Consider the following 144,179-nt stretch of genomic DNA (forward strand, 5'->3'; position numbering starts at 1 on the left):
AAGAAGTCACCAGCATCAACGCCCTATAGGACCCACTCCCATCATGATGAAGTGCTTCGAAAAGCTGGTCAGAAATCACATAACATCCAGACTCCTGACAACACTCGACCCACTCCAGTTTGCATACTGCCCTAACCGCTCCACTGATGATGCCATATCAGCAGCACTTCACCTGAGTCTGGCCCATCTGGAGAATAAGAACAGCCATATGTGGATGCTCCTCATTGACTTCAGCTCCGCCTTCACTACAGTCATCCCCATGCACTCGGTAAGGAAACTCGGCTCATTAGTCATCAACACCCCACTGTGCAACTGGTTACTCGACTTCCTCACAGACAGACCCCAAACAGTTCGATTCAGAAGAAACACCTCTAAAACCATCATCATGAACACTGGAGTTCCCCAGGGCTGTGTGCTGGGCCCTCTGCTGTTCACTGTTATGACTCATGACAGTGGGCCTCATCAGCAACGACGACGACTCAGCCTACAGAGGAAGTGAACCAACCTGTCACTGAATGTTGACAAGACAAAGGAAATTACTGTTGATTTCAGGAGGAAACTTTCAATCCATGGTAACGCTGTGGAGTCAGTGAGAAGTACCAAGTTTTTGTGAGTGCACATCATGGACAACCTGACATAGACTACACGCACCAAGAGGGCACAGCAGTGCCTTCACTTCCTATGACGGAGGAGAAGAGCAAACCTCCCCCCTCCTATCCTCACAACTTTCTACAGAGGCACTATAGAGAACATCCTTACCAGCAGCCTCCCAGTGTGGTATCCAGAGAGCGGTGAGGACGGCAGAGAGGATCAGCAGAACACACACACTGAGACTGTCTGGGCACTTCTATTAGAGCTCTGTCTTCTATATAAAAAGTGTTCTCATCACTTGAGCACTTTATCACTATTCACCAGCATCGAGTGTACGTTTCCTGTTACACTGTGCAATAATACTGTCACTGAGAACAATGTGCAATATTTTTTCTATATAATGTGCATTATTTCTTATATATGAATGAGCGGCACGGTGGGCAGTGGGTAGCGCTGGGTTCGATTCCCCGGCCGGGTTACGTTTCTGTGTGGAGTTTGCCTGTTCTCCCCGTGTCTGCGTGGGTTTCCTCCGGGTGCTCCGGTTTCCTCCCACAGTCCAAAGACATGCAGTCATGCATTTTATGTCTGTCTAAACAGTCTAGTATGTCTATGTACAGTTGCTGTTATATTTATGTATATTTTGCATATCAGAGTTGGAGAAATGCAGTCTCATTCAGCTATGTGCTCCTTGTTGTTTAGTCTGAATGACACTGAAGTTCACTTTGACTTTGACTTGATTTTAAGAGTTTTCCTATATGTTATTTTCCTCACATCAGGGCTCATTTTACACTTTTCACATCCTTTAATCCTTTAACATGGTTCAAATAGACTTAAGCATTATCACATGTGACCACATAAGCTTGTTCCCTTAACAACTCAAATACAGACATCTGCCTTTAGAGCCCTGCCCACTCACACTGATGTTATCAGGAGTGTTTCCGCTCAGACTGCACTTGGAATAAGGCAGCCGGACAGAACAGAGCTCATTTGCAGATATCAGTCTTAAAACAGCCTGTTTAATTCTGAGGGATGAAGAGAGGCTGGAAAATAGTCATGTAAACATAAATTCTGAATGTTTTGGTACATGAAAGCGTGCAAATATTACATGCAGACCTCATTGGAGGAAATAAACACTAGTAAAAGCAGGATGGGGGTGTTCGAAATTAAAATGTTGCAAGTTTGGACTCTTTCACACCCAAGTGGGCTAACTTTGAAGGAAAATGTGATCATTTTCTTGTGGCTTTTAGTGATTTCTTCACAGTGGTGGTGATAGGAACCATGGGTCTCCATGACTACAACGCAAATATGGACATTTTATTTACTATCCAAAACCACCAGTGAACCTACACGAGTCTTCTGAATTTTATACGGAATGTTGATGATGGCAAAATTGTAGAAAATCTAAAAATAAGGCTTCTTTGGGGACCAAATGATTGAATACTGCAGACTTTTTTGTAAAAGTCAGTCAAATTCCCCTTTAAGCTGAGGGCAGGGCTGTAGGGTGTTTGTTTGGGCCTAGTTTTGGGTTAGGCCTCCTTCCAGACCTAACTTTGCTATAAAGACGCAGACCTGACTGACCACATGAAGGCCAGATATGAGCTTAATATGGAAACATAGGCTTAAAGGCTGCAATTCAAAACAACGTGCATGTGAGACGTCTTTGATATGCAGCAGTGACCGCAGAAGAAAAAGTGTTCGGAATGTGGAACATCCAGTCAGACGGGTAGCCAGCGCTCTGTGACCGTGTGCAGGAATATCCTTGGCTTCTTCTAAAGACCAAACACTCACATGATGGTGAAAAAACAAACAGAGACATTCAGCTCCTTCTCATAAACATCAGCCTTAGAGGAAATAGAAGAGCTCAGAACTTTGTGTTTGGTTGCTGAGGTTAAGTTTAGTGCTGGGTTAAGTGGCGCATGGCAGCATTTATCTACAATAATAATCCTTATCACACACATTTCACATGACAGTAATCATCACAGGTGTTTTTTAGACACTTTGTATATGTTTTCACATGAGGACTTTTAACATGTAATACATATTATTTAATTTACGTATTTTTAAATACGTATTTAATTTAAGAGTATTTAATTTCATATTTAATTGTCTCACATCATGGCTCATATTTACACTTTTCACATTCATTTCATAGATTGTCATGGTTTAAATGGATTTTTACAAAAAACGTTACTTTTTTACATACGTTTTTCACACTGAAACAAAGAAATATGTACCCAGCTGCTATGGTGACATGCTGATGAGTTTTTTAATAAGACCTGGCAAATATATTAATTTGTGTCCTCAATAAATGAATTTAAATAAAGTAACACTTGGCCTCAATATATTAATTTGCGGCCTCAACATAGTAATTTGTGGCCTCAATGTGGTAATTTGTGGCCTCAATATAGTAACTTGTGCCCTCAGTATAGTAATTTGTGGCCTCAATATAGTAACTTGTGGTATCAGTATATTAATTTGTGGTCCCAACATAGTAATTTGTGGCCTCAATATATAAATCCATGGCCTCAATATAGTCATTTTGTGGCCTTAATATGGAAATTCTCCCAGTGTGGATTCTAAGATTTAATAATAAAAATGTTTTTTTATTCAGGATTACAGGAACATAGAATAGATAAAAATAGAGAAAAATGTTAGAGACCCACAGGTTGTCTTCCTTATCTAACATAGGCTTAGTCAAAGCAGTCATACCTTTATGCCAATTATATGGAAATTAGACAGTCTAAATATACAGTTGGTGATTCATATTACATATCAGATTGTTACACTGCAGACTTGAACTTCAGTTTCATTGATGTGACTTCACCCAGTTATACGCTGATGGAAATACCCAGTTCCAGGCCTTGAACCACATACTGTAAAACACAATAACCGCACTGACTTATTTTTTTGGTTTACTTCACTAATTTGTTGAAAATACTAACACAAATCTAGTAATATGTACTATTTGTACACTTGTATACTCCTTAGTTACTAAAGTTAAGATCAGTTATTTAGGATAAGTCCATAGGGCCCATTTCAATTCTCTCTTAACTCGCCCTTAACTTCAACTTAGCACTTGAATGCTCACTCTCCGCTAGTTTAGCCTCAGTGAGCTAATCGGCTAGCCATTAAAACTTTGCAAAAGCAAAACATTTTGTAAGAAGTTTGAGCGTAACGTATGTAACGTGTGTGAGTGATTTGTCTGACTATAAATTTGAAGTAGAGCTGTGCTGCAGTGCCTTTCTTTTTGTTTGTGTTAGCTGTGTAGCCGTTACCACGCTAACATGCCAGCTAACATAGTAAAGTGTTACAGCACACTGCAAAAAAATGGTATCTTGTCAAGCAAAATGATCTTAAATCTAGTCAATATATCTAATATTTCCCATTTTGAGATGGTTGTGCATTGATTATAGGATTATAAGATTATTTATCAATGATTTTATCAAGTAATTTTATCTCACTATACTGGCTGATAATTTTGCTGGTTTCAAGCACATAGTGAGATAAATTTACTTGATACAATCACTTAAAACACATAAACACATGTCTAGAAATTAGTTAAATAATCTGAAATTAAGCTTACAGCAATCCCAACAGGCAAAATATTAGATTTATTGACTATATTCAAGATAACTTTACACTTAAAGCCCAGCTAATCAAATGTTATAGTTTTGAAATGTTAAGCATTTAAAAGTAGTTTAATGCTAAAACTAATAATCAGCTTTGTCTGGCATTATTTTCAGGTTTGTAAAGTGAAATGCGTCACGTCGCAATGATTTCTGACAAATTTCTGCTGCCGAAGTCGACACTGGTGTCCGCTCAATCCCTCACCCCTCCAAGGGCTCATCTAACACCCTTCAATTGGGCTAATAAAGTAAAAGAACAGCCCTTAAGGCAACGCTGAGGATTCCAACTGAACCTTTTTGGAAAAGATTCTGTATAGCACCAAAAATAAAAACTTTATAGCACCTGTTATTGTAACAAACTTGACATAAAAGCAGTAGCAGAACACTTTTTGGTGCTATATAGAACATATTCTTGACCAATCTAAAGAACCGTTTCACCATGCAAAGAACCATGCAAATGGTTCTTTGAGTGTTCATGATTCTATATGAAACCAGTGTCTTTACTAAAGAACCCTTGAAGAAGCGTCTTTTCTAGGAGTGTAGAGATTTTCTAAATGAAATAAGTACCAATTGTTTGTCTAATATTACATACAAAATAATATGATTAGGGTGGGTGGCCCTGTTTTAGGGCACATGTGATCACATATTATATAGTTTTACTCGTTAATGTGTTTTTGTCCATTTCATATGTGATCATGTAAAAAAAAATTTTTTAAAAATGATCAGATGTTTAAATTTAAAAGATACTCCAAGCAGGTATTTGAAACTGTATTTATTGAACATCATCATGGAAATGCAGAATGATCAGGCGACGCTGGGTTCCTGCAGTAAAGTTCCTGCATTTTATTCATTTTGCTGCATTTGTAGCCTGTAATACTGATCCAGGTGGCTAATCCAATTTCTACCGTTTAAAAAATGTGAATGTATCAGCATCGACAGATATGCACATAAAACATCGGATCAACCCACAGTTCCCGTATCGGTGCATCTCTATGGTCTGAAAATGTTCCAGTGTCAGAAAACTGACCCACACATTTGTGTCTGCTGGCAGGTTCTCCATGTGTTCCTCTGGTGGTGAAAGTGCTAAAACCAATCAGCATTGACCCATATCCCACATAACTGTAGATGTCCCTCCTGGCATGTGAGCGTCTTCCTCCTCGTCTGCTGATTTGACAGAAGAACAGGTTACGTAACTGATCCTGCTCGCTCATGATGCGCCCATGATTCAAGCAGGCTTGTCATATCATGTTGGAGCGCGCTTATTGCCAGTGGAACATTTTCGCCCGCGTTTCACCCCAGCAGAACAACCTGGGTCTCTGTGTGTGCCTTCGTAGGTCTGAGTCACCTGCCGCCTCATTCTCGCTCCCTTTGGTTTCTGTTCTCTTTCTCTTTCGGCCTTCTCATGCTTTCAGTTTGTGCTCTGGAGCTTCCTTATTGATCTCGCTCGTCATATGACTGCGGTACACCTGTTAGGTTAGCTTTGCCTGTTCTGGTAGCATGTCTCGCTCCCTTCTCTCTCTCTCTATCTCTCTGTCTATCCCTCTCGCTCTCTCTCTCTTTGCCCCAGGCACCATGTCTTCTCTCACAGCACAATTGAAGGTGACAGGGACTCGGGATGGAGGGAGGGAGAGGGAGAGAGGGAGGGAGGAAGCACCACAGTGTCGCCCGGGGCAACGCAATAGTAAAAAGAGGAGCGAAAGATAGAGGGATGGAGAAAGAACAACGGCAACAAAGTGGTGGAAGAAGCTGAATAAGCTGGACTTCCGGTGAAATGTGAAATACGGCCCTCAGTCTCTTTGGGCGTCTCCGTTTATCATCTTTTGTGTAAATCGTCCATCATAAGCTGTGTTTACATCCAACAGATCTTTTTGCGCTTCAAAAAATTTGTCCACGTAGGCTTTGGAAACAGGGATCGTCTATGAATGTCGACAAACCTTTTTCCAAATTTAGCAGACGATTTCTGTGGAAAAAGAACATGTCTGTAATTTTTGTTTCACTTTTATTAAAAGGGGGCCTATTATGCTTTTCCGGTCCCTTTCCTTTCGTGTCTTATGTAGCTTTTTGTGTCTGTAAAGTCCCAAAGCTCAAAAAAGTCCTTATTGCCCGCCTACCGACGAGCTTGGCACCCCCTTACACAGCGCACAGCGGCTAATGGAGTGTGTTCAGTGCTGTAGCCGTGTGGAGATGCTGACCAGACTTTCAAACTGATCAGGCAGAACCAACACCGCTGGAGAAACAGCCACAGTGGAGTTACAGCTGCTCAGGAGAGGAAGGTCTGTCTGCAGACTGCAGGACAGGGGCGGAACGTGGGGGGTCGGAACCACTCTGGAGGTCGACGATTCAGAACAGAGTGGACAATCAGAGCATGCTGGGCTCATCGGGAGACAAGGCTTAAAGTCACTAGAGCGCTAACAGAGCTTTTCAGACAGAAGGTGAATAGAGATGCACAGTATGAGGAACATTGAAGTGTAAATCTATTCTAGTAGACCAAAAATAAAGTTATGAACACTGTTCCCTTTAATAGATTCATCATGTTGGTATTTAAACTCTGCAGGTATTGTTGTAATTCTCTTATTTCAAGTTTTGGTTAGAAATAGAAGGGTTAAACTGGAGGGCCTAACAGACAATTATCCATCAGGATTGTTGTCTCTGTGGTATCTAGGTAGATACAGCCAAGCTGCTCTTTCATTGGTTAGGACTTCAGGAGCTGGACTGAAGGACTTAGATGTTAGATTAACTACCAGTTGGACTAGGAACTGACAGAGGAATCAGATTTTTTGACTTCCTGAGAAAAATGGTCTTTCTGGAAGTGCTGGATATGTCACTGAGTCATAGTCTAAGCAGGTCCTGGTTAGTTGTTAGGATTGGAAAACAGTGGCAGCAGCTCTGCGCCAGGACTCTTTTCTGAAAGTCACTGTAAAACTGATATAAACTTCAAATAAAACACTGTATTTTACAAGCTTCAAATGTTTGTGTTGAACCTAAAACAAGGAAAAAAAAATATTCACGTGCATGTTAGCTAGGCGCTAGCATACAGTTACAAGTCCCATAGGGGTGCCAGCATAAACAGATGTTATTTCTTGATTTTCGTACATTTTTACATTTATAGCCGTAGCAAAAAGACTTAGAATTGATCGTCATGGTTCACGACTGCCAATATGCCCCTTGCTCTATTCTGAGGGTCTCTAGTTTATCTTTTACGGAAACTACTGTGAATGACCAGCACTATATCAGGGTGCAGCCTATGAGAGTAACAGGAGAAGGAAGGGGCGGAGCTTATGCTATTGATGCACCTACACCTCATTTTGGGAGTTGCGAGTTTTAGGTTATTGTTTTGTTATTGAGGATTAAATCAAGTTTTGATATCAGAATCAAAATCTGAACCGTAAGGTGTGCGTCTCGCTTCACCCACTGTTTCTCGAAAAAAGAAAATGGATAAACAATCTGACGTGCAGAGATGCTCCGGCGGCCCGTCGCGTCCTGCTCCTGTCCACCGTCCACTGCTCTGCATAAGTTATGTGATAAGCTCTTCCTGTTCGTCTTTGTTTTAAAGACTTGATGAATATTTGTCGTGGCATTGTTGCTATAGTGACCACCCTTACTCCCCCCCACTGTCACTCTCCCCCCAAGCACTAAAAAAAGAGGGAGAGGGGGATGGAGCGAGCGAGAGAGAGAGTGTGGGACGGAGTGAGTAGGAAAAAAGGGAGAGAGGGATGAACAAGAGAGAGGCAGAGAGAGGGAGAGGATAGACAAACAGAGAGAGAGGGATGAGTGAGAGAGAGAGAGAAAGAAGAGAGACAGAGAGAGAGTGATAGAAAGGGATGAGCAGAAAGAATGAGTGAGAGAGAGGAGGGTATGAGAAAGAGAGAGAGAGAGCGAGACAAAGATGGAGAGAGAGAGAGGGGAGAGAAAAAGAGAGAGAGTGAGAAAAAGAGAAAGAAAAAGATGGAGAGAGTAAAAGAGAAAGAAAGAGAGACAGAAAAAGATGAAGAGAATGAGAGAGAGAGCGAGTGAAAGTGAGAAAGAAAAAGATGGAGAGAGAGAGAGAGGAAGAGAGAAAGAAAAGATGGAGAGAGAGAGAGAGTGAGAGAAAGCGAGTGAAAGAGAGAAAGAAAAAGATGGAGAGAGTGAGAGAGAGTAAGAGAAAACAGATGGAGAGAGAGGAGAGAGAGAAAGAGAGAGAGAGAGCAAGAGAGAAAGAAAGTGAGAGAAAAAGAAAGAGAAAAATAGAGAGAGAGAGAAAGAGAGAGAAAGAGAGAGAGAGAGAGAGAGAGAGAGAGTGTGACAGGAATGAACTAACAAGATCCAGAAAAAAATCATGCCCTAAAGCTGCATGAAGCTTTGCAGGAGACACACACACACACACACACACACACACACACACACACACACACACACAGGCATGCGCTCACACACACGCAAGCATGAGAGAGATCACACACACACACACACACACACACACAGAACCACATAAAGAACAAACCTCAACTAAACGGCTCACGTCTGGCACAAAAATGAGGTGTTTGCTCATACAGGTCACTTTCTCTGTGGACTGAAACAGATCTGCTCTCACTGTTTAAACCACTCCACACTGCAGACTGCAGCTTCGGTCAGGAATCTGAACCTTCACCTGTTCTGGTCAATCTGTAGGAGTGAAAGTGCAGTAAAATCAGGCCAAAGTGCCCATAAGATCTTCACTGTTCATTTTTGATTCTACATTCTATTCTACAATTCATCAAAACAGTGAAACTATTGATTTTCAGGAGATGTTTCTAAGGATATTAGATATAAGATCATCCACTTGCGTATAAGAAAGGAGAAAGTCAAAGGAAAATAAGGAATTTCCAAAACTGGAGTTCAAAAACTGATTGAAAGATACAGAGAAAATGTGGCTCCTAACAACCACCTGGAAGACCCTGGTAGACCCCAAAACTGCCCCCATCAGATAAACAGCACTTAAAGCTTTCATCTCTGAGAGAGAGGAGAAAATCAAGCTGCTTCAGATCTGAAAACATCCACAGGTGTTTCTGTCCATCCTTCCACTGTGAGAAGACAACTCAGCGCTGTGGGTCTGAAAGGATGTGTAGCTGTCAAGAAGAACCTCACTGAGAAAAGGAGACGGACACATCAAACAAAGAAGCTGAACAATGGACTGACCACCCCAGAGTCCAGACCTCAACACCACTGAATGTGTTTGATTACTTCAGAAAATGATCAACCAGCTTCTAAGACTGAACTTCGGAGGTGTGTCTGCAGATTCTTTGAGGAACTGAAAGTGAGTCTCCTGAAAAGAATGGAAGCTCGAATAAAGGGAAGGAGTGATACTCTTAAAGAAGTTGGTTCTTCAGGGGTTCTTAAGTAAAGACAATGGTTCTATATGGAACCATGAGCACTCAGATTTGCATGCTTAAAGCGTTCTTTGAATGGTGAAATGGTTCTTCAGATTGATGGAGAATGTGTTGTATATGGTTCTTTAAAGAACCATTTTGAAAATGTTCTCATAGAACATATATATGTGTGTGTTTGTGTGTGTGTGTGTGTGCGTGTATGTGTGTGTATTAGATTTTATTTTGTTGCATTTGACCAAAATGTGCACTGAAACACCCAAACAAAAAACGAGAGAGAGAGAATGTGGTGGAACGAGTGTGTGTGTGTGTGTGTGTGTGTGTGTGTGTGTGTACGTGTGTGTGTGTGTGTGTGTGTGTGTGTGTGTGTGACACAGAGATAGGGGAGTGCAAAGTCTTGTCAACCGGAAATAAAAGAAGCTGGCATCCCCCCATTTCCTCTCCCTTCACCCCTCCCCTCTTTCTTTTCAGCTGGGGTTATTTATACTCTGATGTAGAGCTCAGTTCTCTTCATCGTCTCATCCTCAGCCACTTCTCTCCATTATTATCTCCATCTAAACTAATGTTCACCTCACACGGCTGCACAGAGCTGAGCGGAGCTTTTGTTCTGCGTTGTTATTCTGTAAGTGATAAAGTGTTACAGACTTACATCCAAATCATGAGCAGAATAAACTACTTTGATACAATTGCTAGAGATAGATTTTGGGGATATTAAAAGGGTGAAAGAGAATTTGTGATCCAGGACTGATCATCCAACAGCAGTACCTGTCCTCATTAATGCTCTTGTGGCATCAAATCCTCACAGCAATGCTCCAGCACTTAGTGTAAAGCCTTCCCAGAAGAGAAACTCCCCATTAAACCCCTTTATTTCATAAGAAATGTTGGAGTCCACAGACTTTTGGGCAGATAGTGCATCAGGTGCCACGTTTACATTTACATTACAAAGACTTATACATTTCACCACATGGTATCTCTAACAGTTCACTTCTTGAAACATGCCTTACTTTATATAGAATTTAAACAAAAATCTGTTGAATTCCCCTTCACAAATAAAGGTACCATAAAGATTTGTTTGTGGTATGGAGGCCCTAAGTTGACACAGTGATTTTTTTAATGAGGTGTGGAATTAATGTATTGAGGCCATTAGTTAAGTCCTCGCCTCATTATATTAATTTGTGGCCTTAGTATAGTGATTTGTGGCCTCAATATAGTAATTTGTGGCCTCAATATAGTATTTTGTGGCATCAATATAGTAATCTGTGGTCTCAATATAGTAACTTGTGGTCTCAATTTAGTAATTTGTGGTCTCAAGATAGTAACTTGTGGTCTCAATATAGTAATTCATGGCCTCAAGATAGTAATTTGTGGTCGTCAATATAGTAATTCATGGCCTCAATATAGTAATTTGTGGCCTCAATATAGTATTTTGTGGCATCAATATAGTAATTTGTGGTCTCAATGTAGTATTTGTGGTCTCAAGATAGTAATTTGTGGTCTCAATATAGTAATTCATGGCCTCAATATAGTAATTTGTGGCCTCAGTATAGTATTTTGTGGCATCAATATAGTAATTTGTGGTCTCAATGTAGTATTTATGGTCTCAAGATAGTAACTTGTGGTTTCAATATAGTAATTCATGGCCTCAATATAATAATTTGTGGTCGTCAATATAGTATTTTGTGGCATCAATATAGTAATTTGTGGCCTCAGTATAGTATTTTGTGGCATCAATATAGTAATTTGTGGTCTCAGTGTAGTATTTGTGATCTCAAGATAGTAATTTGTGGTCTCAATATAGTAATTTGTGGCCTCAATATAGTATTTTGTGGCATCAATTTAGTATTTTATGGCGTCAATAGTAATATTATAATTTGTGGTCTCAATGTAATATTTGTTCAATGCCTTAATATAGTAATTGTGATTTGTAATTTGTAATGTGTTATGTTCCTCAATATATTAATCTGTGGCCTCAATATAGTAATCTGTGGCCACACCATTGTTAAAATAATCCCCATGACATTTTAGGGGCGCTGTAGAAAACGGAACATACGGGTCCTTTAATCCAGCGCGCTAGTGCTGCTGCAGCCCGCGCGCACGAACACTTGTCATTTAAAATTCAAACGTCAACGGAAAACTCAACGGTTCAGCCGGAGTCGACGGTAAGCTTTAGTTCTTCTGGTTGACTTTCTCACCAATATTATCCTGAAACGCATTTATCCGCTCGTAATTGTACGTCTGGTAAATTAACGTGATCTGATAATAAACTTAAAGTTTTTAAAATCGAATTCCAGTATCTTTTACATCGGATACCCCTGTGTGAATTGAGCCTGCCAGGCTAGCTAAGCTCAACGTTACCCTAGCAGAGTAACGCTACTCCATACTGAGACTGGTTAACAGTGAATGTCATAAAAATGCAAAGCTATTAACTAAATATGTCCTGTCTCGGTAGCAGTTACTTAGCTAGCTAAGCTAAGCTAGCCAGGTTTAGTTGTTACTAAACCAGTTGGTTCTCTCTGTACCTCAAGGTACCAAAACCAGAACCAAGTTTAACCTGATTTAGCGCACCAGTCCTATGTTCAGGTTGTTGGTGTGTATTGGACACCATGAACCCGTACAGATATCTGATGAATGGCAATTTGTGGATTTTAAAATATGACATATATTAGCATATATGGATTTCCCTTAAATATCAAACAAATATTAGTCACGTGGTTAATAAGATAAAACATAAACAGCAGCTTATTTAAAATGGGCTGTTTTTAAATATGGGACATATATTTCAGTCATAGGTTAACGTTATATCCCTATACAAACATATATCTGTAACATTTGTTTATCATTATACGACAGGAAACATTATTCCTGTATGAATGGCATATAATCATATAAGCTAGCTGCATAGGATTTTAATGAATGCATGCTGCTGGTGTATTTTTTGCTTTTAAAAAAGTAATTCTGTGTATGTATCAGACAGACAATATGATCCATAAATTATGCATACATGGCCAGTATTTGATACTAATATATATGTACACAACACATATGTATATATATTTTGAAAAGCATGCCTGACCCTGTGATATGTGTACATGTGAGCTGTACCATAAGATCAGTACCAAATGAATACATTTTTTTTGTTCATGTCAACAAACCAGATTTCTGTCCTTTGTAATTATTACATCTTTCCTTCGTTTGAACTCAGTTCCTTAAAAAGGCATTAAATACACTCTCCGTCATGTCATTTAATGCAGTTGTGATCACATTTTATTTTTATGGCTAAATACGCTGGTGTGATTAAAAAAAAAATGAAATCTCCAAACAAGTAACTTTACAGGAGAAGGGTAATCTTTCTTTTAAATGTAAGAAAATGTAACAAAACTTAATTCTAAATCATTTTGTACTGTTTCTGTTGGTCTGTTCATCATGACATTGTAACAAAATATGAAAAGCAGCTGGCATTTTTAAAATAGGTGAAAAAAACAAAAATGGAGATACAAGGTTTTGTTCCAATATATGTGTGTACCTTACATTGCGTGTACATTTCATGGTGAATGGTCCAAAAGAAATGGCCCAAAATTACTTGACAGAAATTCTGGTCTCATTGTCTTACATTAAACGTAAAGTAAATTTTTTCCTTCTTCTGAAAAGTTACCATTTTGGAGATACAAGGTTTTGTTCTGACAGCAGCGATACACGTACATACATATACACACACACACATATACATACGTCTGATGGGATTTGTATGTATGTTATTTGAATAAAACACTTAATAGGAGATTTTTTAGCATCAAATGTTATGGACTGTAATGACCCTTATTCTGATTGTAGGTCGTTTCTAGAACCGTACATCTGAGCCAAGAACCATTCAGGATCTTTTATTTTTTAAGCGTCTCTGTATTTGGGGGGTGAAATGCAAAGTGGCCTTTTCCAGCTTCAGTTGAAGCTTCATCACCGGAAATGAACTTATTATTGTTGGCCTAATAGTGACAGGAATAGGATTAATAAAAACAGATAACTTCAGGCATTTTAATGGATTTCAGTCCTGATGACCAGTTCATACAGCCTGACCTTTAAATACTACATTCATGAGCACTCTATTGTCCTTCCACACTATAGGCACTTCGTAAGGCCTACATTTGGATTATTGAGGATGTTAAATATTAATTTATAATGTATTCATTTCCTTATGCTGCACCATTCTCCACTCTCTTTTTTCCTCCACCTCTCCATTATCTCTCGACTTTTCATTGCTCCTCTATCTCCCCCTCCTCCCCCCACCCTGACATTAAGTTCAAACTTGACACTGATGTTGACTCACTGTGTCACCCCTCTCTCTCTCTCCCTCTCTTTCTCTCTCTCTCGCTCTCTCTCTCTCTCTCTCTCTCTCTCTCCCTCTCTCTCTCGCTCCGAGGACAGAAGTGCCTGCAGACGCATTTCTCTCTTGAGCCCTCCCTCTCTGTATCTCTCTCTCTCTCTCTCTCTCTCTTTTCCACCCTGTCTAACTCTTGCCATCTCTCTCCCATTCTCCCCCCTGCTATCTCTTCCACGTATAGTCCATTGTCAACAAAGAGACCGAGCCGGGTTTCGGGAAGAAGGGATGACTTCGCGCCGGGCTCTTTGATGTGTCACACATAATTCGGCCTTTGGTAAGTTTTTATTTAGTTTGTTTTCTTTTTATTTTTTACCTCCATTTCAGTAGGTGTGTTGTCAGGCACAAGTTAGGAGTGGGCAGATTCAGGAGATGCATAGAGAGGAGTGGACGTTGACAACGATTAACCACAAAGTGCGACACACCTCGGTCAGGTCAGGTGGCATCTGGTCTGTGAACTTCAAGAAAGCATTCGGACAGTGATGAGCAGTTGTTCTGTGTTTGATGATCAGTTGTCACAGCGTTGGACCATTTAGATGACAGTCTTGATGTTAAGCCACATTATGGAAACCTTCTGGCCTTCTCTCCAGATTTCTGCTGAAATTCTGCCCAGATCGCCCAATTAGTACATTTAAAGGTCACGAGTGTAATTCAGCTTCCAAAATATGTGTGATTTATTTGCCAGTCATTCACTGACAATTCAGCCTTTAGCTCTTCATGAGGTTTTTTTTTTCCTGTTGTGAACATGAACAGTAAACCATCAGTTCACTGAAAGCTGGGAGGAATGAAGAAAAGTAATAGAATTGTAGATATTCTGGCAAAATTGTGGGGTTAATTTTTTACTCTGCGTTAGCCCTACGGAAAAGTAAGTAATTTAATTTTGGGGTAATTGTGTATCTGTCGAATACAGATTTACATTTTTTTCTGTTTGGAATAAATGATAGAGTGTTATAGATAAGACACGTATTATTGTACAGATGAGGCTTTAGACATTGAGATATTTAAAAAAAAAAATACACAAAATGTCTATATTCAGAAACAATCTAATAACTCTTTCACTTTGTATTTATGTACTACGCCATCCTTTCTCTAATGTAGCTGCTGTTCCCAGCGCTCCCAGTGTATGAATGTAGAACACGAGAGGAAGCGCCGCGTTCGTGTAACGAACTCCGTCTCTATCTGTCAGCATGACGCTAATTCACTTTAATGCCAGACATGTGTGAATTCAGGCTTACACTCCTTTCTCTCTCTCTCTCTCTCTCTCTCTCTCTCTCTCTCTCTCTCTCCCTCTCTCTGTCTCTCTCTTCATCCCCTTTTCTGGGTCAAGAAGAAGAAGGGAGACTCAGAGATCAGGAGTCAAAGGTCAAGGGTCAGCTATTATTCTTTCTTGGTTACAGAGTCGTTTCTCTCTTTGTCCATAGGTTGAGCCGGCGATGTACGAGAAGTTAACCATGCTGAACCTGCAAAGCAGTTCAAACTGGAATGGGCCCAGTGACTGGTACCATCAACAAAACACTGTACCTACCCAGCACAGCACAGGTGACCAGAATTAGTGCATTTACGTTTTAATGGATGTTAGGTAACATTTATACATCTTCTAAAACCAAAAACAAGAAAAAACTAAACAAGCAAGCATTCCTGTAGTACGCTTATCAATTTGCATTATTATCTGTTTATAACTATTTGGTAAAATAGCAAATACCACCAATAAACACTACAAAAAATGATCTTAGCAAGTGAAACACCTCAAATAATAGATATATTGACCTTAAATCTAGTTAATATATCTAATACGTCTCATTTTGAGACTGTTATAAGAAGATTATGAGATTATTTAACCGGTTTCTGTACATTTATACTCATTTTAGGTCATTTTATCCAGAGAAAGTGATTCTATTGGCAAATCATTTGCTTGTTTTGTGAAATACTGAAGACAATTTTGCTCAATTTAAGAAATAATGCTTAAAACAGGTGAAACTATCTGCCTAAAGAATAAGAGACTTTCATAAGATAAAATGACTTAGAAGAAATAAAAAGTGTCTATAAACAAGTTGAACAATCTCATAATTATCTCACAACATTATAAAGAGAAATATTAGATACTTGTTTAGATTTAAGGTGTTTTCACACCTGCTAACATCATTTTTTTGCAGTGAATATATTTAAAGATGTGAGTTGTGCAGCTTTAATTTACAAGTATTTCTGATTTATTTACCATAATTTGTGAAAAGCCTTTAGTTAGTCCTGTAATTATATTTAATATTAAGCCTTTAACATAAAAATAATTATAATAATAATTAAGTCTTTAACAAGCTACCTGTGTTATTATTTTGAGGTTTTGGGTTTATGTTATACTGTATTCAAAATTATGCCATAGTTACGCTGTTAATATCCTTTGATGGATGTATAACAGGTCTTTTAATTAAAACAACATGAAAAACTTTCTAATGAAAGTTTAAATATAAATCTTTACATTTTATTTAAAGTGAAATCATGCAGGTCATGAGGCATCTTTAATCTGTATGTATTCATTTTTTTAAAAATTACTAGATTAGATTATAATCTTGGAGATTGTTTTATCATTTTATTATTTCAAAGTAATCTCCTAGATTATTATTATTATTATTATTATTATCATCTGCACTGTTAAAAAAGAGGGTTCTTTAGAAAAGACAGTGGTTCTGTATAGAACCAAGAACACTCAAAAAACATTTAGATGGTGAAATGGTTCTATAATGGTTCTATGGTATTGTTATGATGTCAAGCTTGTAACAATAGAAGAACCTTTTTTGGTGCTTGAAGAACTGTGTTCAAAAGGTTATTTATAGAACCATATACAATACATTCTCCATCAATCTGAAAAACTATTTCACCATGCAAAGAACCATTTGAACATGCAGAGGGGTTTTGAGTGTTCATGGTTCAATGTAGAACCATTGTCTTTACTAAATAACCCCTTTTCAAGAGTGTAATTAAATACTCTGTGTAAATATTCTGTGTATATTTACTGTATAGATACTATATTATGATGATGATTATTATTTTTATAATAATATATACTATAATACTTGTTTATAAATGCTTAAAAACAAGCACTCTTTGTTTGTCCAGCCTTGTATTATTAACGTGGTAAGAGCTCACATTTGAACAGAAGCGTCTCTGTGTTCTCTCAGAGTCGTAACTGTGGGCTGAATTTAAAGGGTCAGTAGGATTATTTTGCTTGATTGTGCTCTGATCTAAGTGTAAAAGCCAAGGTGTAAAACAGCTCTCACTTTGCCGGCAGTGTCGGAGGGCTGCCTGGTGGAGGCGGACGCAGGGATGGGGCTAACAGGAGGAGGAGGAGGGCAGGTAGAGAGGGATGAAGGTGAAGAGACGCAGCTGCGGCTGCAGCTGAAGAGGAAATTGCAGAGGAACCGAACCAGCTTCACTCAGGAGCAGTTAGAGGCGCTGGAGAAAGGTAGGAGCTGCAGCTCTTTGGTTTATTTGGCCTGTGTTGTAGGGCTGGGCGATTAGTCAAATTTTATTTGCGATTACGATTTTGGCTACCAATGATTATGAGGACAATTCTGTTTCGCAGCGATGCTCTCGTTTTGTCTGGTGTTATAAATCCAGCGTGCCAATTTCCTTTATTTGTCCTTTTTTTTTAAATTTGTTTTTCAAGTTTTTTATTAAAGTTCAGTAAATGCATGATGTTTCCAAAGTCAAAGAGTAATCGTGTTAGGTAATCGTGATCTTAGTACTGACCAAAATAATTGAGATTATAATTTTTGCCATAATCAAGCAGCTCTAGTGTGTTGTCAGTATGGACTTCATTGCTGGGTGATTATTGAACTGTAAGTTTACCTGTTTGGGTGATTGAGCTGGGGGTGGTCCAGTTCATCATCATGCCATCTTGATTCTATGCTATACAAAAGATGGTTCTATAAGGGTTCCTTAGTAAGGAAAATGGCTCTGTGTAGAACCAACAATACTCAAAGAACCCTTTGCATGATTAGAAAATGTGCATGAGTGTGCTATACATGGTTTTATATAGAACTTTTTTGAAAATGGTTCTATATAGTACCCAAAGGGGGCTTTCTGTTGTTATGATGTCAAGCTTGTATACATTAGAAAAACCCTTTTCAAAAAGGTTTCATATAGAACCATCTATAGCACATTCGTGCACATTTTCTATCAGTCTGAAGAATAGCCCTTTGGTCATGCAAAGTGTTCTCTGAGTGTTCATACTTGTATATAGAAACATTTTTCTTACAAAAGAACCCTTGAAGGACTGTCTTTTTCAAGAGTGTGGAGGTGGAACAGTGTAGGACATTTCCTAACATGGTATCTAAATTAAAAACAATGTATTATATTTATATAACTTTTTATTATAACTACACTCACATCTCTCTGCCAGGGTTTTCACGAACTAGCATGCTACCAAGCACGCTTTACACTGTCTGTCTGTGTGTCCTGGTGCCTGGGGACCACAGCAGTAGAGCTGTTTGCATTCTTAGAAGATCATATGCAGTAATCAGAATTGTTACAGTTTGAACAGTATGATTATCATTGGGTTTATTCCACGATATATCATTAAAACTGACAACCATCCCATCTCTATACAACATTTGCATATTTAAATAGACAAAATTACATCTTAGCGAGTAAAAACACCTTAAATCTAGTTAACATATCTAGTATTTTTCATTATGGGACTGTTGTAAAATGTTTTGTCATTTTATCTAGAGAAAGTCTGTGCAAATTATTTTACTTGTTTTGTGAAATACTGAAAATAATTTTGACTATTTCAAGAAATAATGCTAAAAACAAGTGAAACTGTCTTCCAGTGGAATACACTTTCATAAGATAAAATGACTTAAAGAAAATAAAAAATGTCTATAAACAAGTTAAATAATCTCATAATATTCTCACAACAATCCCATAATTACAAGTATTAGATATTTTGACTAGATTTAAGGTGTTTCCACACATGCTAAGATATCTTTTTTTTGCAGTGAATATATTTAAAGAGTTGTGCTGCTTTAATTAAGATTCACAAGTATTCCTAGTTTATTTAAAATTTGTGAAAATCCTTTAGTTAGTCTCATAATTGTTTTTGATATTAAGCATTTAACTAAATAATTACAGTAAGTCTTTAACAAGCCTACTTGTGTTGATATTTTGAGGTTTCCAAATTTGTTCAGACTCCAAAAGTTCATATTCTCAAAAGTGGTCTTGGCATATCTTACTGGAGCTGCACAGTGATATTAGATTATATTGATATCTGCAAATCATCACCTTTTCTTAAATGGTATCATACAGATGTTTAGATTTGACTGATATGTCAGACTGCTATTTGATGATAAATTTATTATACTCTGGAAGAGTAGAATGCTGGGCTACTGTGCTGTCTTGTCTGCATTTTATTCATTTTATGCACTTGTGACTTGTGAATGTTATATTTCTCTGGAACGCTGAAAGAGGTGGATCTCATCCTGATTTCTGCATTTTATAAACGTTGATGTATCAGCAGCAGAAGATGTGAACATGAAAAGTGTTTGATATCAGCATCAGTCCACAGTTCCTGTATCAGTGCATCCCGCATGTTGACTACAGAGGTGTACAATAGCTTTGGGCTGAACAATTTGGGGAAAATATCTATTGCAATTGCAATTTTACTTATCAATATTGAGAATGTTATTCATATTGCAATTATTTTGCAATATTTTATAACAGTCTGTTAGTTGTGGTTGTGATGTCACAGCACAGGGGTGTTTGGCTGCGTCTGATTGGCCCAACACATCTACAAGGACCTCACAAGTTCTGTGTGATTGGCTTACGTTTCCCCCCTTTAAAACTTGCCGAGATATGAGTATCATTTTATATGAAAGAGCCTTTAAAGGAGAGTTTAAGAAGATCTGCACAAATTGAGACAATGACCTCATCCAGAATATTATTTTAACAAAAACTCATCTGTAAAATGGTAACTTTACAGAAGAGAAAAGTTAAATGCTGTAAGATTTCATTTGAAGTAATTTTTGACCATTTCTGTTGATCTATTTGTCATGAAATGGTCGCATAATGTTGGTGTAAAAGAATAAGCAGAATAAGAAACAAAAATGTTACAATGTAAATAAATGATGACATAAAAAGTTATGATCCTTTCATATGACAGTAATGAGAAGTGTAAGCTAATTGAAGTGATTTCAAAAATAAAGAGTTCATCTCAGTTCCAAATAATAAAACAGAGAGTGGGGGGATTGCTGTGTTGTGTGTGATTCGGAGTGATATTGCGTTAACAGATTTCAAATGGCGTTGTCGTCTGCACCACTCGCACACATTGCACGTCTCCCTGGCTGACCTACTAAATCCTGCCATCACCTCACACACACACACACACACACACACACACAGACACACATCTAAAGACCACATCACTGCACAGCACTGCCACAATCATCACACGCACCCCAAGTCACCCCCTCCCCACACTTTCCCCCCATTCCTCAATTTATGTCTGGGTTAAAGCCCTGCTAATTAGTGGCCTCACTGAGGAAGACTGAAGGCGAAGAGGGAGAGGATGAATACATGAAGGAAATAATGACAGGACATTGATGAATAATGGAAGACAAAGGACAAGTGCGTCTTGAGGGCCGTAGCATGTAGCAGCGTTTTAGAAACAGTGAGTGTGTTTACATGCACTTAATAATCCGATCCTTATTTGATTTCTGCAGTTATCTGATTATTTGAGTGGTCGTGTAAAGAACATATTCCAATTTTTAGATCAGATCAAGGCCTAGAAATAAAGAGAGCTGAATTTGAGCTTAGTAATCGGTTTCTCAGTGCATTAACACTCTTACTGCACTCAGTCTGCGCATGTGTGAAAACAGAGCGCTGTCCCGGAAACAGCATGCAGTGTTTAACAAAGCACCCGTGAGATGCCAACAAAACACTTTTGGAGCGACACTGAAGCTGATTACATGCCTGACGAAATGAAGGATTTAAATATTATTCATCTTCTAGATGATGTATGTTCATATTTTCTGCTAAAGTGACGATGTTTAGAAAAAAAAAAAACGCTGTGACGTTTGAGTTTTAGGTTCTGTTCACGTCACATCTGTCTCTGTGAGTTTATTGGCTGATGGCAAAGCAGAAATCCGATTACTGTCTGACTCATGTAGACCTAGAGTTTCCCCATTATGTGATTACCCAAGTGTAAAAATGTTGAACGAATTTCTGACAAAATCTGATTGTCTGTAGTTATCAGAGTATAAAGTGCATGTAAATTAATTGGGATTATTTGTATATTTTATAATGTAATTATTTGTAACTTAAATTTATGTATATTTGCTTTGTCTTGCAGAGTTTGAAAGGACACACTATCCTGATGTCTTTGCCAGAGAGCGGCTAGCTAACAAAATTGACCTCCCAGAAGCGCGGATACAAGTAAGTGCCTCGTGCCTCTTTTAGAATTCAGTTCAACCTCAACTGGCTGTGCAGTAAAACCACCATTGCACCATCTACATTCACTGTCCACTTTCTACTTCCACTCTCTGTTCGCATTATGAGCTCCATTATGTAGATCCACTCTGTATGTGTACAGTTATAGGCTGTAGTCCATTGTTGCTGCGATATTTATTAGCCCACCTCTACCACATTCATCACTGGTCACTTCACGATCACAGGACTGCTGTATCATCAGTATTGCTAGGATGTTTATCTTGGCCTGATTACAATTGCACATAGAGATGTGCATCCCTAATGATAATCCATAACCATATGCTGGCCTCAGTAGCATACATGGAGCAATCAGACTGGGGCATCTTTATTGGACCCTTTATATCACATTGCTATTTATGCATTTTTACGCTCATGATTCATGAGTAGCTACAGTAACTTACTATACTTCAACCTTAAGCATAGTTTCTCTTAGTTCCTACCTTTTATAAATGTTTAAGTATTAGCATTGACAGATATGTGCACAAAATTATGGTTCTTAACAGGGTTTTTTAGTAAAGAAAATGGTTCTGTATAGAATCATGAACATTCAGAGAACCCTTTCCATGATTAAAGGCTTCTTTGCATCATGAAAGTGTTCTTCAGATTGATGGAGAATGTTCTGCAGGTGGTTCTATATAGAACCTTTTTGAAAATGATTCTATATATATAGCAGGAAAATGGGTTCTTTTATTGTAAGAAGTCCTCTGTCTTTGTGACAGTAGAAGACCCCTTGTTGGTGCTAATGGGAATTGGCTTAATGGTTTCCAATAGAGACCACTAGTTTCCTACAGAACACCTTTAGATCCCGTTAGGAAACCATCAGATGCATTTAGAATCAGGTATTGGTCACGTGATAAACCATTAGGATGCTTTACACTGTGATATCAACCCATTAAAAAAAGCCAAAACACATTACAAAACCTTTAGTACCAACAGACATGATTCATAGATAATGATTTCTATGGGTTTTTTCAGCAGGGTTGTGTTCTATGGATAAAATCAAGCCAGTGTGTACTGTCCTCCTCAAGCGTACAATGCAGAACATCATGTAAACTATGTGAAAATGTGTGATTTTATGTGGTGACGTTGGCTGTTGCTTGTGAATTCCAAGCTAATGACACCGTCCATTCACTTAAGACAGCAAGACAGATGGTTATGGTAAATAGAAGAATGGCTAAATTAAATGTTTCAAGGTGTTTTGGAGTTAAGACAGTGCGTACATTGAATAGCCCCTCCCATCTCTGTCATCTAAACTCATCATCATCATCATCAACAATAACCGCTTAGTCCAGATAGGGTCGCGGTAGCAGTTGGGAGAGCAGGGAATCCCAGATGACCCTGTGTCATCTAAACTGAAATTTCTTATTCCATGCAGTCTTAAACATCACAGACGTCCTGTGTAAACTGGCGTTGCCCACCTCCCAATAGAGACATTGCAGTTACAGTGTAACGTAAGGCTTTATGGCGGACTGTGTGAGACTAGTGTTCGCCCAATTCCAGCTGAGTCAGTGTGTTATTGGGGGAAGCCCTTCTGTGCTCCCACACAGTGTTTACTTCACAAACACAGTAAAGCAGACATGACAGCTCATCAGTTTCATCTGCCACATCTACGCTCCTCTGCGCGACCTGATTGATTGACAGGTGTGGTTCTCCAACCGAAGAGCCAAGTGGAGGCGAGAGGAGAAGCTGAGGAACCAGAGGAAGTCCGGAGGCGGGACTTCCTGTGGCCAAACGCACGCTCCGCTGACCACCTCCTTTAACCCGACCATCTATCATCAGCAGCATGGCAACAGTCCAGGTGGGTCCAGCAATGCAGGCATCTGGGTGTAAATATAATTTTAATTCTGTATTAGTGTAATATCTGTCTTCTGTGTGTGTCTGTAGTGTCCATGCTGGGTCACACCGAGACCACTCTTCCTAGCTACAGCTCCCTGTCTGTGTATTCTGGAGTCCAGGTTTGGTGTTTGCACTACTCTCAGTACGAATAATGATGTAAGACAAAAATGACTGAAAAGTATTGAATGGAAAGATTTTATAAACATTTCCTAATCAATGTATGTAAGACTATACAGTTTAAATTCTTAAGTGTTTTTAAGAAAAATGCTTTCGTGAAATAATCTAACCCTCGTTACAGGGGAATTGTACATTTTTTTTTTTTTAATTCTGCATAATTCGGTGTTTGAGAAACAATGTGAAATGGTTTATTGTAGGGATTTCTTTACAGTGGTGGTGATAGGAACCAGGGGTCGCCATAACTACAACACAAATATAGACATTTTATTTACTATCCAGAACCACCAGTGAACCTACATGAGTCTTCTGAGTTTATATGTGGAATGTTGATGATGGTAAAATAGTGAAAAAACTGAAACAGTAAGTTTTCTTTAGAGACTGTTTTGACTCACAACACCCTGCATGTATCCCTCCACCATGAATGGGTTTTAAAAATACATTTTAGGCCAAAATTATCGTAAAACAGTGTTTCCGACATCAGGCAGTGAATTCATAACTATTTCATATAAGAACTTTATGTGAGGGAGCTTTGGAGGTGGACGTCTGGTTCCTGTCACCACCACTGTGAACAATTCTGACTTAGTATGTTTCTCTAGCATGGAGAATTTCACATCAAACCACTTTGAACAGATGAATTATGAAAAAAAGTTGACGAAATTCTCTGTTAATAAAAATATGAGTTATTATTTTTTAGACTACATCCCTTAATAGGGCCAAAGTTGGCCAGTGAGGATGTTTTATTTGCCCTGCCTGAAAGTTGCCTGAACTCCTCCCTCTGACCCAATGAAAGAAAAGACATTTTTATGCTATATATAACTTACTCAGTTCTCATTTCCACTTTAAAATGGTATTTTTGGATTATGACCATGTTACTGGCAAATTGTTATTGTTATACATTTTAAAGGTTAATAAATCTACCTACCTTCTTTAGTGGCCCGTTTGGCCTACTCCAAATGCACCCAAAACAGAAGTTTTGGCACCCCTGCCTTAGTGATCTTCTAGTGCCATTTCAGGGGGCTTAATTTATTTATCTGTGGATCTGAGCTAAATAACTTACTAACCTTGATAATTCAAAATCATAGCTTGAGGTCTCAGAGGAAAAATCATTCTCTCTGCTTTTATTTTTAACCATTAACAAAGTGTAGGGCTAGGTGGAGTGCCTAGGCACATGGGGGCCCTCCAAAATGCTAGAGCTAGCCCTGCTTGTGATCTCTGTGGTTGAAACAAAGCCAATATGTACTCTCCTAATTGACACAAAACAATTCAGTATTCATGTTTCAAACTTATTTATGATATCATATGCCTAAAAAACAGGGAAAAGTAATGAGAGGCCCTGTTATCACAGATGGACAGAACATTTTAGCACATTTCATAATCTATATGATTATACAGTGAATATTTGTTTAGTGTTGGGGTTTGTAAGGACGAGGGTGATTTGTTCTTGCGTCTGAAAAATGCATGTTGCTTTCTACTGCCCTCTTGTGGGTCTGAGTAGAGCGGACACTTGGGAGAGTGATGAATTTAGTACTCATTTAAATATCAATACAAAAATCATACTGTGAAGACTTATTTACTTATTTTATTTTTTTCTCTACCCCACTCTCCTTTCCCTGGTATCCACCTCCTTTATGTTTTACTGTGGATTTATGTTCTGTTGTGTGAATTTGGATTTTCAGTCAGCCCCTCCTCAGTCCGCCCCCTCTTATTCATGCATGCTCCCCCCGTCCCCCTCTGCATCTCGATCTTTTGAGGCTTCGTCGTACCCATCGCCTCACCTTCCTCCTCCTACAGCCAGCACCAGCACAGGTACGTTTCTGCCTTTTGCTTTCCTCTGTTCCGGTCTGAACAACATTGTACCTGAAGGGCCATAGCACTCAACCAGTGTTTTCTCTGCTCTCACTTATCCTAAATTACAGCCATATCACAACACATATCCATATTAATAATTTTTTGCCTTAAGTGTGAGGACCTTGAGTGGTTTGTTTTTACAACATGGCAACAAAGTACAGAATAAAATAAAATACACAACTGTTCAATGACTAAGTGAATTATTAATAAAACTTACTGATAACAAAAATATATATGATGTATATATATATATATATATATATATATATATATATATATATGTCATTATTTCCGTTATTTGTGAAATAATAGGCAAAGATTGTTTAATGAACGCAATGTTTAATTTCAGTATTTAATGAGCAGGGAAAACTAAATACAGAGGGTCTGTGGCCCTCCAGTTCTGAAATTGCTACCCATCATGCTCTGTTTGTTAAAGGACCCATATCATGTAAAAAGTTTTTCCTTGCTGACTAAATGAAAGAGCTTAATGTAGTATGTGAAAATTGTTAAAGTTTCTCATTATTTACTCTCAAATGCAGAAGTCCACATATAAAACCACAGGGTAGGAAAAACCTTTTAAAGTCATTATGGTGTTTTCTGTGTGACTGCTAACATAGCCTACAGCAGCTTAGTCCCATTATTGATTAGTACTGCAGAGTGTTGTTCCTGCAGACTGGCTGTAGCAGAGTTATTGGAGTAGATGTGGAAAAGCGATTAAACGTTGTGCTATTGCTGTCTTTTGAGTAGCAAATAGATTACTGAAGCTTTCTAATCCGCACACATACATACAAATTTTGTGGCATCTAGTGATGAGGTTGCAGAGTGCAACCAACTGAAAAATCTTCCCTCACCCCTCCCTTTGTAAGCGTGTAGTAGAACCTATGGTGGCCGTCAGGTTTTCGGCCGTCACCTGTCCCCATTTCTTTTGCTTCTTCATGTTTTCGCCTCTTTGATGGCGAGGATTCACCCTCCTTGTCTTTTTCTTGAGCTAAATAATTTGTCTGATCCTCCATTTGCCAAAATGTAGGTTGTCAGACTTCTCACAACACAAAATATTTAGCCAGCAGCAGCAGCAACCACTGTTTCTTCTTTTTCAAGCTGCCACTTCAGCATAAAAATACAAAAGGCCCTCTAGAGGCAGCATTTGGTTTGTCTGTTCTGGGCTACTGTAGAAAGATGGTGGGGCTACATGGCGGCCTCTGTTATGAAGAGGAGCTGCTCCCTATGTAGATATGAAACATTAACACAATGATTTGTAGTTACACTAATAAAAAACATGGTGGTGTATTTTATATTCCATTTCTGCTAATAGATCTCCTCAAATCTTACACACTTCACCTTTATGGGCGTTTAGTACAGTTTTCATCTTTCATTTGATTAACACTGCGTTCCTTCATTCCTACAGGTTTGATCTCTCCTGGTGTTTCAGTACCTGTCCAGGTCCCAGGGAACGAGCAGAACATGGGGCAGAACCTGGGTCAGTACTGGGCCCGACTGCAGTGAAGACGAAGGGAACAAGCAGGATGAAGTGGGGGCGATGAAGGCTGACATAAGCGTTGAAGGGGAATTAAGTGCAGAAGGAGAAAGAGAGAAGCCGTGGGTGAACGCTCGACTGTTTCAGTTTGCGCTCTTTAGGGCAGCGTTGAGAATGCAAGTATCAGCGTTCTAGATTCTACCGTTCTAGATTTCTCGACTTGTGGATTTCTCCACAACTCAGTCTGAAAGGCGTGCTGCCATGGATGCAGTTGGATGCAGTCAGGGGTGGGCAGTGTGACAATATGTTACTATCTTGATAAGTTACGTCACAATGTCCTTTTCTTGGTAAATCACTTTTCTGAGTGTGAAAAAAACACTGAACAACTGCGTGGGTTGTAAAAACACCAAAAAAACATTTAGACCAATTATAGATGAGCCTGTAAACCAAAGTCTATTTTTAAACATTGTTTTTCTCTTTGTGTTCCTTCTCGAAATTGCTTATATTTGCCCAGGACTGAATTAAAAAAATAACTGTACTCATAGATTTTGTTGCATTTTCAATGGCATCCCTATTTTATTTGCTTCAACTTGTTTGTAAACCTCAGAATAATATAGGGCATCACAAAAATGCTTTCAAGTCCTGTACTGCTGTATTTTTGCCATGTTGCCCACCCTTAATTGGAGTGCACTGTGAGACACATTACATGTCTAGATAATGTGCAAAATAATTCAGGCCTATTCTTGTTTAAGAAGAATTTGCACACTTTTTGATGTAGTGTAGCAGAGAGCAGGGCACAGCCTAAAGGATGTTACAGACCAAACGAGATGGCAAAATGCTAAATATTTGATTGCAGGTTCTCTCTTTGGAATATCGCTGTGTTTTCCATGCTGCAAAGAAATGGGCAGAATACGTAGGCTATCAAAAAAAATACATATTATATATCAGCCGTATCAAAACAGGTCCTTTGCTCCCCACAAAATGGGCAGTGTGTAGGATGCAGGAGGAGAATGGAGAGTTACTCCACCTCATGCAGGAGCTGAAACTGTACGAGTGCTTTCATTCACATCTGGGATCTCAGCTGAGTTTGAGCTGATTCTGAAGATGCAGCAGCACTCTAAAGCACAACAGGCTGAATGTCTTTAAGTGCAAATAAGATCTGACTGTTTGCTCCAAGCAGAACAGACAAATTACGACACTGATACTGGCTACTGTCCATTTAGGAAAAGTGACAGTGACATAAAGAGCTTCATCACTTCATTCACAAGCTGAAACGTTGAGCTCTTTCACATTTACCTGATGTTTGTAGCTCAGTTTGAGCTGCTTTTGGCGACTCCAATCCTTCTGATGTTCTGTCTGCTGGACCTCCATCATCTCGGCGAATGTGATTGGTCAGTGAGTTCATGTCACCCCAAAAATCAAACAGAGGGCGTTTCTGCCGTCTGAAAAATAGCATCTGGTGTGCCAGATCATCATTTACTGTCGTCTGAATAAATCACACAAATAAATCCGTTTGGTGTAACTCATTTTGTTTCTTGCTAAATTAAAAATTAGACTAAGATTAATAACTGTTTTATACAAGCAACCTGCACATCTCTGCTACAAATAAAAACTGTTTCTAGCACCTACAGTTTCTGAACACTTCAGCCTAAAGCAGAGTGAGCTAAATATGGGAAACATATAAATATAATTTTTGGCTATAAATCACAAGAGTAAATATCAGCATGATAAAATGTCAACATATTTTACATCTATAGTATGTTTTTGTAGATTAAAGCTGAATTTACATGGGGGGTTGGACTTGTCTCGTTGTTTATTTTGGGAGTTTTAGTCGTTACACTGCTTTAAATCTAACTCCGCCATGTGGAGGCTGTACTTTAACCTGGCTAGCTCTCTCTATGAGTTTACATGCCTTTGAATGGTGCTATATTACAGCCACCCAGAGCGAGAATAAAATAATACAGTGATGAATTATGACCTTATACTCACAACTCAGTAATGAAAAAAATGATGATTAAAAACATCATTTTATGGTACAAAAAGAGTCTTCAGGGTGAATCTGGAGAAATATTTGTCTGATTACTGTCAAAATAAGTAGATGAAGTTGCTACGGGAACATGAGAAGTTAACTGCACTCTTAAAAAGGTTAAAAAAGATGGTTCTTCAAGGGTTCTTTAGTAAAGACATTGGTTCTAACACTCAAAGAATCATTTGCATGCTTAAATGGTTCTTTGCATGGTGAAATAGTTCATCAGATTGATACAGAATGTGTTCTGTATAATTCTATATAGCACCAAAAAGGGCTCTTCTACACTCTAAAAAAGATGGTTCGTCAAAGGCTCTTTAGTATAGAAAATGGTTGTATATAGAACCGTGAACCATCAAAGAACCCTTCACATGAATACAGGGTTCTTTGCATAATGAAATGGTTCCTCAGATTGCTGGAGAATGTGTTGTAGATGGTTCTATATAGAACCTGTTTAAAGAGGGTTCTATATAGCACCAAAAAGGTTTCTGCTACCCCTGTGACGTCAAGCTTGTCATGATAGAAGAACCCTTTTTGGCGCTTTCTAGAATTCTTTCTACATAGAACCGTCTACAGCACATTCTGCAGCAATCTCAAGAGCTCTGTCATGATGCAAAGATCTCTGTAACCATGTAAAGTGTGCTTTGAGTGCTCATGGTTCTATATAGAACTGTTTCTTTACTAAAGAACCCTTGAAGAACCATCTTTAAGTGTGTACAGTAACAATGTCAAGCTTGTTACAATAGAAGAACCATTTTTGGTGCTATGTAGGACCATTTTTAAAAAGGTTCTATATAGAACAATATATAACACAATCTACATCAATCTGAAGAACCATTTTATGTAAATGGTTCTTGGAGTGTTCATGGTTCTATAAAGAACCATTGTCTTTACTAAAGAACCATCTTTTTTAAGAGTCTACATATAAGATTTGGTATTGAGCCCTGCATTAGGCTGTGTCCCTCTCTCCCCCACTCAGTATGTGTGCTTAGGTACGCTTGTCCGAGCTTTCACCCACGGCCAGAGAGAACAAAGCGTAGGTCAAAGAGGAACTTAAACCCATGAAATTGTTTACAAAAATACCTGTGGAAACTAGAATGATGGCTTCAGCTTTAAGAACAAAAATCAAACCTCCTCAGACCATATAATTACAAATATACAGAATTATATGTTGCATTATAAGATACTGTGATGACAATGACATTGTGAAAAATTCCACACCCTTCACTTACTAACAGGTAAACTCTAACACTGTTTTTTGTTATTGGGTACATTTCAGAATCAAGTATCATTTCACACAGATCAGCTCGACTAGTACATGCAGACAAGCAAGGACGTATGTAATGAAATGTGATCAGTATTAAATGAAATGTGCCCACTACTAGCGTACTTAACGCTTCTGTCTGTCAGACAGCCTGAAATTCAGAGAACCGGTTATTATAGTGACACTTACTTTCTCCAGAAACCTGAACATATGACACCAAAGGCTGACCAATCCAAATATTTGCACTTAAGCGAAAGACTATCACTGATTATCAAGGAGCCAGTGACAATCATCATTGCTAACTGGAGATAAAGGATGCTGTGCACATATTTCTTAACCAATGAATTCCCAGCATGGTTTGTGAAGCGCCTGACAATCCAAAGTTTCTCACTTTTTTCTTTCTGTGACTTTTTTCAAATGTTCTTTTTTCTGTGTAAACATCTTTCTGTATCAGGATTGAGATCTGTGTATCCTGCTAGTATGTGGTCTTTAGTGTGGGAGTGTGTGTTTGTGTGCAGGTGTGTTTCGAAGGTTTTGAAGGGCATGAATGTAAGTGTTTTGTTTGTGGAACAGAAATGTGTCTTAATTCCTGCAGTCAACCAATTTTGTGTATGCATTGAACCCTTTAATAAAAATCTACATGTGAACTCCACACTCTGACTGTTCTTATTAAAGGCCAAACAGTTGCCTGGTATAAGCTATTCGCTTTCACTCCATTTTCTTACAGATTTGATACAGTTTGGCTTTTGCTTTTTTGCCTAAACCTAATGGGGCTAATGCCAAATCCAGACTCATTAGTGTGGGTTACAGAGAATGTGATCAGCTCTTGCCTAGCATTAAATGGAAATTCTACTTATTTTTCAAAATTTCTGCATAATTGAAGGTTAAATTGGCAGTGGTTTGGTGTGAAATGCTCTGTTCTAGAGAAACTTGCCATTTCAGAATTGTTCACAGTGGTGTGGTGATAGGAACCAGACGTCCACCTCTAAAAGCTCCCTCACAAAAAGTTACTACATGAAATGATTATTATAGTTTCAAGAAAATTCTGTCCTAATACTTATTTTTTAAATTCATTCATGGTGGAGGGTTACATGCAGGGTGTTGTGAAGCATAGTAGTTCCCAAAGAAAATGTATTGTTTTAGATTTTCTACAATTTTATCATTATTACCATTCCTTATTAAAACTCAGAAGTCACTTGTGGTTTTGGATAGCAAATAAAATGGCCGTATGTGTGTTGTTGGACATGTCGACCCCTGGTTCCTATCACCACCACTGTAAAGAAATCTCATCTCAACCACTAAATTATGCAGAATTTTTCCCTTTAAAAAAAGGAATTCCCCATTATTCAATGACTGATATTTCCCCTTTTTATCTGTTAAAGCATTTACTTTGATCGTTTATGTACCAGAAATTCATATATGTGTAGTTTTTTCCTCATCTGGTTATGCAAGATTATTTCAATCATGAAACAAAGAGTGTGGCTTGTCACACAATGTCCTTTTCTCAAGCTCTGTGACATTGCAGTATGTTACTATGACGGCTTAGATTAGTTTTCGCAAGTTCCACTTTTACATCTGGATCTGTTGCAATCTTGTTGTGGCGCTGAGTGGCGTGTAGGCTGGTTTCGTAGCCAGAATTGGGCAGGGCACTTTAAAATGTAGTGATGGCTCAACACAGAATACCTCTTGATAAGGCACATCGGAAAAACTGTTGTAGTTTTTACTTCATTTACACTGTTCCTCGCTCTTACTGGTTGGCAGTTTTATTCATGTAATACAGCTGGTTATATTTTTGATGAAAAAATATGTAGATTTCTTTAAACTTATTTGCTTAAACTTAATTTTATTTAAATATTTTTGCCATATCTCAATAATGAAATCTGGCTAATTTGAGTATAAAGTGGGAAGCGATGTGATTTTCAGTTTAAGATCCAGGGGACTTAAATCTGTGTAGTTCTGTATGAGGGGCGGAGCTAGAAGTGTTGGACAGAGAGCTGTCAATCAAGCAGCTTATTAGACACGCCCACTCAATTCTCAGAAAGGTCTGGTCGACGTGTTTTATCATATTTATGTCTTATATTTTTCATTCAAGCTTTGCTGGATGTTTAATACAACACTGAGGTTTCCTATCATAAAAACATTTTTATATTTAAAAAAAATATATATTTTACTCTGTGATCCCTGAGATCACTTTAAGGATTTGCATGCAACTTGTCACAAAATGCACGAGTCCAGTACAGCAGCTCGGCTTATCACTCGTGAACTTCTACTGAGGACACCGTTCAGTTTAATCGTCCCTCAGAAGAGTTAAACAGCGCTAAAATATTAACGTATTGGTTTATCAGTCCACTGAGGCTTTAGCAGGAACTTCAATGTTTGTAAAGAAGCCGTTAATTGAGATTTTCTTTAGAGAACGTCTTTAACCAATAAAATAGTAAAGATGCATTGACAGCATTTTTTTAAAGATGGTATATATTTTTTAAATTGAGTGGGTAAATATTATCCTAATGTGTTCTCCTGAAAGTGTGAGAGTAAATGTTCTGAATACTGGCTTTAAAAAAAATGTAACTTGGACTGAATACAGATGCTTAATTTCTCTATTCTGAGTACATATTCCCAATACTTGTATTCTGTGACCTCCCAACCCTGGACATAGACAGAATCTACTTTTCGAGGCGGTTACAGTTTGAGGGGGCCAGGTAGCAAGCATCGTCCCAGAGACATTACAATAGTGAGGATGACCAACACCAACTAGCCTACTTCACTGTTGCTAAATCATTAGAAAATTACCTACCACATTATCAAAATTCAAAGCAAAACATTTCTGAATATTAAACATGACACAGTTGCTTATCTCTTATTCAGCAGGCTTACATTAGCTACTATAACAGCTGACAGAATACCACAGACAGAGCTGAAGTTAGCTTTTTATTTTCACCTTAAATGGTGAAGCAGTTACGTCTTTAGATGTGCCAGAATGTAACTGCTGCACCTTTTAAGGTGGAACAGGAAATCTGAATAGGAAGCTGACTTCAGCCTCATGCATCACTGCGGGTAAAGGCAAATTAACCAGATGCCTATTTTCAGCAATAGAATTGGATATTTAGATGACTGATGGTGACGTACAGCTTTTGTAAATGTTCCTATGGTGATAACATCCACCGAAAATTTGATAATCTAAGGACAGTCTCTGGCATTTATATAAGGTGGAAAAAGGCCTCAGGCTGCAAGAACTCAGTGTCTTTCTGCATGACAACTTTACGATTTTTAATGTTGGAAATTGAAGGGGTGAGTTGGTGGGGGGGCATCCAAGTGAGATGGCCTAGGCTTCCACAGGCCCCTTCGTAGCTACACGCCATGTGTAGGCTCATTTAATTGAGCCCTAGCACCACAAGGATGGAACATGTCTGGTCATCATATTTTGAGCCCTAATCAGTATGAGTAAAATGTGATTGTCAGGAAGAAAAAAGCTTCCATTAGAAATAGTCACTTTCCTCCTTGATGGCACTGAAGTAAATGATGTGAAGCAAGCTGCTGTTTGACCATCATTAACACTCAATCTCTCTCTCTCTCTCTCTCTCTCTCTCTCTCTCTCTCTTTCTCCCTCTCCCTCTTTGTCTCTCTCTCTCTCACACACACACCCTCTCTCTCTCTCTCTCATGACTAATAGCATTATTAGGCTGGCGGCACTGGAGGCTGGGGGGTTGGGAATACTGGACAGAGAGTAGCCAACATACTACACTGTATTACAAATTAAATGTTTACAGTTTAACAACAAAGATTTTTCATAGACTTTACTCATGTTTTAAACATTTAACATGTCTATCACAAACAGTGGATTAGTTTTTAAAATACTAAAAACAGTTAAGGTGCTTATAAAGCCGCTTAGTGTGATGAAATCTAAAACTCATGAACATCATGCAAATAAGGTAATTCAAGCTTTGAGTCAAAGCAGTCAGTTCATATGTATCGTGGTTGCATCACCATTGTGTGCGACTGTGGATCTGACTTCCATTTAGAGTAAAATGACTAAGTCAGCACCGACATGAGGATCCTTATTGGTGTCACAGCTCGAACCATATGAGTCAGCACCCACTTGTGCCCACTCGGCTGACAAACTGTTTAAGCACATGGGGTTTCTATGGCTATATTGCACAACTGTTTCTTCCTCTTAAATAGAAGTGCATCTAGACCAGGGTTCATGCCATGCCATGCACATCTAGCACACTTGATTCCTCAGGACTGAGTTTGGGAAGCCCAAGAGTTCACACATCCACCACTGTTCTTGCCCTGATTGAGTTTAACACATATTAGAATTAAAGGTGGGGTCAGTTTTTAAGTCAGAACACATTTGGTAAAATTCTCCTCAAATTCTGGCAACTGTTAGTAACGTTTGTGCTGCGGTCTTGGTGGCTGCCTCAGGCCCTGTAAACGGAAGAAAAAAACATATGAAGTGGACCACTAGCCTCAGCCAGCTACAAGCCTGTTCTGATAAGACCCACTGCAATGTGGCACATTAAATGAGAGAACAACATTAAATGTCTTAGTAACGTGTTACACCATCATGAGCTACCAGAAGAGCCTCAGTGCACCCCAGCATATATTCCACAAGTATCTGGAACTGTACAGAGGACATGGAACACCGTTCTTCCTAAAGATATTCCCTCAGCTGGTGATTTGATGACAGTGGTGAAGAGCGCTAACACATTGGTCCAAAATCTCCCATTGGTGTTCAGTTGGATTGAGATCTGGTGACTGCAGGGGCCATGTCATTTCATTCTCATTAAACCATTTAGTGGCCCTTCATGCTCTGTGGATGGGGACACTGTAATCCTGGAAGAAACCACTCCCATCAGGACTTTTTCTTCATAGGATAAAGGTGATGAGTCCGAGCCCCTCTTGTCTGAGGGGACACGTGGACCCAAATCATGCCAGCTGTATGCCCCCCCCCCAGCAGCTTAACAAAGCTCCTGGACCATCTCATTGGATTCAGGCCTGTACTGTTTTTTTGGAAACCACAAATTGACCATAAGACTTTATTTCCATATCTCTGTAGGCCAGGCTATGGTTTTTTGAACCACCAAACTCTCACATGTGCATTGGTCTTTGTAATGAGGGTCTTATTCACTGCAGTACTTTAAACTTCTTAAAAAAATTTGCAGATAATTATTAGCATAGCATGCTAAAGCTAACAAAGTGATTCAGTGGAACTCGAGTCAAACAAGAGTAATGTGACATCACTAGTTAGCTTTTGTGATAGGTGATGTTAGCTAAGGTTGGGGGTGAAATTGTGGTTTAGCAGTTTCAAAACAGCTAGCTTCAGCTAAATTCTGCCAAAATCGATGAACTCATGTTTTAGTAAGCATCGACAATCCATGCTAAGCGTTGACGTTCGCCACATCAATAAATAATTGAGTACAACTTTGTGTTCTTATTCCATATATAGGGTGTGTTATGTGTATTTTCAGCTGTTAACTATACATGCATTCTTGAGATTGTGCTGGTGTGCATTGACGCCAGTTTCATTCCTTTCAATGATGCATGCAAAAGCTGCTTGAGTGCTCATAGCTCCCCCTTGTGGAGAATCTTTATGCTGCTAAATGTAGGAGAGTAAGTTACAAGCCAGGAGATGTTCTCATATAAAAAGAAGGCAAAGTAGTCCTTTTCCAAAAACATTGTGTGTCGGAGGTGTATATAAAACAACAGCTATCATTACAAATAATACAATTATAAATATGGTTCTTCAAAGGTTCTTTAGTAAAGGGGAATGGTTCTAATTTCTCCATCAATCTGAAGAACCATTTCACCATGCAAAGAAACATTAAGCATGCAGATGATTCTTTGAGTGTTCATGGATCTGTATGGAACCATTGTATTTACTAAATAACTAAAAAAAAAAATCTTTTAAGAATGTAGGGCTGGGTAATATGACAATATTTATTGGTATCATGATAAATTACATCACAATATGTCATAATAAACTATTCTGAGCATATCATGGATATCATCAGTGTTTAAAAAAATGTGTATTTGATTATAAGAGACTATAATTAGTCTTGTTTAATTAGATTTAGTCCAGCACAGTGTGTGAAATGTTGAATAAAAATCATTGTACTTGGTATTGATGGCTGGTATTTTTTTTAAATATGGCACTAATATATATATATATATATTGTGACATAGTATGTATCGTTAATATTTCAAGTATTGTGATGATGTGTTCTGTCATATCGTCCAGCTCTAAGTACAAATACACCAAGAGTCAGTAATCACATGATTTGTGTAAGATAGCTGCTTTAATTGCTTCACAGGAATTTACATTTGATGCACAACCGCTGCCTGTATAAAACTGCATAGTGTCCATTTCCCGTAGCCCAGTGGTCATTGTCGTCATCCCTTCTCAGTTTCCTGTATTTGAGTTATTTTAAGCTGTAAGCTTTCATGTGAACCTGTGGGGTCTGTATGTGTGTGATATAGCATCCTGTTTATGGTTTTAGGTCTGGGTATTGATGTTATGTTTAGGAGACCATCTGTTGAAGCAGTAGATAAAGAATCCTTCATTTATTTGATTTAAATGTAGTTTATATATAAGTATGTCTGCTTTACTAGCGTCTGGAGAGAAAGATATTCTTATTGAATTATTGTAGTCTGTTCCGCTCCTGGCTTCATCTATCAGATTTACTTTTTAAATTTTACTTTTGGATTTCAGTTTTCTTACATTTTACTTCTCAGACTTGCTTCCTTGTCCCTGTGATACTGAAATGATTTTATGATAAAATTTTACACTTTTCTGTTTGGAATTGCAACACCTGGGGCCGTATTACAGAAACGTCTTAACTCTGAAATCTTATCTGTTTAGTCTCCATGACAACTTCAGTACGGGCTGAATTTAGGACAGTAGCTGTTGCAGAATAACAGTTCCTAACTTCATAATCTCATCATTAACTCCAGATAAGAAAACAGCATCACACAAACATCCTATCTAGACTAAACCTCCTAAATCCTGTCCTAACTTTAGGATGAACCTCAACAGGGTCCTCACTTCTGTTTAAGGTCCGTTTCTATGGTTTTTAGGCAGCTGTGTCAGAAGCATAGTTCACTACCAGCATAATGAGCTCCATGTATTTCTACTGTAAAATGCTGCTTTCACTGTGAGATGATTTTCTTTTCTAACTCTGCGTTTTAAAAATCTCAGACGCTGCAGACTCGAACTAGAGTTCTAGACCTTCCTCTGATCTAAGAAATCAGAGTGTGCTGTTTACACGACCATTTGAATCATCAGATAACTGCAGAAATCTGATTATGATCAGATTATTGAGTGCATGTAAACGCACTCACTGTCTCAGACATCAGGCAGTGTATTCATAACCACTTTTATGTAGTAACTTTCTGTGAGGGAGCTTTTAGAGGTGGACGTCTGGTTCCTATCACCACCTCTGCTATGTCCACTAGATTAGTGATAAGAGGAGATACCTGCGCTAACTATGAAGAAGACGACTTTATTTGTGTATTATTTTAAAGATTATGTTGTATCTATCATTCTTGTTTTATCTCATTTCTTTCTAATTTGTTGTCCTCCAGCTCAGGGACTGCACTCGAAAATTAGCCAAGTTGGCTAAACTGGCACATTTACAGAAGTATTAGTTAATATGCAAATTCCCTGCTAAACTAAATAATGTACCTACACTTAGTGGCCTTTTCATCAGATGCACCAACCTTGAGGGTTACTTTGTAGGTTTACGATTACTGACCTTAGTCCATCTGCAACTGCACAATTGATCAAGATCAGGATCACTGCTGACCAGATTTGGTTTGGGCAGTAGACCGTTCTCACGGTATGGTCATGATAATATCACAGTAGCGTGGGTGGTGCTGATGCGAATGTATCAGACACTGCGAATGCAGTGTTGCTGGGGGTTTCACACACGTCAGTGCGACTGCTAGCACTGCCCGCAAACTTACAGCCAAAAGCAGCTCTGTGGTCAGAAACTGACCATTGATGAAGAGGATGGAACACAAACTATGAATGGAAAAAGATGAGCTATAGTGTATTTATTCTCCCACTTCCTCATCTAGCTTTCTAAGAGAAGACTCAGTGCTGTTATCGTGTGAGAGACAGATTGCAAAAGTCCTGATTACAGGGTTGCCAGTGATTGTGACACTTTTTTGAGAACGTGTATTGTTTCGTTGCATAATTAAAGCTCACTGAAAGGTTAAATTTCTCTCACATTTTCAGTTTATGATCAAGCTGAGAAACAACAATGTACTTGGAATACGTATTCAGAATACAGAATACATTAAATATCTGTATTGAATCCAAGTTACATTTTATAAAGGCAGTATTCAGAATACAGTTACTGTATTCTGAATACTGCCTTTATAAAAATAATAGCATAAGAGTACTTACCCAATAAAAAACAATCTTCAATCTTCAAAAGAAACACCGTCAATGCTTGTTTATTAATTATGACATTTAGCAAACATCAATCAATGTGATCAGTTATTAATCTCAGTGTTACTGAGCTCTGCTAAAGCCTGAGTAGACTGATAAATCAATGTGACTGATAAATCAATGTGATGATCAGTTATTAATCTCAGTGTTACTGAGCTCTGCTAAAGCCTGAGTAGACTGATAAATCAATGAGATCAGTTATTTGTGAAGATTAGCATCTGTGGTGTACTGTACAGCACGGGGGATTTTGGGAGAAGCAGTGGACTGGATCATGCAGTGAGCAAATCCTTCATGAAACACATTAAATGAGCGTCTGCCAAACAGCAAAAATATTAAAAGAATAATTGCATGAATGGCGTGAATTAAGTATAAAAAAAGTTTTTTTTCTATTGTGCTTCACCAAGATGTGCTAGAACTGTGTTGTAAATATATGATAAATTCTGAGTATTTTTTATGTATTGTAAAGGAATACGTTACTGAATACATTCAGCACAGTGTATTCAGTATTCAGCCATCACTACTTTTTTTTAGTATTCTGCCCAACGCTGTACGTAACGTAATGAAGATGTACTGCAAGGTTGCTGGATTGTTTTGTTTTCAGGTTATTGTGCAACTCAGGATACGTGTTGACACAGTTTGTTTTATCTGTTGGAATCCGTTAGGGGTGTATTGTGGTTCAGGTACAGGAAGGATACACCCTTTCCACATTTCAGTTACGAGAGTTAACATATGCTTTCTTGCCGAAATTGGTGGTTTTGCTTTTGCAGTCTTTCTCTCTTGCTTGTAACTGCCTAAGGTGTCTGTGAGGTTAAGAAGACAAAAATCTCACACCAAGAGTATGTGACTATAGAGAAAATCTGGTTACTGTTGTGTCTGGTAGTATAAAAATTGCCTAAATTGGACAGAAGTGTTTTTTAGTACAATCTATGAAACACCCAGTCCAGTGAGTCTAGTTTAATAGATGTTGTATGTTTGGGTGGTCAGTATGGCAAAAATATATTTTTTTTAATGAATTTTTCATGCTACACTATATTATATAGTTTTTCTGAGGTATGATAAATTGGAACAATGAGTGCACTGATTTTTTTTTTTAAGATTCACACACTGTGCTGCAGTAAATCCATTTAAAGCCCAGTCACACTAACATTTACATTCGTTTCAATGGAATTTCAATTGGCTTCTGAGGCTATTTAATTTTTGTGCCAGACTTCACCTGAAGTTGAGTGGTGAATCCTTGACCAACAACACTAAGGTACTGGCTGTGTTGACCTCTGAAAGGGCGGCTCTTCATTTAGCAATGAAGGATCCAAAATGGAGGAAGCTAAATTAACCAGTGTCTAAGCACATTTCCTTCCCACTAACTATATGGTCCAGTCGTGGCACTTAGCTTTTCGAAGGCTGATTTCGACATTTTGAAATGCCTGATTCAAAGCTCATTTGAAAAATGGGCCTGCACAATGTGCTCCAGGACTGTCTGGTGCGGTGTGTTTGCGTTCCCAGATGCAAGGTGGACGTCATTGTGTGGCACAAAGATTTCAGCCCTCATTAGGTGGCCATTGCTCGTCCTCCCCTGCGTCTCTGAGCAGCAAATAAAGCAAAAAAGACGGCAAATAACTGTAAAGATAATTCAACTCAAAGCAAAAACCGAGTTAAATCTCTCCATCTTGCTTCGATGCAGCCTCTAATTATGGCAGCCTACGTCATCTGAAGTTTCTTCACATAAATGTAGTGGATGTAAACATGACTTAATTTGCAATTTTTTCTGCTGAAATTTCATAAATGTGCATTTGCAAAATGTTTGCATGGAAACCCAGCTAGAGACGGGATGATTCACAGTCAGTCAGGAGACTGTATTGTTATTTTGTTACTATCTGTTCGCTTTTGTGTTTTAACTGTTCATGATCAGTGAATTTAGCTTGTTAACAGCACTAAAATTAAGTTTTTCAGTCTTCCTGATCAGTTCCAGTCACGTACTTACCTAAGGTGACACAAAATGTGATGTTCTAGTGTCACTGCGGCTTTAAACAGGCCTAATTATGCTGTCTTTGTAATGTAGCTTACAGTTGGCCAGTGTTCTTTAAAGCTGCTCTTTGTAAGTTTGGCAAATTTGGGGAATTGGCGACCTCTCTGGTGGAAATATGTAACTCCATGAAATGTGTACAGGAATATTTTGTTACATAGATTGTGCTGCTGTTGCGTTTCCATGGCAGCAGGTTTATTGATCGGTTCTGGACATGTTATCCTCATGTTAAAGGAACGTACTCATTAGTTAATTTTTACTAGTTAAGACACCACTTACAGCTTTGTGTCACGACCAAATTTAGTTAACAGAACAGTTTAAAACAAGCTAGCGAACTAAGGCCTTAGTAAAGACTAAGTATAATTTTATGTAAAATTTGTGCAACTTAGTCCAGCACCCCACCAACGCTGCTCAGGTCACCTAGCCGTATTGAGCTGGACCTTCTTTTTGAGTCTATGTGTGTAACATTCTTACATAAACACCTCTGACGTGGTCTGAAAAACGCCTGCCAAATCAGACCTGACAGCTCTGACTTTTGAATGATTATGTCAGGCTTTACAGGGCGACTCACAGCAGTGCACAAACATGTTTTAGCAGATTTTAACAAAAAAGCGCAGCTTTAAGTACTGAATATAATATAGTATATAGTATATAATATATATAATATAAGTATAGTATATAATATATATAATATAAGTATATAATCACTATAATGAATATCACATTGCAATATGCTTCATTTTATATATATAACATATATAATATAGCTTTAATAGTCATGGTTCACCGCTGATCATCAGTGTTCTCTCACTACAATAACCAGCATTCCCCCGGGGCAGTTGTAGTTTTTAAATGTACCTTCAAAATCCATCATCAGAAGGGAGTTTTCATAGTCTTTAAAATCTCACTTTAGAGACTGTCACACCACTGAAGGAGGCGAGTCGGCAGATGAAGCATTTGGCCCGAGTGCCACTAATCGTGTTAATATCACTGTAACGTGTGACACAATAAATGTGATAAAATACACAAATGTTCTTTAAACAATTTCATTATTAATATTTGTTCCAATAAATAATTAATATAATTAATATAATATAATTAATAATTAATATTAATATTTGTTCCAATAAATAATTCTCATAGTCTGCAACATGATGGGCAAAGACAATTCCCTGAACAGCACTGTGGTTTTTAGTACCTTCAAATAAATTCAATGTGTGCAGTCATATGTGTATAACTTGAGTACAGCTGGCTCTACCTATTAAGCGACATAAGCAGCTGCTTAAGGCCCTGTTGCCAGCAGGGGCCCCCCTAACAACTTTTAGATAATTACTGTTACTTACCATTATGTTGTCTAATAAGACGCTGGAAAGGCGGGAGGAAAGTGACTAGTTAATCGTGTCTTAAACAAGAGAAGATAAGGAGAAAAAGATAAAAGATGAAACATTAACATTATATCGTTTTTTTATTTTCTTTTTGGCTTTCGATCAGAAAACAAGAATCAGTCAATCTGGACGGAGATGCTGAGAAGCTGTTAGAACCCCATTAACATTCAGTCATCAGCAATACACAAAATTGCCATTTTTCTACATACTTTACACCTCTTGTAGTCGTTGGGGTCTTCTTTATGATGCCGTACTCTGGCCCCTTCTTTCGTAAAAGCACGTCAAAATAAAAGTCCTTTTTTGTTGTGCTCCTGACATCTGAGGAAGTAAGAACTTGCAGATAAAAGTTTTTCAGTGAGCTGAGCACTTTTAAAGTTGTGATTTTTTGCAACATGGTTTTTGTTTTAAGTTTTCAAACATAAACTATTTTATTTAGAATTTTATAACTAAATTTAACCTTTTTTGATAGTTTAGTTAATCAGCATACATGGTTAGACAGTTGAACTGTTGAAAATATAAATATGACACATCAAATAAGTCACTAATGTTGATAACTCACAAATCACCAAATGTCCACACATTTAGGAAATCTGCCCACAACATACAGCGCAACCCTAACATGCAGCTAATACAGAGTGATGCATGCAAACCCTGGTCTTTTAGAACATGTATATTTTATAGATTTTATATTATATTTATATTCAAATTTTAATTTTATATCAGGCATGTCTGGCAAGCAGAGGCAGCATCCACAAAGCTTTGTTTCACTTTGTTTCTGCTGCCTGCTGCCACAGAAGCATATACAAATAGTAGTGGGGTTTAGTGGGGCATGATGATTGGCTAGGGTCACCCTTTGATGCTGGACCAATCATCATGCCCCACTAAGTGTAAGTGCCTTACACTAGCACACTACTTGATCAGCCATTTAAGGTCTGCATATGAGCAACTATTCACGCTACTAGTAGGAAAAAATAATCACTGAACCTAAACATAGTGTACACAGGAAATAACACCCTTTAGTTTACTTCATCACGGGCCTACATTTAGAATTGGAATTAAAGCACGCAATCTAAGTTTAGACAACCAGTGACAACCTGTGGGAAATGTTAGGCGATTCAGATCATCATTCAGTAGAACAGTGATTAGAGTTTTAATTTTATTAGTTATATTGTTATTATTATGTTGTTATTATTATTTTTATTATTATTATTATTATTAGTTATCATGATTGTTATCCTTTGTTTCTCCCTTACAGTCCCATTCATTTCTCCCCAACCCAAGGCCTTTTATTTCTTTCGCCTGACAGCCACCAAACTGCATGTACTCACTCAGGGCAGGTCTCCAGGCTCTAATTCACAGCCGCTCTGACTTGCACTCCTCGATGCGGCGTTTTTTCATCCCTCATTCCTCCCATAGTGTCCCATTCATTTATAACAACAACTAGCAACCACTTGGCAACCCCCTAACAACCATTCAGTACACAACCCTCATGCCATAGCAACTGCTTAACAACACCTTAGCCACTGCCTGGCAACAGGCTTCAGCTGCACAATCACTGTGTTGTTTTTTGTTTGTTTGTTTGTTTTGTTTTTATTTCAAAATAAAAAATAATTTGTTTTTGTCCGTTAACTCGTCCTTCAGTTTTCACGATATCAACACTGTTCCAACTCTGGAATGTTTGGTATAAATGGATGGGAATGGGAATGGGAATGGTGTGATGTACGGTTTTCGTAGAGTCCTTATTACATGATGATTTTTTTTTTCCAAAAGGAATGAATGGGGTGAAAAAGTTTGTGCATATATTATAAAGATAGAAAAAGCTTATTAACACCCTCTTACCATGGCAACCACCAGTAATCGCCTAGCAGTCCTTTAGCAGCTGCCTAGCAACGCCCTAGCAACCATGTGGGATACCATTGCAACACCCCAGCAACCACCTGGGATTCCATAGCAGCTGCATAGCAACACCCTAGCAACCAGCTGGAATACCATAGCAGCTGCATAGCAACACCCAAGTAACCAGCTGGGATACCATAGCTACTGCGTAGCAACACCCCAGCAACCATCTGGGACACCATTGAACACCCTAGCAACCACCTGGGATACCAAAGCAACTGCATAGCAACACCTAACAACCACCTCCTTTTCTTTAGGAAATGCACTTTTCCAGTTTGCATAGCGCTTCGTCACCGAGGGAAATTACAGGCAGCTAAAAGTCTCTGAGAGCTTAAAGAAGAACCATCAAGAGGAACAACAAGTCAAAAAGCAGAACCCGTCCTCCTCCGGGTGACACTGGACGGTGTGGTTAAAAACAGGACCAGTTTTCAGGGAACATTACACACAAAGAAACTTGAACCATTCTGGAAAAAAAATCCACAGAATAAGCGCATGACCAATACTGAAAGTGAATTAATGAGCTGGAAGGCTACTGATTGTGTCAGACATATTAAATACAGTAAGAATGAGGGTGATAAAGTGGCCAGTAAGTCCACAGTAACACTGCAGTACCTAATACACCTGTTCCCATAGAGCCCATTCCCTCCAGTTAGAGGAGAGAAAATCACCTGCTTCTGGCAGCAATATGTCAAAATATTGACTTAGTGGCTGAAAATAATGACTGATTTTCTCAAAATATTGACCTAATATATTAAAATAATGACTTATTGTATGAAATATTGACATAGCATCTGAAATAATTACTTAAAATATTGACTTAATATCTTGGAATTATGATTTTTTTTTCACAGAATATTCACATAACATCTTGAAGCATTGACTTAATATCTTGGAATAGTGACTTATGATCATTAAATATAATAATGTAATTAAATATAATAATAATGTAATATCTCAACTTAAATTTTGAAATAATGACATTTTTGAAATATTGACATAATATCTTAAAATTACATTTTCTCTAAATATTAACTTAAGATCATTTTAAAAAGATGGTTCTTCAAGGGTTCTTTAGTAAAGGTAATGGTTCTATTAGAACCTTTTTAAAAAAGCATTTTTCTATTGTTATAAACAACAGAAGAACCCTTTTTAGTGCTATATAGAACCATATACAACACATTCTCCATCAGTCTGAAGACAGTTTCACCATGCAGAGTGATAGTGCTTAAATGGCTCTTTGAATGTTCATGGTTCTATATAGAGCCATTGTGTTTACTGAAGAACCCTTGAAGAACCATCTTTTTTAAGAGTGTAATGGATCTTAAAAGCCAACAGAGAGAAATCCTGAAGCCTCATGTTTCTAAAAAATGACGACTCACACTCGCAGAGAGAGAGAGAGAGAGAGAGAGCGAGGAAAAGAGACCGGAGAGGTGGAGAGAGACATACACACACACACTACACACACACAGAGAGAGAGAGAGAGAGGGAGAGGTTTTCTTTCTGATCGATCGTTTGTGCTCCGTGTCGTCTCTGGAGAGAGTTGGAAGGAAGAAGAAGCGCACGGCGCGCTGAGGGTCCGCTGAGGGTCCGCTGAGGAGAGGCAGTGATTAATAACACAAACCCAGCAGAGGATTTAAAGAAGCACATCAACTTTAAACAATTTTCCTTTCTCTACCTTTTGAAACACTGTAAAGCCTTTTGTGTGGGTGTTAAAACTTTGGTCATCGCAGTGCGCTCTGGTGTCTGCAGCAGAGGGGGTGGTGAGTGTGGAGCTAAAAGTGCGGTCAGTGTGGAGCTGAGTGGGTGGTCAGGGGGGGATATTAGTGTGCGCTGCTGTTTTCCTCATCTTAGTGCGTTCACACATGCACAGTGATGGACGCTGGGTCTGGTTTGGTTTATCTGACGGCTACTGTGGTCATGTTTGCTTCTCCGGTCACTCTTGCACCGATGCCTGACCAGTACTCCCGGGGTGTGGTGAGTACTCCTCTTTGAAGTCTTCCATACAATAATTATAGATGTTTTTCGGAGATGCTTCTGATTTAAATGCTTCCCTATACATATGTGTGTGTGTATGTGTTTGTATATGTGTGTGTGTTTGGGTTTGTGTGTATGTGTGAGATCAGGGCAGTTTGCAAAAACTCTAATATTAGAATAAATACAAACAGATCAATGCGTAGTATAATCTTAAAGGTGCAGTGTGTAAGATTTAGAGGGATCGTTAAGCAGAAATTGAACATAGAACACAAAACCATATTATCATTATTATATAATCACCTGTAAATTTGAATCGCTGTGTTTTCGTTAGCTTAGAACGAGCCCTTTATATCTACACAAGGAGCGGCTCCTCTTCCAACAAAAACCACCATGTTGCGCTGCCATGTTTCTACAATAGCCCAGAACGGACACACCAAACACTGGCTCTAGAGGGCGCCTTTCATGTTTTTACACTGAAGTGGCAGCTTGAATTTGGTGGCGCTGTAGCTCCTGCTGAAAGACATAGAAAGAAGAAACCGTTATTTTGTGTCATGAGAAGTTTGAGAAATTTTGACAAACGGAGGATCAAACATATTATTTAACACGAGCAAAATCGAGGGAAGATGAATCCTCATTGTCAAAGAAGCGAAAACATGAAGAAGCAAAACAAAATTGGGACAGGTAATGGCCGAAAACCTGATGGCCATCGTAGGTTCTACTACGCACTTGGAAAGGGAGGGGTGAGGGAGGGGTGCCACTAATCTTACACACTGCACCTTTAACCATTTCCAGATCTCCAGTCCAGTATTTACAGTTCCCATCCAACACCTGCTTTATCTAATCAGTGCTTCACTGAACTAAATCAGGTGCTGCTGATAGAACTGAACACATGCATGTGAAGTCTGGAGTGCAGCGAGAAGCCAGAAACCAAAGGTTAAAATTAAGAATCTAAATGGGATTTTCTTTCTTATTGATCACTCATGCTCTGCATTGTCTTTGGAGAGAGTTGGAAGTGAAAAGAAGAGCTTGGTACACTGAGGGTCCACTGAGGGTACGATATCATGTTTGCCTGGGTTTTAAGTTTGTGGACCTGTTGGCCAAGTAGCCATAAGCACCAGTGAACCCTTATAATTCTCAGATTCATTATTAATCATTTACAAGCATTTCCATTATAAGCTACAGTAACAGCTTCCGTAAGCTTTCATTGTGGCTTTGGAACAGCATTTATCCACCAGTTCCTGTTGGAACCATATCACAGGACACCATCACACCAGGTTGCACGTAGCTGCAGTCACAGTCATTTCCAGTGACTGGTGAAAGTAGCCTTTGTTGAAACTTAAGCCCAAGTCAAGACCAAGACTTTGCAGTGGTTGAGTCTGAGTCAAAACCGAGCATCACTCCCTGAGACCAAGACAAGGCTGAGTCCACCTTGTCCTGAGACCGAGTCAAGATCAAGCCCGCCTTACCCCAAGACAGAGTCCAAATGATGTCGAGACCGAGACAAGATGGTGACCCATAATTTCCACTATCAAGACCGAGTCGGGAATCGAGTACTACAACACTCGGTAGAAATATGCACAGGCAGGTTGCTGTACAAGGTAAACCGTCCCGAACCTGAAACGGCCTGAAGTATTTTGTCAGGCCCCTTTGGGCTTGGGGATGGAGAGTACAACACTTGGCCTTCCAGCTGAGACTGGACGTCTTTACATAGAAGTTGCCAAGATGAATCCCTTGGAAATGACAGCGGCAGTGAGAACATTGAATCCTGTGTACCTTTTCTAGAATTGGGCTAAGGCACCTGTGTCAGGCTCCAGTCCTCGTGGGCCGAAACACTGCAGACTTTTAAACACACAGCTCATCAGCTAATCAGCAAGGCCTTCTGATCTGAATTCAGGACGTTAGATGAGGGTAAACGCTAATCTCTGCAGCAGTTTGGCCCGGAAAGTCACCAGTTTGACATGCCTGGACTAAGGCGAGGTGGTGAACTGAGGCCCAGAGTCCAGCACAGTTTGGTGATTTCCTTGCTAACTAACTAACGAGCTGCAGAGTTGAACATAGTGTTGAATCAGGACTCTGGCCCTCCAGGACTGGAGTTTTTCACTCATGGGCTAAGGTCCACCCATAAGACAGATGGTCAGGCTGTTCATCTGAACGACACAAACGTCTGTCAGATGTTTAAATTTGGTTGAGATGTGACCCTCCTGTGTTCGTAAACAGGCTGGGTTCCAGCAACCACATCTGGCTTCAGGGTTGTCATATTTTCAAATAGCAACTTCACAAGAGAAGAGAAAAAATATAATAATAATAATAATAATAATAATAATAATCTAAGTTAATGTAAAAAGATTTCTTTGTAAGTAATTTTGGTCTGTGTTGGTCTGCTCATCACAATGCAAAGGGAAACTGGACTTTTCAAATTACGCAAAAAAAGAAAAGTGACATAAACGGATGTACGATGTTTTTGCACCACAGTGATGATATATTTTTAACTGGCTTGTAAGAAAGTCCCAACTGTTCCTGTGTCAGGATTGGCTAAGCAGGTATGGGTACCTCTCTCCACCTGACCCACATGCGGGAAAACTGCAGACCAAAGAAGGAATCGAGAAAGCCATCAGGCAGATGCAGAGATTCGCAGGAATAAGGGAAACAGGGAAACTCGGTAAGTTAATCCCTTTATACACTACTTTTGTATTTGTATCTCTTGATCAAACATTACACATTTGCATTCTTTATGTTATCTGATGACTGAGCATTCCCACAGCTTAAGTACCAAATTCTGATATGTTTACTAAGGATAGTCTATGGCAGGGGTCGGCAACATTTTATTGCCCTGTTGCGGCTCCACAGCAGAATCAGATTTGTAGGTAAAAATAAAATAATCCTCCTTTACAGTAAAATAAAGCTCTGCTGATCGTTCAACACAGTTTAACAATAAATGGTCTTAAACGCTGGAGTTAACGTATAACTGCTAATTTACTAACTTTTGACCCTGAAGGTCAGCTCAGACTGCTGGTTATAGCAATGCAGACAACAATCTCGCCTAGCTCGAAGCTAACGAAACGGCAAAGAGAGAGACTTAAGATGAACATCTATAATTTGGAGACGAATGAGCTTATTTATGTTTATAATCACTCCAGCTGGTTTCCTGATACGTTTAATCTGCAATGAGAAACTGACAAACACTAAAAAGCTGAAGTCAGTTTCTCATTCACCAGCTTCTTGTTCGAATTCTCCCGTTCCACCTTAAATGGTGCAGCAGCAGTTACATTCTAGCGCCTCAGGTACCATTTAAGGTGGAAAAAGAAAATTTTAACAAGAAGCTGGCGAATAAGAAGCTGAAGTCAGCCTTGTAAAAATGGAACAATTTTACAAGAAACTGTTGTACTTTTGCGGAAAAGTTTCCTACCAGAGACGCGAGAAAAGCGGCTATAGCTATAAGTTTAGAGCGGAGCAGAGTAAGTCTGTGTTTTCGTTTATATTTTTATCCTACACTAGTACATCAGCACATACTGAGACGCATTTACAGCTATGATGGTAAAATGGACATTAAATGTTGTGGCTCCCAAGGTGGTTTGATTTTTGTTGAAAGGACAAAAGGGCTCTTCTTAACGTTTGGGTTGCGACCCCTGACCTGTGGAGATGCTCCACATTTACTGATGGGTTGTTTTAATGAAAACTGGAATAGTTCCTCCATCTGTTGTAAACGCCTCCTAAAGTGGTACCACAGTGATCTCTGGAGCAAGATTTTCAGGTTTAAAGATTAGAAAAACCCGTTCTGATGATGTACCTTGAAGGTGGGAAGGTACATGAAGGTGCTTTGGGGTGGATACGTGGGCTATGTTTTTTTTTTAGTTTTCCTACTAGCTGGCTAATGCACCGTACAGCTTACTCTATTTATTAGCCTCTACATCAGTGGCTATGCTAGCAGTCAGGATTTCTTTAGTGGGAGGGGCTCCCAGTGGTTGTCTGATGTGTAATGCACGCTGAGAGAATCTTGATGGACAAAAGGGATACCAAATTGTGAACTCTGTCAAACCGATGAGGCTCATGGTTATAATGCTGCGCTACAGATTATTACATAATGTGATAAATAACATTAACTGCCTGTTTTATTGATTTTACAAATTTCATTTGTTGAGACCTATTTGCAGAGTGATTCAGAGCGGTTTGGTGTGAAATGGATCAGATGTCTTTACAGTGGTGGTGATAGGAACCAGGGGTCGCCATGACTACAACACAGATATAGACATTTTATTTACTATCCAGAACCACCAGTGAACCTACACGAGTCCTCTGAGTTTATATGGAATGTTGATGATGGTAAAACTGTGGAAAATCTGAAATAATAAGTTTCCTTTGGGGACTATTTTACCTCACAACATCCTGCATGTATCCCTCCACTATGAACAGATTTTAATGAAAAAGTCTTCTCAAACTATAGTAAAACAATGTCTCACACATCAGACGGCTTATTCATTACCATTTCATGAATAATGCTTTGTAAGACAGTAACATTTGATGCATTTAGAAACTTAGATGCATTTAAAAACATAACAAGACAGGCAATATAAAATATTCACTGAAAGGATGTTTATTTAAAACTATGAGGGTTTAAAGCACTTTGTCAGTTTCATGGTGTCAGATTGTTTAGTTGCAGTCCAGGGCAGGATTTCTGGACACAGTCTGTATAAAGCCTTAGTCAAACTGCATTACTGGTAAAGATGCTTCATTGATGATCCTTTTTCGTCTGGTGCCTCGCTTTTATCACGCCCTGGGTGCACTGCATTAGGAGTGTCCATTTCTGGAATCCATATATTGATCCACGCTCTTCCGTCTGTGCTTTCTCTCTCTAGACGCGGACACGCTGAAACTGATGTCAACACCAAGATGCTCACTGCCGGACATCATAGGCACGGAGGACATGCTGAGAAAGAGGAAGAAGCGATACGCTCTCTCTGGGCTCCGCTGGGGCAAAAGTAGCCTGACATGGAGGTTTGTGTGTTCGCATACAGACAGTCTGGTGAACAGTTCTCACTCAGACGCAGTGCTCTCTCTCTCTCTCTCTCTCTCTCTCTCTCTCTCTCTCTCACACACAATCACAATCAGCAAATCATCTTTAGAACTGAAGTATTAAACACATTACACTAATATCCTGCAGTGAGAGACACTGTTGTTTTTGTTATTTAACCCCTTAAATGGCAAGGGCCCAAAGGTTAATTACACAATTATGTGACCTAAGAACAGCTCAGTCTACATTAAAGTTCTGTTGTTACTGATTAATTGTTACTAAGGCCCAGTCCCATTTCACCCCTCGCCCCTCTCACTTTGTCCTTACCTCTCTATTTTGCACGTTCATGTCTAGGCGTAGGGTATCCAGAGATAGAGGGGTAGGATGAAGTGTTAGGGCTACATGACCCTCCAAACAGAGGTTTTTCAGAGACTCACTCCAAACAGAGTGTTGTGAGAAAAAAAAACGGCAAGATGGAGCACAAGCGAGTATTTTCTCCGTTAAAAATTAGGATAACCACCGTATAACCAACACTAGCAGTATGTTGATGTCTCGGTAGCTAGCTAGCTAAATTTCCAGTTCCACCTTAAATGATTACATTCTCGCGCCTCACTTGTCAGAACTGCTGCTCTATTTAAGGTGGAACGGGAAAATTCGAACAAGAAGCTGGTGAATATCTGGCTTCAGCTTCATATCACTGAAGAATTAGGGGTGGGCGATAATAAGTAATTGCCCCCCCTCTTGAAAGCATATGATTCCCTAAATGTCACAGCAGTGTTCAGCAGTGAGGAGCTGAACTTTACCCTCCTCTGCTATCACTGCAGACTGGCAGGGTCGCCTACAGAGCAGCGCTAGTAGCTGTTAATGAAGTGATGCTCTTTTTATTTGAGGGTCCCATTTCAGAGGGAAGATTTCAACCACTACCCCTTATAACTCAGTTCCAAGGGGCAAGGAGACACTTAAAAACAAGGGGTAGGCGTAAAAATAAGAAATGGGACTGGGCCTTAGTAATAAGCCTGGGATTTTAAGGAGTTAATAAACTTCCACTATATATATATGTTCACTTCAAATTTACACACATACAGTTATTTGACTTTGTACTTACAAATACGAATGAAGAAGCATAAACAAAGAAATGTTTGTAGGATGAAAAGTATTGAGATGCTATATATAGTACATGTATATATGTAAAGGCTAAAAATTCAAAATTAAATAAGTTCTAGATATTAATGTTGCAAAAAGATGTTGCTATTGGTTGGGAACACTTTATGCAACAAGAAGCAATCATGGTGAAGGTAAAGGAGCTTCCTAAAGCTCTCATGGACAACATTATTAAACAGCACTTGAATGGAAAAAGCCACAGAGCCATAGCAAAGACCTTAAATCAGTGATATGCAAGTGGAAAGCAGGGGTGATTTTTGCCACACAGGGCCCCCATGAAAATACAAATTAGACATACAGTAGATGCTGATCTTAAATAAACCATTCTAAAATATAGATGCATTTTTAAAATTGGTGTATTTGCAGTGATTTCGATGCAGCCCCACCCCCAGTCAGGGTTATAATGGACTATTCCATGTTGTTACGTGATGACACAAGTGCGTAAAGATGGACTAATATGAACAGGGTAAATAAGAGATCATCTACATTATGGAAAAGACTTTCTTTGGTGTCATTTTCTGGATTTTGAGAGGGGAAATCAAATAAAGTGATCCAAGTGCAGCAGAAAAACACGAAAAAGGAAGGAAAGCAAATGTTTGTCACTACACTTCCAAAGCAGACTTTGTTTTTTCAGCCAGAACAGAGTGCTGCACAGCCTCAGCAGACTGTACATAATGCTGGAGGTAATGTTAGTATAGAAAGCTCCATGGATCCTCTTATTTCCTGGAAAAAGTAATCTCATTACATCATTACCAAATATCTCTATATTAAAACAGGCAAAATGATCTGCCAATATAGTGAGATAATGTCACTTAATAGATTTGCTTAAGTAAAGAATATCTAGAAGAAAGTCAAATAGTCTTGTAATATCTTTACAACAATCTCCAAATGAGAAATATTAGATATTAGACGAGATATTTTTCGCAGTGTAGATGGTTGTCAACTCCGGAGGCCAGAGCCTCAGCTACTTTAAGGGTGTACTAACACTGCGTAAAACAGTTGATAGCAGTGTTGCGTCATCTGACCTGAATACTGCGTGCTGATTGGCTGAACGGATTTATCGGGTTCTGCTGGAGAACAGCGTTGGTGTTCGACCGCTTGTGCTGTAAAACATGAACTTGCGATGCCGTGACAATGAACAATAACGGCTTTAGTGACTAAACGTATTTAGGGTTTAGGACGTGCTGTGTGTCAGAATAACTCACCACAGTCAGCTCAATTTTAAAGGATGGAGTTTGTCGTTTTTTGAAAGTGAACTCTTCATTTAATCTCTCAACCCTGTTGAAAAAGGACCATTAGAAATGGTTAGGACTGAAACCTAAAGGTTTTGCTTTCTAATGGGAATTGGTTTAATGGTTTCTAAAAGAGACCACTAGTTTGGTCACCATTGGTCACTTGTTAAACCATTAGGATCCTTTACACTGTGATATCAACCCATTAAAAAAGCCAAAACACATTACCATCAGGAACCAACAGAAATACATAATGGTTTCTGTGGGTTGTTTTCAGCAGGGAAGAAACTGAATCTGGAGAGAAGAGGGATGTTGTAACATAACAGTGGCTCCAAACGCACGGCCAAATAACTCAAGACGTTCAAAAAAAAAAGATAGTGAAAGTGCTTCTACAGCCGCCAGTCTCCCGACTTGCATCCCTTTAAAAGTCCAGGAGTCCATCAGATGGACTCTGGTAACCTTGGGGACTTGAAGATGATCTGCCGAATGGAACTGGTCAAAATTGAACCACAATGCTGCAAAAAGCTCATTACTGCTTATCGTAGACGTCTTGAAGCTGTAACTGCCAACAACAGCTTTGTTGAACTAATGTTTTTTAATTGAGGTGTCTGAATGCTTTTTTTCAAAGACATGATTTTTTTGGTTATACATGTAAGTGCAAAGTCAAAAGACATTATGTAATTATGAAGTGAATATATATGCACTGGTTGAACTAGTATTGTCTGAATACTAGTTTCCCCTCACTGTATACTTAACATCTCTCTGCCTCCCTTCTTTCCCTCCTTCTCTTCTCTCTACAGTGTCCTGAATTACCCCAAGCTACACTCCACCCTCGAGCCCAGTCTGGTGAATAAACTAATGTACCAAGCCCTTAAAGTCTGGAGCGACAACACCAACCTCCAGTTCAATCAAGTTGGCCAGGCCAATCAGGCTGACATTAAAATCAGTTTCGCCCCCTCTATCCATGACGACGGCTACCCGTTTGACGGTAAGGGAGGCACGCTAGCTCACGCCTTCTTCCCCGGGGAGGCCGACATTTCTGGGGACACCCATTTCGACGATGACGAGACTTGGACCTACGGAGACAACGAAGGCAGTGCAGGCACGGACCTGTTCACTGTGGCAGTGCATGAGTTCGGCCACGCCCTGGGCCTCTCCCACTCCTCCTCGCATCCCTCCATCATGCAGCCATACTACAGTGGCTCTGTAGGAGATGAGCGAACCTATAAGCTTCCCATGGATGACCTTCTAGCCATCCAGACCTTGTATGGTAAGAGAGCTTTAGCAACCTGACCAAGGCTATAGAGCAACTCTGTTTGTATAGATCTACCTACCTCCAGCCTGAATCTAACACACCTGGGCCAGCTGATTAAATGGGTTAATGATCTGGATCAGATCAGGGCTGGTAGTGAACTCAGGAAGGTAGATTATCAGGAGCAGGGTTGCTATAGAGATACTGCAGTCATGTTATAACACGTGTCAGGCTCCAGTCCTTGCGGGCCAAAACACTTCAGCTCACCGCCTCATTAAACACACCTGATTCAGCCCCTCAGCTAATCAGCAAGGCCTTCAGCTGAACTCAGAGCATTAGATGAGGGTAAATGCTAATCCCTGTAGCACTTTGGCCCGGAGGTCTCCAGTTTGACTTCCCTGTATTATAATGAGGCTCACAGTGCATACAGCTAAAGCATTCTGCAAATAAGATGATTCTGATTAATATTTATTTGCTTGTATCGAATGTACTCATTCACTGCAGCCCACAATGGCATTTTCAGGGCTAATATTCTTTTAAAAGGCCCATATACTACTACAGTATACTTTTCTTATATTTGCTTTTCCCAATTTATGATGTTGGGCTTATGTACAAAAAAGGTACATTATTTTTACATGAACATTTTCCACCTTCTCTTTATCCCTTAGAATTAAACAGGCTGTTTATATTTCTGTACCTTTAAGACTGATGTATGTAAATGAGCTCTGTTCTTATTGTTTGGATCATGGGGAGTGAACAATTTGCTTTAAATGTTTAAATTACTACACCCCTTAAATGGTCGGGGGCCAATGGCAGGTCCAAAGTTTTATGACACACGTCTATAATCTATGAATAGCTCAACCAGTTTGCACTGAAGTCCATGTAGTTACTGAGATTTTAAGAGGCTAAAAGAGTTTTAAACAATATTTTACGTGATCCAGGCCCTTTAAACCGTTCACTATCATTTAAGACGCATGTCAAAATGGCTTTTAGCTCAATTTAATTTTTTTGTTGTTGTTTTTGTAACCATTGACTGCAGGGATCAAAGTGAACAGAGAAACAACTCCCCCTGTTGGTCGGCCCACAACCCGCCGGCCTGAGCGGCCCAAAACTCCTCCACCGAGAGTGACTGCACCGTGAGTGCTGTTTATAAGTCCTTAGCATTTCCATACCACTGAAACCTATTCTGGGTTTTCCTTAATTGAACACACAAGATTCAGTTACTCATCAGAAAATATAAAAATGTCAACAAACCCAGGACTGACAAGCATTGCACCATACATAAAGCACTGAGGCTGGACGATATGGCAAAAACATAACATCATGATACTACTCTCACATAACATGATATGCAGTGAGGAAACTGACAAAATGCATCGGCAAAACACCACCACATTGAAAAAGGCTTTCAAATGATTACAGTACCAAAATTAACTTTTGGAGGTACTTTAAACAATTGGTCAAAAATTATGAATATAATAATACAAAGGCGTCTAATCAGCTGCTTGTTACCGTGTTATCATGTAGTTACTGTACACATGGTTGTCATTGTTTACTCTTTATTCCTGCAATTGCAGTTGTCCAGTGTAAGCTGATTATATGGTCATCATATCACAATTATTACATTAACACCTGATAGATATAATTTCAGCTGATCGTGATTATTTTCCACAGTTGTTAACTTTGACAATGACGTGTTTACACTGTAACAGAATGTAAATTGGGTAGTTTCAGTTGTTGCGCTGAGGCAAATACATGTAATCATTGATGGCAGCGATGAGCAAATGTTTGTTTATTTGAACTCGTGCAGAGTCTGTCAGTGTGTAACGCCGAAGATGAGAAGCGAGCAATTTATATTTTCATACTGGGTAACTGCAAAGGCCGTAGGTCAAAGATAAAAAGGGAAAAATCTGAAGTTCAATGCAACCAAATCTGAGATTCTGTCCAAAACTTTCAAAAAACAAAAAACACAGGCAAGGATGAAAATCCGACAGGGCATAACAAGAAACGAGAAGGCTCAGAATTGACAGAGAAACTCTCTAACAAGACTTTGCAAAAACATGGGAACACACAGGCTATAAATAGAGAATTATATTACAAAACAACATTCAGGTGTGCAGTAAGCAGACTAGAACTGAGGTGAGAGGGACCTCTGCACAGCAGTGCTGCTGGAGTTTTTAAACACTGTGTCCACTCACTGTCCACTCTATTAGACACTCCTGCCTTGTCAGTCCACCTTGTAGATGTAAAGTCAGAGACGATAGCTCATCTGCTGCTGCACAGTTTGTGTTGGTCGTCCTCTAGTCCTTCATCAGTGGTCACAGGACGCTGCCCACAGGACACTGTTGGCTGGATGTTTTTGGCTGGTGGACTATTCTCAGTCCAGCAGCGACACTGAGGTGTTTAAAAACTCCAGCAGCACTGCTGTGTCTGATCCACTCAGACCAGCGCAACACACACTAACACACCACCACCACGTCAGTGTTACTGCAGTGCTGAGAATGATCCACCACCCAAATAGTACCTGCTCTGTAATGGTTCATGGGGGTCCTGGCCACTGAAGAACAGGGTAAAAGGGGGCTAACAAAGTATCAGAGAAACAGATGGACTACAGTCTGTAACTGTAGAACTACAAAGTGCTCCTATACGGTCAGTGGAGCTGATGGTTTTAATGAAGTGGCTGATTATTTATCATAATACCAACATCATCATATTGCCCATCTGCTTTGGTTTTAAGGTGACAAAGTATCCTTTCACTGTTCTTTCTCAGGCCTGACCCAGACGCCCAGGCTCGCTGTGAGGGAGGATTTGATGCTGTGGCAAACATCAGAGGAGAAGTGTTCTTTTTTAAAGGTATCTAGTCCCGAAGCTCAGCACCGTAAGCTCTTTTTATACAAGTCACTGTTTCAAAGCACTCAAACAGCATCCTCTGTTTCTGCTGTTTTTGATATCAGGGCCATATTTCTGGAGAATGCAGCACACTGGTTCTTTAGTGTCCTTCTCTCCGGCTCGTATCACCAACTTCTGGATGGGGCTGCCGCGTGACACCAACAAGATCGATGCTGTTTACGAGACAAAGACTGATAGCCACATCATCTTCTTCATTGGTTAGTAAGAGCAATGCAGTGCTAGAGTTGTACTGTTTATCAAGCCCAGTGTAAGAACTGTTTTTATGTGTTTTTAAAGGGAAGGTTCACCACTTTGTCAAAATGTTTACTTTTTTTTTAGCTCTGAGAACAACAAATCAATAAGTATTGGATCTTTTGCATTATAAGTCAAACAAGCATTCAGTTTTCTACAAGAAGTTCCAGAACACCACCAGCAGCATATGCTTGGAGTAAGAACATACTGAGGAAATAGGGAAAGACTGAACCTTCTGCTACCTTTCTAAATGCCTGTATAAGCTTACAGGTTGCTGGTTTATTAGGTAAACGTGCCTTGTACTTACTCTGATTGGCCAGGTTATCAGATACACCTACCATGGAAGCGCACTTTGCAGGTACAAATTTCAAAAATTTGAACACCCCCAGTCAAACTTGTTGGTTTTCAGATCAGGCCCGCAGCACAAACCTATCCGGCCTGTGAAATTATTGTAATTTTCTATTGATCTTAGCTCAGTTCTCAATGCACTGCATCTATGGGACACTAGAAACACCACAATTCCACACCAGTCATTTCACCAAACACACTAGCTGCGTTTCAGCTGCAGTTTAACCAGTATAAACACTATAAACACTCCCTGGTGAGGGAATCGAACCCAGGCTCTTCTTCCTGTGATACTAGTATCTAGTATAGAATGTCTAGTATTCATGTAATATTTTAAGATCTACTACAAGTACATATATTTTGCTGTTGAAGGTTTGGCATATTTTGAATAAACGATGGCCAGTTCAGTTTATCGCAAAATGTTTTTAAAAAATTAAATATGTTGATTTTTTATATTTTTTTTATTATGGTGCTTTCAGTGGTTCTGTTTGACACTCCTGCTCTACAGAGAACACACTTAAATATGACATATTGGAAAAAATAAAAAGGCCACATTTTCTGTTTAATTTTCCCCCCAGTATATTAATTTCAGCAAATAAAATGTGAGTCAAATCGTTGCAGTACCGACAGTCTGAAAAGATATGGTGGAGTTGTTAAACTCAGTAAATGAATAGAAATTGTGGATTAAAATGTGAGTGTGTTCTCTGTAGAAGATGAGTTAGAAAAGCAACAAATTTTTGTGTACAGCTGTGTCTAGTAAGTGGGATTGACTTCTCCATGCAAAGTAGCTCCATTCAGGCAAAATCGCCGTCACAGGCTCTGGTTTATCTTGCGTAGTGTCTGTTTCGGTGGTCCGTTTATATGTCTGTCCTCCCTTTTAGGTTCAAACTACTGGATATTCAAGGACACAAGGGCTCTGCGTGGTTACCCCCGGCCCGTGTCAGAGTGGGGCATGAGGTCTCAGAGCGGGGGTGTGGTGAACAAAGTAGAGTCGGCGTTTGTTTGGGCTCATAACGGGAAGACGTACCTGTTCAGTGGTGGAGAATTCTGGAGGTTCACTGAAGGTCAGGGAGGGGCAGTGCCACAGCCGGATGCAGACTACCCAAAAAGTGTCTCACTGTGGAAGGGCATGCCCAGCAACCCTGATGATGTCATAAGTTGGGGACAAGGTAAGCTTTTATATTAAACTATGCTGAATTCGAGCTGCAGGATATGAATACAATACCAGTATTGTGGCTGTATTGCTACGAGTTGTATGCAAACGTCTGAATAGCTCCAGTGGCATATTTTGTTGATTTGAAGTGAAAATAAATGTTAAATTTTAGCACACAATTTCTACTTATTTTCTGAGCTTAACATAATTTTAAAAATATATCAAAATATAAAATGTGCCATAACTTTTGCACAGTCTACATTTTCAATTTTATTTTTCCCAAATGTATTAAAATTACAGTTAAATTAGCAAATAAACAGTAATTGTGCATTAAACCGTGCAGAAGTGTTTTCTCTGTAAAGGATGGGACTTACAAATTCAACAGTACATCACTGGACCACCCAAACTTTTACATATGACAGTACATTTTGCGATTGCCTTACAGTTTTATTACAAGCGTATTGGCAGATCAATAATGTGACATGATTACATTTCTGCATAATGAAATGGTTAAGATGTAAACAGAGTCTTTCAGAGTGGTTTGGTGTGAAACGCTCCGTTTTACAAGAGTTTTCAGAGAAACGTTTGGCCTAAAACTTACATACATTTTATATTATAACACATTCATGGTGGAGGCTTACATGCAGGGTGTTGTGAGGCAAAGAAAACTTAATATTTTCTGATTTTCCACTATTTCACCATCATCAACGTTCCATATAAGACTCGTGTAGGTTCACTGGTGGTTTTGGATAGTAAATAAAATTTGTGTTGTAGTCATGGCGACTTCTGGTTCCTATCACCACCACTGTAAAGTTTCTCAACCTCTGTATTGTGTAGACATTTTTAAGACTGGCCTGCGTTATTCTGACCAAAATACTGTACTTTTGCTGGATTACATGAATACAGTGATTTATCAGAACCCCCACAGAAGCTCATCTGGGCCAGGATGCTGTGATTGGTCAGCATGATTATCAATATGAACTGCATTTCATGATAATATGCTAATTCATGTGGTATTTCTCCACAGCCAGAGACACATATTTCTTCAAGGACAACTCCTACTGGGTTGTAAAGAGTGGAGGATTGGACCAGGGGGTCATCACTCCCAAATCAACTGCAGTTGATTGGATGCTTTGTCCTGCGCCAGCGCCTACCCCATCATACAAGCCACGCTCAGGAGGAGGAGAGTGCAACTGTGACTTCAACGCAGCCCCAAAATTCACTGCACCTTCACGGCTGATACTCGTCCCACTTGTAATACTGTTGCAGTGCGTCAGTCAGCTGATTTAGTCCAGACTCGACCTCAGCTGACTGTTAACACATTCAGATTTACACATAATGCAAGACATTGTTTACATCAATACAACATTTACAAATATGAAAATGGACAAAAGTGCAGACAAAATTAATGCAAAACAGCTGCTAGTGTTTGTAGCTATGCAGTGTACTTTAGTCCATGTTTATAGATAACAGTGTCAGAAACCATGCAAGCATATTTATTATTAGTTTTGAGGGTGTGACGATATAATAACTTGTTTGTTTCATTCTTTGAAGAAAAAAGGCCCATTACTTGCTACTTCTACACATCAGCTGTTAGTTTAACTTACAGCCGAATGCAGTTTGAGGGAAGTACATGATGATGGTGTTTCCACAGCGCTTATTGGTGAATGGGTGGATATAAGCTTCCATCACTTGTGGCACCATTTAGCCCTTGTAGCTCTTAAAAAGAAACCTTTATTTTTATATTTTTTAAACACTGAATCTAACCGATATTATCTTAAAGGGGAATTCCATCAATGTTTCCAAATTTCTTTACAATTAAGTCTTTAAAATCTAAATCATTCAGAGTGGTTTGGTGTGAAATGGTTCAGATGTCTTTACAGTGGTGGTGATAGGAACCAGGGGTCACCATGACTACAACACAAATATAGACATTTTATTTACTATCCAAAACCACCAGTGAACCTACAGGAGTCTCCTGAGTTTATATGGATTGTTGATGATGGGAAAACAGTGGAAAATCTGAAATAATCCGAAAAAAAAACATTCCCTGCATGTATCCCTCCACCATGCATAGATTTTTAAAAAGAAGTTTTTCTAAAACTATTACAACCATTTCATGTAGTAACTTTCTGTGAGGGAGCTTTTAGAGGTGGACGTCTGGTTCCTATCATCACCACTGTGAACAGTTCTGACTCTGTAAGTTTCTCTAGAACAGAGCGTTTCACACCAAACCACTCTGAATGACTCTGTTTACATCTTCACCCTTTATTTATGCATTTATTTCTTGCTAAATAAGATTTTTATTTTAATGATTCTATTTGAAGGTAAAGTGCTGATATTATTAATATTTTTAAGTTATGTATCTGAAACATGCACATATGGTGTTTATTTGTGTTTAAAATGTTTTGTCTTTGCATAAACGTCTGTAAACGTGGGGCACAAATGGCAGCCCCAACATGGAATCACCCAGCTACATTAACCTCACAGCTCTGAAGAAGCAAACTTCAGACACCAAGCATGTCTCGGCTGGTTGACTTCATGTGGGGTGAACAGAAGAAACCTGTGTAAATTAGATTTTTTTGGTGAAACCATCTTTTTAATTCATGCATTGTACCTTTAAAGGTTCTATTCTCTGCTTCTTTTCAGGAAAAAGAACAACCTGTTAAATATTCCTATGCAGAATTTGTTTTTATCAATAAATAACTATGCACTCTGCTGAAGGTTTCATAATAAAAGTAACTTATTATCAGCAGAATTTGGTAATAAAAGACTTGCCATCCTCTAATCTGGGCGCTTTGCTGTTAAAACTACTGTAGGTGAAAATTTGTAAATGTTTTGGTTTTCATGACCTCACAAAAACACTGAAGACACCTGTTTCTCCAGATTAAGTTTTATAAATGGACTATGGTCTGGAGAGTGGACAGTACGTTTTAAATGAACATTGTTTCTGTACATCAGCCTCTTTAAAAGTATGGAAAATGTGTTTTTCAGTTATTCGGGCCTTTAATCCTTTCAGTGTAAGGCTGAGTTTCTGAATACATGTTGAGAATGATGTTGTCCCATTTCTGCTGCTGACTCTTGATTTAAAATCCACCAATTCTATCGTTTCTCTTTTTGCTTTTCACCATTATGGACCTTTTGAACAGCTGTTAATCTATACATTTCCACACTGTCTTTGTCATCTTCCTGTAAAATTCAGCTGGTGGTAAACAGCCCTCCACACTCAGCCTGAAGTGTTTTATACAGGACCAAAAAACTTTTATAACTTAATAGTAGAACCCTGTTTGGTTCTACATAAAACCATTAATAAAGGTTCTTTAAAGCAGTGTCTTTCAAACTGGGGACTGTAGAAAAAATGAAGGTGTAGCTCAAGTTGTAAATTTGTCAGTTTATTAAATCTGATTTGGCCAAATCTAGAAACACATGGCTTGTTTTAAAAATATTAGATGTTATGAAACATTATTAAAGTTCAAAATAGTGCCAGTCAGTCACAGTTTACAGCCAACCAGCACATCACAGGGAGTTTATCTGTACAGTCATAAAACAGTGGCATGCCAGGTCGGCGATAGCTGCGGAGAAAGCCAGCAAAATGGACAAGGTTCTGGTGAGAAATCGTTTATCAAGGGAAATGAGTGACCAGTGGGGCAAGGACTGCTTTAAAGAACCACATACACAACAGGTCTTCCACAATAAACCAGTAAACCATGGAAAGAACCTTTTACACACTCAGATGAGTTATTGAGTATTCAGGTTGATATACAGGCACAACCTCTGCCTTTGTTAAAGAACCCTTGAAGAACCATTATAAGGGTGTACAGCTTTGCCACCAGTCAGGTGGTCAGTGGTGATGTCAGCTCTTCTGGAAGGAACTCCTACATCTGGCTACACTAAATCCTGAAACTGCTGCAGTTTGATTTTGACACTGATCTGTGCAGGAAACCACGATGTGTGACTAGATTTCATAACACTCACAAGCAGCTGGGTGGCACTGACAGGTGACCGCAAAAGGAACCCTGCCCATGTGAGGCCGTTATGACCAGCACATGGAAATTACAGCAGAGGGTTTATTACTTTTGAAAAAAACTGATTCTTCTCATGATTGATCACTAACTGGAGCGTAATGAAGTGAATGGGCAGCTTTAAACATAGCTATTTACAGGGGAAATCCACCAATTTTTCTAAAACGTCTGCATATTTCTGTGGTTTGGTGTTTTATTTCTGTACAGTGGTAACGACAGGATCCAAAAGGTCCACTCATTTTTTTTTTCTTTTTTATAAACACCATTCAAAACAACCAGTGAACATACCTGAGTTTTACATGTGATGATGGTGAAGTCAGTTCTTTAGGGACTATTTTGCCTCACAACACCCTGCATGTATCCCTCCACCAGGAACAAATTTTAAAAATGTGAGACCCTAAATCTTCCCAAAACTACTGTATCAGGCAGCAAATTAATAACCATTTTATATAATAACTTTCTGTGAGGGAGCTTTTAGAGGTGGACGTCTGGTTCCTATCACCACCACTGTGAACAATTCTGACTCTGTAAGTTTCTCTACAACAGAGCGTCTCTGTTTCTCTGTTTACATCTGAACCATTTAATTATGCAGACAATTTTAAAAGGGCCTTAAAGACACTTTTTTTTAGGAAAAATCAACTTTATTAAGAAGTTTGATTCATCAAATCTTTACTGAACCTGAACTGTACAATAAATCTGTACATTGTAGCTTTTATACTTTATTAAAACTGTGCTAAATTAATTTCTCTTCATAATTTGTCGTCACATTCTTAGTCACTGATTCACAATCCGCAACAGCGATTTGAGCCTTAAGTCTTACCATCTATGTTATGGGCAGATCAATTCTAGGCCCCCGTTTCACTCACGCTAGAATATAACCAATAACCCAGCATATAACCATAACCTTGCGTATGCTATGTGCTTGACCTGTTAGCAATGGGTGTGGCTGAAACAACTGAACTCCATAACTAGGAAGGGTGTCCACATACTTTTGGCCATATAGCGTATGTACCCCTATAAAATATAGGGGCATACAGTTATGTATCATATTAGGTGTGTCAGAAACAGCCAGTGTAGATCAAGTTCTAGCAGATACAAATTATAATAAAAGCTTTATTCAACTTATGGCATATATGATAAACACGTCACCAAATGTCTCATGTTTTGTCCACACACTCATCAAAGCAGAGCAATAATTTAAACTTAATTGAACTGTTCAGTGGAAATAAAGATGCTGTCCTTTGTGCAAAGATGAATTCTGTCCCGTCATCGTATATTAACTATATTCAAGACAGTATTGTATCATGTACTGTTAGTAACACAAGTCATGGTGCTTTATTAACCAGCTGTTGGCGGCCACAGCCACACCGTACACAAGCTCAGCTTTTCTCTAACAGCCTCAGCTACACCTGATTCTCTCAGTCCTCAGCTCTCGACTGGTCTCGGCTCTTCCTGCTCCACACACATATCACCTCGGGGAAAACTATCCCCGCCTTCACAATAAGAGTCCTTAGCAGAATAACCTCTTGAATAAATGCTGAAGAACTAATAACGTAAGCTAACATTTCTTGAACACGCTATAGTATGTAGTACAGCAGAGCAGCGGTCAGGGACAGGGCCTGGTAAGGTGTGGTTGCTGATGAAGGCTGAGACTTTATGACTCTGCCTTTCAGTGCCTGAACTCCTCTGAAGTTGTTGGTGATCAGAGGCTGGGCTGTTGTGTTGACGTGCATGGTGGTGCTGAAGAGGTTGATCTGGTGGAGAGGATAAATCAGTGCAGGTTCATCATACATAAAGGGAAAAATCACGTTTACACCCATTTGCCCACCTCAACACAAATCAGCCTAAACATGTCTTTAACAACTCCAGCCAGTTTGCAGTGATGTAATGGTTTAGGAATGCTGTTTGCACTGGGCTAACTGGTGAGATATAAGCTTCCATTACTTGTAGCTACATTAGCCTCGTAAGTCCAGCTCAAAGCTAACAGCACCAAACCTCTCTTGGCCGATTGACTAACAAACTATCGCTTTAAAGCTCTGATCTCTGATTGTTTCTCGTCTGTAGGCGTCCAGACAGACCTACCAGATCTTGGCTGACTTTGATGGGGTCTTTGAACACAGTCCACACCACGGCTTCGTCGCAGGACGGCGTGGTCAGTGAGCCGAGGTAGCGATAGTATTTAGTCCTGTCCACTCCTTGAAGCAGACTGTCCATCGTAATATGGTTCTTAATGTCCACCACGTCACCTGGAAAGAAAACAAGAGGTGCTGAGAAGTCAAGAAATGAAGTGTAATGTTTAAACGAAATGGCAGGAAAGCAAAGATTAGATTAGATGGCTGAAGCAATTGTTTCTGTTTTAGAGCTGTTATTGTCGTTTATATTAGTATTTGAATAATCTACCAGTTTTTTAAGGTTTATCAAGTAATGTAGGGTTTCCTGGACGTGGCTTCATCTTAGTCTTGGTCTAAACTGTCTGTGATGAATCATCATTGGAAATTCTTTGTAGTCTGGTCTTAAAGGGGCTCCCCAACCAAAATGAAAAATTGAACCAACTACTATGTATGTTGTAAACATTCTTACTCGCCTCTTACAGCAGTGCAGTAGTTTCTGAAGTGAAATTCCTGTTTAAATATTATTCCCTTCTGATGACGTATCTTGAAGGTGGGCGTCCATTTTGAAAAGACCACTATTGCTTCAGGCTGGACAGTTTGGGGTGGGCTGCTTGCTTTTCATTAATTTGTTCATTTATTTTAGCTAGCTGTATAATTCTTTAACTTTAACAAAGAAAAATATTTGTGCAGCAGCATGAATGATGCAGTCAGGTAATGTATGTTGGATAGTCATGTTTCTAATGCCTCATATGTTAATGTAATGTAATATTTTGTTGCTGTGTACTTTGACTGTTTTTCGTTTGACCATACAAGGAATTTTACCACAGCACCAAGGTGGAACAGAAAATTGAAAACAGTTTGAGAAAAGTAATTAATAATGTACCTGGGTTTAGTGTAAGGTGTACTGATGACAGTCTTAAGCTGTTTTAGCATTTCGAGGGAATAAAGCAGAATGAAAGTTGGTGTAAATGGAACAGTAGACACAAACCTCCTTGGGGTCAAACTAGTGATCACAAAACTTGAAAAGTTTCTGGAGAATTGCACAGTTAACTGCCACCACCATGTTTTTTAGCTGTATTTCATTGTGGTGGAAATGAATAATGTGTGAATGCATTATTACTCAGTTGCACTGCACAAAAACCTGGAGCTGTACCTTTTCTAGAAATCTTCAACAGAAACGAGGTCAGGTTCTTCCACATCTCCGGTTTGCCGCTGTCACTGGTTGCCTGAAGATAAACAACAAAATATAATAACTCGAAAAATGCAATTCTTGAAGAAAATGCAGAGCGATTGTGCAGCTTAAGCTTGCTGAGATGTTGCTAGGGGGTTGGTATGGTATCCCAGGTAGATGCTAGGGTGTTGCTCTGTGGTTGCTATGGTGTCCCAGATGGTTGCTAGGTCATTGCTGGTGGTTGCTATGACATACTACATGGTTAATAGGGTGTTACTAATAGACTTCTATTGTCATAATATAAGGCCGATCCATAAACTTTTGCACCCCAATTACCCCATCAGTATTTGGCATATCATGTTGCAAAAAATCCAGTTAAACGGGGCTAATTTTGCTCTGTTTGTAATGAAACATGCAGTTGGTCAGTGTCTACAAGTACTGACAATATACACATATATGTTCAGAAATGCATATTGTATTGACACAATTTATCACAATAACAATATTTATAGTCATATCGCCCAGCCCTACACTCAGCTAATGCTTTTTCAACACCAGAAAACCAACAAAGTCTTACTTCAATGAAGAAACCAAGAACAGCCAATCCTGTTGGGTCCTCGAGAGCGACGGTCGTGTTGGGATGAGTGGACTTCGTGTTTACTATGTGCAGCTGAGAGAGAGAAAGAGAAAGTTTGTTTATTAAGTTAGATGATCTTCTAAATCTCAGTAGCGTTTTTACAGCAGTGTTTCTTTCACCTCCATTGGATATCGTTTGCCGTTCACTGTGTGCTCTGATCCAGCTGAAGAGCTGCCGTTGCCCCAGTGGAGGTGGAACTGCTTGCTCTTGTAGTGGCCTTGAAGACCCCCTCCTGACACGCTCATCTTACTGTCATCCAGGGAAACCGTCACTTCAGAGGCAAAGAAACAGCTGAAATTATTGTCTGATATTAGGAGGTCAAGCCAGCAGTCTCAACCTCAGAGTACCTGGGGGGAATTAGCCACTAACTCAGTTACTGTTACTGAAGCACAAGTTTGCTGAATGTGTACATTTATCAATGTTTTCAGATGATCATTTTACTTCCATATTCATGAGGAAAGTCCTTTTACTCAGATATGTGCACATTCTACTACTACAGATTGTAGTCCATCTGTTTCTCTGCATCTATTAGACCCATTTAACCTGTTCATCAGTGGTCAAGACCCCCACAGGACCAGGTATCATTGGGTGGTGGGTCATTCTCAGCAGTGACACTGGCATTATAGTGATGCTAGTAGTGTCCACTGACCAAAATATTCATTCAACAGTGTCCTGTGGCCAGAAACTGACCACTGATGAAGGACCAGAGAATGACTAACCCAAACTGTGCAGCTATCATCAACAGCAGAAACGCTCACCTGACTTTCCGTCTGCGTTTTTTATATACAAGAGTGCAGAGCTGTCATTAAACCCAGTGAAACTGAAGGCGGTCAGGCTGGGATCTTCCTGGACCTTATCAGTCACAATATTGACGGGAGACTGATGGTCGCCGCTGCAGTGGTGGGGTATCTTAGTTGGCCATGTGGTGTAATCTATGAAAATTAGTAAAGTAGATCGGACAGGAGAACAAAGCCCAGTAGCCTGTTTGTATTAAGCCCACACAGCTACTAACTTAGAGCAGTTTACATTGATTATATTGATTACAGTCACTGACCACTTTCACATGTGCAGTCAGTACAACTGAGGAAAAACATGTTGGTGTCGTTTAGGAGAGGAAAAGTAATCACTTACTGCAGGACGGCAGGTGATAACACCACTCTGAAAAAGATCAGAACTGAGGTCACACGAAAGAAAACTTAATATCATCTTAACTTTAAATAATGAATAAATAACTGGAGGCAAATTATTATAAACAATATTGAGAACAGTAAATATTGAACGTGACTCACCCACAGTGGAGCCCTCACTGAGAACAGTGGGAAGCAGACAGGCAGCAAGAAGTGTGACTAGCTGGGCTTTCATCTGTAAAATTAACACAAAATATTAAAATATTATTAGCTGGGCTTTCATCTGTAAAATTAACACAAAATATTAAAATATTATTAGCTGGGCTTTCATCTGTAAAATGAATACACAAAAATTAAAATATGACTAGCTGGGCTTTCATCTGTAAAATTAATACACAAAAATCAAAATATAAGTAGCTGGGCTTTTATCTGTAAAATTAATACAAAATATGAAATTATGACTAGCTGGGCTTCATCTGTAAAATTTTTACTAAAAAATAAAAATATGACTAGCTGGGCTTTCATCTGTAATAATAAAATGAGAAAATGTAAAATATGACTAGCTGGGCTTTGATCTGTAAAGTTATTACAAAAAATAAAAAATATGACTAGCTGGGCTTTCATCTGTAAAATTAATACTAAAAATTAAAAATATGATTAGCTGGGCTTTTATCTGTAAAAGTATCATAAAACTTAAAATATGACTAGCTGGACTTTCATCTGTAACAATAATGCAAATTTTTAAAATGACTAGCTTGACATTTTCATCTGTAAAAATAACACAAAACTGAAAATATTACTAGCGTATTACAAAATTAAAAATATGACTGGTTCGATTTTCATCTGTAAAAATATTACAGAATAAAAATGACTAGCCTAAATTTCAGCTATAAATGTCTTACAAAATTAAAACTATAACTAGCCTGACTTTTATCTATAAAAATAATACAAATTGAAAAATATGACTGGCTTGACTTTCATCTGTAAAAATAAGACACTTAAAAATATAATAAGCTGGACTTCAATCAGAAAAAATTATGTGAAAATGAGATAAAAATTAAAAATATCAGCCAGTTTGACTTTTGTATGATTAAATATTTGGAGCTCTGATTTAGGCTCCAGAAAATAGACAGTGAACTTACCTTTGAGCAGAGATGTTGACAGCTCTGTAGTCTAGCAGACACTGTTAATGACCCTCGTTCTCTGCTTTATTATGGCTGGGAGGATGGGGGCGTGTCACTGACCCTACAGGTCTTTTGAATTTCTCTTTATTAGTTCACAGTCACACAGATCTGCATCCGCCCACTTCATTCCACATGAGACTCTCTGCTTTATAGTAAAATTCATTTGGGCTGATTGAAGCTTCTTTACTGTCCATGTGTGGCCAGATCTGCTGTCTAAGACCAGGGGTTTAGTCCAGTCTTGAGCCAGTCCACATTTTTGTTCTGTTCCAGCACCAAACACACTTCAACAAGGTAACCAGTAGGGCATTTAGTCATTTCTCGTCAACCTGTAAAAATCTGAAAATTGTCATGTCACTAAATGTGAGTAACTTTTACATGTGTTTGAGGTAAATTTATGTATGTTACTGTGCAAAAAGTCAGGCACCCCGGCTCATTATTTAATCTTCAAATAGCACAATTTTAAAAATATGACTAGCTTGACTTTTTCATCTATGAAAATAATATAAATTTAAATATGACCAGCTTGATGTTTTCATCTGTAAAAACAATTCAAATGTAAAAATATGACTGGCTTGACTTTCATGTGGAAAAAAAGGCAAATTAAAAAATATTGCTAGTTTTAATCTGTGAAAATAATGAATGAATAACTTTTGACTGGAAATTAAATAAATGAATGGTTGTCTTTAGAATTTACTGTAAGCATTACGACGCAGAAATTGAGGTGTCTGACATATTTATTGAAGCGCATAATAACTAGCAGGGACTGCTTACCCTTCCACCCTTCTGGTTTCTGATTTTTTTTGTTCTACAAACACAAACATGTTTTTATATAACTTCTTATTTATTAGCATATTCTTCTTTAACAAACTTCAGTTCCAAAGCAGTTGGGAAGGTATGTAAAACACAAATAAAAACAGAAAACAGCAATTTGTAAATCCACTTTGACCTGCAATTAAACAAAAGCAGTGCAATGAATAAATATTTAATGTTTCACTTTACCAATTTCATTGTTTTTTGTAAATATATGCTTATATTTTGAATTGATGCCAGCAACACATTCCAGAAATGGTCCGTGTAAGACTAGAAACATTGTGAAATGTTGAAAAAACATCTTAAACAGACAATGCAATCATGCATGTATTAAAGGAGCGTTCAGGCCGAGTCCTTTATGAGTAGGTCAAGGTTTGTCACTTCAGCAAATAATGTGAGAGTTTAAGAACAGTGTTACTCAATGAGCAACTGCAAGGATTTTAGGAATGTCACCCTCTACTGTGGGTAATATGATCAGAGATTCAGGGAATCCAGAGAAATCTCTGTGCATAAAGGGCAAGGCTGAAAACCACAACTGATCGCTAGTCATTTCGAATCCCTCAGACGGCACTGCATTAAAAACCAGCCCGCTTCTGTGATGGAGATCACCACATGGGCTCGAGAACCCTTTGACTAACCATTGCCGCATCCACAAATTCAAGTTAAGACTGTACTATGCACAGTGTTAGCCAGGGGTGCCCAATCCTGGTCCTGGAGATCGACCACCGTGCACAGCTTAGTTCCACCTCTAATCAAACACACCTGATCCAGGTAATGAGGGCCTTCAGGAGCATCTGAATATGAAGGCCAGGTGTGTTGGATCTGAACTCTCTAGTGTGGTAGATCTCCAGGACCAGGACTGAGCACCCCTGGTGTAAGCCATATGTCAACAACGTCCAGAAACAGACACTGGGCTCGAGCTGATCTTACATGGGCTGAGGCACAGTGGACATGTGTACTGCGGTCTGACGAGTCAACCTTTTAGTTTATAGAAATAATGAGCGTCATGTTCTCCAGGCCAAGAAGAAAAGGACCATCCAGATTGTTACCAGCATAAAGTTCAGAAGTCAGCATCTGTCATTGTGTGGGACGTAGATAAGACACCCCCGATTTGTAGTAGAAGTTTCTAGCTATTGGCTGATATGTCCAGTTTATTTCCATTTTGACTTGACCAACAAGTAGAAACGTAATCTAATAGTACATGTGAATGTTCACATGTTAGGAGAAGGCGTTATGGTGCAGCATGGCCTAGTTATTAGATCACAGCTATGTTCTACAGGAGACCTGGTTTCTCTGCAGTGGCTGATCTGCATTAGATAAAAGCACAGATATCCGTTTTTTTCAGAGTACATTGAGGGTGACCCTCATTTGCAACGAAGCCGAGCTTTAAAACAGAAGAAGGACTGAAATTATGAACACTGAAGTAAAGGTAGAACATAGGAACAGATCAGTTGACATATCAACATATGAGTTGCAGGCTGAGTGGAGGTGGTTAAAGATTAAAAGTTTAAAATGTTCGAGTGACCCCAGCTGACCTGAGCTTCAGAGTGTCCTGTAATGTTTTCCAGCTGGTTGTAGCTAAAAGCAGATTTTATCTGAGGCGCCTGAAGGGTGACCCAGTCACTGGAGCGAGTTTGATTATTTCCGTTATTTACAGTAAGCATAGATGTGATACGATAGCATATGGCTAATAAACGCTTATAAATACAAACCCCATTTCCTGAAAAGTTGGAACAACTTGTTTGTAAAATGCAATTAAAACAAGAATCTGTGATTTGTTAATTTTCTTGAACCTTTTTTGAACTGACAAAGTGCAAAGAAATGACTTTTGTCTGACCGTTTTTTGGCTGACCAACTTGATTGTATTTTGTAAATATAAACAAATTTCGAATTTAATGTCTTTAACACACTCAAAAAAGTTGAGATGGGCAAAATAATAGTGAAATGTTTATCGAATATTCACGTTACTCCATTTTAACACATTCCACAATAAGCAGTGAACTGGAAATAAGTTAGGGTATCATGATTGGGTATAAAAGAAGCATGAACCAAAGACTCAGTCTTTGCAAGCAAAGATGTTCGGTTCTCGAAATGTCTTCCCTCCTAGATTTTCCACGATCAACTGTGAGAGGTATTATTGAAAAGTGGAAGCGTTTAGGAACCACAGCAACTCAGCCATGATGTGTCAGACCACATAAAGTTAAAGAGCGGGTCACCGAGTGCTGAGGAGCATAGAGCATAAAAGTCTCTAACACTCTGCTGATCAATAACTGCAGAGTTCAAACCTCCTCTGGCATCAACATCAGCACAAAAACTGTCCTGGGAGTTTCATGGCAGGGTTTCCATGGCTGGGCAGCTGCATGCAAGCCTTACATCACCAAGCACAATGCCAAGCATAAGTAACGCAAAATACTTTTTTTCTTTAAAAGCTTGTGTGCGTTTTGCAGTGTGTTTAGAATCATTGTCATATTGGAACATTTCTTACCTTGAGAGTGGAATCATCTCTTTCTTTTAGTATTTTGGTAAATCTATAAAAGTCACCTCTGAACTGATACATTTTTAAACAATATTATTAACATACTACCTCCACCATGCTTCACAGTTGGCACAATGCAGTCTAAAAAATGCCTTAATGTGATAAAGATTCTGAAAATTGATGGAATAGTAAGGGAAAGAAAAGATTCTTTGAATAATTACTGATGTAGCAGTATCTGAAGTCAAGTGTTTGGCACTATGTCCTTTCAAAAAGTGTTTGTCCAGGTGACACTGAATGGTTAGAGCTACAACCAGGTACAGAGGGTCTAAACTGCTCTAAAGAGAGTTTCACATTCTTCCACTGTATGTACAACAAGTTACCTAAGTTCTGGTTTCTCTGCTACATCAAAAGCATGAGCCTGGTTTGCCCGAGCAGTCCTACCTCACCTAACTAGCTAACCTCTAAACATTTTATTGTGTTTTTAATATTAATTCAGTTTTACTTTGTGTTTTGTTCAGACCTGGCTTGATATTAATTCTTGCCCCTGATAAGATGATTTACGCGATCAAAATATCCTACCTGCAGTTTTTTGTTGGGATCTACCTATAAATACGCGCTATATGTGTACAGTGGCAGACAAAAGTTGGGCCACTGCTGGTCAAAATTTCTGTTACTGTGCACAGTTATATGAGTAGAAGATGAACTGATTTCCAAAAAGCATAAAGAGGAAACATTCTTTTCAACATTTTAAGCGAGATTAGTCCATTATTTTTGTTTTGTACAATTTCAGAGTGAAAAAAGGAAAGGAGCACCATGCAAAAGTTTTGGCACCCAGAGAGATTTGAGCTCTCAGATAACTTTTACCAAGGTCTCAGACCTTAATCAGCCTGTTAGGTCTTTCGCATCTTCACTTTCAAAGCTCTTTTATCTAACTCCTCAAACCTTGTCCCAAAAATCAGCAGCTAAGCAGCTGCCCCATGCTCTGAACATTAAAATAATTGATGCCCACAAAGCAGGAGAAGGCTATAAGAAGACAGCAAAGCATTTTAAGGTAGTTGTTTCCTCGGTTCATAATGTAATTAAGAAATGGCAGTTAATGGGAACATTGGAAGTGAAACTGAGGTCTGGAAGACCAAGAAAACTTTCCAAGAGAACTGCCTGAGAGGCAAATCAAAACCCCTGTTTGACTGCAGAAGACCTTCAGGACGATTTAGCAACACCTGCATCCTTCCACTTGCCTTTGTAAAGTTCATTCAGCACAGCAAAACACACACAGTAGTAAAACACTCCTCAGGGCGGCTCTCTGTACATGGGCATCTGTGTATATGTCCTTCAGGGTGACCTCAGAGAGCGGCTGATAAAGTGTTGTTATGAAGTTATGCTTTTTCATTATGATGGAATTCCTTAATGTTTCTCTCTCATCAATATTTACCACACAGATTATGTGTTTAGAATCATTTTCCATGGTGGCGTACGTGCAGTACTGGGCACAACAGCAGAATGGACAGCCCAGGACATCAGCTGCAATATACTGAGTTGACAGGAAAAGCATCCTCCAGCATGCTTTTCAAAGTTACAGTGTGCTTACTAACTGTAGATCAGGTCGTATTCATTTACCTAACGCCACAACAGCTTTGCCTTTTACAGTCGCAATAATTTCTGCCCTCCTTCAGAAAATGTCAATGGAGTCAACACAGTATGTATCCTGTATTCTGAAGAATGTGTCATTAACCCATGTTCATGAGCTTGAATAAGACCTTGTAGTAGTTATTGCCAGACATAAAAATACTGACTGCCTGTTAACTGCTGTATTTCAGGGATGCTCACACTGAAAATATAAACATACTCTACTATCATATATTCATCTTCTGAGTATCCTTCTGGTTCGTGGGGGGAGCTGGAGCCTATCCCAGTGTTCATTGGACGGAAGTTGGCCTGGCTGCATGTCTTATTTACTGTCCAAATATGCTTTTGGAACTACCCAGACAGCAAGCATATAACGCCGAGCAAACCGCCAGTGGACCGCCAGCTTTGCCATTAGCAGGCCGACAGTGGACCACTGTCCTCTCGCTATCAGGGTATTTGGCCTTACAGCATCCTGCACGCACTCTTGCGCAAGGTTGGGGGAAAAAAAAGGAGGAAATAATTGTGAAACAATGTTAGACATCAGGCAACATTCATAGCCATTTCATGTCAAACTACTCTGATTGACCGTTCATATCTTAAACATTTCATTTTAAGAAGATTTAGTGAAATGCCTCTTTAAATATGACCAAATAACCTGAGCACTTCCCTCAACTAGTGTAGCCTTAAATACCAAACAAGGGCCTCATTTCCACTGTCGAGCCAAATGGTTCTCAGGGCTGTGCTGGGCCGCTTTGCTCTTGTCCGGACTCGTGAGACCGGTTACGGTTTCTTTTTCATCATCTGTTTTGCCGCTAAATGAGAACCAGGAAATACTGGAGAAAACTAAACGAGTGGCTAACTGCTAACAGGCTAATAGCTACTCACACACCACCCATAGATATGAATACATACATTCCGTCTGTCTCTCCAACACCAGTCTCTCTCTGTGTGCTCTCATCTTCTTTATCCTATAAACGGGTGTTATTTATCTGTCACTGAAACAACCTGTACTGTACTGTGCAGCTGGCTAACTACACTAAAGCTAGCATCAGCATCACCCAGTGGGGTCCAGCTCAAAGCACCACAGAACAATTCTAATTTTCATCTTTCTGTCATTTCAACACCAGATATTCGAAGTTGTGATCTCAGACATGAGCCTTCATCCTCTAAACGGGTGTTTTTAATCATTGGTTCTCTAGAACCGAGCCCGTACTGCAGTGGGAGGCAACATGCACTCGCTTTAGCTTAGCCTAGCAGGCTGCAGCTTTAAGCACTATAGAACAGGTTTCCAGGTGCCGATTTCGGCTTTCTGTCACTTTACTGCCAGTTAGTCGACTTTACTCTCGCGGTCATATGTTTTTATCGTCTATATTTGTGATAGCAAAGCAGTTAGTCGAATTGAACCTGAACTGTGGTGACTGGGACGTCTTTAGTTAAGCTAAGTTAGCTAAGAGAGAGGAGCCGTCTAGCATTAGCTTAGCTAGGAGGCTCCAGACAACAGAGAACAGGCTTATTTTTGGCCTTCTGTCTCTCTGACATCAGCCGCTCTACTTCACTTCCTCAGATTTGAGTCATTATCATCTTAATTTGTGTCAGTAAAGTTTTTGTAAGTCGAACTTTTAACCTGTTGACAGCATGCTAGCTAAGCTAACACTAACCAGCTGCTCTCTCCTGATTAGCGGCCCCATTTAACATTTAGAAATTGGTGTTAGATTGAAGTTTTGGCTTAAAACATTCCGTGTTGAACTGCGTCCATAAGGAAAAGCCACTGGAACGGTTACCCTCCGTGCTCAGAAGCATTCGGCCCTGCAGTGGAAAAGAGGCTGAGTACTTGAGAACAATCAGTTTTATTAAGAAGTTTGATTCATCAGCACTGAACTCAATAGTACACTATCCCATTTACAGCATAAATATCTGAAATAATTCCTATCTACAGAGCCCTTCTAGTGATATCCAGTATAAATAAAAATAATGCGTGGCCAGGACTTAGTAAGGCTAAGAACGAGATAATTAATTTGTGGGCACGACTTAGTAGGACATGGGAATTAGATCCTAACAGTGGTGGACGAAGTACACAAACCCTGTACTTGAGTTAAAGTAGAGATACCCAAGGTAAAATATTACTGCAGTAAAAGTAGAAGTTCCTCCCTTTAGACCTCCACTTGAGTAATTGTGGTCTGTTTACACAAAGTTAGGTTAGTTCATCATTTATGTTGAATAGACTCTCCCAAAATTTTACGCTGCTGCACTGATGTTGAACCGTGTGCTGCACTGGGTCGGTATGACCAACAGGTCAAAACAAGCTTAAAACAAAGTGACCGCTGTGCCCTGATTGGTGTTTTTGCTTCGCGCTTCTTTTGATTTGACATGTTACGTTTTTATACACACATAAACCAAAAGGAGCGACAGATTTCTCATAATGTAGTGGAGTGAAAGTAAAAAGTCGCCCAAAATGGAAAAACTTCAGTACAGGTACACGAAAAAACTACTGAAGTACAGCAACAAATTACATTTACTTCGTTACTGTCCACCACTGGATCCTATTGCGTGGCCATGACTTAGTAAGGCATGGGAATGAGATAATAAGCCTTGACCACAGCTTAATAAGACATGATCTCGTTCCCACATCTTACTAAGTTGTGGCCATGACTTAATTATCTCGTTTCCACACCTTACTAAGTTGTGGGATCTTGTTCCCATGCATTAATACAGCACCACATTATGTTTATTTATACCGGATGTCCCAGCAGGGCTCCGTACTGATCCCCTGTTTAAAAGACTACAATAAAACCAGTTCTGTATTATCAGGTCTGAGTAATCAGAAGGACAGAATTAAAAGAGGTGCTGCAGCCCTGTTAATACTACAAAACACTGCAGTTGAACTGTGTTCAAAGACAAATTTATATAGGTGTCCACACATTTTCAGCCGTGGTACATAATTAAAATATTTATTACAATGTGGCATGAAGTGCCACCAAAACAACTTACCAGGTCACAGCTCCCACTGACAGGGTCCTTAAATACAGTCCACACCACAGCTTCACTGCATTCCAACCTGGAAAAGACACAGTGATTACATGTGAAAAGAACCATGTTTAATGTCTTTGTATTTGAGACCAATTTTAAAACAAAGTGCTATATAGCGGTCATTTCCCACTAGAACAGTTCCAATTATGGACACACAACTTAAGCACCCCTGAAAAATGGGCTCGGGAAGATAGTAGTGAGTGGAATACTGCCTGAATGGCGTATTGGTGCCATCTACAGGGCAGAGTGGGTAGTGCGCTTTAGTTTTCCTACATATCTTGAGATTAATTATCCTGAGAAAATGATCTTGAGAAAATTAGTTCAGTTAATTGCTAATTTGAATTTTCCGTTCCACCTTAAATAGTTTATCAGTTACATTAGGGCACCACAGGAACAGCCGCTCACCCACTGAAGGTTCCATCTGTGGCAGAAAACAGCCAAACAGAAAGACAGCAGGTTACCAGTTAATCTAGCGCCATCTATCACCTCCTAGCTGCAGTGCAATATCAGACACCAAACGTGCAGAGGGGGGACTGCATTAACCCTTAAAGAGGCACGATGTACCCCAGCAAAAGCTCATATGACCCACCGTGGTGCTAATTGTTCTTTTTTTCATAACTGTTCTGTACAATTTACAGATTGTCTTTACAGATTGATGAAGAGAAACATAGTAAATATCGTTCACAGTGATATATAATAGACTTTGCATTGAAATATTGAATGTATTTTTGTTATATTTTCATGTTCATTTGCTGAGTTTAAAATTGTGGAAAATAATTAACATAAAATGTGGCCCCTGCAAAAATTAGGATTCTGTATACATAAATGTATGTACATGGGGCACTGGGGCTCAGTCATGCTGGACCAGGAAAGGCTCTTCTCCAAACTGCTGACACAAAGTTTGAAGCATATAATTGTGTAAAATGTCTTTGTGCTGTAGCATCAACATCACCTTCACTGGAACCAACGGACCCAAACCCTGGAAAACAACCCCAGCCCATCATTCCTCCTCAGAATCAGAATCAGATGTATTGGCCAAGTATGTTGACACACACGAGAAATTTGGTTCAAGCCATTGGTGTCTCTTTAGTATTACATGCAACAGACAGATAAAGTACAAATAATTTACAGACAACACACAGTATACAGTATATACAGTATACACAGTATATAAGCAACATGCAGACTATATATGGACAAATAATATACAGACAGTGTACATTTTATTTACAGACAATACAGGCAACATGGAGACTGTGTAGGGACAAACAATATACAGTGTGTGGTAGTGCAAACAACAGTAATCTACATTATGTATGGGAATGTAATTGTGAGTCTGAAGCAGGGTGTGATAATTATAGCTATGGCCCGAAGCTGCTCCTGTGTCTGGCAGTCTTTGTATACAGGGTTCTGTAGCGCTTGCTGGAGGGGAGGAGTTGAAAAAAGGTTTTGTCCAGGAATCTGTAATGATCTTCCCTGCCCGTTTCCTGGAGTACAAGTTCTGGAGGGTGGGCCAGGGAGCACCAAGACTTTACTGTTCCCTACAGTCTGTTCCTGTCCTGTTTTGTGGTTCCGAACCAGACCGTGATGACTGTGCGCAGGACAGATTCGATGACTGCGGTGTAGAACTGACTTAACAGCTCCTGTGGCAACCCAACTTCCTCATCTGCCGCAGAAAGTACATCCCCGGCTCGGCCTTTTTGAGGATAGTTGCCAAAAATTTGAGGATCTCCACGGTTGACCCAGGGCTGTTGGATATCGTGAGGGGGAGCAGTGCTGAGAGGTGTCCACAGTCTTGAGCGTTCTCACCTCCAAGTTGTTTTGACTGCACCAGAACACCAGCTGTTCAACCTCCAGCTGATATGAAGACTCATCAGCATCCTGGATGAGTCTGATGACCGTAGTGTCATCTGCAAACTTCAGGAGTTTAACAGATGAGTCCTCAGAGGTGCAATCATTGGTGTAGAGAGAGAGAACAGCAATGGGGAGAGTGGACACCCTTGAGGAGCACCAGTGCTGACTGTCCATATACCATAAGTGACAGATGGTCGGGGATACAGTGAGCTGGGAGAAGCTGGAGAAGAGCATTTCTGGGATGATAGTGTTGAACGCCGAGCTGAAGTCCACAAACAGGATCCTTGCATATGTCCATGGGCATTCAGGGTATTGCAGGATGTAGTGCAACCACCAGACCTTACTGTTGGCACCATGCATTCCAGTAGGTAGTGTTCTCCTGGCATTCTCAAAAACCAGATTCACCCATTAGACGAATCAGTGAAGCGTGAATCATCACTCCAGAGGTCGTTTCCACTGCTGAGTCCAGTGGCGGTGTGCTTTACACCCCTCCAGCCGACACTTGGCATTGCGCATAGTGATCTTAGGCTTGTGTGCAGCAGCTCGGCCTTTGAAACACCATTTCATGAAGCTCCTGACTCAGAGGGAACCACTATGTGTGTTTGCATGGTCTACCACTTTGTGGCTGAGCTGTTGTTTTTTCTTAGATGCTTCCATTTCATAATAGTAGCACTTGCAGTTGACCAGGGCAGCTCTAGCAGTTCTTGAACTGACTTGTGACAAAGGTGGCATCCTATGACAGAGCCATGTTTAAAGTCACTGACAAGTGTTTGTCTATGGGGACTGCAAGGCTATGTGCTTGATTTTTTACACCTGTTAGCAATGAGTGTGACTGAAACACCTGAACCTAATAACTAAGAAGGGTGTTCACATACTTTTGGCCATATAGTGTGTGTGTCTATCTATAAATATATCTGTATAGATATATAAATATATATATACACATATATACACATCTATATATATATATGTATGTTAATATATACACACACATATGTATTACGAGTTATGAGTACATGGTGTGTGTGTGTATATATGTACTCAGGAAAATACACAATACCATAAAATATAAAGGCATACTGGATACGGCCATGTATCATATTATTTGTGTCAGACACAGCTCCTGAGTGTACTATTAACTGATACCAATTCTAATAAAATAACTTTATTGAACTCATTCCATAAATGATAAACACGTTATGTATTTATCCACACAAATACTCTTCAAAAGCAAAAAAATAACTTAAGCTTGATTCAAACTGTTCAGTGGATCCAAAAGGGAACAACACACATTCTTCCTCTGGCAAAGATGTGTGATTCTGTCCTGTAGTTGTGCATGAACTATAACCAGCACAGTATGTAGTACAGCAGAGCAGCGGTCAGGGACAGGGCCTGGTAAGGTGTGGTTGCTGATGAAGGCTGGGACGTTACTGCTCTGCCGTTCAGTTTCTGAACTCCTCTGAAGTTGTTGGTGATCAGAGACTGTGTTGTTGTTGTTGTGTTGACGTACACGGACGTGCTGAAGAGGTTGATCTGGTGACAGAGAGAATAATCAGTGCAGGTTCATCATACATAAAGGGGTAAATCACATTTACACTCTTTTTCCCACCTCTGCACAAATCAGCCAAGACATGTCTGGTGCTTCTTTAGTTTTGCAGTGGAACTACAAGGCTAATATAGCTAACAAGTAATGGGAGTGTATACCCCACCAATTAGCACTGTGCAAAAAAATCCAGGCGCCTACTGCTGTCTTTAGCCATGTGACATACTTTTGTCCACTTTTATAGATAACAGTATACCTTACAGTGTCCCACATAAGCAAGTCTATTAGCGATTAAAGAGGATTCTATCGATTCGAATAAACAGTAATTGTGTATTAAAGTGTGCATAACTGTGTCCTCTGTAGAGTCTACTTTTCAACAACACATCATTGGGCCACGCAAACTTTTACATACGACTGTACATATTGCGATTGCCTTGCAGTTTTATTAAAAGCTTATTGCAGATCAATAATGTGATGGTTGAATTCCTGTATTATTAAATGTCATTCAGAGTGGTTTGGTGTGAAACACTCCGTTCTAGAGAAACGTACAGAGTCAGAACTGTTTACATTGGCAGTGATAGGAACCAGATGTCCACCTTTACAAGCTCTTTCACAGAAAGTTATTACATGAAATTGTTATGAATACAGTGCCTGATCTGATGCATGAGACATTGTTTTATGATACACACTTAAAAGAGATGGTCCTTCAAGGATTCTTTACTAAAGAAATTAGTTACCCTGTTCTTCAGTGGTCAGGACCCCCATGGACCCTCACAGAGCAGGTACTATTTGGGTGGTGGATCATTCTCAGCACTGCAGTAACACTGACGTGGTGGTGGTGTGTTAGTGTGTGTTGCACTGGTCTGAGTGGATCAGACACAGCAGTGCTGCTGGAGTTTTTAAACACCTCAGTGTCACTGCTGGACTGAGAATAGTCCACCAACCAAAAATATCCAGCCAACAGCGTCCTGTGGGCAGCGTCCTGTGACCACTGATGAAGGACTAGAGGATGACCGAGACAAACTGTGCAGCAGCAGATGAGCTATCGTCTCTGACTTTACATCTACAAGGTGGACTGACAAGGTAGGAGTGTCTAATAGAGTGGACAGTGAGTGGACACAGTGTTTAAAAACTCCAGCAGCACTGCTGTGTCTGATCCACTCAGACCAGCGCAACACACACTAACACACCACCACCACGTCAGTGTTACTGCAGTGCTGAGAATGATCCACCACCCAAATAGTACCTGCTCTGTGAGGGTCCATGGGGGTCCTGACCACTGAAGAACAGGGTGAAAGGGGGCTAACAAAGTATGCAGAGAAACAGATGGACTACAGTCTGTAACTGTAGAACTACAAAGTGCACCTATATAGTAAGTGGAGCTGATAAAATGGACAATGAGCGTAGAAACAAGGAGGTGGTCATAATGTTATGCCTGATTGGTGTATATAGTATCTATATACCAAAAAGGGTTGTGTTATTGTTACAATACTAGCTTGTAACAATAAACTCTTTTTGGTTCTACATAGAACCATCTACAGCACATTCTGCATCAATCTGAAGAACCATTTCAAGATGCAAAGAACCCTTTAATCATGCGAAGGGTTCTTTGAGTGTTCATGGTCCTATATAGAACCATTTTCTTTACTAAAGAACCCTTGAAGAACCATCTTTTTTAAGTGGTTTGAAAAGGTTTTAACCTTAAATGTATTTTACTGTTCATAGCAGAGAGGTTTTTTCAGATTTTCCACCATTTTACCATCATTAACATTCCATATAAACTCAGAAGACTCGTGTAGGTTCACTGGTGGTTCTGGATAGTAAATAAAATGTCTATATTTGTGTTGTAGTCATGGCGACCCCTGGTTCCTATCACCACCACTGTAAAGACATCTGCACTATTTCACACCAAACCACTCTGAATCTCTCTGTTTACATCAACATAAATATAGAATAATAAGTAATATTCCTCTTTAACAACTCCAGCCAGTTTGCAGTGATGTAATGGTTTAGGAATGCTGTTTGCACTGGGCTAACTGGTGAGATATAAGCTTCCATTACTTGTAGCTACATTAGCCTCGTAGGTCCAGCTCAAAGCTAACAGCACCAAACCTCTCTTGACTGATTGACTAACAAACTATCGCTTTAAAGCTCTGATCTCTGGTACTTTCTTGTCTGTAGGCGTCCAGACAGACCTACCAGATCTTGGCTGACTTTGATGGGGTCTTTGAACACAGTCCACACCACGGCTTCGTTGCAGGACGGCGTGGTCAGTGAGCCGAAGTAGCGATAATATTTAGTTCTGTCCACTCCTTCAAGCAGGCTGTCCATCGTGATCTGGTGCATAATGTCCAAGACGTCACCTGGAAAGGAGAGGTTAGGAAAATGTGTAGGGTTTAAATTCAATGGCAGGAAAGCAGAGATCAGACAGCTTAAACAGCTTCCTGCAGTTTGTTAGCAGTGATTGCTAACCGTTTTAGTGCTGTGATTATTGTTTGTATTAGTATTTGAATAATCTACCAGTTTTTTTTAAGATTAATCAAGTAATGCAGGGTTTCCTGGACATGGCTTAATCTTAGTCTTGGTCTAAACTGCAGTGCCAGTGATGAATCATTGGAAATTCATTTTAGTCTACTCTTAAAGGGGCTCCCCAACCAAAACATTCTTACTCGCCTCTTACAGCAGTGCAGTAGTTTCGAAAGTGAAATTCCTGGTTTAAATATTAGGAAAACTCCCTTCTGATGATGTATCTTGAAGGTGGACGTCATTGTGAAAAGGCTACAATTGCTTCAGGTTGGACAGTTTTCCTCAGGTTGGACAGTTTGGGATGGGCTGCTTGATTTTTATTCATTTACTTATTACATTTTTGCTAGCTGTGTAATTCTTCAACATTCAACTGCATGATGCAGTGATGCTTTTGCTATAATGGGAGAAACAGCAAAAGGACAGGCTCCCCTTAAACCGGCTCTGGTTGTACATTGAGGAGGACAACAGATGATTAAAAAAACATATTACTATAACTTTCAGTTTATTGCACGTAAATATAAAGACATTGTGAAGTGTAAGTTATTTAGGCTACTTCCGATTGCTATAAATTAGACGAGAAGATCTGTCCATCTAACAAGGCTTTTCATTATTTTTTTATATATGGTGGCAAGTGCTGTTTTCCCACCCCTGACAGTTAGGACAAATCAAACATCCTCACAGACCTGCAGGACACAATTTGGGAAGCTTTGATCTAAATGAAGAGTTTTCGCATCGCTTTGGTTTGAAGTGGGAAGAAGCAACGTTTCTGGAAAATCACACCGTGAACTGCCACCACCATGCTTTTTTTTATGCCGTTTTGGTGGAAAAACTCCATGCATTTTTACTTAGTTGCATTGCACAAAAAACTGAAGCTGTACCTTCGTTAGAAATATTGGACAAGAATGAGGTCAAGTGCTTCCAACTCTCTGGTTTCTCGCTGTCACTGGTTGCCTAAAAAACAAAAACAACAACAACAAAAAACAACAAAATAAATAATTATACTAATAAAACAGTGCTGTTGACTCAAAACACTTCCAAAAAGTTTTCAAAATTATACTGGAAGATTATGCATATACACCGATCAGGCATAACATTCTGACCATCTCCTTGTTTCTACGCTCATTATCCATTTTATCAGCTCCACTTACTGTATAGGTGCACTTTGTAGTTCTACAGTTACAGACTTATCCACCACCCAAATAGTACCTGCTCTGTGAGGGTCCATGGGGGTCCTGACCACTGAAGAACAGGGTAAAAGGGGGCTAACAAGGTATGCAGAGAAACAGATGGACTACAGTCTGTAACTGTAGAACTACAAAGTGCACCTATATAGTAAGTGGAGCTGATAAAATGGACAATGAGTGTAGAAACAGTATTCAAAGTCTTTTCATCCTTATAAGACAAAGCTTTGGCGTTAAATCTATATTCCAGAGTCTTTAAATACAGTTTCTTGCAACTTCATGCAGACAGTGAATGCACACACAAAAATGCAGGTATCAATAACATGCTGGCTTGTTCCGCCAGTATCAGGGCACCTACACTGCTACACCCACTTCACACATTCAGCAACACATTAAGCTTCCCTTCATTTACTAAACACACACAAAGAAGCCCAAACCAGCACTGCTTTAACATTCACCTACATTCCTTTCTCTATGAATTCACACTGCCAGGTTGGAGAGTAGTTGTAGTTGGCCTACACTCAGAGTTCTCAGGGTTCTTCAGTGAGGACAATGGTCCTATATAGAACCATGAACACTCCAGAACCATTCACATGCTGAAAGACTCATTGCATGGTCAAATGCTTCTTCAGATTGATGGAGAATGTGCTATATATGGTTCTATTTCAAATCTTCTTGAAGAGAGTTCTGTATAGCACCAAAAAGGGTTTTCCTATTGTTACAAGGTCAAGTTTGTTACAACCTGTTTTGGTGCTACATAGAACACATTCCCCATCACTCTGAAGAACTGTTTCACCATGCAAAGAACTCTTTAAGCATGCAAATGGTTCTTTGAGTGTTCATGGATCTTTATAGAACCGTTGTCTTTGCTAAAGAACCATCTTTTTGAAGGTTGTAGTTACAGCCATTCTAATTTCCATGTTAATTGAGTGGTTGAGATGTACGCACAGTCATTCAGATCGGTTTGATGTGAAATGCTTCATTGTAGAGAAGCTTTTTTACAGTGGTGGTGATAGGAACCAGACGTCCACCTCTAAAAGCTCCATCACAGAAAGTTACTACATGAAATGGTTATGAATTCACTGCCTGATGTCTGAGACACTGTTGTGAATGAAAGTTGTGAGATTTGCACTTTGGCCTAATATGTATTTTTTAAAATGCATGCATGGTGGAGGGATACATGCAGGGTGTTGTGAGGCAAAATAGACCCCAAAGTGAACTTATTTCTTTTCATTTTTATTTACTTTTTTCAGATTTTCCACTATTTTACCATCATCAACATTGCCTAGTTCAGCAGGCAGCGCATACCATGTCATATAAACTCAGATAACTGCTTCGTTTTGGCCAAAAAGAGGCTGTTTTGCTTTGAAACGTTGTTTTCGTTTGAAGTACTGCCAGCTTTAGTCCATCTATGGTGCATCATTTCACATGAATGACCCTCACAATATAATATAATTATGCAGACATTCTGAAGTTCCCTTCATTCATTTGTGTTTTATTGTAGTACAGAAATGTAATATATTTACTTTATTTTAAATATGAACAGAACTCTCTCTCTGTATAGCCATGTTAAAAGTTAGCATTAGCTAAATTGTTGGCCTTCATATTTGCTCCCTGACTTTCCGTAATAGCTGTTAACGAATCCCCAAAAAGTGATTTCAGTCGAATACTATCTACTGTCACCTGGGACGGTAAACCAAGCACTCGAGCACTCGTGCGCACTCCTAGTGTGAACTCCTTCTGTCTGTTAGAGTTAACACTAAGAGGTGGGCGATATGGCAAAAATCTAATATCACGATACTTTCATGATAGATTTTATATCACGATATTTCTGATCAGTTGGAACAGAGAAAAAAAGAACAGTGCTACATTAAAAAACTTAAAAACAATAAAAACTGTAAACACAGTAATTTCTATTCAATATTTCGATCACACTTTATTTGGATGGTCCCCTATAGATGCTCTCCAGCTATTAAATCATTAACAAACTTTCTGGTGATCCTCAGTTGATTATCAACAATATTACGGTTAGGGATAGGGTTAGGAGTAGATGTAGGTTTTGCCCTGAGGTTAAGGTTAAGGTTAGGTTTAGGGTTAAGGATAGATCTAATAAACTCTATCACACTGAACTTCAAGTTCAGTCGCATTTAATGGGTATTTAGTTGAATATTATTGAAAGGCAGACTGAGTATTTACAAAGTATCTATAGTGAACCATCCAAATAAAGTGTTCCCAATATTTCCTGTTAAATGGGACTAATTTTGTTATCTTTATTATGAGAACAAGTACTGACGATATCCACGATATGTTCAGAAAATCATATTGTATTGTTTTTTGACATCATTTATCACAATAATGAAATATATTGACATATCACCCAGCCCTACACTAAGCTAATACACTAATCTTTTCAATATACAGAAAACCAACAAAGTCTTACTTCAATGAAGAAACCAAGAACAGCCAATCCTGTTGGGTCATGCAGAGCGACAGTCATGTTGGGAAGAGTGGACTTCATGTTTACTATGTGCAGCTGAGAGAGAGAAAGAGAGAGAGAGTTAGTTTATGAAGTTAGTCGATGTTCTAAATCTCAGTAGTGTTTTTACAGCAGTGTTTCTTTCACCTCCATTGGATATCGTTTGCCGTTCACTGTGTGCTCTGATCCAGCTGAAGAGCTGCCGTTGCCCCAGTGGAGGTGGAACTGTGTGCTAATGTAGAGGCCTGGAAGACCCCCTCCTGACACACTCATCTTAATGTCATCCAGGGACACCTTCACTGCAGAGGCAAAGACACAGATAAAATTGGTGTGTGATATTAAGAGCAACAGCCTCTATTTCAGGGGTCTCAAATTAAAATTATCTGGAGACCACCACAGTGGTTCTGTCTATGGAGGGGCCGGTTGAAAAATTCAGGGGGAAAAATGTCCCAGATAAAATCTACACTCCTTTAGGTGCATCTTATGTTTATTATCAATTCTTCCGTCACCACAAATCACAGCTAATACCACTTATAATAATAATTATGATAAATACTATTATTAGTAGTATATAGTATATTAGTATATTATTATTATACTATTAGTAGTGTTTAATAAATACTTTAGAGTTTAATTAAATGAAGTAAATTTACATGTACTCTAAAGGCCACCGCACACTGGACGCACTGCAGTACAGCATCACTTAGCGCCATTTAGCAGAGTGCTGCTATAAAATGTTAGAGAGAGCCCAAAAAGCCAGGTTTAGGTTCAGTTTTACAGTCTACTCATATAAACTGAATGAAATAAAGCGTCCAGCGCCACTAATCATTGGCTAACCTCTTCACAAACTGGCTATTTTCAGTCTGAAAGGTACAAGCTGAAAAAGGCTAAGCTAATAATGTTAGCTGAGGTAACTCACCATTAGCATTTCTCTGTTTACCTGAAGGGCTGGCTGTCTTTTCTCGTGTGATCTACTGTGGCTTTCTGTGTTCTCAGTATGGCTTTAATTTAAAGTAGTAATGGTAAAATGCTGCGTGGTCTGCTGTGACTTTCTCTAATAAGAAATTAAACAGTGCTTGGAGTCACTGAGCACCATTGCTCGTGTGTGAGCCTCCATGAAAAACAATGTTTTTGAATTTTTGGACGTTGTGCGACGCGATGCACCACACCCAGAGTGCAGTGGCCTTTTCTCTTAATATGATAGCATGTTCAGGCTAAACGTGAGTGAAGTTATTGAAGGTATTGCGAGAGAAATTCTACTAATTTCTTAATTCTGACCGGCTGTATCTCACATCATGTCCTGAAAGAATCCACTATGGCAAATTTAACTATCAGTCTGAATTAGAATAATAGCTAAGCTAATTATAGCTACGTTACAGTCAGAGTGCAGCGTTCATGCTACGTCAAGTTTGCATTTGAATGGTTCCTGTTGTGTAGTGCTCTATTTCTGCTTCTAACATCACAGTCATCAGTCTGAGCTGATTGTTTAGAGCTTAGGTTGAGTAACCAGACACAGTGTGTGGTGGATATATCTATTTGTCAGGTGTAAATATTAAGCTACAGGAAATCAATAAAAAAAATTATTTGCCAGATTTAGGGGTAAATTTCAAACATGTGGTGGGCCGTATGAAGCTGGTCTAGTAGTTGAGAGCCCTGCTCTTACTGTAGGTACCGACTCAGTTACTGTTACTGAAGCACAAGTTTGCAGAATTTGTACATTTATGAGTGTTTTCAGATGATCATTTTACTTCTATATTCATGAGGAAAGTCCTTTTACAAGATAAGTGCACATTGTAGTTATTCTATGTGTATTCTATGTTCCTCTTTTTGGAGGAAGAGAAAAACACCAGATCAGGGTGGATGGGGGCAGGGGTCTCTCTATGCCATGGCCCTGTCTGCGAGGGTCGTGGGGCAGTAGGAGGGCTGCGGCTCCAAGACATTGACCTCCACAGGCTTGAAGACCCATTCCACACTCTCATCAACATCCTCCCAGTCCTCAGGATGGATATAAAAGAGCAGCAGAGCTCCTTCAGCCCACTGGTGCAATCTGTTACAAGGTATTTCTCACCACATACACCAGCCCCATTCTGGCTGGGGCAGATGCCGCTTTTCCTCTGGAGGCATAGAGGCCAGTAACTTGGCCCTGCCACCCGCTGCTTGTCTTGTGGGCTGGTCAGCTTGTCGCTCCAGGCGCGGTAGTGGAAGTCCAGAGGGTCCAGAGGGTCCAGGGGTGAGTTGCAGGCTCTTTTGTTTTTTTCCCTTTTTCCCTCCTGGCATTTTTTTATTTAAATGAAACAAAACCAAAAGTAATGGCACCGTCGCCAGAGCTGCAGTGTGCCTCCGAGCCTCTAGCGGCTCCCAGTCAACAGACTCACCCAGAAAGGACAGAACGAGAGCTCAGAGACACATATACAAACCAAAACTCAATGTTAAAAATGGCCTACTCAGCCTAAACATAAAGAATTTGTCCTCTCTCAGGTCCCTCGCTCTCTCCAGTGTGGAAGAGAGGACGCTGGCCTCCTGGCCGCCTGCACACCACACGCCAAAGAGAGCGAGGGACTAGAAAGAGTATGCTTGAATGTGTGAATAAAACACTGTGGTTAACTCACGCTGGTCTGTATCTCTGAGCTCTTGATCTGTTTCCCAGTGTGCGTCTGCCCTTCCCTGGACCGGTGCAACAACTACTACAGATTGTAGTCCATCTGTTTCTCTGCATTTCTTAGACACCTTTAACCTGTTCATCAGTGGTCAAGACCCCACAGTACCAGGTATGATTGGGTGGTGGATCATTCTCAGCACTGACACTATATTGTACATTATAGTGATGCTAGTAGTGTCCACTGACCAAAATATTCATTCAACAGTGTCCTGTGGCCAGAAACTGACCACTGATGAAAGGCTAGACAATGACTAACACAAATTGTGCAGCTATCATCGACAGCGGAAACGCTCACCTGACTTTCCATCTGCGTTTTTTATTTGCAGGAGTGTGGAGTTATCATCAAACCCAGCGAAATTGAAGGCGGTGAGGTTGGGATCCTCCTGGACGTCAGCAGTCACAATGTTGATGGGAGACTGACAGTCGCCGCTGCAGTGGTGGGGTATTGTAGTTGGCCAAGTCATGTAATCTATGAAAAGAATAAAGTAGATCAGACAGGAGAACAAACCCTTGTAGCCCACTCGCAGTAGCTATGTGGGCTTACTAAACAGCAGTTAACATTGATTACACTGATTACACTCCTCACTGACCGCTTTCACATGTGCAGTCAGTACAACTGAGAAAAACACGTTAACATCGTTTAGGAGGGAAAAGTAAACACTTACTGCAGGACGGCAAGTTATAACACCACTCTGAAAAAGATCATAGCTGACGTCACATGAGAGAGAACTTCTTTACCAAAATAATGAATAAATAACTGGAGGCAAATTATTATAAACAATAATGAGAACAAAAAACATGACTCACCTACTGAGGTGTCGTCACTCAGAACAGTGGGAAGCAAACAGGCAGCAAGAAGTGTGACTAGCTGGGCTTTCATCTGTAAAATTAATACAGAGTAATAAAATATGACTAGCTGGGCTTTCATCTGTAAAATTAATACACAAAAATTAAAATATGACTAGCTGGGCTTTCATCTGTATAATTAATACACAAAAATTAAAATATGACTAGCTGGGCTTTCATCTGTATAATTGATACAAAATAATAAAATATGTGACTAGCTGGGCTTTCATCTGTAAAATTAATACAAAAAATTAAAATATGACATTCATCTGTAAAAATCTTTTGCAATTAAAAATATGACTAGCTGGACTTTCGTCTGTAAAATTAATTTAAAAAATGTAATAGTTTGACATTTTTTATCTATAAAAATAATACAAATTGAAAATATGACTACTTGACATTTTCATCTGTAAGAAAGTAAAATTTAATAAATATGACTAGCCTGACTTTCATCTGTTAAAATAAGACAAAATAAAAATGTGAACAGCTGGACTTCTGCCTATTAAAGTTTCAAAATCAAAACATGACTTTCATCTGTAAAAATCTTATAAAATTAAAAATATGACTAACTTGACTTTGATCTGTAAAATCTACAAAAAACATTAATAGCTTGACATTTTCATCTGTAAATATAATACAAATTTAATATAACTAGTTTGATATTTTCATCTGTAAAAATAATACAAGCTTTTAAAAAATGACTAGCTCGACATTTTTGTCTTTAAAAGAGTAGAATTTTAAAAATATGACTAATTTCACTATAATCTGTAAAAATAAGACAAATTTAAATATGATGAGCTTGACTTTCATCTGTTAAAATAAGACATTATAAAAATGCAAGGAGTTGGACTTCTGCCTGTAACATATTTAAAATCAAAATATGAATTTCATCTGTAAATATTTTATAAAATTCAAAATATGACTTGCCAGAATTTCATCTGTAAAAACAAGACACATTTAACCAAATATCTAGCTAGACTTTAATCTGAAAAAAAAAAAAAAAATTAAAAATATGACCAAAAACAAAAAATTAAAAATACCAGCCAGTTTGACTTCTGTATGATTCAAGTTTGAAGCTCTGATATAAGCCTAGACTCAGATAATAAAATGAGTGAGTTCCAGAAAATAGACAGTGAACTTACCTTTGAGCAGAGATGTTCACCGCTCGGTATCTGGCAGAACACTGTGATGACACTCCTTCTCTGCTTTATTATGGCTCAGAGGATGGGGGCGTGTCACTGACTCTGCGGGTCTTTTTGTTTTCTCATTATCAGATCGCGGTCACAGATCTTCATCCACCCACATCATTCCATTTACGATCATTGCGAGGAAAGATTCTCTGCCTTATCATTAAATTCATTTATTCATTAGATTTCAGTAATACAGCTTCATTAATGTCCATATGTAGCCAGACATAGTTTAGTCCAGTCCTGAGCCAGTCCACATTTTTGTTGTGTTCCATATAAATGTGTTTGAGGAAAATTCACTTATGTTGCTGTGCAAAAAGTCAGATACCACCCTTCATTTACTTCATTTCCAAATAGTACAACTTTAAAAAATATGGTTAGCTTGACTTTTTTATCTGGAAAAATAAGACAAAGTAAAAAAATACTAGCTTGACTTACATCTGTAAAAATAATGAATGAATAACTTTTGACTGGAAATGAAATAAATGACTTTTATTAAATGTCTTTAGAATTTATGCCAGAAATTGATGACATTATGACACAGAAATCGAGGTGTCATTGACATATTTATTGAAGTGCAGGAACTGCTTACCCTTCCACCGTGACCATGTTGAAACAACACTGTTTTGGTTTTGGTTTCTTGTACTTCACTGAGCACAACCGCTTTCCATCAACATTTTGCATTTAAATATTTGGGCTGCATGCAACCGTCACTCAACCAATATGAGAACAAACAGAAATGTGGAATGCAAATAAAAACAGAAGGCAGCGACCTATAAATCCACTGTGGCCAGTAATTAAACAATAGTAGTCCAATGAACATGTAATTCATGTTTTATCTTACCAACTTCATTGTTTTTTGTAAATATATGCTCATTTTAAAACTGATTCCAGTTCCAAAAAGGGGTCAGTTTAAGACTAGGAATGTTGTGTAATGTTCAAAAACATGTTAAACAGGTGATGCAGTCATGCTTAGGTATAAAAGGAGCATCCTTTATGAATGGGTCAAGGCTCGCTGCTTGGCAAAATAATCAGACAGTTTCAGAACAGCATTCTTAGGTATGTCACCCTCTACTGTGTTCACTCTGGGTCTCTGGGAATCCAGAGAAATCCCCTAAAATTCCAGGCTTATTAGGCTTATTATTCAGTAACTACAGGGACTTCGGTGCAAACTGGCTGAGCTGTTCTTGGGTTATAAAGTGTGCAATAAAACTTTGGGCCCACCGGTGTGCCCCATTTAAGGGGTTAACCCAAGTTAGGACTGTACTGTGCACAGCGGAAGCCATATGGCAACAATGTCCAGAAATGCAGACTGGGCTTGAGCTTATCTGAAATGGACTGATGCACAGTGGACATGTGTAATGGGGTCAGACGAGTCAACCTTTCAGAATGTTTATGGAAATAATGGATGTTGTGTTTTCCAGGCCAAAGAAGAAAAGGACCATCCAGCAGTTTCAGGTCCATCAAGTCTGGTGGTGACTTCTACTTCTCCGGACAGAGCATGGCTAATGCCGGGATTTCCCAACTTCTTGCCCACACCAAAGCAGCGCTGGGAACGCCAGCGTGGCTGGGGAAAGAGAAGGCCTTCATCAGCTCATCCTCCGCCGGACCTCTCGTCCAGTAACCATTTCGTTTCAGCGCCTCAGCACCTCCTAATAATCGGAGATTGCATTGCCATGTGTACAGTAAGGCGAGGATTAATTGCCAAAATTTTACCGTTGGTGAATTTATGTCTTTTGAGTATGTTGGGGGTCAACCTTTTTAGTGATAGTTTAATGTTACTAGATGTAATATAGAGACCTCCAAAGCAAAATAGTCATTTTTTGGCAGAAATTGTGGAATCAGACTTTAAGGCAATAGAATTCATTAGAGTTCTAGACACATTTCGTTTGAATCAGCACTTGGACACCTTTTTACCACAAGCTTGGTCACATCCTGGATCTGGTCATCACTAAAGCCGCTTTTCCACTGCATGGTACCAGTTACTCGACTCTACTCGCCTTTTTTGGTAAAAGTTGGTACCGGGTACCTGGTACTTTTTTGGTACCATCTCTGAGGTTCCAAGCGAGCTAAGCCTATACCAAAAGGGGACGTAAAAACACTGCAGATTATTGATTGGTCAGAGAGAATCGCTAAACACATATGCTAACGTTCTCTACCAGGTTAGCGTAGCCTCTTGCATCACCTTTTTGAGCCGCCAGAATCGTCTCGTCATCTGAACTCTGATGTAGTTTTTCCCAAACTCTCCTTTTTTGTCAGCAGTCTTTTGTCTTTCTGCAGTCAGCCTCTTCTGAACAAAATTTGTCTTCTTCATGTCACGGCAGTTTCATTTGGCATCGCTATGGCGACCAGCTACCCTGAGGGGGCGCTATATCTGCAAAGGAAAACAAAGTAGCTGGTACCAAAAGCAAGTCGAGTCGAGCCGGTACCATGCAGTGGAAAAGCGGCTTAAACACACAAACGTGTCCCTCATCTCTGATATTTTAATTTCAGATAATTTCTGTATTTTCTTTGAAATCAATTTAGAAGCTGCAGGTACATTATGATATTCTCGAAGAGCAGATCTCCACCTACAATAATGCTATAAAAATCCAGACAGTCAAACTTCTCTGGTGTAATTAATAAACCCAAACATAAAACCAAAGTCATTTTCTCCACCATAGATCGAATAATTAAACCCAACATGTCTGCTAGTGTGGCTCATGCGGATTTATCTTCTAAAATTAATTTTCTGAATATATAGTCTTGATAAGACACAGCGCAGCTCAGCGGACTGAAACAAGCAACTATATAACGCTGGGTCGGCATCTCAGGCACAGTTTTAGAGCAGTTAAAATCATATTTAGTTAGGAGACACTTTGGCTTCATTGGGAAATCATTCATCAAAAAAAAAGGTAACATTTCTTGTGGAGTCCCATAGGGCTCAGTTTTAGGGCCTTTGCTTTTCTCTTTGTACGTTACCTCTGGGTGATGTCATTAGGAAACATAATATAAATTTTTATAGCTATGCTGACGACATACAGTTAGACATTTCCATTCCTTCTGATGATCAAGATTCTGTAGACAGACTGACCAGCTGTGTGTCAGATATTTCTCAGTGGATGTCGAAAAATTAAATCATGAAAAAACTGAAATACTGATCGTTGGTACTAAAACTCAGAGAAAGCTGCTTTATGAGAACCTTGGTTCTTTAGCTTCATATACCAAACCTGAATTAGGAAACCTGGGTGTGATCTTAGACTCTGAGCTCTGTTTTATCTGCATGTAAACACAGTCACTAAAGTAGCTTTTCATCATTTGAGAAATATAACTGAAGTTCAGCCTTTTCTCTCTCAGAGCGACGCAGAGAAACTCGTTCATGCATTTGTTACATTTGTTACAATTGATCACTTTAATGATCTTCTTACTGGAGAAAATAATCCATCCTTTACAACTAAAAGTTGAAGTTAAAGTTCTGCTACTAGTTTTTAGGCCCCAAATGACCTTAAAGAACCCGTTTACATCACAGAGTGCCTGTATGTTTATGTTCCAGCATGTAATCTTAGATCTGCAGATACTGACCTTCTGCAAATTCCTTCCATAAAATACAGAAAACAATCAACAAAACAGAAAAAAATCTCCAAGTGCTGAGACTCAGTCATTCTGTCAGTTATTCTGCTTCTAAACTGTGGAGCTCAGTTCACCTTTTATTAGACAGTCAAGCTCAGAGCTCATTTTTAAGAAGCATCTAAAAACGTGTCTCTTTAACTCAGCATTTAATGAAAACTATGTCTCATGGTGTTTATCTTTTAATTTGATCTGTGTCATTTTTATATGATTTTAAGTGTATACTGATAATTGCTTCTATCACTGTTAAGCTTTATCACCTGTCTGTAAAGCACTTTGAGCTGCCACCGGCACGAAAAGCGCTATATAAATAAAGATTATTAGTATCATTATTATTGATATTGTTATTCTACAGGAGACTTCTTTAAGCCTGGTTTCTCTGCGTTGGCTGATGTGCGTTAGGTAAAAGCAAATATATCTGTTGTTGCTCATGTTTTTTATTGACAAAATGGAGCAAAAGACATGACATAGGCCCAACTTTCATTGTAGAAAAACTGCACAGTATACAAGTGATTACAGCCATGTATCAGGTATCAATCAATCAAACAATCTACAATGAAGGTGGCTGTTAACTGCAATGTAACCAAGCATTAGAACAAAGATGAAGGATTCAAATAATAAACATTGAAGTAAAAATTAAAACATAAGAAGCTAATATATCAATATATCAGCTGCAGGCTGAGTGGAAGTGCTTGGAGATAAAAAAGCTTCAGAGTGTCCAGTTTGTTTTGATGTTATCCAGCTGGCTGTAGCTAAAATCAGGTCTTATCTGAAGCACGTGAAGGGTGATCCAGTCACTGGAGTGATTTCGATAATTTCCATTATTTACAGTAAGCATGGATGCGATACGATGGCATGTCGCATATGGTATGTGGCCAATAAGGGTTTCATAAATAAACAAAACCAGCGTGTTTCCCGACGTACAGCCAGACAGCACCAACCTACTTTCTTATACAACAAACGATGATAAGTGTTACAAAGGTCACCAGGGATGAACCTGAGAGCTGAGAGCTGGACTGAATCTAAAGGTTTTAGAGTATTAGCAGATGCATATCACCATAATTTAAGAGTAGATAATAATGTAGCTTCAACAATCCTTTTCTAGTGTGCACTGGATATCACATTTTGTCTCAATTGGCCTGTGAGGTCAGTGGATGCGTTTAAACGCACTTAATAATCCGATAACTGCAGAAAATCAGATTTTGTCAGTAATCCGATCGACACGATTACACTTGAGTAATCAGATAATGGGGAAACTCCGGGTCTACATGAGTCAGACAGTAATCAGATTTTTGCTTTACAACCAGCCAATAAACTCATAGAGGAAGACGTGCCGTAAACGTAACGTAATATTTCTTTTAAACATTGCACCACTTTACCTGAAAATATGAACATACATCATCTAGAAGATGAAGAATATTTAAATCCTTCATTTCGTCAAGCATGTATTTGGTTTCAGCGTCGCTCTAAAAGTGTTTTGTTGCATCTCGCGGGTGCTGTGTTAAACGCTGCTTGCTTATTTCCGGTACCACCGCCTGTTTTTGCACATGCGCAGACTGAGAGAAACGAAAGAAATCAGAGTAAGAGTTCACATGCACTGAGAAATCTGATTACTGAGCTAAAACCCAGCCTCTTTATCAGATTTTTTACTCGGATTCAGATCCGTTACTCGGATCTAGTGTGCTGTTTACACGACCATTTGAATAATCAGATAACTGCAGAAGACTGGTTATGATCTTATATTATTAAGTGCATGTAAACACACTCAGTGATATGGCATGTAAAGGTACATTTGTTGTCTAGCTGTGTGCCAAGAGGACCATCCTGCCCACCCAGAGAGAGCGAGGCCAATTGTGCTGTCTTCAAAGCAAAACTTCCTGTTACGCCCCCCGAGGGCTACCAGTATTACTATGTGTGTCGCCAGGTTTATTTGCAAGGGCCTTCACCCATACAGTGTAATCGGAAATGAAGGTTTTCACCAAGTGTTTCACACACTGGAACCAAGATACGACATACAGAGCCGAAAATATTTCACTGAAAACGTTATAAATGTATTTATTTATTTATTTTTCTGTAAGTTCACACAGCTAGAAAAGATTTCAGTTCTACCTTTAGACATTTTAACCCCAGAACTGCTCTTCTTTCTGGTGGTTTATGGGTATTTAACGTTGATACACACAGTCAGTGTATGTGTGTTAATGAAGCTAAGCTCTGCGCTTTGTTGGACATTGTTTTATACTGGTTGTCAAATTCTGTGAAACTGACACTAATAAATACATCATTCCTGCTTTTTGCCTGTGTAGGAGTATTTTATTTTATCGTAATATATCATGGAGGACTGTCTTGCAATATATCGAGTATCACAGAATCTCAGTATTGTGATATTATCATTATCATGGGCAACGTATCGTGATAATATCACATCGTGAGATGCCCTGTGATTCCCACCCCTATTCTTAACTTTAAACGACTCGGTTCCAGTCATCCCTGTCATTACTAGTAATAGACCTAGGATCAGCAACATAGCTAACCCAGCATTAAATCTTCCCTGTTACCCCGATGTTCTCATGCTGCCTCATTCTGCAAATCTACGCCTAAAACAAACTTTAGAACAGACCCATCCAAAAGAGTGTGTTATCGCGAAATAACATCACAGCTGTGATTTGGTCGCTGTAGATCATCACAGCCGTGATGTTATTGGTGATAACACACTCCTCGAGTGTTCTACTGCTTTTACACAACAGTTAAATAAATACAGTAATAAATGAATAAACTGGGCCGTGAACGCAGCGTTTAATATGTTTTAATGTTCGCAGTTCCTTCACCAAATTATAGTTCTTTAACAAGCAGATTGTTGCTACGTCAGAGTAACGAGCTCCGCCCACTCGCTGCACGGTCTGCTGTAAGCCTTGCCTTTTGAAGTACAGACTGAGCCATAAAACTGCTGCAATATCAAGTTCAGCTCAGTTTTGTCAGTTTTTGCCAGATCAGTATTAATGTTGTTTTGTTCAGCCAGTCTGTAAAGCATCTTACAGCCCATTTAGTTTGGCGAATGGTGTTGGGTTCATTTCTGGCTGATTCCAGGTTGTTTAGCTGTTCTTCTGTCACAGCTGCCGACTGAAAAGCTGCTCAGTGGTGATGACAGTTTGGGAATTTAGTGTCGTCTCATCTCGTCAAATGTGATCTTAAAAGCACAATAACAGCACAGTTAGAATGCCTCTCAACCAATCAGCTTGCGTGGCCGGAACTAACTGTTGTATAATTTCTTTATTAATTACTTATCCAACACTGTGACTCAGGGCTTGTTGATGGAGGTCACGGACAAGATACCAGGACTCGTGTTGATGCCCTCGCTATGCAGCAGCCAGGAGTCCAGCATCAAGCAGCAGCAGATTCCGCACCATTCGCAGGGAGATGTCAACAGACTTGGAGAGAAAGTGTTGTGGTGGGGAAGAAGGGGCCTGTAGACGTGTCCTGCTTCGTATGTCCTTGTGTAGTCTGGACCGGGTAGTGTTTTGTTTTAGCTGATACCAATACCACCAATACCACGGAAAAGACAACAATTATCGGCATCCAGCGTACAGGCAGTTCATGTTGTGGCAACATGGCTCCTTGCAAGGACACCGGTCAGTTATACCAAGCTGCAGTGTTTCAAAAATAAGAGATACCTAATCTGATCCTTCCCTCCTACTACACATCTTCATGAGGAGTCTTCTGTAGCTGTGGGGTATTAAATTAAACACATTTTAAAACCTGTTTCTACATTATTGTCCATTTTATCAGCTCCACTGACCATATAGGAGCCCTTTGTAGTTCTACAGTTACAGACTGTAGTCCATCTGTTTCTCTGCATACTTTTTTACCCTCTTCTTCTGTGGTCAGGACCCCCACTGGACCCCCATAGAGCAGGTATTATTTGAGTGGTGGATCATTCTCAGCACTGCAGTGACACTGTGGTGTGTTAGTGTGTGTTGCGCTGGTGCGAGTGGATCAGACACAGCAGTGCTGCTAATTGGGGTATAAGCGTCCATTACTTGTCAGCTTTATTAGCCTCAGTGCTAAAACCAAAGAAACACAATTCAGGAGGGAAGCGGTCTGAAACACAACCCCTGTTACAAAATGTTCTTCTGCACGTTGCATGCAATTACACATTTTCACCAGAGAGGTCTCCAAATCCCCAAAACTTACATAGTGTAGCTTTAAGTGTAACGAACATGCACTGATTTATTCTCTCTGTCATTAGATCAACCTCTTCAGCACCACCATGTACATCAACACAACAGCCCAGCCTCTGATCACCAACAACTTCAGGCACTGAACTGCAGAGTCATAGTGTCTCAGCCTTCCTCAGCAACCACACCTTACCGGCCCTGTCCCTGACCGCTGCTGTACTACATACTGTGTTGGTTATAGTTTAAACACAACTTTCACTGAATAGTTCAGTCATGTTCATAATATTTTTATTTTTTTGAAGAGATAATAAAGATATAGAAGACTTTTATAAGATGAAAATGAACCATACATGTGTTGTATTTGTATGTAAGGATGTGCATTTATTACATTTGCCATAACTTCAATAAATCTAATTTATTATAAATGGTGTGTTGCTGCACAGTTTGTCTCGGTCATCCTGTAGTCCTTCATGAGTGGTTACAGGACACTGTCCACAGGACGCTGTTGGCTGGATATTTTTGGTTGGTGGACTATTCTCAGTCCAGCAGTGACACTGAGGTGTTTAAAAACTCCAGCAGCACTGCTGTGTCTGATCCACTGATGCTGAGAATGACCCACCACCCAAATAGTACCTGCTTTGTGAGGGTCCTGACCATTGAAGAACAGGGTAACAAAGTATGCAGAGAAAAAGTGCTCCTATATGGTCAGTGGAGCTGATAAAGTGGACAGTGAGTGTAGAAACGAGGAGATGGTGTTAATGAAGTGGCTGATCAGTGTAAATGCTGAAGCTGTCAACACTCACCCCATGAATTCTTTCTCCTAACTTGCCACATAACAGGGGAATGTGGATCACCTGCATCCCTGTACCTGCCTTGTGTTTAATTACATTCCACACAGCAAAACATACAGTAGTAAAGCCACTCATCAGGGCGGCTGTGCCTGACCACCGCTTTCAGGGTGACCTCAGAGCAGCGTTGTTATGAAGGCATGCTTTTTCATTACGATGGAATTCCTAATGTCTCTCTTGTCAACATTAACTCAAAACATCCATGTGGTCAGTTTTCCATGGTGGTGTACATGTGGTTTACGGGCGACAACAGTGGACAGCCCAGGACATCAGCTGCAGCATACTGAGTTGGCAATTTTAACTGCTGCTTCTAGCTGCACTGACAAAGCCTGAAACTGAGACTGGATTTCATTCGGCATGAGCAGCTGGATGGCGCTGACAGGTGACCGTGTAAGGCCCCTGCTTCAAACACAGATCCGGCCCGCCAAATTGTTTTAGTTTTCTATCAATAACAGTCTGTTTCATAATGCCCTGCACTACAACGTCCAGCATGCACTGCAGTTTAATGTGCACTCCCACCCCCCTCCCCCAACAACAGTCTATGGGAAAGCGGTTACACCTCACTTCTACCACACCAGTTATGTACCAAACACATTAGCAGTGTTTGAGCTGCAGTTCAACCAACAAACACTAAACACTCAGCTCAGCAGCTCAGAAACTGATCCAGAGAATCAGTGAACTTGCAGCAAAGAAAAGATGCCAGGTGTCTAGATCAAGCAAGTAGGTAGGTTTAAAAGACTGAGCTCCTCAGAGCTTTTGTTTTTTTACTATTTCAAGTATTGTAATACTTTGTAAAATGTATTGTGATATTACTTGTGATATTTCAAGGTTTACTACAAGTGCCTGTTTCATTGATGTTTTATTGTTTGAATAAACAATAGCCAGTTCAGGTTATAGCAAAATGTTTAAATTATTTAAAAATGAAATAAAAACGTAGGCGTTCTCCGGCCCACCGATTTCTTGAGATTTTTTTTTTTATATGGCCCTTTTAGTGAGTTTGACACCCCTGGTGTAAGGAATCCTGCCTATATGAGACACTTATGACCAGCCCATTATAGCAAAGGATTTTTTTAAAAAAAAGTCAGAATGCTTCATGAGAAGAAATTTGATCTCTCTATGAATTTGGCTAATTTTTAAATCAAAAATTTACCTAGCGCCTGCAAAATTTTGTAATTTTTTGGTTATTGAGATCTTGGAAAAAAAAACCTCAGATACCTTTTCAGAAATTGTTAATCTGGAGTGTCTGTGGGCTGAAAGTGCAAGAATTTTGATGGTGATTCATTCTATTGGTTATTATGATTAAAAATAAACAATTAGCATAAGGCGGACGACACACAGCAAGACAGGCTTTATTTTTAATTACAAATCGAGTTGCATATTTAATATCATATTTTTAATACTGAAAATCAATGTAAACTGAAAGACAGAGCTAGATATTATTAATTTTATGTTTGTCATTTGTTTTAGGGCCTGTTTGTTCGATTTTGAGGGAAAGTGCACTAAGCGTGTTGAATTGGGACAAGGCCATTCTCTTTCTCAGGTCCTCCCCCACTCTCAGCTCAGAAGCATGTATACACGGCCTGGCTATCGTTTAGCCTCATTTTTATAAGCGTGACTGCATGAGTCATTTTTGTGTGTATTTAGCTGTAAATTTCTGATCACCAGCACTAAACTCAGAGTCTGAGTCAAAGGACTCTGAGACATGAGGGAAAGTTCTACACCGAACACGCTGCTGTGGGGATTTAAATGTGGCATTTAAATGTATGTAAACTGGATTACTGACTAAGTCACTGAGATCTCCACAGTCACTCTGATCATACAGGGTGAGTCCTGGCGGTCAACATGTGTGAATCGCGTCGCTGTTTTAAAAGAGGAATTCCAATTTGTGCAGGATTGTGTTCGAGATGTAAACAGAATCATTCAGTGGTTTGACATGAAATGGTTGATTGTAGAGACTCGGATGTCTTTACAGTGGTGGTGATAGGAACCAGGGGTCGCCATGACTACAACACAGATATAGACATTTTATTTACTATCAAAACCACCAGTGAACCTACACGAGTCAGTTTTTTTTGACGACGACGACGACGACGACGACTGTTTTGCCTCACAACTTGCCACATGTATCCCTCTGCCATAAATATGTGTTGAAATATACATTTTAAACAAAAATCAGACATTTTATTTACTACCCAATACACTTTGGGAACTATTTAGCCTAATAACATCCTGCATGTAACCTTTCACCAGGTTTTGGGGGAGGGCGGATTAATAATTAGTAAGAGACATCAGGCAAGGAAAAAAAAAAACAAACAAAAAAAAAAAACACACACACACAACTGCACATATCACAGCTTTTATTTCATAACTTATTGTTAAAAACTGTACATTGGAAGTGGTGCAATACTGGTGTATACTAATGTGTATATATTTAGAGTATATTTTGTGCATATATAAAAAATACACACACACACCACACACACACACACACACACCCCTCTCTTGTTTGTATATTCAAGTACTACAACTTTTGAACTCACCTTCACACCTGTGTATATGTGATGACACTAACTCAATTTGAGCACTCATTTAATGTTTTAATCAGTTTTTATAAGTTTGATCCATCAACACTTAAAGTGCAAAATCCAGTTTACAGCATAAATATCCCCATTCCATTCTACTGCTTTACACAGTAGAGATGTACACAAATTATGCAACACTACATTTATTAAACTTTGTGTCATTAAAACTGTAGAAAACTCATTTTCTTCATTCTCTTCAGACACCAATCTTGATCAGTCGATTCATTATCTGTAAAACAGAAGGCAACAATGAGCAAGTCTAGCTAGGCATTTGCATTTCCCAGTCCACCTTAAATGGTGCACTTCTGTTACCACAGGTATACCCACATGTGCCGGCATAAGTGAGGAACCATTTAAGGTGGACTGAAATTAAAAGGCAGTTAGTTTTTATGGGATTGAAATAATAAAACGGAAAGGATGAGGTGCTCACCCAAAACATCTAAAATCTAGACATAACAGAAGGCGACGAACATGAACGCTGCGACGAAGGAGAAAGTGAGGAAAGGCCGGGTGGCTGCCGAGGTCGACGGCAAACCGGCTTTGCTGCTTCCCACCTGCGAGGTCACGACCCTGCTGTTTATGGACTGAGTGCGCCTGAAGGTGTTGGTCATCAGGGGAGAGTTGGTGCTCTTGTTGACGTACAGTCTAGTGCTGAAGAGGTCAACCTGGTGTTTGGAGAACAAAGGGTTTAAATCATCTCTGAAGTAGATTTACTACATGTCCATCTCCACGTTCTTAACTACTGCAATCTTTCCCCTAATTGTACAAAAAAAATAAATAAATAAAATAAATAATAATAATAATAATAATAATAATAATAATCATCCATTGTCAACCACTGAAACTATAGCTTTAACAGAAAACTACAGGAGGGTCAAATCTGCAGCCCTGTATTCCATATGTACTTTATATAAGGAGATTAAACTGAAGCCTTGGACAAAACGAAAACTGATGCACACTGAACAAAACTGATTATGGAGCAAATTGTACACATAATATAGGACGAGGTCAAGGTTAAGACAGACATGGTTAAAGATCGGTCTGCATTAATAAGTCATTTACAGGTCAGTGATGCACTTTTTCCCCCCAATACAAATGTAATAATGACGACATCACATTCTACAATACCTCCTTAATGTGAACTCACTTGGTGCACACAAAAAACACCCACACAAACCTGCTTGCTTCCTAAAAACTAGAGCCTTAAACACAAACAACAAAATATTGAAACAAGGCGTTCGGCATAATTATGCCTCAAACCTTTAAAATCATTGAACTCACCCAAAAACTTATCCATAAATTCTGATTTCCTCAAAAGGTATATGTGGAGAAACAAAGGACTCTTATTCTGACATGCTAGTATAAAGAACAGGGAGGGTACAGGACCTTCCAAGGTCAACAGCCCTTTCACAAAATATTTAAAAGTTATATTCATAAAACCACAACCACAAGCTCAAGGACAAAACATTAGTGTTTAATTTTCAGCCGTGGTTAATAACTTCAATAAAACTTAAAGTGCGACTGCACTGACTTTCTAGGTGACAACTGACCATATGGTTTAAAATGAAAAACCATTACAAAAGCTACGAAGCACCTCTCTGAATGGATTCTTGCTAATTTAAATAAGGATCCTTTAAATCGTTTTAAAAGCCTCATCATGACCCCATTTCAAAGGCAAACACCACAATATAAATTGAATGCCCATGTTAAAAGGGAGCCATTTTGCATTCAACCATAACTTTGAGCATTTTCTAAATTCTCAAGTGCAGCCAAAGCTTACCAGGTCATGACTGACTCGGACAGGGTCTTTAAAGACAGTCCACACCACAGCCTCGTTGCAGTTGGGGACGGTCAGGGAGCCAAGGTAGCGATAATATCGAGACCTGTTCACTCCTTCGAGCAGACTGTCCATGGAGATGGACTGGGTGAGGGCTACTGTATCCCCTGCAAAGGCAAAAAACTGGGGTTGGAACAGCTGCAGGGGCTGCATCACATTAGAATGAACCACCTCTGCCAAAGCAAGACCAAATCAAACTGTTCTATATATTAGAAATTTCAGAAGTGTTACAGTTTAAATAGAAACGAGCAAAGTCAGCCAGCTACACTTAACGGTTCTTCAAGGATTCTTTAAAGAAAATGGTTCTATATTAGAACCATGAATTCAAACCTTTTCATGATTAGAGTTCTTTACATTGTGAAAGGGTTCTGGAGAATGTGGTGTGGATAGTTCTATTTGGGTTCTATACAGCACCAAAAAGGGTTCTTCTATTGTTACAAGCTTGATAAGAACCCTTTTTGGTGCTATGCAGGACATTCTATATCAATCTGAAAACCTTTCAAGATGCAAAGAACCTCTCTTAAGAACTCTTCAACCATCTTTAAGAGTAGCAACAGCACAGTAAGCAAACTGCTGAAACTACATTCTGAAGTTTGGGCACTGTGAAGGTATTTGTCTATGAAACTAAGCTTGCTGTGTTAAAGCCATGTTCAAGCGAGTGTTCACCACAACCCAACTTCCTAGAAGCAGTTACTGAGGGAAACCCATGTTCGAGCTAGCATTAGCCAACCACAACAGCATGCATGTCATGTCATTGAAGAGGTGGTTCTGGTGAACCAAGTTATGTGAAAGATACACTACATGGCCAAAAGTAAGTGGACACCCATGAACATGCCTGACATCAGTCCAAAACCATGGGCATTAATGTGGACTTGATATTGCTTCCAGAGGCAGTCTGGAACTCGAGAGCGAGTCAACAGGGGATAGGTCATTTACACACTTCAGCATGCTATGTTTGAGTTTGTGGGGTCTACAGCTTGGTAGCCAAGCTGCTGATGCTCCTAGATGCTTCCATTTCACAAAGGCACTTACAGTTGACCAGAGCAGATCTAGCAAAAGTTATGAACTAACTTGAGGCTAAAGTGGCATCCTATGATGGTGCCACACTTGAAAGTCAACAGCCAATGACTACGGAGATCAACATCAAGCATAGTCATGCAATGTGCACTGAAACAACTGAACTGTAATCAGGAGAGGTGTCCACTACTTCTGGCCATGTAGTGCAGGTTCAAGCTAGCATTACCAAACTGCTAGGCAACTTTGCTAATAGCAACAGTAGGTGCTAAAATACACATCTGGGATGAGCAGATTTGTAGTGAGGCTAAAGAGTGAGAACTTGTGCAAATGTATAGTGTCGTGAGTCCAACAGTATTCCATGGCCAAATAGTAATTACATAGTGTTACCCTTCACAATTCCCAACTTGTCTTCAAAAAGAAGTCAAGTATTGACTTTGAAGGGCAATTCCTGTCCAGAGATTTCTAATCCCATTTAATTCGCGAGCATTTTCCAACAGACAACACCAAATCCCAGGTGGTTACCTGCATTTGGGATATTTGCCAGGTAGGAAGTTAAGGTCTTCCAGCTTTTGGGTTTACCAGTGTCATTGGTTGCCTGCACATGTAGAGCAAGACACTGAGCATCTGGCAGGCACTCCAACTAAAATGCAAAATCACCAGAAAGCAGACTGACAGCACCTCAATAAGGAAACCAAGAGCAGCCAGACCCGTCGGATCTGCCAGCGCATCTGCAGTTGAACTGTACTCTGCTTTGACGTTCACAATGTGCAACTGAAAAAGCAGGAAGACAGCTTGATAAACACCTTAAAAGATCTAAAGTAAAGATGTATGCATGCATGCATGTCTAACCTCCATTGCATATTGTTTGCCATCTACGGTGTGCTCAGCTCCAGGCACAGAGCTGCCGCTGCCCCAGTGAAGGTGGAACTGCCTGCTGTTGTACACGCCTGGAAGAGCTCCTCCTTCAACTGCCATCTTCTCGTGGTTCAGTATGACCTTAACTGAGGAAAATCAGAAGTTACCCATTTATTGGTGAATGGACTGAGAAGACGCGGCAGGTACACACCTTCTCGGCCACTGTTTTTAATCTCAGTCAAGGCCGTGCTGTCATTAAAACCCTTAAACTTTAATGCCGTCAAGTCCTCGTTGGCTTTGACGCTGGCAGTCACAATGTTAACTGGAGACTGGCGCGTTCCATTGCAGTACGCGCCGGCAATCGAGGGCCAGGTAGATTCATCTGGAACAGAAAGGTGTTGGGTTAAATTATCACATGTTGCTTTGAGATCTGAAAGACCTCCCCCTCTTAGTGACCATCTAAAGGTCTTCGAAGCCAGACCTCAAATAGTTTCTGGTTCTGTATTTTGTATTCACTTGCAGTTAAGTGAACTGCTGATGTAACAGTTTGGCCACCTAATGGACATACCCAGATGTGCACACCCATGTTCCCTCAGCTATTTAGGATACAAACCTTACTGGCTGTTTACATTCAATTCCTGCACAAATTGCAAGCTATAAAATGAAAGGTGAAAAAAGTCACTTGGTGCTAAAAATGCTGTATGTAACTGACGTTCATGCAAAAAAAGTCACTCAAGTTTAAGCAGCAGTAATCATAGCTTCCTACTAAAGGAAAAGAAAAAAAAACCCGACACCACAGAAAAATGAAAAACAAGAAGCAGAAGGCCCTGCTAAGTTCATTTTTAATGAAGTTGTGTCCTTATACTTTCCAAAATGAAAGGTCCTCCACAACTTATTTAAAAATGGGATAGGTTTAGGCCCACTCATTGAGGACTCACTCATAGGTGCCCTCTGCTGTCCTGTTTTCAGTATAACAGGGAGAAACCAGCCAAACTTTAAACCAGCTCTGGTTTAGCCTCAGTGAGCTCATTAGCTGGCTAAGCAATCATTGCAATGCAGACCTTTAGCACAAATGCCAACTTGCAATAATAATATCAGTACTGTGAAGATCCAATACAGTCATGAATTTATATTTAAATCCCACCCATCACTGAACAGATTATTATTCTCTGAAATATACAACCAATTTATATCAATAAAGGAATCCATTTGTCAGCAGAATGTGCATAAACAATTTTAGGTACTGACAGATTATGAAAATACCCAGACAGCAAGCATATATCCACCTAGATCATTGTCCTACAGGCTTTTAATCACAGATTACTTGCACATAGGCTTTTATTTTGGAAAAAAGACATTACAAACAATGAGAGAAAAAATAGTGGGTAAGCCTAATAAACACTATTGAAAGTGTTGGACACTGCTTAACTAAAGTTCACTAAAACTAACTCAAAGATAATGAACAAAATTGGTAAAATGGACTGCAAGTGGCAAATGAGCAACGAAGAGTTGCATATTGTCCAATACTCTGCCTCCAGTGTGCCACCTCGAAGACACAGCAAAAAGCCAGTGGGCCAACAGTCGCCTGCTTCCCTCTCGCTGTCTAGGATACAGGTACATTTGCAAGTACAATACAGATGCAGTCTTATGTTGACAAAACATGATTCCAGCAACTTGTCCAGAAACCTGGGGCCATAGAAACTTGCATTTTTTCTAAGAACGTCAACAAGGAAACATAACATTATTTCCCCAGACGTAAACAAGGAACAGAAAACCCTGGACACAGTTTCACAGATAAATAAAGGGCCCTGGGCACACAGGGCTGAAGCCCAGCCTGGCAGCAACTGCAAAATTCAGGCCCAGAAGCTGATCTAAAACAACAAGCCATCTCGAAACAAGGTAGCTTCTACTCAGACACTGCTTCATCATGACTCTAAAAAGCCCACAATGGGAAGGACGTGAACAGCTACCATTCACACATTCTCATGTAGGTCAATAAAGAGTACTTACTACACGATGGCAGGTGATAGCACCAACCTGGAAAGAGACAATGATTGATTACATGTGAAAACAGTCATACTTAACAAGGCTGAAGGTAGTCAAGTTTTCAATTCCACCTTAAAATAGCAGAAACTGCATTACTATTTAAGGTGGAAAAGGAAATTCAAGTAGAAACCCAATTTCAGCTACACAGAAAATAAGCCATAGGAGTCCAATGGCACAAGGTCTTGTTGTGTTTGGGCCTACAGGAACAGCCCCTCACCTACTGAAGGATCTGCACCATCAACTGTGGTAGAAATCAGGCAAACAGCAAGACAGCTCAAAACCAGTGAGAGAACCTGGCCGAGACAGAGCAAAGTCTTAAAACACAGAGCTGTTCTCTTTGTGGGCAGGCGGCCTCATCACCACCAGCATTTTAGTCCCAAGCAGATGAAATGTGTTAAACACTATAAGCTACTATGTTAGCAAAAGTGCTTAAACACATCAGGAGCTACATTTCTCATCTTACCATTCTACTGTTTGGGCTGCTACCTCAACATTCATTTAGCCGGAAGTCCACTGCGTCTGCGCCACTTATAAAACCCAGAACGGCACCGCCCACTTTTAATTAGCTTCAGCCCAGTTTCTTCTAGTGATCGCGAGTCGATTCCGAAAGAGTCGATTCATCAACTCCAACGCGGCTGGGAGTCGGAGTCGACTATTGGCCAGTGGCTCTGAGAGTCAAAATGCTTGGATCTTGGCTATGTTTACATTACAAGCCTCAAATCTGTTTTTGCTCTCTGACACGATGGTTCACACTCGTTTAGGTAAGTGACTCAAATCTGTCATTAATGTGACGAACCGGCGTCCTGAAATGATCCGCATGCGCACATCCTACTCAGTAACGTCACGTGAATGAATCACGTGCGTCATGAACAGCAAACAGACTAACGAGCAGAACGAGCTTCGCTGAAAAGATAATTAACTCTGATCAGCTCTCAGCTTCATTATTAGAGCGAGACGAAGGTGTAAATGGTGAGATTTGCTGCTTTTCAATCGTTTACAGGTTTTAACTTCTGTTTGGTGCTACCAGAGAACTGAAATGTCTTCTGGTTTCTCAAACGCTGGAGGGCGCTCCCGAGGGAGTCCAAAATTAATGGGTTAAGATGGAGCATTTGAGCCAAATCACAGTTTATAAATGCTGAAACATTTTTAATGTAAAAGAATACATTAATGAGCACAGAACAGAATAAAACATTTTAACACCACTATTATATTTTTAAGGGCTTTTAAACTCGAGTTATAGGAGATTAAATTGGCGCCTCATGTACGTCCATGACGTCAGTGAGCGCGAACAGCCAGTGAGCTGCTCCGCCCACCAACCAATCAGCACTCAGTAGCAGTAAAGCCTGCTTTCTGTTGCCCAAAACCCGTTTGCTGTAGTAGAAAGGAAACATACAGGTGAGATTTCTTTGTTTATTTAGTGAAATCCATCCTTCTACTGTCTAAAACTAAAGGAAAGTTCTGGTTCAGTGATTAGAAACTTTTTTAACTTTAGTTTTTAGCCATTAAGCTCCATTCACTCCCATTCATTGAGGACTCGCTCGCGGGTGCTCTTTGGTTTTGCAGTCATGTTTGTTAAATAATGGGGGAAATAGGAAGTGGCCAGGCTCCTCATAAACCGGCTCTGGCGCTACTGCCACGGTAACGCTGACTGATGGTACATGCGCAGTGGTTTAAACAACAACTCTGCCTACCCGCTGCTCTGAGCACAAACTCACAAAAGCCTTTTCGATACACTGCGACTACATTTTCCTCACTAGTGTTGTAGTTAATGATGATTTGAAACAGTACTAGGGACCAAAAACAAAAACAAACCTTGGTTTTTACAGAACATTGTGGAAAACCTGTTGAAGTTGGCTTTTTGCCTGATACTTATTCAAAACTTCAGTTCCACCTTAAATGGTGCTGCAGCCATAGAACTTGTAGAGAGGAGCATGGCCCCTCTGTATTGTCCTCGAGCGCTAGAGGGCGCTCCTGAGTGAGTCCAAAATGAATGGGTTAAGATGGAGCATTTGAGCCAAATCATAGTTTATAAATGTTTAAACATTTTTAATATAAAAGAACACAATCATTTCCTGAACACAGAGCAGCATAAAACATTTTAACACTGCTGTTGTATTTTTGGGAGCTTTTGAACTCGAGTTATAGGAGTTCTTTGCTTTTGTAATGAAATACAAACTTCTACTGTCTAAAATCAAAGGAAGGTTCTTTTTAGAAACTCTTTAACTTTTAGTTTTCTGCCTTTTAGCTCCAGTCATTGAGGACTCGCTCACAGGCGCCCTCTGGTGTTTTGCAGTCATGTTTTTGATATAACGGGGAAACAGGAAGAGACCAGGCTCCCTTTAAATAATCTGATGGTAAGATGTATTGAAACATTAGTCAGCCATAATCATTTGTCAAGATACCTGATGTTACTTGGTATAATCTACATATTTCCATCATATCACTGTAATCTGTAGGTTTTCCATAACTGGGTAAACTGCATTTAGGATGGTTTAATCTCTGCTGTATTCCTTTATCAGCGGCTCTGGAGCTGTTAGGTTAAGTGGAGTTGAAGAGGTCACTCCATCGGTTCCAGCAGCAGGAGTCGAGAGTCGGGGTTGACGGCAGAAAACCTGGAGCAGGGTTTGTATAACAATATAACTCCTACTAATAATAATAATTAATTATTATTATTGTTATTATTGTTATTATTTTACATTTATTATAACATTATACTGCTAAAAAACATTGATTAAAATATGGTACAAATGTAATCTCACATTTTCACAATACATGATATGTCCTGATCACATGGTGATCAGAGGCTGGACTGTTGTGTTGATGTATATGGTGGTGCTGAAGAGGTTGATCTGGTGACAGAGAGAATAAATCAGTGCATGTTCATCATACATAAAGCTACACTATGTATGTTTTGGGGATTTGGAGACCTCTCTGGCCAAAATGTGCAATTGCATGCATTGTGCAGAGAGGAACATCTTGTAAGGTGGGTTGTGTTTCAGACCCCTTTTCCCCCTAAGGTTTGCTTCTTTGGTTTTTAGCACTGAAGCTGTAAGGCTAATATTGCTAACATGTCATGGAAGCTTATACCCCAAGTCCAAAGCATATTGGATAGTAAATAAAATGTCTATATTTGTGTTGTAGTCATGGCGACCCCTGGTTCCTATCACCACCACTGTAAAGACATCTGAACCATTTCACACCAAACCACTCTGTTTACATCTCAAACACAATCATGCAGAAATTTTAAACATACCCATTCTTAAAGTCGCCTGTTCTTACAATGCATGATGATTAAGTGGATCTGAATCAGTTTGTGGCTTTTTAATAAACCCTTTGCTGTAATGTGCTGGTCATAACTGTCTCACATAGGCAGGATTCCTTACACGGTCACCTGTCAGTGCCACACAGCTGCTTGTGCCTTTATGAAGTCCAGTCTCAGTTTCAGGATTTGTCAGTGCCGCTAGAAGCAGCAGTTAAACTTGCCATCGTGAGTCTCACTATGTTCCAGTAGAGTTTACAGGAACCCCTGACCACCTGGATGGTCTGTGGTGCTCTAACTGAAGGTTTTTAAACACTTTGGGGTCAGTGACAATAGATCACCCAGCAAAAATGTGTTTCTCCCTCCCGTTTGCCAAATGTTTATCCTCCTCCCCCACAACTCAGTATGCTGCAGCTGATGTCCTGGGCTGTCCACTGTTGTTGCCCGTAAACCACATGTACACCACCATGGAAAACTGACCACATGGATGTTTTGAGTTAATGTTGACAAGAGAGACATTAGGAATTCCATCGTAATGAAAAAGCATGCCATCATAACAACGCTGCTCTGAGGTCACCCTGAAAGCGGTGGTCAGGCACAGCCGCCCTGATGAGGGCTTTACTACTGTACGTTTTGCTGTGTGGAATGTAATTAAACACAAGGCAGGTACAGGGATGCAGGTGATCCACATTCCCCTGTTATGTGGCAAGTTAGGAGAGAGAATTCATGCAGTGAGTGTTGACAGCTTCAGCATTTACACTGATCAGCCGCTTCATTAACACCACCTCCTCGTTTCTACACTCACTGTCCACTTTATCAGCTCCACTGACCACATGGGTTCACTTTGTAGTTCTACAGTTACAGACTGTAGTCCATCTGTTTCTCTGCGTACTTTGTCACCCTGTTCTTCAGTGGTCAGGACCCCCACAGAGCAGGTACTATTTGGGTGGTGGGTCATTCTCAGCACTGCAGTAACACTGACGTGGTGGTGATGTGTTAGTGTGTGTTGCGCTGGTCTGAGTGGATCAGACACAGCAGTGCTGCTGGAGTTTTTAAACACCTCAGTGTCACTGCTGGACTGAGAACCAAAAACATCCAACCAACAGCGTCCTGTGGGCAGCGTCCTGTGACCCCTGATGAAGGACTACAGGATGACCGAGACAAACTGTGCAGCAAAACACCATTTATAATAAATTGGCTTTACTCAAGTTACGGTAAATGTAATAAATACACATCCTTACATACAAATAAAACAAATGTGTGATGTTTTATTTTATAAAAGTCTCTTATATCTTTATTATCTCTTCAAAAAAAAAAAAATAGTATGAACATGACTGAGCTATTCAGTGAAAAGATGTGCGATTCTGTCCTGCCATTGTGTTTTAACTATAACCAGTACAGTATGTGGTACAGCAGAGCAGCGGTCAGGGACAGGGCCTGGTAAGGTGTGGTTGCTGATGAAGGCTGCGATGTTACGACTCTGCCGTTAAGTTCCTGAGCTCCTCTGAAGTTGCTGGTGATCAGAGACTGGGCTGTTGTGTTGATGTACATGGTGGTGCTGAAGAGGTTGATCTAATGACAAAGAGAATAAATCAGTGCATGTTCGTTACACTTAAAGCTACACTATGTAAGTTTTGGGGATTTGGAGACCTCTCTGGTGAAAATGTGTAATTGCATGCAACGTGCAGAAGAACATTTTGGACCCCTTCCCCCCTGAAGTTTGCTTCTTTGGTTTTAGCACTGAACCTATGAGGGTAATTTGGCTAACAAGTCATGGACGCTTATACACTACCAATTAGCATAAAATGCAAGTTTTCGTGAAAATGAAAAAAAAAATTAAGACAAAAATCAGGCTTTGAGAGGGCTCTTACTGCTGTTTATAGCTATGCAACGTACATATATATATATATATATATATATATATATATATATATATATATATATATAGATAGTATGTCTATCGGAGATTACTTAACAGAGATTCCACTGATTTTTCTAAATTTCTGCATAATTAAATGGTTAAGCTGTAAACAGACTCATTCAGAGTGGTTTGGTGTGAAACGCTCTGTTCTAGAGAAACGTACTGAGTCAGAACTGTTCACAGTGGTGGTGATAGGAACCCGACGTCCACCTCTAAAAGCTCCCTCACAAAGTTACTACATGAAATGGTTATAAATGGTTTTATGAGACGTTTGAGAAGGTTTTGGCCTAATTTTTTTTTTTTAATTCATTCATGGGGGAGGGATACATGCAGGGTGTTCTGAGGCAAAATAGTTCCCACAGAAAACTTACTTTTTCATTATATAACATCAACAATCCATATAAAACTCAGAAGACTCCTGTAGATTCACTGGTGGTTCTGGATAGTAAATAAAATGTCTATATTTGTGTTGTAGTCATGGCGACCCCTGGTTCCTATCACCACCACTGTAAAGACATCTGAACCATTTCACACCAAACCTCTCTGAATCACTCTGTTTACACCTCAAACACTGAATTATGCAGTATTTTTGAAAAAATCAATGAAACTTGACATATTTTGAGGCAAGCATCATGTTGGTGGTATGTTTGCTTCCATTACTTGTAGCTACATTAGCCTCGTAGCTCCAGTGCAAAACTAAAGATATCAAACAAAAACTGTATTTATTGCTAAACTATCGCTTTAAAGCTCTGATCTCTGATTGTTTCTCGTCTGTAGGTCGTCCAGACAGACCTACCAGATCTTGGCTGACTTTGATGGGGTCTTTGAACACAGTCCACACCACGGCTTCGTCGCAGGACGGCGTGGTCAGCGAGCCGAGGTAGCGATAATATTTAGTCCTGTCCACTCCTTCTAGCAGACTGTCCATCGAGATCTGGTCCATAATGTCCACCACGTCACCTGGAAAGAAAACAAGAGGTGTTGATCAGCAAATGTCTCCTTGTTTTGTTGTGACTAAAGTGGTACAAAAAAGGTGGTGCTTCAAGGGTTCTTTAGTAAAGAAAATGGTTCTATTTAGAACCATGAACACACAAAGAACCCTTTGCATGATTAAATGGTACTTTGCATTATGAAAGCGTTCTTCAGATTGATGGGGAATGTGCTGAAAGCACCCAAAAGGATTCTTCTGTTGTTACGGTGTCAAGCTTGTAACAATAGAAGAACCTTTTTGGGTGCTATAAGGAACCCTTTTCAAAAAGGTTCTATGTAGAACCGTCTGTAGCACATTTATGCGTGTTTTCCATCAAGCTGAAGAACCTATTCATGATGAGCCCTTTTCCCTGAAGACAACGAGAAAATTGACTAATTAGATTAATTAATTAATGGAGTTGGTCCCCCTTTGCAGCTCTAACAGCTTCCGCTCTTCTGGGAAGCTTCTACAAGATGTTGGAGAGTCTGTGGGAATTTTTGTCCATTCATCCAGAAGAGCATTTGTGAGGTCAGACACTGATGTTGGACGAGGGTCTGGCTCACAATCTCCGTTCTAGTTCATCCCAAAGGTGTCTGATGGGGTTGAGGTCAGGGCTCTGAGGGTCAGTCAAGTTCTTCAACATCAAACTCACCCAGTCAGGCCTTTATGGAGCTGCTTTGTGCACTGGGGCTCAGTCATGCTGGAACAGAAGAGGGTCTTCCAACCCCAGATCATTATCCCTCCTCTACCAAACTTTACAGCTGGCACAGTGCAGTCAGGCAGGTAACATTCTCCTGGCATTCACCAAACCCAGACTCGTCCATCAGATGAGTGATTGGTCACTCCACAAAATACATTTCCACTGCTCCAGAGTCCAGTGGCGGTGCTTTACACCACTCCATCTGACACACTGCATTGTGCTTGGTGATGTAAGGCTTGTGTGCAGCTGCTCGGCTATGGAAACCCTGCCATGAAGCTCCTGGCGCAGTTTTTGTGCTGATGTTGAGGCCAGAGGAGGTTTGAACTCTGCAGTTATTGATCAGCAGCGCGTTGGTGACGTTTATGCTCTATGCTCTTCAGCACTCGGCGACCCGCTCTGGGTGAGTTTGGTGTGGAAGAACTTTACGTGGTCTGACACTTCGTGGCTGAGTTGCTGTGATTCCTAAATGCTTCCACTTTTCAGTAATACCACTCACAGATGAGCGTAGGGAGGAAATCCTATTACAGCACCACGCTCGAATTCAGTGAGCTCTTCAGAACGACCCATTCTTTCACTGATGTGTGTAAAGTCAGGCTGCATGGCTAGGTGCTTGATTTTATACCCCTGTAGCAATCAGACTGAATGAAACACCTGAATTCAGTGATTAAGAGGTGCGTCCCAATACTTTTATCCCTATAGTGTAGTTCTTAATTGCAATTTGGAGAGTAACTTAAGCCCTATTGAAGCTGGATTAGTGTTACATGAGGATGTGCTGTAATTTGAGTGACCACTTTAAATGTAAGGTTAAACGGAAAAATTCAAACAAGAAGCTGGCGAATAAGAAGCCAACTTCAGCTTTGTAGAAACACTCCTCCCTTTATTTTCTTTTTTGTGACCTGAATACAAGGCTAACCACTAAAGCGGGGTTCAATTTGACCCAGTTCCTTAATCCTCAAGTTCATGACGAGAGTCCTGTTGGGCAGCATTTGGTAAGTTGAACCAACTGTACTGGCCTAATGCTAGTCTATTTGCTGTTTAGCTGTACAACATGTTGTTATTGTTTGGAAGTGTGGTGCTTGTTGCATAATACTAATGTAAACATCCCCGCAATCCAGGCTGTTTTGAGGTAATTAGGGGAAATTACAGAGATAATTTATCCTGTTTGAATCAAATCACATTACCAGACCTCCTCTGGTGAAACTAATCCAGCTCCAATAGGGCTTCAGAAGTAGTGAGTAGTGAGATTACTGTTTGATGCAGTTTATGTAAAGGGAAGAGTACAGTACAGTCACCGTTATGCTGAACGGCCACTCAGAAAGTCATCTAAATTAGGCGTGCACAAACTTTTTGGTTAGGCCAAATCAAATCATCCTCCGAGGCCTGCAGCGTTAATGAATCACTTTGGTTTTGGTCGCATTTTGGACCCAATTAACTGGTTTTTATCTAGACATGAATTTGAACCTCCCTGGGGTCAGACTAGTGACCACAAAACAGGAATGCAGCAAGATTTCTGGAACTTTACCCAGCTGTCTACTACCACCACCATGTTTCTCCTGCTGAAGCAAAACTGGCCACTTTTTAATATTTTATTTTATTTATTTATTTATTTATTTTTTACTATATTTAATTTTGCTGGGTACACACCTGCTTGGCAAATGTATCAGTGCATATGCAATTCTACTTAACAAAAAAACTGGTACAGTTCATAAAGCTACATGACACCTAGAAAAGCTTGTCATGACAACTGATATAACCCTAGACAAATGTTTATTAATGCTAGAAAGTAAAGTAGCCTTTATGACAGATGATGCCTAATCGAATAAGCATTAATAAACATTTATGTAGGTCTATGTTAGTTGTCATGACGAGCTTATGTAGGTGTCATGTAGCCTTATGAACTGTACCCTACAGTAAAGTGTTACCAAAAACTGGAGCTGTACCTTTGTTAGGAACACTGGACAAGAATGAGGTGAGGTTCTTCCAGCTCTCCGGCTTGCCGCTGTCACTAGTTGCCTAAGAATAAACAATAAAATGTAATAAATATATACACAGATATTTTATCATTTTTATGCTAATAATTCAAACAATCAAATAAGAATGTACAGCATCTTTCACTAGAATTTTTCATGCAGGCAGTTAATTGCAAAAAGAAAAAATGTAGGTATCCATTACACGTATCATGCCATATCACAGAACCTCTATAATGCAACAACAATGCAACACGTGCCCAGAGGCCAAAACCAGCACTGTTGTTACATTCACTTTATTTTATTTCTCTATGAAGGCACACTAACAGGTTTTGGAGTAGCTGGCCTACTTACAGCTGCACTAATTTCCATGTGATTCAGTGGATGAGATGTAAATTTATCATGGCGGTTTGATGTAAAAAGTTTCACTGTAGAGAAAAAAAGACTCAAATTTCTTTACAGTGGTAGTGATAGACATCTAAAGAGTTGAATGCCTCTAAAAGCTCACTCATGGAAAGTTATTACATGAAATGGTTATGAATATGCAGCCTGATGTCTGAGGCATTACTTTATAATTATTATAAAATACAATTTTTGTAACTAGGACTAGTCACAGTCAGAGGGAGGTCTCAGAATGAATGGATGGTGATTAGGACCAATCACAGTCAGGGAGAGGTCGCAGAATGAATGAGATGGTGAATAGGACCAATCACAGTCAGAGGGAGGTCTCAGAACACACACCACAGTGATTAGAACCAATCACAGTCAGAGGGAGGTCTCAGAATGAAAGACATGATGATTAGGACCAATCACAGTCAGAGGGAGGTCTCAGAATGAAAGACATGGTGATTAGGACCAATCACAGTCAGAGGGAGGTCTCAGAATGAAAGACATGGTGATTAGGACCAATCACAGTCAGAGGGAGGTCTCAGAATGAACAACATGGTGATTAGGACCAATCACAGTCAGGGGGAGGTCTCAGAATGAACAACATGGTGATTAGAACCAATCACAGTCAGAGGGAGGTCTCAGAATGAAAGACGTGGTGATTAGGACCAATCACAGTCAGAGGGAGGTCTCAGAATGAACAACATGGTGATTAGAACCAATCACAGTCAGGGGGAGGTCTCAAAACACACAACACAGTGATTAGAACCAATCACAGTCAGAGGGAGGTCTCAGAATGAAAGACATGGTGATTAGGACCAATCACAGTCAGGGGGAGGTCTCAGAATGAACAACATGGTGATTAGGACCAATCACAGTCAGAGGGAGGTCTCAGAATGAACAACATGGTGATTAGGACCAATCACAGTCAGGGGGAGGTCTCAGAATGAACAACATGGTGATTAGGACCAATCACAGTCAGAGGGAGGTCTCAGAATGAAAGACGTGGTGATTAGGACCAATCACAGTCAGGGGGAGGTCTCAGAATGAAAGACGTGGTGATTAGGACCAATCACAGTCAGGGGGAGGTCTCAGAATGAACAACATGGTGATTAGACCATCACAGTCAGGGGAGGTCTCAGAATGAAAGACGTGGTGATTAGGACCAATCACAGTCAGGGGGAGGTCTCAGAATGAACAACATGGTGATTAGGACCAATCACAGTCAGGGGGAGGTCTCAAAACACACAACACAGTGATTAGGACCAATCACAGTCAGAGGGAGGTCTCAGAATGAAAGACATGGTGATTAGGACCAATCACAGTCAGGGGGAGGTCTCAGAATGAACAACATGGTGATTAGGACCAATCACAGTCAGGGGGAGGTCTCAGAATGAACAACATGGTGATTAGAACCAATCACAGTCAGAGGGAGGTCTCAGAATGAAAGACGTGGTGATTAGGACCAATCACAGTCAGGGGGAGGTCTCAGAATACACAACACAGTGATTAGAACCAATCACAGTCAGGGGGAGGTCTCAGAATGAACAACATGGTGATTAGAACCAATCACAGTCAGGGGGAGGTCTCAAAACACACAACACAGTGATTAGGACCAATCACAGTCAGGGGGAGGTCTCAGAACATACACCACAGTGATTAGAACCAATCACAGTCAGAGGGAGGTCTCAGAATGAAAGACATGGTGATTAGGACCAATCACAGTCAGGGGGAGTCTCAAATGATAAGGTGATGACGACCAATCACAGGACTCCCTCGGTATATTAGAGCTAACGCTAAGCTAATGTTTTTCAATATCAGAAAACCAACAAAGTCTTACTTCAATGAAGAAGCCAAGAACAGCCAATCCTGTTGGGTCCTCGAGAGCGACGGTCGTGTTGGGAAGAGTGGACTTCATGTTTACTATGTGCAGCTGAGAGAGAGAAAGAGAGAGAGAGTTAGTTTATGAAGTTAGTCGATCTTCTAAATCTCAGTAGCGTTTTTACAGCAGTGTTTCTTTCACCTCCATTGGATATCGTTTGCCGTTCACTGTGTGCTCTGATCCAGCTGAAGAGCTGCCGTTGCCCCAGTGGAGGTGGAACTGTGTGCTCTTGTAGTGGCCTTGAAGACCCCCTCCTGACACACTCATCTTACTGTCATCCAGGGACACCTTCACTGCAGAGGCAAAGACACAGCTGAAATTATTGTCTGACATTAAGAGGACAGTCGCCTCTAACTCAGGGGCCTCAAACTAAAATGACCTGGTCTTCTCCAAGTATGAATTTTAACTTCATACCATAAACGCTCATTTATGTGCATCTTAGCAGAGAATGTGTAGCGAGAAGAAATGCCACTGAATGATATCTTCTGGGTTTGTCAGACACTAGAGGGCGCTCCCGAGTGAGTTCGAAATGAATGGAGCTTTGTGCAAAATCATAGTTTGTAGTAATTTTTATATAGAAAAAAATGCATTAATTAAATATTAAATTAAATATTCAGCACTGCCGTTTTGAGTGCTTTTATACTCTAGTTATCGAGTGTACTTTTTTTTTTAAGTGGAATATTTTTTTTCAGCTGTTTAGCTCCGTTTACACCCATTGAGGACTCACTCACAGGCGCCCTCTGGTGTTTTTGCAGTCCTCTTTTTGATTGGGGAGAAACAGGAAGTAGCCAGGCCCCCCTAAAACCAGCTCTGATCTTAGTCAGTGTTTGTTAGTAACACAAACCACAACAAGTACTAGTAGTAGTGGTAGTAGTAGTAGTAATAATAAATAAATAACTAGCTAAATAAATAAATAATAATAATAATTATTATTGTTAGTAGTGGAAGTAATTATAATAATAATAATACATAATAATTATTGTCAATACTATTATTATTAGTTGTAGTAGTGTTAATGTAATGTAATGTTTAATAAATAGGTGTTCAATTAAAGCAAGTAAAGTTATAAACTTAGAATTTTATGGGACTCTTATTATGATAGCACTGAATGTGATCACTTATTATGATCCTTCTGAATGTGAGTGGTACTCTGAGTAAAATGTTGGCAAAGCAGTGAATTCTGCATTCTTGTTTAATAATTCTGTTCATGTCTTAATTCTGATTGGCTGTATCTGCCGCTATGTCCTGAATGAATCAGCCTAAAATAGAATAATGAGTTTTAGTCAGTGTGCTGCATTCGTGCTGCATCGGGTTTGAGTTTGAATGGTTCCTCTTGCACACAGCACTGTTTCTGCTTTTAAAATCATAATCATCAGTCTGAGCTGATTCAATAGAGCTTATATTAGGTAACCAGGCACAGTGATATTTTTTATAATTTTTAACCACATGAAAATGGCACAAGTGATCTGTGGGCCGATCATCAATAGCAGAAACCCTCACCTGACTTTCCATCTGCATTTTCCATTTGCACGAGTGCAGAGCTGTCATTAAACCCGGAAAAACTGAATGCGGTCAGGCTGGAATCTGCCTGGACATCAGCAGTCACAATGTTGATGGGAGACTGACGGGTGCCGTTGCATTGGTGGGCTACTGTATGTGGCCATGTGGTGTCATCTGTGAAAAGAAGTAGATCAGACAGGAGAACAAACCCAGTAGCCTGTTTGTATTAAGCCCACACAGCTACTAACTTAGAGCAGTTTACATTGATTGCACTGATTACAGTCACTGACCACTTTCACATGTGCAGTCAGTACAACTGAGAACAAAACATGTTAACATTGTTTATGGAAAATTAAACACTTACTGCAGGACGGCAGGTGATAACACCAAGCTGAAAAAGATCATAGCTGAGTTCACACAAGAGAAAACTTAATATCATCTTAACTTTAAATAATGAACAAAATAACTGGAGGCAAATTATTATAAACAATATTGAAAATAGCAAATATTGAACGTGACTCACCCACAGTGGAGCCCTCACTGAGAACAGTGGGAAGCAGACAGGCAGCAAGAAGTGTGACTAGCTGGGCTTTCATCTGTAAAATTAATACACAATATTAAAATATGACTAGCTGGGCCTTCATCTGTAAAATTAATACACAATATTAAAATATGACTAGCTGGGCTTTCATCTGTAAAATTAATAGAAAAATTTAAAATATTACTTGCTGTTCGTTCATCTATAAATTAATACAAAAACTTAAAAATATGACTGGCTGGGGGTTCATTTATAAAAATAACAAAAATGTAAAATATGACTAGTTGGACTTTGTAAAATTAAAAATAGGGCTGGCTAGACTTTCATCTGTAAAAATAATTTTAAAAAGTTAAAAATATGACGCTGGGCTTTTATCAGTAAAAAATGAGACAAAATTCAAATATGAGCTTTTATATATAAAAATAAGATAAAATGTTAAATTATAACTAGCACAACTTTTATCAAAAATACTCACAAAATTAAAAATGACTAGCTGAGCTTTTACTTGTAAGAATAAGATACAATTTTAAACTATAACTAGCTGTTTTTTATAAAAAACAGAAAATTATTTCTGGATTTTTATCTGAAAAAAGGCAAAAGTTTTAACTATACATAAAAATGAAACAAAATTAAAAAAATAACTAGTTGGGCTTTTGTCTGAAAACAAATGAGACAATAATCAAAACATGGCGAGCTGGACTTTTATCTGAAGGAATAAGTCAGAATTAAAAAACATGATTAGCTGGAATTTTATTCGAAAAAAAAAGACAAAATTAAAAATGAGTAGCTGGACAGAAAAAGTCAGTTTGACATCTGTATGATTAAATTCAGGTTTGGAGATTTTATTTAGGTTTTAAGTTGCTGATAATAACAGTGTAACTCTATGAAGTGGGTTCCAGATAGTGAGCTTACCTTGGTGTAGAGATGTTCTCCACTCTGTAGTCTAGCAGATCACTATTAATGACACTCGTTCTCTGCTTTAATACACTGAGGCTGGGGGCGTGTCACTGACACTGCAGGCCTGAGGAATTTTCTCATTATCAGATCACAGTCACAAGCTGCACCCACCCACATCATTCCACGTGCGCTCACTGCGAGGAGACATTCTCCACCTTATAGTAAAATTAATTTAGCCTGATTTCAGTAATGCAGCTTCTTTAATGTCCTTCTTTAATATGTAGCTACCTACTGTAAGACCAGGGATTTAGTCCAGTCCTGGGTCAGTCTGCATTTTTGTTGAGTTCCAGCAATAAACACACCTCAGTGAGGTAATTAATAGTGCGTTAAGTCGTTTCTTGTCAACTCATAAAAGTGTGAAAAGTATCATGAGACTAAATTGTAGACACCAGTTGAATGCATTCAAGGTAGATGTACGTTATTGTGGAAAAAGTCAGAGAACACCTTTTTATTTAATTTCCATCCAGAACAGCTGGAAAATTCATTTTTCAATGTCAGGAAAAAAGCAGAAAACATTCAACAGGAAAATCCACAGAAGCCTCAATGACTACATATGACACCAGCTGTGTGAGTCAGTGTGTCACTCTTTAGCTTCATTCTTTATCTTCATTCTTCCATTCTTTTCAGGAGTCTCACTTTCAGTTCCTCAAAGAATCTGCAGACACGCATCCAAAGTTCAGTCTTAGAAGATGATGAAAGCTGTAAGTGCTGTTTTTATGATGGGGCAGTTGTGGTGGTCTACCAGGTCTTTCAGGATTGTCAGGAGTCTTTGGTTTCCTTTGATGTTCCCCTTCATTAAGGAGGTTGACTGTTTTACATCTAATCTCCTCAGAAATATCTCCTGAAAATCAATAACTAACATACTTTTCTGCCATTTTGACTGGAAATTAAATTAATGAAGGGTGGTCTTTATAATCGATTGTGAAGAAATTGTGGTGTCATTTATGATATTTAGTAATGTGAGTCAGAACCAGCTGGAGCAGCTTATCTGTCCACCATGAAACTTTTGTTAAACAGGCTAATGTTTACAGACTGTGTTTACTAGTACAACTAAATGTGTTGACTTATGCAATGCTGTTGCCTCCAAGAAGGAACTTGTACAAGATACCTGCAAGAACAGAATACACAGCCTGAGCACTTAAGCTTTTCACCAACACTTTGCAGACATTTAAACTGCATTTTTTAAATGCATACAGAGTAAATATTTGAAATGCCAGACAGGTCGGAGTTCCCAGAGTTAGCCTGCAAGGATGTGGCCCACCAAAATATTCCCTTAGTGCGCACCACCCTCCCACCCAATGTGAGAACAAACATGTTGTTTTTTTTAATGACTTTTTATTTATTAATTTATTATTCTTTCTCCAGAAACTTCCAAAGACGTTGGGCCTGTATTTGAAAAGCAAATAAAAAAACAGAAAGAAGCCATTTTGAATCCGCTTTGACTTGTACAGGAAACAAAAACAGTACAAAGACAAAGAAATGTTCAAAAATACCTTAGACAGTTTACGCAATCATGCTTGAACATCCAAGGAAAAAAAAAGGATTTTTTTGGAAAAAGAAAGAATGGTTGGTGAATGAGGTGTAATGTTCCTCATCAACAAATTGCAAGCATTTTAGGTGTTTCATTCTCTGTGCAGAATATCTTCAAAAGATTCAGGTATTCAGAAAACATCTCTATGCATGAAAGGCAAGGTTGAAACCCACACCTGAACGCTTGTGACCATCGATCAGATGACTAACTGTTGTCAAACGCCGCTCGTCACTGCAATCAAAAATGTAAGACTGTGTTAGGCACAGTGGAAGCCATATGTCACCACATCCAGAAACACTGCTGACTTCTCTGGGCTCAAGCTCATCTAAAATGGACTGGTGCACAGTGGAAACGTGGTCTGATGATTCAACCAGGGACACAGGAAGTGGGGGTGCTGAGCACACCTTAAATTCAGGATGGCAACTGTTAAAAATAATATTAATAACACGTCCTGAACTTTTAATTAATTTGAGCGTAGTAAAGACCCATTTTTGCTTGAGTGGAGTGTGCATTTTTATATTTTCAAAATCTGCAGTATCACTGTAATAAGTGTCTGCTGTGTTTTCATTACAGTGAGCCAAGAACTGGGTGCTTTGGGGGCTCAAACACACTGGTTGAGGTGCAAAGAGAATCTTAGCTAGTGGCCTAATATTGTTTTGAGAGCAGAGTGATGATGTGCAGCAGTGGTTTGGTGTGCCATCGACATCTTCCGCCTCATTATTGCACTATATGACATGTTCTGTTTGACAGATCATTTTGCATGATGTCATTGGACATACACGCTGCTTAAAATGTCAGCACCCCCTAACTGAATATTTAAAAATAAAAACAGAATAAAAATGTCCAGCATATCTGGAGTCAACCTTACAGATTGTTTATGGAAATAATGCATGTTGGATGATGTAAAACAGTCAAATTTGGGACCTTGGGCCAAAGTGCTGCAGAGATTAGCATTTACCCTCATCTAACACTCTGAATTCAATTGACAAAGTCCTTGCTAATTAGCTGATGAGCTAAATTAGGTGTGTTTAATGATACTGAAGTCTGCAGTGTTTTGGCCCGCAAGGACTGGAGCCTGACACATATGATGTAAAGGACCATCCAGATTGTTACCAGTGTAAAGTTCAAAAGTCAGCATCTGTCATGGTGTGGGATGTCGATAAGATGCCCCCAGTTTCCAATAAGAAGTCTCCAGCTATTAGCTAATAGACCTAGTTTGTTTACGTTTTAACTTGACCTGCAGACTTCACCTTTCCTGTGTAGAGATCCTGAAGGCTTTGTGATGTGATGCGATAGTCCAGTCAATTTAAAGTTTATTTATATAGCACTTTTTACAGTAGTCATTGTCACCAAACAGCTTTACAGAAAAATCCAGGTCCAGGCCCCCCATGAGCATCGCCAATGGTAACAGTGGCAAGGAAAGTCTCCCTAAGAGCAACAGGAAGAAACCTTAAGAGGAACTAAGACTCAAAAGAAGAACCCATCCTCCTCTGGTCGTCACCGGAGGAGGACTGATATATGTGAATGTTTACCTGCTCTTAGGATAAGGTGTTGTTTTGCAACATGACCTAGTTATTTGATCGCAGCCATGTTCTACAGGAGACTTCATCAAGGATAGTTTCTCTGCGGTGGCTGATGTGCATGAAGTGGCAGCACAGATATCTGTTTCTGCTCAAGTTTCAGTGATTGTTAGGAAAACAGAAGAACTGCCAAGAATGAAAGTCCATACTACAGAAATACACCTATCGTTCTCAATGTAACAATAGATGTGATATAGACCCAACATTCAATCTAGTTAAACCGTGTATAGCATGCAACCAAAGTGGGTATACTCATTTTCAGTATTAGTAAATGTGAATTTTTGAACTGTTTCCGTTCAATACAACTTCATCTGTTTTTGTTTAAAGAAGATAAATGATGAAAACAAATTAATACAAAAACACAGAACTGTTTGACGAATTAAACTGTAATGAATGAATTCATTAAAAGGAACTGCAACAAAAGTCAGTACATGCTTCACTACTGGGATTTCATTTGTTTTCTAATATTTTTTATGTCCACCTTTGTTGTTCAAACCTTCTTTGAATACATGAAACCAACGTATCGCAAGCTCGTGGAGAGATAGTCAGCCATTCTTCATAAAGATTCTTTTAAGTTCTCGTTTGCTCTACTTTCCATGTTAAGATTCTCCAAAGATGTTCGATAGAATTGCAGTACTGTGGTCTGATGAGTTAACCTTTCAGATCGTTTACGGAAGTAATGGATATTGTCTTCTCTGGGCCAAGAAAGAAAAGGACTATCCAGATTGTTACCAGCATAAAGTTCAAAAGCCAGGGTCTGTCATGGGATTGGGGTATTAGTAGGTAGTAGGTAACTAATAGTTCTGTAGAATTCAGGTCAGGTGGCCAGGTGATGGTTTTCACTTTACCTTGCGTGCTTTTCGCAGTGTGTTTAGGATCATTGTCATGTTTAAAAATTACTTTCCTGCCAAGTGTCTCGAGAGCAGAATAATCTTTTCCTTCAGTATTGTGGTGAATCTGTATAGGTCACCCTCCTACACCTGCTGAACTCATGCAGCACCATATCACCACACTACCTCCATCATGCTTCACAGTTGGCACTGTGCAGTCATTGTGATAGGCTTGGCCAAGTTTACAGCAAACATGCTGAACCCCATCTGATCCAAAGAAGCTAATTATAGTTTCATCTAACGAGAGAATATCAGGCTTCTTTTGCAAAGCTGTTGTTAGTGACGATTTTGTTCTAGAGGTTGGCTTCATGCAATATCCAGTGCACTGTCTGAGTGCTCACTGAGAATAAGTTTCTGAAGATAAAGATAAAGCCCTTGTACCCTTTTCCATCCTTGTGAAGTTTTACTATATGGTTTTCTGACAGTTCCTCACCACGTGGAGCCGTGATGGGGAATAAAACACAAGAATCCATAAATATTTTGTTCAAAGGGTGTAACTGGGCTTAAACAATGAAATGGAAATTGCTTCACAGGTGCACTCACTGTTGGTTCACAAACTTTTTACAGTGAAGTCATTTCAGGCATGTCAGTCTAACCTGAAATGTAATTATTTTTAATCAAACAATGTTCAGTTAAACCTTCTTTATTTAGAACAGGTTTGTCCTTTTGGCCCACATCCCACCACAACATAACACTTAGGCCCCTAAGGACGAAATGTTTTGCCATTTCTGATCCAGAGTGACCGTGATATGGACACAGCAACTGAAATTTTCCCAGCGAGCATTACCTGCAGTTCTGATTCGGCCTGTGATTTGATAGAATGCCTCCAGTGCTGTTTGTCTGACTGGTTTTAAAAAAATGTTCTCAGCTTTAGATGTTCTACACCTTAATATCATTTATCTGTAATGTGATGCATTGTCTGTTCATTGTGTAAGTGAAACCAAATATCTCGAATGCCTATGCCTACCAGATACCTTTCCCAGGAGCTATTACTGATCATGTTTGCTGGCATGATTTACTGTCTGTTTAATTTCCTTTTCACTTATTGCTGTTCGTCTCACCTCACCTTCATTATTCATCTGTCATCACACTTTCGAACACACTCAAACTCACAGCTGATCTTCTCACTGTTCAGCCCTCGTTATTCAGCTCTGCTCACCTGAATTGAGGTCATGTCACTTAAAGAGTAACTACACCCTAAGACCTTTTTTTTCATTAACAGCTGAAATGCACTGCTCTGTAATAATAAAATACACCAGTCATGCTTAAAATCTGAACACATCTTTCCAAACTGTAAAAATATAATTTTTATTGTGGTTAGTTCCGCCTCTGCAGCGCCCCCTCTGGTTCAACTCTGCTATAGGTGCGAATGATGTGTCTTCATACCAACGTACGAAGACACGTCACAGTATGCAAATCACCCAAACAACGTAACCGCCCCCTGATGACGCTCTACTCGTGCAGGAACCCAAAGCGAGGAGGTAACCACACTCACACACTAAGCTACATACCCCCAGCGCCACCTCACAAGGCTGCAATATGCCAGCTGTCTGTACCAACTGTAAATAACCCAATTAATCTGAGCTTAGTTTGTAATAAAGATGTTATGATTAGCACAATTATTGATAATGTTCAATATACACCGATCAGGCATAACATCATGTTTCTACGCTCATTGTCCATTTTATCAGCTCCATTTACTATATAGGTGCACTTTGTAGTTCTACAGTTACAGACTGTAGTCCATCTGTTTCTCTGCATACTTTGTTAGCCCCCTTTTACCCTGTTCTTCAGTGGTCAGGACCCCCATGGACCCTCACAGAGCAGGTCCTATTGGGCTGGTGGGTCATTCTCAGCACTGCAGTAACACTGATGTGGTGGTGGTGTGTTAGTGTGTGTTGTGCTGGTCTGAGTGGATCAGACACAGCAGTGCTGCTGGAGTTTTTAAACACCTCAGTGTCACTGCTGGACTGAGAATAGTCCACCAGCCAAAAACATCCAGCCAACAGCGTCCTGTGGGCAGCGTCCTGTGACCACTGATGAAGGACTAGAGGATGACCAACACAAATTGTGCAGCAGCAGATGAGCTATCGTCTCTGACTTTACATCTACAAGGTGGACTGACAAGGTAGGAGTGTCTAATAGAGTGGACAGTGAATGGACACAGTGTTTAAAAACTCCAGCAGCACTGCTGTGTCTGATCCACTCAGACCAGCACAACACACACTAACACACCACCACCACATCAGTGTCACTGCAGTGCTGAGAATGGTCCACCACCCTAATAGTACCTGCTCTGTGAGGGTCCATGGGGGTCCTGACCACTGAAGAACAGGGTAAAAGGGGGCTAACAAAGTATGCAGAGAAACAGATGGACTACAGTCTGTAACTGTAGAACTACAAGGTGCTCCTATATAATAAGTGGAGCTGATAAAATGGACAATGAGCGTAGAAACAAGGAGGTGGTCATAATGTTATGCCTGATCAGTGTATGATTAGGTAGCCTGAAGGAGTCTCCATAAAGCTGCCGGTGTTGCATCCGATTCACGTTTCCCTTCACAACTCAAACCTTCGGGCGTGCAATTCACTAAACAGACATCAATGGCAAGCAACACTGGAACTACAGAAAGCAAAACAGTTCAGGAAAGGTTAACGTTAAACGTCATTGTTACCGACTGTGTCAACCTTTCGTCTGTACAGCCTTTCTCGAACATTTTTCTTGCTTTCTGTAGTTCCAGTTTTGCTTGCCGTTGATGTCTGTTCAGTGAGTGGCGTCCAAGGCTACTATTTATGAAGGGGAGTGTGAATTTGAGGTGGAACTCTTCGGCGGTTTGAGTCAGCGGCTTATCTGGTTAAAGCTCAAGACACACGGCCTGATCAGAAACACCTTCCCTCGTCGAAGATGGGGATGGTAGTAGAGAAAAGCCATCAGCCCTGTAAGACCTCTCAGATGCAAAAGTGCCATTTGATTCTGTCACCCTCCATATTTTCTGGTAGTTAACTTTAGTTATAAAAACACAGCAGCCCAGCCCACCCAGTTTCCCCCCAGCCCCACCTCCAAACCCGTAGATCACTGCAGTGCCCCTCCCAACGTGCCCAACGGGTTCAGTAGTTGAGCCAGGGGTGGAGATGAAAATTGTGAGATGTATGTACTCTTTAAACTACTTAACCAAGTCCCATAAATTGTCAGATATTTCATATATATATGCTGCCTTTTAAGCCAGTTATACACCAATTTCACAATTTTAAAACTGAAAACTGAAAAATGTCAAACTACAAAGTTCATATTTGTTCACAAAGTTCAAAGTTCATTCAAATCCTAGTCCTGATGCCCAAATTTTGTTCGCTCACTTTTTCATGTAACTGACAAGTCTTGTGGATCATAGTTGGAATGTCTTAGTGCAGCGTTTTACTGAAACCCAGACATTTCTTTTGTTTGCTGTACAGTGATGGATTTCTGGTTATGCTTTTCCATTTTCTCAGTGGAAAAGCACTAAGTTGTGAAATAAGTGGTCATGCTAGTTTTGCAGTGGGAATATAATGCAGGGAAAGACAATGAGAGAACCTTAAAACAGTAGGTTTACTGAACAGACACTATTGTCTGGTGTGAGACAAAACAAATGAGCCAGTCAAAATGTTGCAGGGCTTATTATGACACTTATTTTAAACAAAGAAGTTAGTGTGGAGTGGGTCACCTTTCAGGCTGGCAAGCAGAGGGGAATTCACACACAAACTGAAAATCGAACAGACCACAAACTTTACAGTCAATGGTTTAGAGCAGTGCAATGTTTGTGGTGGGCCGAGGGTCAAAAAGACAAAACGGCATACAAATAAAGCAGGTAGGCTTCGAACTGAGTTTTTAAAACTGTATTTTAGAGCATTACATTATATTACTGCCAAAATACCTCAGAAAAAAACACAACGAGGGAAGATAAGAATTTGTTATATACAGTCAGAGACCACCCTTCATTTATTTAATTTCCCATCTAAGGGAGATGTTTCTGAGGACGTTAGACGTAAGATTGTATACGTGCATAAGAAGTAGAAAGTCAAAGGAAGGTTTCCTAAACTAGAGTTCCAAAAAACTGAAGTACAGAGAAAATGGGATGGAAAGAAGTCAAAGAAGCTACTGGTGTGGGAGCTTTTTGATAATTAATAATAAAGATTTTTCAAAAGTAACAGATGAATTGAATCGTGATTATTCTCATATAAGTATTATGTGGTGGATGAGCAGTTTGGCTGTGTGTTTTCTTTGAGGTGTTGGCTGTGATTAGATGGGACACACAGCTGGAGTCTGTTTATATAATGAGAACATTGGGATTCGTTTTGGGAAAAGTATTGAAGAAATAAATTAAAAACACATAAATCCGAATGTAATAGATGACAGCGGCCTTGGTTTGAAAATGAGGGTGGTAAAAATAGCTGTGATTTGTGGAGATAATTGTATGCAAATCAGAAGTTTGAAATACAAGCATGGATGTTTGTGGGTTGGTCAGTTGTGCCGGGGCCAACTCAAGATTAACGCTTGATGCTGAAAGCCTTACTCATCAATAAATTTGAAGAATTGTGCCTTTGAATTTGAAGAATTCTCCTGCCGATCCTGGTGTTTTAGAGATATAGAGAGCAAAGCTGCGGAGATATTTTTTTCCTCGACACCGGTGTTCTCTGAACTGTGGACTGACCACCCCAGAGTCCAGACCTCACTAAACGCGATGATGTTAAGAAACAGAAAGTGCAACCAACGTCTAAGACTGAACTTTGGAGGTGCAAATTTCTTCGAAAAACTGCAAGCGAACAGGGCCGGTCAGCCCTGTACGCTTACTACACACGTTGCGCATGGCCGCGCAAATGACGCGAGAGCCTCACCCCCCCCTCGTGTCAAAGCTGCTTTTGTCTGATGAGAGGAGGAAGCAGAACTATCCATCTGGTCACAGAAAAGAAAACAAAAACACAATGTGAGTGAATTGCAGCAACAGCAAACAGGTAAACTACTGTTCAGGGTAACTAACATTTAACGAAAGCTGCTGTGCTGGCTGGGCAGCGCGTCTCTCTCTAGTCTGTGAGAATGAAAAACAACTATTTGTAACGTCTGATGAACAGCAACAGGCAAGGGTGTTTACAAACAAACAAGCTGAGAAAAGATAACTGTGTCGCACGTAAACGTGTTCATATGCACGTGAACGAAATGAAGCTCACGCTTTGCAGCAGCGGCCTCTGCGGAGTCTGGTCCAGACAGTATACGGACGTGATGGCTCACTCCTCATAGGAGCTCATCATTGCAAACAATGCAGTGGTTATCTAGACTCTCAGTCAATATTTAGTTACAACTCTGACCAATGCAGAACAGAAAGCAATGGATTCACATTGACTATTGATTCAATATTGAATTTAAATGTTGATTGACTGGGCATACTGGGCAATATGGATGCACATCTCTCCATAAATAATAACCAATTTTAATTATTCAGCTAACCAGAGTATAAACAGTATTTTATATGTGAAAGTTTATGAAAGGAAATCTGGGGGGGTGGGGGTGGGGGGGTTTTGAGTGGGCCTGATTCAACTGATAAAATTAATAATAGTGTTATCTATGCTTTTTCAGGTGTTGTGCTGAAGTTTGTCAGCATTTATGTTTTTAATGTTAATATTCACTTTTCTTTAAGATTCTATAGAAAATATTCCATTCAATTAATATTGTTTGTTTATACCTCATTCTGTACAGATCTACATATTCTTAGGTGGATCAAACTGGTTTAAAGGAGGGAGGATTGTTGTAGGTGTGACTCTGTGGGAGTTGCAGATGGTTTAAGTGATTCATGGGTCAGATAGGAGGGGCCCCTTTGCAGAATTTTGCTTGGGGGCCCAGGGAGGTCAGGGGTGGTTCTCCATGTGATTAAGCTGAAAGGAATGGAAGCTATAATTAAAGGCAAAAAATGTGATGTAATGTTAGAAATGAGTAATGTATTGTCCAGTTTGACTAGAATTTAAATAAATGTAGTATGTAGTACATCCCAACTGGCCACTATTAACACCGCCTCCTTGTTTCTACACTCACTGTCCATTTTATCAGCTCCACTGACCATATAGGTGCACTTTGTAGTTCTACAGTTACAGACTGTAGTCCATCTGTTTCTCTGCATACTTTGTTAGCCCCCTTTTACCCTGTTCTTCAGTGGTCAGGACCCCCATGGACCCTCACAGAGCAGGTACTATTTGGGTGGTGGATCATTCTCAGCACTGCAGTAACACTGACATGGTGGTGGTGTGTTAGTGTGTGTTGCGCTGGTACGAGTGGATCAGACACAGTGTATTCCCTAAGTGTTACTCCTTTGTTGCTCCAATAGTTTGTGATCATATTCCTTCTTACTAAACCTCATAATACTTTTCATTTATATTTAATTTATATTTATATATATCTTATATTTATTTTCTGTTTCTTTTTTTCTGTTTTCTTTTTACATGCATGACTTGTCAGCATATTTTAGCCATCTTGTAAGTTTTCTTGATGTTCAATCTTTTCATACAGCACAGTTGATGTGGACATGTTAAGATCATCATTTGCATAAACGTCACTCTAGTTTTGTTTCCTTAAGTCCACCTTGAGGGCAGCAATGGCTTCTGGTGTTCTTTGTCAAATCAGTTTACAAGTGTTTGACCTATTTTTGTTTTTTAAATGGAAAAAATCCTTAGAAATTGGTGTTTTTTATATCATTGAACTAAATAAATCTCACGCTTTGCAGCAGCAGCAACCTCTCTGTGGAGTCTGTTCTGTACAGATCTACTTAGAGCAAGAGGTGGAGCAAACTGATTTAAAGGAAGCAGGATTGTAGTGGGAGCTCTGGGGTGTCAGGTGTGACTGTCAGCTGGCAGTTGCAAATGATTTACATGACTCACAGGTCAGATAGGAGGGGCCCCTCAGGGAGGTCAGGAGTGGCTGTGCAAGCGAGTCACCTGAAAGAAATAGAAGCTGTAATTAAAGGCTAAGAGTGGACACTTTAAATGTGATGTTATATTCCGTTGTCTGTATCAACTTCTCTTAAATGTTTTCTGCTTGTTCCTTATGTTAGAAATGAATAACCTAATGACCAGTTTGACTGAAATTTAAATAAATGAAGGGTGCTGCCTGGCTTTTACACTATATATACTATCTGGTGGACACTGTATGCACTATATTGGGACACCATTCGCTGTATTGGGACACCTACACATAAGACCTACAGGAGCTTTTATGAATCCCATTCTAAATCCGTAGGCATTAATATGGAGTTGGACCCCCGTTGCAGATATAACAGCTTCCACTCTTCCCTGAAAAACAGCCCCGTATCATCATCCCTCCTCCACCAAACTTTACAGCTGGCACAGTGCAGTCAGGCAGGTAACGTTCTCCTGGCATTCGCCAAACCCAGACTCGTCCATCAGACTGACAGAGAAGCTGATTCATCACTCCACAGAATACGTTTCCAGCTAACAGGGAAAGTTCCCTCGACTTCAGCTAACATTACCCACAAATTCAAATAAAGTTTTAAGGAAAACGTTTTAATCTACTGTTCAAAGAACATTTTAGGGATGTTTACCATTTCAGAACATCAGAGGATGTTTTGAGGAAGTTGTCAGGGCTATAGATTATAATACATAATAACGAAGGAAGAACATTTTCAACGCAACATTTGGAACATGTTTTATAGATATCATTGAGGCCTGAGATGACAGAATGTGTTTTTATAAAACGTTACTGTAATGTGTTAACAAAGGTAGAATGTTTTGCCTTTGGAATTTACTAGTGATTATCCTCTTTTTGGGTGCATTTTTAGATGTAATTGAATGTGTGTTTGTGCATGTATATTTAATCGTTTAATCCATCTGAGATCTCATCTCGTTTTCGAATTAAGTCAAAAGTTCAGTGGAGAAAACCTTTGAAGATGAATGGCACAAGATGAAGATGAGTTCATGCTTCCTGTTGACATTGTCAGTGTAGGCCTGGTCATGGAGGTACAGGGGTAATGGAAGACCTGCATGATTTGCCAAATGCCTTTTTCACACTTATTGGACTTATGTATGCTGTCATTGTCTGTGTTTACATGCAAAGATTTTTGCCTGATCGAATTCATTACATTTACATTTACATCATTCAGCAGAGGCTCTTATCCAGAGCGACTTACAAAAAGTGCTTTGTCTATCCAGAGAAAGTATCTTCGCTAGCTACCAATAGGTTAGAGAGAAAGCCAGTCCTGAGCTCAGATACTGCTAGAATCAGAAAGTCATTATTGACACCTAGAGAAAAAGGAACAGAGTTAAACACAGAGCAGTGCAATACAATACAATACAATACATAAGTGCTGTACAATACATTACAATCAATACTTAACTCAGTGCTCATTTAAGTGCTGTATAAACAGGTGTGTCTTCAGTCTGTGTTTGAAGACAGAGAGAGACTCTGCTGTACGGACAGCCAGTGGGAGTTCGTTCCACCACCTGGACTCCAGCACAGAGAACAGTCTTGATGCTTCCCTTCCACGCGCCTTGAAGGATGGCGGGTCAAGCCGAGCTGTACTCGAAGCTCGAAGGGCTCGTGGTACAGTTCGAGATTTCACCATTGCCATCAAGTAGGGAGGGGCTGGTCCATTTTTGGCTTTGTAAGCAAGCATAAGGGTTTTAAATCTGATGCGTGCAGCTACAGGAAGGGAGCGCAGCAGTGGGGTGACGTGGCTGAGAATTCATTCCGATTATAGATTCAGACTGAGGTGTTTATTCTCACTCTACTCAACAATCTGATGGAGAATCTCCATTTACATGCTCACTACAAGTAATCAGATCCATTATTACGCACAGGCATAGAGTCCCGCTTAGTGTAGATGTTACCATGCCAACCAGCATCACGTGAGTCCAGTCAGAGTGAGATGAGCAGCAGTGAGCAGTGCTTGTGTTTTTAATTGCTTTAAAATGATGTCAGACTCAGGAAAACATCCTTCACATGTCCTTATTAAAGAAGGCCGAGAGGAAGACGTCACGTTCTGAGACACATAAGCTGGACGTCCGTCCCACCGCCGTCTTTTAAAGATCAGAGCATAAACCTCGTCTCCTCTGCAGACCAGTTTCTGTTCCGCCATGTTGAACGGTATAAACTTTCACTATGACGTGACGAACATGATCAGAACGGACTTAAACTGTCTGATAGGGAATGTAATCAGATACAGGTGTTTACACGGATATTATTCTTCTATTTAACGGATTATTTACAGGATTACCCACCTCGATCAGTCGGATAGAAACTGTTTTCCGAATGGCCTCAGTCAGACTATTAAGACTGAAGTGTTTACATGGACGTGTTCTATTCTTACTGAGCTATTAGTCGGATTATTATTGGAATATTAGGCTGCATGTAAACATGGCTAATGTCTTAGGTGGTTCTCGTCCAAATCTGTCGTTTATTATATATAGTAGTTCATGCAAAAAGCTTCTGCACAAAATCCGAACCACAGAAGTCCACAGCCATCAACCTCCCCCCAAGGAAATATTCCACAGTATTAGCAGAACCAGGTTATTGATTCAGATCTTTCAGTTCTCTTGTCATAACTACCTTGGCTTCTTCAGGTGTTCCAAAATGGACATGGGAGTAGAAACCAGGAGGTGAAGTGACTGCTTGGTGTGTATATGCTTTGTGTTCAGCATAAACTAGGTTTGTTTCCTCATTGAGGGGGTTTGTGTAACTTTCTAGTGGGTCAAGTTGAACATTTCACAGGCCAACTTTGGGCATCCCTGGCTTAAAGTCTATATGCAGTATGAACTGAAGAAAAGAATGCACAATATGGTTCAAATCCTCTGTCTAGCCTTAATCGGGTTCATATGTAAGTGCCAGACATTAACTCACAGATGTGTCATACATAAACAAAGCACACTGTATCGAACGAATGGTGGAAAAAGTGGATGTAATAAGCCAACGTCATGTGGTTTCTTACATAATGAGAGTTACAACCACCCCTAAAGTGTCACAAGACGTTTGTCTCATCATAGCGGCAACACCTGCATTTGAGCCACGTTACAGAAGAATTTCTGTCGTATCTCTGTCACTCTGTCAACGACAGCTTTATCTGCTGATCAAGCGCGTACGCCGTGCATGAGAGTTAGCCTCTCAATAGATCAGCTCCTAGATAAGGCTGCAGAGCTTCTCAGCAGTGCCGATTGGTTCAGGTTTCACACACCCTCCCTGCACTTACACGGCTGATTCAAAGGAGCAGCTGTCATTCAAGGCTGTGAGGTGACCTATAGGAGGAAACTGTGCAGTGTGATCGCTCCTCATGTGAGGAAAAGCACATTCCTGGTGTTAGAAACTGAATGTCACCTGCACATCATGTGGTCTAGCAGTTGTCCTATAGGATGCCAGACATTTTTTTTGGCCTCAGATAGGGGCCCCTGTACTGATGATGGAATTATATCATAGAGTTACATAAAGGGTCAGTAAAGTGAAAGTTCAGTGAAAAGTCCACTTTATTTTAATATCCTACATTTTTCTTGTGTTTTATTTCATTTTTTTTTACCTATGAGAACTTTTTTTAAACCTCAAATCACTGTGCCTTTAAGACTGATATATGCAAATGAGCTCTGACCTGATTGGCTGCCCTTTATTGTACTTCATTCAAAAAACATTGTGGTCTGAAACACATAGCTTCAACATGAAAGAGCCGTCGGCCGAACAGAAATATGAACGTACATCGTCTACAAGTTGAAGAATATTAAAATCCTTGATTTCGTCAAGCATGTATTTGGCTTCAGTGTCGCTCCAAAAGTGTTTTGCTGCGTTTCGCGGGTGCTGTGTTAAATGCTGTTTGCTTATTTCCGGTACCGCTGTCTGTTCTACACATGCGCAGACTGAGAGAAACGAAAGAAATCAGAGTAAGAGTTCACATGCACTGAGAAATCTGATTACTGAGCTAAAGTCCAGCCTCTTTATCAGATTTCTTACTCGGATTTCTAGACTTTACTTCAATCTAAGAAATCAGAGTGTGCTGTTTACACGACCATTTGAATAATCAGATAACTGCAGAAATCAGGTTATGATCGGATTATTAAGTGCATGTAAATGCAGTCAGTGTTTACCAGCAGTTCCTCTAGCAGTAGTAGTTGTAGTAATTCTGTAAATTCTTACAGTGTTCAGTAAATATTTTAACACTCAGTTAAACGGAGTAAGCCTACATTTGACAGTAGAACTATATGGGACTCTTATTATGAAATCATTGACGTTTTTGTTGAACGCAGGTGAAGGTATAATGAGTGAAGTGTTGACAAAACAAAAAGTTAATTCTGTGTTCTCAGTGAGTTTAATAATTCCAATAATTTCTTAATTCTGTTGCTACTGTGTTCTGAATGAATCCACAAAGGCAGGTTTAACTATCTATCAGTCTAAATTGCAGTACTAGCTGAGTCAGTTGTAGCTAAACTACAGTCAGTGTGCAGCCTTCATGCTGCGTCAGGTGTTCTTTTGAATGGTTCCTCTTGCGTGCAGTGATCTAAATGAGAACCTTTTCATGTAGCAAGGCGAATTTGATTTCTAATGCCCATCTTTTGCTTTCTGTACATGTCGGTCTCAGATGCAGATGCAGAGGAGTCAGTGGTGAGGTCATTCTCACTGTGGAGCTCAGGAGATCAGTTATATCTACACCTATTCTCAGCCCTTATCAGGACTAGTGAGGGCTAAGCAAGAAGCAGCTATTGCTTGTACATTTGAAGTCTAAACTGATCTTGTCAGTCCTCCTGACTCAGGCAAGCAGGTGGTCAACAATTTCCAGAAGTTGCATAAACGTCTGGTACAACTGTTACTGTATACATTACACTTGCTATATTAAATATCCAGCAAAGATTGAGTGAAAAGATAGAAATTAAACTGTAGGTCGCATAAGAAGCCATAAGGCCTTATGAAGAGGTGGCGCTCCCTACATATTAGTCAGCTTGGAAAATGTCCTTTCCCTGATGAAGTCAGGTGGTGACTCAGCGGCCTTGGCGAAGGTGTGAATGAGCTCTTCAGTTTGAAATAGAACTCTTTTATATCTCCTACATACTCAAACACATCCAAACACGCAAAGCTGAAACTCGTAAGAACCCAGAGAGCCTAAATGTGTGTGTTCTTTCTAATTAGGTTAATCTTGTTATTACAGGCAAACATTAAACATGTACTAAGTTCACCCTTTGAAAAATGTTCCAGTGACCAATAAATGACCAGTACATTCCACCATATTTCTCTCCTCTCAGTTTAAAACTGAGTGGTCCTAATCTTAGGTAACGCTTCCGTAAGCATTCCCCTGACCAATCGCAAGGCTATAATGTCTTGCTCCGCCCACACAAAACAGTTTTGGTGTCAGAGAAACCGTAGCCGCATTTCTGCTGCATGGTACCAGCTCGACTCGACTCGACTCGACTATTCTTGCCTTTTTTGGTCTTCCACTGGGCAAATCTGGTACCTGGTACCAGGTACTGTTTTTGGTACCACCTCCGTCGAGGTCCCAAGCGACCTGAGCCGATACGAAAAGGTGACTGCAGAACTGCTACAGAACTGATTCATCAGAGAGAACTGATAACCACACATGCTAACGTCAGCTACCAGGTTAGCGTAGCCTCTCGCATCGCCGTTTTTGAGCAGCCTGGATCTTCTTGTCGTCTGAACTCTGATGTAGTGTTTCTGAAACTCTCCTGTTTTTTTTTCAGCAGTTGCTTTTCTTGCTTCAGACACTTCTGAACAAAATTAGTCTCCTTCACGTCACGGCGGTTTCATTTGGAGTCGCTATCATGACCAGCTACCCTGAGGGGGCGCTATATCTGCAGTGGAAAATTAAGTAGCTGGTATCAAAAGCGAGCCGAGTCGAGTCGAGTTGGTACCATGCAGTGGAAAAGAGTGTAGATAATCCTTTTCAAATGTCTGAATACTGAAGTTTTTTTTTTTTCCATTTTTTACTGTGAGACTGTTTTTCTAATATGTGAGCAAATAAATTGAAATTGTTTGACCCGAGGTCTTCAAATTTGACCTTAAAATGACTCAAAATGCCCATCACTAGTTCTATGGCATGTTCTACAGTGAACGGGCTGCAGATTCAGCAGCGATAGCGGCGACACACACGGAGCACGTGCTCTCTGAGAGGCAGCTGTCAAACAAGATGAACTGCAGAGATAGAGATCAGACAGAGAGACAGTGAGGGACAGTGAGGGACAGTAGGGGCCGTGTCAAAGGAGAAATACCTGCTTATCACCTCCTTTAAGGATCACTTTTTAGGCATTATCTGAGGCCTCGCTTTGTGATCACATGTCCGCTGCACCTGACTGAGTCGCACAGCAGTGAGTGATGAGCTGATAGCGAGTGACAGACGGAAGGAGGACCTCGCGGTCTGCCAGTGCCAGTATGTGAGCAGCGCAGCAGATCAGCAGATTATATTGTAAACTAATTCCACTGAATTTGAAGCAAATTCCATGTGTGCAAGTTGCATTGATGTGTGTGTGTGTGTGTGTGTGTGTGTGTGTGTGTGTGTGTGTGTGCGCGTTTGTCCCATTGTAAGTACGCTGACATGGCAGCCAATATAACTGTGGTTTTACATCATTTTTTCGTTTGTTTTGTATTGTTTGTGTGAATGTTTTGATGTTGGCTGCTGGCTGAGGAGTTTGCCATCACTCCACCGAAATAGCAACCGAGAGTGATTATCCACCCACGGCTCAGAGGCTTCTTGGACTGGCTGTTTGGGTGATGCTACATCACAGCTATCATGCAGCCTGGACTGGCCACTTGAGTGACACTGTATTACGGCTACAAGGCTTCCTGGACCAGGGGGGCTGATCAAACCTATATCGCAGATACGCTGCTGGACTGGCTGCTTGAATGACGCTGCATTGCAGCTGTGGTGCTTCCCAGACCGGTAGTGTTCGGCTGCAGCGCTACGCCGCAGCTACGAGGCCTCTCGGGCCAGCTGCCTAAGCATTGCTACATTGCAGCTACGTGGCTGCCTGGGCCAGACACTTCGATGACGCTGCATTGCAGCTGTTAGGCTGTCTGGACTGCTGGTGTTCAGCTGCAGGAAAATGCTTCCCCTTCGTGGCTGAGGAGATAGTCGGCCTTCGAGTCTTCCTTGGCTGGCTGCCTGTGTGATGCACTGTAGTTGTGGAGTGGGACTTTCCCCATGGCTAAGGACTCTTTTGGGCTAGTTAAGTGACCCTATACTGTGGTCATTATAATCCCTGCTCGCTAGCTGTTGGAAATGTAGAGTTGTGTGTGTGTGTGTGTGTGTGTGTGTGTTTCTGTGTTGGTTTTTTTTATTGTGAATTATGTATTTTGTTATTTTCTGATCTTTTTGTAAAGCGTCCTTGTGTTTGAGAAAGGCGCTATATAAATTGATATTATTATTATTATTATTATTATTATTATTATTATTATGAATATTATGGCTCTCAAAATTCTTTCATGAGATGAGTCCCATATTCTTGAGTAATTTACTGTCCATATAGTAAAGTTCAAAATAATAACGAATAATTAAAAAGAAGTTGAAAGTATTAGTGAGACGTGCCTGAGTGTTAATGCACTCACTGACCGAAGGGATAAAGCAAGGTCATTTTTATGTTGGCTGTCCAGAAATTTGGCATTTTACTGAAAATAATATCATTTTTCAAAAATATTGTAAAAAAATGTATCTCAGTAAAATAACATGGTAATCCATATTAATATCATGTAAAACATGTATGCTTTATGAATGTTGATTTAAGCATTCATGAACATGTAATGAAGCGTTTATGTAGGATATTATGAATGTGTTATGCAGACACCCTTGAAGTAAAGTGTTACACTGAGTTCTTCACATATCTGTCTGATCACCAAGAGAGAAAGTCTGCTGAATGGATTCTTTTGATTGATGTGTGCTGCAGTTTTGAGAATGCGTCTGATTCACTACCGAACGTACCAGCTCATAAAATTATTTTGACTGCTCTTGGGTTACAAGCAAGACCGTGAGTCACACCTTTTACGGGTAAAACTGGTTACAAGTCTCACCCCAAAAGCTGTAATTCGGGCCCGGAGATGCTTTTTGATGAGGCTTTTGGAATTCACATTCACATATAGTAGTGCGTTCGAGAAATATTTAGGCATGTTAGTTTCAGGTTATGTGTTCTACAGCATTTATTGCACTTGGTTCATTGTGCTATGGGCTCTTATTGTAGAGGGCGGGGCTAGGAACCGCCCCCGGGGATGAGGGGTTTATATATGTGTGTAAGCAGAGAAAGAGAGAGAGAAAGAGAGAGAGAGAGACACATGTGAAAGTTGTGTCTCTTTTAATAGTGGTGGGTGCTACAATATATGCACCCAGTCAGCCTATGGCAGTTTAGCTCTGCCCACCCACACTGAAGTTATAAGGAGTGTTTCAGCTCTGAGTGCACAGACTGTTTAATTCTAAAGGATAAAGGAAGGTTGGAAAATGATTACGTAAAAATGAACTAAATACATTTTAAATGTATAATATGGGCCCCTTAAGCATTGTCAATGTCTAAAGGAAGGCCAGTGAATACCTGTGCTGAAGATAATGACGTTTCATTTGAAGACAAAAATGAACAAGATGAAAAAGAAGAAGTGTCGGTCATATGAAGAAGAGTACAATTGCACCATTCTGCTTTGTCTGTTGACATCAGACCTCCAGTCTTATCTACTGCCCAGACAGCAGGGAACCAAGTTAAACTGAGTTACACTCTCACAGTCAGAAAGGAAGCTGAAGTGCGTGTTGTTTGTGTTCCAGGTGCTTCTGCTGCTCAGACGAAATGCTGGAAAATAAGAAAGAAAAGGGAGAAATCCTGCATCAGCACTCTCCGTGGAGAGATTTTCCAGGTGTAACCTCCGTTGAGGCTCAGGTGCCACACCAAAACAGAAACTCCTGAGAAGACGCCTTTCCCACGATGAGACACGGAAAAGTCAGTTTCACCAGCAGTTCCTCACTGGAGAACCAGTTGAGGTAGGCTGGGGAGGGAGGGAGGGGCCTTTAGGCATGATGTCTTCAAGCTGTGGAGTTATATGTTCTAAGCTGTACTGACTCCACACACCCCGTCTCGTCTCCAGGCTTTTATTTTACTGCTCTGTTTTAAAACATTCGGTTATGAAAAGGTACAAATACGAACTTTTCACCTGGAAACACTTATTTAAGGTTCACAATCAGACCTTAAAACCACTGTTGGAGCTTTGAGGGAACACTTACACTGTTTGTACCTTGATGAACGAAAAACGTACCTGAACAGAACCTTCATTTCCAGCTTGTAATTACAAAGCGTCCATTGTAACAGGTGTATAAAATCAAGCACGTAGCCATCAGACAAACACTGACAGTGGAATGGGTCGTACTGAACTCAGAGACTTTAAATGTGGCACTGTCAGAGGATGACACCTTTGCTACAAGTCTGTTTGTAAAATCTCTGCCCTGCTAGATCTGCCCCAGCCAACTGTAAGTGCTATTACTGTGAAATGGAAGCACCTAGGAGAAACAACAGCTCAGCCACAAAGCAGTGGACCATGCAAACTCACATAGCGCCATATTCTGAAGCATGTAAAAACTGTCCATCCTCTGCTGCGTCGCTCACTACAGAGTTTCAAACTGCCTTTGGTAGCAACATCAGCCAAGAACTGTGTGTCTGGAGCTTCATGAAATGGGTTTCCATGGCTGAGCAGCTGCACACAAGCCTAAGATCACTATGCGCAATGCCAAGTGTCGGCTGGAGTGGTGTAAAGCGCCGCCACTGGACTCTGGAGCAGTGGAAACAAGTTCTCTGGCGTGATGAATCAGCTTCACCATCTGTCAGTTTGATGATGAATCTGGGTTTGGTGGACGCCAGGAGAACATTACCTACCGGAATGCAGTGCCAACAGTAGAGTTTGGTGGAGGAGGGATGATGGGCTGGGGCCTGTTTTTCAGGTAGTTCCAATGAAGGGTGGTGTTGATGCTACAGCTCACAAAGACATTTTACACAGTTACATGCTTCCAGCTTTGTGGCAGCAGTTTGGGGAAGATCCTTTCCTGTTCCAATATGACTGAGCCCCTGTGCACAGTTTGGTAAAAAGTAAATAAACTGTAGAGTTGTGGGATGAAGATTAACCCGTGCTGGAGGGATGGAATGAGGAAAGTAGTGGAATAAAAAAGGAACCATTCATAATTAAAAGAAGAACCAACTCATCTGTAAAACATGGTAATGTGCCCATACTGAAATCTGACATATGGCAAAATATGGATTTCCATATATGCTAATATATTTGTCACATAAGGGCATGTATTTGACGTGTGTGTATATATATATGCCTGACTCTCTATATGTACATATATGTCCATATATCAGATTTCCATTTGGCATGTATGAGATTCTACAAGCCTGGAACTGCACCGAGGGGATGGAACTATCCTGAAGATACTCCCTCAGTTGGTGTTTTGATGATGATGGTGGTTCAAAATTTCCCATAGATGTTCAGCTGGGTTGAGATCTGGTGTCTGAGAAGGTCACAGCATTTGATTGATGTCATTTTCATTCTCATCAAACCATTCAGTGACCCCTAGTGCTCCGTGGATGGGGGCTAAGCTTGTGAGACGATGTGCTGTGTTCCATCGACTGATTTCTGGTC

The 144,179-nt window shown here is 39.8% G+C and overlaps 5 protein-coding genes across 5 annotated transcripts; 2 read left to right on the top strand and 3 right to left on the bottom strand.

The window, feature by feature from the left end:
• Window positions 1–14,118: 14,118 nt before the first annotated feature.
• Window positions 14,119–27,143, top strand: LOC118808901 (paired box protein Pax-6-like). The gene is made up of 8 exons (XM_036571783.1): window positions 14,119–14,211; window positions 15,356–15,473; window positions 17,218–17,391; window positions 21,277–21,359; window positions 23,055–23,211; window positions 23,298–23,368; window positions 25,103–25,232; window positions 26,680–27,143. The coding sequence occupies exons 2-8, from the start codon at window positions 15,368–15,370 to the stop codon at window positions 26,775–26,777; spliced, it is 819 nt and encodes a 272-aa protein (XP_036427676.1). The 5' UTR covers window positions 14,119–14,211; window positions 15,356–15,367; the 3' UTR covers window positions 26,778–27,143.
• An 18,095-nt stretch (window positions 27,144–45,238) lies between these two features.
• mmp25b (matrix metallopeptidase 25b) lies at window positions 45,239–60,874 on the top strand. The gene is made up of 9 exons (XM_036573269.1): window positions 45,239–45,765; window positions 48,292–48,424; window positions 50,619–50,757; window positions 53,967–54,436; window positions 55,458–55,554; window positions 57,189–57,271; window positions 57,373–57,525; window positions 58,786–59,073; window positions 60,085–60,874. Exons 1-9 carry the CDS (start codon window positions 45,664–45,666, stop codon window positions 60,345–60,347), a joined length of 1,728 nt encoding a protein of 575 aa, XP_036429162.1. The 5' UTR covers window positions 45,239–45,663; the 3' UTR covers window positions 60,348–60,874.
• Window positions 60,875–63,714: 2,840 nt separating this feature from the next.
• LOC118808774 lies at window positions 63,715–91,512 on the bottom strand. Its single transcript, XM_036571651.1, has 22 exons — window positions 91,476–91,512; window positions 90,295–90,367; window positions 90,153–90,179; window positions 89,783–89,956; window positions 86,976–87,127; window positions 86,793–86,885; window positions 84,050–84,122; window positions 82,845–83,008; window positions 80,451–80,635; window positions 79,058–79,481; window positions 78,827–78,996; window positions 77,210–77,276; window positions 76,003–76,027; window positions 69,268–69,308; window positions 68,288–68,360; window positions 68,130–68,156; window positions 67,757–67,930; window positions 67,118–67,269; window positions 66,939–67,031; window positions 66,344–66,416; window positions 65,162–65,325; window positions 63,715–64,833 (listed from the first exon to the last, which is right to left on the bottom strand). The coding sequence occupies exons 2-22, from the start codon at window positions 90,365–90,367 to the stop codon at window positions 64,657–64,659; spliced, it is 2,601 nt and encodes an 866-aa protein (XP_036427544.1). The 5' UTR covers window positions 91,476–91,512; the 3' UTR covers window positions 63,715–64,656.
• A 1,490-nt stretch (window positions 91,513–93,002) lies between these two features.
• LOC118808775 (carbonic anhydrase 4-like) lies at window positions 93,003–108,967 on the bottom strand. Its single transcript, XM_036571652.1, has 11 exons — window positions 108,947–108,967; window positions 108,701–108,776; window positions 108,448–108,474; window positions 106,649–106,819; window positions 106,432–106,583; window positions 106,261–106,353; window positions 106,105–106,177; window positions 104,509–104,672; window positions 103,283–103,393; window positions 102,192–102,243; window positions 93,003–93,172 (listed from the first exon to the last, which is right to left on the bottom strand). The coding sequence occupies exons 1-11, from the start codon at window positions 108,947–108,949 to the stop codon at window positions 93,003–93,005; spliced, it is 1,092 nt and encodes a 363-aa protein (XP_036427545.1). The 5' UTR covers window positions 108,950–108,967.
• A 3,979-nt stretch (window positions 108,968–112,946) lies between these two features.
• LOC118808902 (carbonic anhydrase 4-like) lies at window positions 112,947–122,557 on the bottom strand. The gene is made up of 9 exons (XM_036571784.1): window positions 122,520–122,557; window positions 121,593–121,665; window positions 121,434–121,460; window positions 121,070–121,243; window positions 119,711–119,862; window positions 119,528–119,620; window positions 117,274–117,346; window positions 114,460–114,623; window positions 112,947–113,314 (listed from the first exon to the last, which is right to left on the bottom strand). Exons 2-9 carry the CDS (start codon window positions 121,663–121,665, stop codon window positions 113,129–113,131), a joined length of 942 nt encoding a protein of 313 aa, XP_036427677.1. The 5' UTR covers window positions 122,520–122,557; the 3' UTR covers window positions 112,947–113,128.
• Window positions 122,558–144,179: the final 21,622 nt, after the last annotated feature.

The sequence above is a fragment of the Colossoma macropomum genome, unplaced genomic scaffold (genome assembly GCF_904425465.1).
Source record: "Colossoma macropomum unplaced genomic scaffold, Colossoma_macropomum, whole genome shotgun sequence".
In the NCBI taxonomy this organism is placed as follows: domain Eukaryota; kingdom Metazoa; phylum Chordata; class Actinopteri; order Characiformes; family Serrasalmidae; genus Colossoma; species Colossoma macropomum.

Coding starts and splice junctions, on each gene's coding strand:
- LOC118808901 (XM_036571783.1), top strand. CDS start 15,368: ATGTACGAGAAGTTAACCATGCTGAACCTGCAAAGCAGTTCAAACTGG. Junction 15,474..17,217: donor ACCTACCCAGCACAGCACAG/GTGACCAGAATT, acceptor CTTTGCCGGCAG/TGTCGGAGGGCTGCCTGGTG. Junction 25,233..26,679: donor TACAGCCAGCACCAGCACAG/GTACGTTTCTGC, acceptor TCATTCCTACAG/GTTTGATCTCTCCTGGTGTT.
- mmp25b (XM_036573269.1), top strand. CDS start 45,664: ATGGACGCTGGGTCTGGTTTGGTTTATCTGACGGCTACTGTGGTCATG. Junction 50,758..53,966: donor AAAAGTAGCCTGACATGGAG/GTTTGTGTGTTC, acceptor TTCTCTCTACAG/TGTCCTGAATTACCCCAAGC. Junction 55,555..57,188: donor CCACCGAGAGTGACTGCACC/GTGAGTGCTGTT, acceptor GTTCTTTCTCAG/GCCTGACCCAGACGCCCAGG.
- LOC118808774 (XM_036571651.1), bottom strand. CDS start 90,367: ATGAAAGCCCAGCTAGTCACACTTCTTGCTGCCTGTTTGCTTCCCACT. Junction 68,157..68,287: donor CAGTGAGGGCTCCACTGTGG/GTGAGTCACGTT, acceptor GATCTTTTTCAG/AGTGGTGTTATCACCTGCCG. Junction 67,270..67,756: donor AAACGCAGACGGAAAGTCAG/GTGAGCGTTTCT, acceptor TTGCCTCTGAAG/TGACGGTTTCCCTGGATGAC.
- LOC118808775 (XM_036571652.1), bottom strand. Junction 108,475..108,700: donor TGGTGCAGATCCTTCAGTAG/GTGAGGGGCTGT, acceptor GTCTCTTTCCAG/GTTGGTGCTATCACCTGCCA. Junction 106,584..106,648: donor TAAAAACAGTGGCCGAGAAG/GTGTGTACCTGC, acceptor GATTTTCCTCAG/TTAAGGTCATACTGAACCAC.
- LOC118808902 (XM_036571784.1), bottom strand. CDS start 121,665: ATGAAAGCCCAGCTAGTCACACTTCTTGCTGCCTGTCTGCTTCCCACT. Junction 119,863..121,069: donor AAATGCAGATGGAAAGTCAG/GTGAGGGTTTCT, acceptor TTGCCTCTGCAG/TGAAGGTGTCCCTGGATGAC. Junction 114,624..117,273: donor GTCCAGTGTTCCTAACAAAG/GTACAGCTCCAG, acceptor TTTTCTTTCCAG/GTGACGTGGTGGACATTATG.